At 46.4% G+C, this 144,179-nt stretch overlaps 4 protein-coding genes, 2 long non-coding RNA genes, 2 other non-coding genes and 3 pseudogenes across 9 annotated transcripts; 6 read left to right on the plus strand and 5 right to left on the minus strand.

The window, feature by feature from the left end:
• The first annotated feature begins 11,340 nt into the window (after positions 1–11,340).
• On the plus strand, positions 11,341–11,449 carry LOC120693728. Its single transcript, XR_005683182.1, has one exon. It is a non-coding gene; the product is annotated as a small nucleolar RNA R71 (small nucleolar RNA).
• Positions 11,450–15,397: 3,948 nt separating this feature from the next.
• Positions 15,398–16,745, plus strand: LOC120688920 (annotated as a pseudogene).
• A 5,046-nt stretch (positions 16,746–21,791) lies between these two features.
• Positions 21,792–24,179, minus strand: LOC120688921 (annotated as a pseudogene).
• A 35,695-nt stretch (positions 24,180–59,874) lies between these two features.
• On the minus strand, positions 59,875–61,710 carry LOC120688922. The gene is made up of 2 exons (XM_039971269.1): positions 61,051–61,710; positions 59,875–59,979 (listed from the first exon to the last, which is right to left on the minus strand). The coding sequence occupies exons 1-2, from the start codon at positions 61,708–61,710 to the stop codon at positions 59,875–59,877; spliced, it is 765 nt and encodes a 254-aa protein (XP_039827203.1).
• Positions 61,711–74,793: 13,083 nt separating this feature from the next.
• Positions 74,794–75,791, plus strand: LOC120692904 (annotated as a pseudogene).
• A 3,956-nt stretch (positions 75,792–79,747) lies between these two features.
• Positions 79,748–80,983, minus strand: LOC120688923 (classical arabinogalactan protein 9-like). The gene is made up of 3 exons (XM_039971270.1): positions 80,963–80,983; positions 80,558–80,846; positions 79,748–80,407 (listed from the first exon to the last, which is right to left on the minus strand). Exons 1-3 carry the CDS (start codon positions 80,981–80,983, stop codon positions 80,226–80,228), a joined length of 492 nt encoding a protein of 163 aa, XP_039827204.1. The 3' UTR covers positions 79,748–80,225.
• A 139-nt stretch (positions 80,984–81,122) lies between these two features.
• On the plus strand, positions 81,123–82,580 carry LOC120692780. Its single transcript, XR_005682740.1, has 2 exons — positions 81,123–81,686; positions 81,926–82,580. It is a non-coding gene; the product is annotated as an uncharacterized LOC120692780 (long non-coding RNA).
• A 1,963-nt stretch (positions 82,581–84,543) lies between these two features.
• Positions 84,544–87,487, minus strand: LOC120693256 (short-chain dehydrogenase TIC 32 B, chloroplastic-like). Of its 2 annotated transcripts, none has more exons than XM_039976664.1 (7): positions 87,174–87,487; positions 86,926–87,005; positions 86,688–86,841; positions 86,536–86,608; positions 85,169–85,253; positions 85,017–85,063; positions 84,544–84,873 (listed from the first exon to the last, which is right to left on the minus strand). In XM_039976664.1, exons 1-7 carry the CDS (start codon positions 87,464–87,466, stop codon positions 84,706–84,708), a joined length of 900 nt encoding a protein of 299 aa, XP_039832598.1. In that variant the 5' UTR covers positions 87,467–87,487; the 3' UTR covers positions 84,544–84,705. The 2 variants fall into 2 exon arrangements, with proteins under 2 accessions (XP_039832598.1, XP_039832597.1); XM_039976663.1 differs by having other exon boundaries at positions 86,536–86,614; positions 87,174–87,483.
• A 13,752-nt stretch (positions 87,488–101,239) lies between these two features.
• Positions 101,240–101,311, plus strand: TRNAN-AUU. Its single transcript has one exon. It is a non-coding gene; the product is annotated as a tRNA-Asn (tRNA).
• A 1,488-nt stretch (positions 101,312–102,799) lies between these two features.
• Positions 102,800–104,891, plus strand: LOC120687628. Its single transcript, XR_005680791.1, has 4 exons — positions 102,800–103,605; positions 103,685–104,073; positions 104,155–104,318; positions 104,394–104,891. It is a non-coding gene; the product is annotated as an uncharacterized LOC120687628 (long non-coding RNA).
• Positions 104,892–111,832: 6,941 nt separating this feature from the next.
• LOC120688924 lies at positions 111,833–112,369 on the minus strand. Its single transcript, XM_039971271.1, has one exon. The coding sequence runs from the start codon at positions 112,367–112,369 to the stop codon at positions 111,833–111,835; it is 537 nt and encodes a 178-aa protein (XP_039827205.1).
• Positions 112,370–144,179: the final 31,810 nt, after the last annotated feature.

Raw genomic sequence — 144,179 nt, forward strand, 5'->3', positions numbered from 1 at the left:
AACGGGGATCTTTTCATTTGTCAAATTTATGTTGACGATATTATCTTTGGCTCAACTAATGATTTACTAAGCCATGAGTTTGCTACCATGATGTCTAGGGAATTCGAGATGTCCATGATTGGCGAATTGACCTTCTTCCTTGGTTTTCAAGTCAAACAAATGAAGGAAGGGACATTCATCCATCAAGAAAAGTATACTAAAGATATCTTGAAGAAGTTCAAGATGGATGAGTGCAAGCCAATCAAGACACCCATGGCAACTAATGGGCATCTCGACTTGGATGTGGACGGTAAACCGATTGATCAATCCCTCTATCGTTCTATGATAGGGTCTTTGCTTTACCTTACCGCATCTAGGCCCGATATAATGTTTAGTGTGTGCTTGTGTGCCCGCTTTCAAGCTAACCCAAAGGAATCACACCTTTCGGCTGTGAATAGGATCCTTCGGTATCTCAAACACACTCCTAGCATAGGCTTGTGGTACCCCAAAGGCGCTAGCTTAGATCTCTTGGGATACTCGGATTCGGATTTTGCCGGAAGCCGTGTGGATCGCAAGAGTACCTCCGGGGGTTGCCACTTGCTTGGGCGTTCTCTAGTTTCTTGGTCGAGTAAGAAGCAAAATTCCGTGGCTTTGTCCACCGCGGAAGCGGAATATATAGCGGCCGGTGCATGTTGTGCCCAAATTCTATATATGAAGCAAACCCTTTTGGACTTTGGTGTGAAACTAGATAGGATACCACTCCTTTGTGACAATGAAAGTGCCGTAAAAATTGCCAAGAATCCGGTTCAACACTCTCGCACAAAGCACATTGATATTCGCCATCACTTCTTGCGTGATCACGAAGCCAAAGGAGACATATCTCTTCAAGGTGTGAGATCCGAGGAGAAATTGGCGGATATTTTCACAAAACCTTTAGACGAGAGTACCTTTGTTAGGCTAAGGAATGAGATTAATGTGTTAGATGCGGCAAACGTCATGTAAGTTGCCATGACATATAGAAAAATGCATACATATAGGACACTTGTTTAACCATGGTAAGATAGTGATGAGCAAGGGTTTAGCTAGAGGTGGTGGTCCACTTGTTTTCCTCTAGGCTTGTAGAAAGGCTCATCATGAAGAAGCTTCCCGTGGGTTCAAACTTGACAAGTAGAATTTAAATTCTTGCTATGCATTACTTGTCATATAGATGTGCACTTCATGTTTACTTTACTTTCGCATGTGGTTGTAGTTTGCATTATCATTGCATGCGTAAGCGTCACAAAGGAGATCACTTGATGAAAATGAGACTTGTTTCATATACAAGATCTTAATTCATGAAAAGTGAAAAGAGCAAAGTGTTGGGTGCGTTATTGCCTAGTGAGCAATGTCATGATGAGTTTGAAGCTTTCTATCTTCAATATTCCTATGACATGGCTCATACATTTTATTTGGCGCTTTGTCTCTCTTGCGGCTTTTCCTTGTTTGAAAAGAAAATTATTTAAGCTAGTGTGCTACCCTATTTATTTTGAGGGGTAAAGTCGCCTATGCAAGTCCATTAACTTGAGTTTATTTGAATCTTATAAGTTTATTGGACTAAGCATAGAAGAGTGAGCTGAGTGAGGGGTTTTTTCGGCTGCACCGGTTAAATCGATGCTCAATGGATTTATAACCATCGGTTTAACCGGCGTTACTAAAGTTTGGTCTCAGCTCAGGCAGTTTCAGGCGTTTAACCGACGTATACAAAAGTCAGAGCATCGGATCAACCGGTGATCACAAACACATAGCAGACCTATCAATCAACCGGTGTTAGCTGCAATCAACCGACGAGTACAAATTGCATATCATCGGTTCAACCGGCGTTCAGTTTCAGATCTGCAGGAGTCTCGGGTGAACTGCACCGACGCAATCAACCGGCGCTCAAACCCTAGGTGTCGGATCGACCGGTGTTAAAGAAAATCGCGGGTCCCACCTGTCATATATGTGTCTTGCCCGCGGACGCTTGCCTCTCTCCTCTTGTTTTCCCCGACTCCGCATCACCGCCGCCGCCTTCCCTTCGCGCCGCCGCCGCCGTTCCACCTCGCCGCCGCCTGCGCACCGCCTCAGCCGCCGCTTCACACCGCGCCGCCGCCGTTCCACACCGCTGCTGCCTCGCGCCGCCGTTCCAAGCCGCCGACCGCGCGCCCTCGCGCTCGCCCAGCGCCGCCCGTGCGCACCTGCGCCGCTCTCGCGCGCCTCTGTGCTCCAGCGCCGCCCGCACGTGCCTCCATCGCCAAGTGCCGCCGTGCTCCACGCCTCCACGCCATTCACGCCGCAGCCGCAGCAAGTGCTCGCCAAGTGCTCGATAGATTGTCTGAACAAGATGGGTCGCGAGAAGAGGAAGGGAAAGGAAGTTGTGGTCGAGAAGCCCGCTCGCAAGCGGACTCGTGCAGAGAAGGAGGCCGAGAGGGCCGAGATGGTGGCCAAGGCCGCCGAGGAGCAGGCGTCAGGCCGTGCTCGCCCGTTCGCGATCAGGGATCCGCCCGCCAGGGGCAGGGCCAGAGGCAGGGGTATGGGCAGAGTCAGAGGTGCCAGGGCCACCAGAGCCGCGACAGCAGCAGCAGCAGCGACAGATTCAGATGGTTCTGACTTAGAGGCAGCACAGTCAGAGGGGCAGAGTTCTCCACAGCAGTCGTCTGAGGGAGGTTCCCCGCCAGCGACAGAGCGTCGCACTGGACCGAGGACTCGGGGAGGACACCAGCCACAGGAGCCCCGCAGGTCAGCAGCAGCAGCAGCAGCAGCTCGCAGAGCCGAGGCCCTAGAGGCCGAGCGCGCAGTGTTCCATATGGACACTGTTGTGCGTCTGGAGATAGGTGTGATGCTCCAGAACTTGACCCGAGCCAATGCGGCCAAGGTCAAGAGGCTCAGGTGGAGTGTTGAGGAGGAGGTCTGGTTCCCAGTGACCCAAGACAGCAGAGTCGACAGGAGGTTCTGGACTCTGCTACAGGCCAGCTTCTACGAGACTTACCAGCGGAGGGGCCACCGGATCTTCCCGCACAGGGTACTTGACTGGGTCTCACTGAGGACAGCCGCAGGGGGAGCAGACGTGAGAGCACACTTCGCTCACTTCAGAGGACTGCCCAGGCTGCTAGAGATGGAGCAGAACCGTTATATCGAGGACTGGGTCAAAGTGTTCTACACCACAGCTTGGATAGCACCTGAGCGCAGAGCCATGCACTTCATGTTTGGAGGGCAGGACTTTGGATTGTCAAGGGCGACCATTGCTGGTATACTTGGAGTTGACCTGGTCGACGTCTCGTTGCACGAGAGGGTTTACCGAGACTCAGATCCACCCCGCAGGGCGATGGTTGGTGGGATTGCTCCTTCTCACGAGGCGATCTCTCAGTGCTTCCGCCAGCCGTTCCCAGCCTCTTACGCCAGAGTGCCGAGCTTGCTGACTCCAGAGGCATATGCTATTCACATGGCACTCCGGAGGACTCTGTTACCGAGGACTGGCTACCCAGAGGGGTTCACAGGTTTGCAGCAGCTCTTGCTCCTACACATCCTCACTCACGAGCCATTTGATTTAGTTGACTTTATTCTGGCTGAGATCGAGAATGTGATCGCTGATGGGATGGGTGTGGTGCGACAGTTTCCTTATGGGCACTGGATCAGTTACATATGCTCTACGATAGTGCCAGCAGAGTCACCCATCAGCGCCCCTTACCGTCACGACGAGGCTCCCAGGTTCCCTGTCTACCGACCCACAGCTCCACAGGACAGGAGGAGGGGCAGACACACAGACAGAGCTGCGATGGCACGACTGTCACCAGAGGTACAGGCACGAGTGGCAGAGGAGGATGAGGCACTCCTGGCAGCCGAGCCACAGCTTCCCGGGGGAGATGATGAGATTCACTGGTCTGAGCTTGAGTCAGACTCCTCCGAGGACGTAGAGTACTTTCCTCCAGCTGCCCCAGCCAGTCACGACCACGAGGCAGGAGGGTCCGGAGAGCCAGCTCCTCCGACTTCAGCAGCTGCTACAGTCTCTGAGTCCCAGGTGACTCAGCCGTCCGAGCTCACTGCTCTCAAGGTATGTTTCGGTGATTAATGACAACCATTATTGTGACTAATGAGTTTGTGCAGCTTAATAGATCATTATCGCTCATTTGGTCATATGTCAAAAGAGGCCCCTCAATTTCTTTATTCAAAAAAGGTGATCTCGGTATTCAACTCTTATATATGTCAAGACTAAGGATCTTTCTAGTCCTAAGTGTCATAAGGTTGAGAAGGACACTTAGGTTAGTATAGGTTTTATAGTTTTGTAGTGATCGCACTATTAAGAGGGGTTAAGGCTAAGTAACTTGAGCATGGACATGGTCATTTGAAAATGGATGCACACAATGGTCACTCAGGTTTCTAGAAGTTCAAATAAGTGGTTCTCAAACTATATCTCAAGAATATTTGGATTTCATTCAAAGACTCAAATCAGAAAAGACAAAATCAGAAAAAGTCTATACACCGGTTTAACCGACGACCTCAATTTTCTATACATCGGTTAAACGAAGTCAACAGAGTCTGGACAAGTCAATACACTGGTTAAACTGACGTGTTTGAATTTAACATCGGTGCATTAGTCTAGAGTTGGTTTTTCCAGGGTATTTCAAGTTCTATACACCGGTTAAACCGACGATGTTTGAAATGGGACGTCGGTGCAATTGACCAGTGAGATGGTTTTTCCAAGGACTTCAGAAGTTGTACCCACCGGTTAAACCGACGATAGGTTTGAGTTAACGTCGGTGCAGTTGTCCAGAGACTTGGTTTTTCAGTTGATCAGTGGACAACTACACTCACCGGTTAAACCGATGATACGTCGGTTAATCTGCTCAAGTCATAACGGCTAGTTTTCAGAAGGGGCAGTTTACATTCACCGGTTAAACCGACGATGACTGTTGGAGGGACGTCGGATTAACCGGCGCTACGCAGTTTTCTGGCAGCTTTTGTCCAACGGCTCTATTCGTGTGGGCTGCCTATATATACCCCTCCAATGGGTCATTTTGCTACTCTTGACACCAGGCAACATCCATACACTCATACTATAGTCAAGAGCCACCTTGAGCTTCATCATTCACATACTTGTTCATTCAATCAATCAAGAAGCAAGATTAAGGACTTGAGTAGAGAGAAGCTTGTGTGCATCCGCTCTTGGTGATCGGTTCTTGCTCAAGTGAAGGCCTTAGCTTGTTACTCTTGGTGATTGGCATCACCTAGGCGATCTTGGTGATCGAGGTGTTTCTCGCGGAGCTTGCCAAGGATTGTGGGAGCCCGGAGAAGAAGATTGTACGTGGCTTGAGCTCCACCACGCCGGGATGGTGAACGGAGACTCTTAGTGAGCGCCCAAGTCTCGGTGACATGGGAGGTGATAAGACTCTTAGTGAGTGTCACAACGTGGATTAGGGGTGTGTGCCAACACATCGACACCACGGAAAAAAATCCGGTTGTCTCTTGCACTCTCTTTCATTTCAAGCACTTACTTTCATGCATTCTTTCATGTGCTTGACCTTAGAGATCATAGCTTAGCTCTACCTTGCTTAGTTTCATATCTTTGGTAGCTTGTGTAGTTTGCTTTGTTTAGCCGGTTGGTGAATTGAGCCTTACTAGCATTGCATAGGTTAAGGTTGTTTTATCTATCTTAGAAATTTGAAAAAGGCCCAATTCACCCCCCCCCCCCTCTTGGTCCATCGATCCTAACACACACATCTTCTTATCTCTATCTTCTTTCTCCTACTTCCTCTCATCCTCTCTCTCCCTTCCTCCCTCTCCTCAGGCAGTCTGCAGGGCGCGGGGGGCCAGGCCCGCCTCCCGGCGACGCACGGTGGCCAGGCTGGCCTCCGGTGGTGGCCACGTGGGGCCACGGCAGCCCTCCGGCGGCGTGCGGGGGCAGGCTGCCCTACCGGTGGCGCGCAGGGGCAGGCCGGCCTCCAAAGGCACGCGGGGGCAGGCTGCCCTCCCGGCGGCGCGCAGGGGCCAGGCCGGCCTCCGGTGGCGCGCGGGGGCAGGCCGCCCTCCCGGCGGCGTGTGGGGGCCAGGCCGGCCCTCCGGCGGCACACGGGGGCAGGCCGCCCTCCGGCAGGGCGCGGGGGTGTTGGCGTTTCTTACGCTCAATAGAATATGGATTCCGCAAGCGCACAGAATCACCGCTGTAGCACTTCATCTTGGAGTATTTCAGGGTATCGTATATTTCCTCAGGGAAGCACTATGGATAAAGAGTATCAAAGAATCAAATGACAAACTTTACTAGGGATATCAACCGACTAACTTAGTGGGGGTAAGCCTGATATGATAGGATAAGATAATGGCCAACGATGACCGTCTGGCACAGGAGACTCTAATCCTTAGAGAGGTAAGCAGCTGGGAGGACAACGAGCGAGAAAGACTCCTAAAACACTTCTAAACTATCGAGCTAGCCTATCTAAACTAAACCTTGTTTCTAACTAGTTATCGAGAACCTAGAGCTTACTTCGGCGGCTAGAAGAGGAATGACTTCAGAAAGGGATGAGAGGGGAGTCCAACAGCAACCTGCAACTACTACTATGAAAACACCAGAATGTTGTGGACTACAAAGGACGGATAGGGCTGTCACCACCTACCGACTAGCACAACGGTTCTGTGGGGTGGAACACACTTTTTAGCTAACACTAAGCCCAGACACCACGTCCGTACTCGGTGTTAGGATTTCTCTTGTCGCGAACAGGAGAGATCCCCCTCAACCTAGAGCACTAACTTGAGATACTCTAGTCCGGGCGAGAAAACCTGTAAGGTAAGATCCTGATAAACAAGATAGGTACAACACCGAAGCTAGGGAAATTACTTCTGCACACAAGCAAGATAACTTAGAGATATAAATAAATGCATGTTGCGAGACAAGCTCGACTCGACTCTAACTCCCAGACTACCTAACCTACTCTAGAAACTAAAAATGAGAGAAGAGAGCTCCTTTGGTGTGTTGAGAGTGAGGGTGTTTCTCTCTATTTATAGTGCTCCAAGGTCGGTATGAGGTGAGCGCGTGTGTTGTAAGCAACTAGGACAGTTGATGTAACTTCCACGCGAAGTTGAGCACGAGCCGCTGCAAGGTGTGGCCGGCCAGCCTCCCCTACGCCGGCCGGCCTAGGGATCCCACCATCTAGCCACCGACTTTTTGTGGACGGCTTGGATTGTCTCCTGGAAGTTGGTGGAAGAGGATTGGGTCCAAAGCACGTGATTGTTAGGCCGCCCGGCCTGGGTTTGGCTCCTCTCGGCCCTTCGTTCCACCGACGCATCAATCAACGGTTGCACATTCTTGCTCAAGGCGGTTTAGGTCTTGAAACTGTGTTTGGACACTGAAAGTGGACCCAACCTTCCATTGCTCAAGCCTTTCGGTCTTTGTTTGTGAATTCTGGATGGAACCAAATTGGATTTGCTTGGATTTGTGCTCATGATCACTCTGGCAAAGTTTCGTGGCATGGTATATTGAGGTGCCTGGCCGGCCGGCCTAGGGTAGGCCGGTCGGCCTGGTATTTTGTCCATTTTTCCTGATTTTTGGTACACTTGTTCCTGCGACCACAACTCATCCAAAACTTGTTGCACTTGTTAGAAATAGGCAAAATATGTATGGAACATGGTGTAAAGCTCATGTTATTCCTGAGAAGTTGACGGTCAAAATAGGAAATAATGGCCGTCAACACCCCCCCCCCAAGCTTAAAATTTTTGCTCGTCCTCGAGCAAAGTCGAAGCTGAGGCTCGGTGGATCAAGAGTTGCATCAATGCTCATACCTTGTAGAAATCTTATGCACAACATATTACTCTAACCCATTTGTACTTTGAATAAGTTGGCTCATACCTTGGTTTCTGGAGATGGGGCTTACTCGCATTTCATCCCTTGTCTTGGGCGGTTGAGAGATTGAACAACCTTCACCGGAATCTTTGCTGCCTCCTGTTCAGGTTCCTATCTCAGAGTTTTGCAAGTTTTTCAAAAGTGGTTTAAGATTCCCCGATGGTACTTTCAAGTCGCTCAAGGTGTATGATCCTCACCATGGTCGAAGAATTTGACCATCTTTTTCCTACTCTAAGGCTGATATGTGGAGTTTTAGGTAGGGAGCATGTAGCATACCTTGGTTATCAGTGTTGCTGACTCGAAGAGTGGTTCGCAGATGGTTGGTACTCGATCAAATCCCGATCTTATGGAAGGTAAAATATTCAGGGGAGAGGGAGGAAATGGACTCACAATTAGAGAATTTTGGTCTTTTTATTTGAGCCCCTTATTTCAACTCTTTTGAGTGGAGGTATGGGTCTTGTCTCCTTTTTTCATCACTTCAGCTCCAATTTTTTTTTAAGAAGATGACCCATACTCCATGAGAATAGAGTTATTGGAAGGGAGCATTGCATGGATAGACCATTCGAGATGGATAGGTTCACTGTGGAGATTTTGGATTTTGTTGTGAGTGGAATTGTCTGGCGAAGGTGGATATCAATACCCGGAGTAGGTAATTGATATGCCAGACATTTTGAGGCTAGCAAAACAATGGCTATGCAAAGGAGAAAAATCGGTAGATAACAAGCACCTTCCTTGAACGGACTCACCATTTGGCAAAGCTCAAAATAACTCAAGATAGCTTTTATAGATTAATATGATAAAACGTTATGGCTTTGGGTAGGACATGTAAACCAAAGGGGAAGTCTTTACCATGTTTCATTTTAAAGAAATTCCGAGAGGTACACTACTAGAGCATGCAGTTTTATTCCGATTCGAGCCATCTCAAATCTCACAACAACTTAGACTAGAAAATCAAGCTCATGCTCCCACACAACCAGATTTTAGTGGGACTACTTATGTGCCATCTAGTTCAAGTACTAGGAGAGTAAACAGTTGTATACGAGGCACTTACAAAGCATGGATAGAGCAACTATTCATCATCTCCATAATAAGAGCTTACACATATTTCCATACATATGAGTTGGGAGTTTTATTCAAAGCATGAAACATATTTTTTTGTATTTTAATTTATTTATTTTGTTTTTACTTTATTTTATACTTTTACTTTTATTTTTTGAGTTTTTGAATGATTTAAACTAACTTTTTTTAGGACACAAGATGAAAGGATAGGTCGGATGACTTACCTGAATACATGGGCACCCCCCCCCCCCAAGCTTGAATGAAGCTCAGTAGGTCTGCCATCTTGGTCGTTTTTTTTTCATATGCAGTGTAAAATCGAAAGAATGCATTTGCGAGAAGTTAAACATGCCATGATGTGAAAGGAAAAACTATGCAAGAATATAAACTATCCCATATGCAAATGCAAGAATGGATTAACTACCACGTACCTCATGGCAAGGGCTCGAGTTTCTCGTCCTGAGCAAGACTATCCATACTTTGGGTTTGGTCGTCGTCACCTGATGGAGACATTGGTGGCGACGCTTTCTTCTGCTACACCTTTCGTGTAGGCAGAGTTACTTCGATCTCTTTCTTCCCAAATTCTAGAAAATTCTTACGTTGGATATTCCGCTTCGCGTTCCGTTGGTTATACACCTTGATCTCCTCTCGAGTTCGAAGATTCTCCACGAATTCGATGAGGGAATACGGCTTCTCCAGCTCTTTCACGAATTCCTTCCGGTTGAAACTTTTGATCTGTGATCATTGTTCATTCTTCAGTCTAAAACCGAATCTCTCCTTCTGCCCATTGATGTTGAGTTGGATTACTCCAACTCCCGCATCAATGTATGCAGTTGTCATGCTCAAGAATGGCCTCCCCAATATGAGAGGGATCTCAGTGTCGACTCCCATGTTGAGAATGACAAAATCAACAGGGACAAAGAAATTCCGTATTTTCACCGGAATATCCTTGGTGATCCCCGCGAGATGACGAACTGATTGGTCTGCTAGCTACAAACACATGGCAGTAGGAGCAAGCGCATGATGGTTAAGTTTATCATAAATTACCTTTGACATGATGCTGATGCTTGCTCGCAGATCGCAAAGAGCGTGCTTAAAGTGTTGAGCTCCGATGGAACATGTGATGGTGGGGCATCCTGGTTTCTTCTTCTCCATGAGAGGATTGAGTATAGCTGTGCTACACTCATCTGTAAGCTGGACGACCTCGGTGGTCGGCAGGACCCTCTTATTGCCAAGGATATCCTTGAGATACTTGGCATACGTGGGAACCTGCATAGTATCAAGAAGTGGTATGTTTCCATAAAAATTCTTAGTTACCACGACGAACTTGCCGAATTGCTCGTCGGCCACCGGCCTCCTTCTCCGCTCTAGAAACGGTAAGGCGGTTGTATCGTGATAGTCACGTGAAGTTCTAGGGGGTTCCATGGGGTCTTCCTGGGTAGCAATGGTGTTGGATTCTTCGGCCTCCTCCGGCACTCCGTCTTCAACATCGGTATTCCTAGCGGTTACGGTCTTCCTAGCGGTTACGGTCTTCCACCGTGTACTTGCATCCTACGGAAGAGGTGGTTTCTGTGCGGATTGTCTTGCCCACACAGCTACCGCACTCACACTTTCTTTTGGGGTCACATCCGGTTGCCCGGATAGTTCCCCCGTGTCATGGTTAAGGCAGGATGGTATACCTGCATCCTGCGGAAGATGTGGTTTCTGTGCGGATTGTCTTGCCCGCACAGCTACCACATTCACACTTTCTTTCGGGGTCACTTCCGATTGCCCGGATAGCTTCCCCGTGCCGTGGTTAAGAGGCCAGTTGAGTTACTTTAGTTTCTATCAATTTGTTGAAACTCAACTGATGTTTAATAACAGAGTTAAACCCATCTATTTGCATAGCCAAAGACTCAAGAATTTTACCATTAGCAAGAAATTTCTCACTAATGTTGTCACTCATTTGTTTTTGGCCATTCATGAAGTCTTTAAGCGAGGGCTGAAAACTATTATTAAAATTGATACCTTGCTGTTGGCCGAAGGGGAGGTGGGGCTTAGTATTCCAACCTTGCTAAGGACGACAGTCTGAGTCATTAGGAGTGTTGTTCCCAATGGAGTTCTCGTCCTCTTGAGCGAATGGGCAAGATTTGCCCGAGTGTCTAGTATTGCCACATTTCTCACATGTCATCTGAGGCTCCATAATCTGGTTAACCTCCTGGTGTGGAGATTCCAGCTTTTTTATGAGAAGATCCATCTTGGCCGCCAGCATATCGATACTGTCGATTTCATGTATTCCTTTTGCATGAGCCGGCTGCCTATCTCTCTTCCAACTCTGGTTGGAAGCAACCTTGTCGATGAGCATTCTAGCTCTTGTAACATTGAGGGAGAGGAATGCTCCTCCCGCTGCTGTGTCCATGTGATCTTGCGATCGCTGGTTCAGGCCATGGAAGAAGTTCTGAATGATAAGACATTCTTCCATGCCGTGGTGTGGGCATGCTGTAATGTATTCCTGAAGACGTTCCCAGGCTTCCGGGACTGTCTCGTCCTGGAGTTGTTCAAAACTAGAAATCCTATTCCGAACGGCATTGGTTTTGCCCACCGGAAAGTACTTGACCAGAAAAGCATTGGAGCATGCATTCCAAGTGTCGGACACGTCCTTGTAGGTGTAGAACCACGTCTTTGCTTTCCCAAGCAAAGAGAATGGGAATAGTCGAAGACGAACATTATCTATCGTAGTGCTTCTTGGGTTGATTATGCTGCTCACTTCCAAAAAATTCTGTAGATGAGCGTGGGTATCCTCTGATGCCTTTCCGCAGAAGGGACTTGCTTGAACCATGTTGACAAGCCTAGTCTTTATCTCAAAGCCATCAGTGCCTTGGTAATTGTTCAGTCCAATAGGGATATGGCTATTGGACGGGGCTAGGAATTGACGGAGTGTCTTCTGAGCCATGGGTATTGAAGCTGGTGTTGTCAAACCTTGATCCTAAGAAAATTTCTTCTGATAGGATGACTATGCGTCAAGCAATTCACCCAATTCTTTCTGGATCTGAGTTGAAGTGATATGGTAGATCGAACTTGGTCCTGCACTGCTCCGCAGAAATCACAAAGACACCGAGAGCAATGGTAATCCCGCTAAAATTAGCGGTGACAAACTAGTAAATTTTATCAAACTATTCAACAGAATCTTTAGCTAATTGCTTCCCCGACAATGGTGCCAGAAATGCTTGTTGGCATTTCTTACGCTCAATAGAATATGGATTCCGCAAGCACAAAGAATCACCGCTGTAGCACTTCACCTTGGAGTATTCCAGGGTATCGTATATTTCCTCAGGGAAGCACTATGGATAAAGAGTATCGAAGAATCAAATGACAAACTTTACTAGGGATATCAACTGACTAACTTAGTGGGGTAAGCCTGATATGATATGATAAGATAATGGCCAACGATGACCGTCTGACACAGAAGACTCTAATCCTTAGATAGGTAAGCAGCTGGGAGGACAACGAGCGAGAAAGACTCCTAAAACACTTCTAAACTATCGAGCTAGCCTCTCTAGACTAAACCTTGTTTCTAACTAGTTATCGGGAACCTAGAGCTTACTTCGTCGGCTGGAAGAGGAAGGACTCCAGAAAGGGATGAGAGGGGAGTCCAATGGCAACCTGCAACTACTGCTTTGAAAACACCCGAACGTGGTGGACTACAAAGGACGGATAGGGCTGTCACCACCTACCGACTACCACAACGGTTCCGTGGGGTGGAACACACTTTCTAGCTAACACTAAGCCCGGACACCACGTCCGTACTCGGTGTTAGGATTTCTCTTATCGCGAACAAAAGAGATCCCCCTCAACCTAGAGCACTAACTTGAGATACTCTAGTCCGGGCGAGAAAACCCGTAAGGTAAGATCCCGATAAACAAGATAGGTACAACGCCTAAGCTAAAGAAATTACTTCCGCACACAAGCAAGATAACTTGGAGAGATAAATAAATGCGGAAAGTAAAGCTGACTCGAAAAGATAAAGAATATAACTTATATTGATAAATATCAAAGAAAAAGATACAAGAGCTTATACCGACTTTCGATGACGACTCCGGAATCCCGAGACAAGCTCGACCCGACTCTAACTCCTAGACAACCTAACCTACTCTAGGAAATAAAAATGAGAGAAGAGAGCTCCTTTGGTGTGTTGAGAGTGAGGGTCTTACTCTCTATTTATAGTGCCCCAAGGTCTGTATGAGGTGAGCGCGTGTGTTGTAAGCAACTACGACGGTTGATGTAACTTCCACGCGAAGTTGAGCATGAGCCGTTGCAAGGTGGGGCCGGCCGGCCTCCCCTAGGCCGGCCAGCCTGGGGATCCCACCATCTGGCCACCGACTTTTTGTGGACGGCTTGGATTGTCTCCTGGAAGTCGGTGGAAGAGGATTGGGTCCAAAGCACGTGATTGTTAGGCCGGATGGCCTCCCTTAGGCTGGCCGGCCTGGGTTTGGCTCCTCTCGGCCCTCCGTTCCACCGACGCATCAATCAACGGTTGCACATTCTTGCTCAAGGCGGTTTATGTCTTGAAACTGCGTTTGGACACTGAAAGTGGACCCAACCTTCCATTGCTCAAGCCTTTCGGTCTTTGTTTGTGAATTTTGGACGGAACCAAATTGGATTGGCTTGGATTTGTGCTCATGATGACTCTGGCAAAGTTTCGTGGCATGGTATGTTGAGGTGCCAGGTGGGCATGGTATTTTGTCTATTTTTCCTGATTTTTGGTACACTAGTTCCTACGACCACAACTCATCCAAAACTTGTTGCGCTTGTTAGAAATAGACAAAATATGTATGGAACATAGTGTAAAGCTCATGTTATTTCCGAGAAGTTGACGGTCAAAATAGGAAATAATGGCCGTCAATAGGGGGCAGGCCGCCCTCCCGGCTCCGCGCGGGGGCTCGGCCGGCCCTCCCGGCGGCGCGCGGCTGAGAGCTGCTCCGTGATTTTTTAAAATTTTTTTGTGATTGTGAGATATTATTCTGAAATTTGTGATTGTAATATTTGTGATTGTGATGTGATTTTTTGATTGTGATGACCGGTGTTGTTGGAAAGGAAAAAGCAAGAAAATAAGAAAAGAATGATTGTAATATTTGTGATTGTGATGTGATTTCTTGAATGTGACGACAGGTGGTACGGTGTGGGAAAGAGAAAAGAATGAAAATAAAACTGAAAAAAGAGGCGGGAATAAAAAAGCTATGTTTGGGCACAAAGGATTTTAGTACCAGTCGGTAACACCGACCGGTACTAAAGGAACCCTTTAGTACCGGGCAGCTTGATCAGTACTAAATGACGTGCCATTTAGTACCAGCCAAGTGGTATCGGTCAACTACCCGGTACTAATAGGGGGTTGGGGACTGGTACTAAAGGCTGTTTTTCTAGCAGTGTCTGTTGTTAAATAAATGTATATGAATTTTGGAAAGGATTGCATTCTCTATGTATTTTGTGGAGTGAAATGCATTGCACTTAAATTTGGCTACGGTGTCGTCTAGATTCTTAAATTTTTAAAATACACATTCAAATCCTTTTATTAATCATATCACATGAGCTTCAAATCACAGATGTTTAACCTAATTCGAAAGTTATATAAATTATTCAAATATAAAATTATTTATAAAGTATATACACGCAGAAAATCAAATTTACTTGTACAAATATGTTCAAATAAAAAGGATTTGTGTATACAACTGGTATGTAAATTAGACTCATATGATAAAATTTGTAAAAAACAAAAATAGAAAGAAATAAATTTTGGAGGAAATATTAGAAAAAATTCAATCATAAAATTTTGAAAATATGAGTTATAAGCGCAAAGATTTTAAAAAATTTTGGACCATATGTAAGCTGTACATCGGCAAAAATACATCTGCATTATAACTTTAAAATGGTGATTTGAACTTCAAGTGAACGAGAATTTTGAAAATTCAAGGACTTAGCAAGTTTGGGGATCTGAACGTGTATTTTGAAAATTTAAGGACTTAGATGATACTACGTGTCAAGTTTAAGGATTGACAGTGCATTTTACCTTATTTTGTGTTACTGTTCACTTGCGTGCTCAAAACAGAAATCGCAGATAGTGATGCCGAGGATTTCAGAAGTTGTATTGCTACTTTTGACGTCCAGAAACTAAGCCAACTTGTTGGCACTCCAAAAGTTCTCTTTGTACGTACTCGACCAATATGTATGATATTGCAGTATGAATGATGATCTGATATATTAGATTGTGCTATAGGGTGTTTTACTACTATCTGATGGGCCTTAACGTACAATTGACTTGGGCTAAGCTCTCATCATCAAGGAGGTGTTTGCCATAGGGCATATGCCCAAAAAAAGAGAGGGAAGAGATGCTCAAAAGTCTTTCCTTCCCGATGTCTTCTCCATCTTTCGCCGCGTTCCGCCGCTGTGTCCTTGCAAAACCTACACGACGACACGTAATCAAGTTGTGCCGGAGAGGGCGGGTAATCCACGAAATTTCCCGATTTCACCAGGCTTGCCACAATGTCGTCCTCCAAAGCCGGCGGCAGCGGCAAGCCATCGCGGTCCGGCTCCGCCGCCGTTCCGCACACCGCGCGGGCCCGTGGGGATACCACATCTTCAGGATCGACGGCCACTCCCTCACCAAGAATTTCCCTACCGGTGAGCGCATCAATTCGAGCACTTTTGTCGTGGGTGGCCACCGCTGGCTCCTCAGATACGAGCCCAACTCGAAGGTTGCAGATTACATTGGTATTGATCTTTATCTCGACGAGACTGTCGCCAAGGCAGTGAAGGCGCAGTACCAAACTACCAATTCGATTTTGCCGACGAGGTGGTGGAGGATCCCGTGGAACTGGACGAAACGGACAGCTTCAACAGCCGCAGTGGTTACTCGAAGTTAGTCAAGAGGGAAGAGTTGGAGGCGTCAGAGCACCTCAAGAATGATTCTTTTGCTGTCCGGTGCGACATACTCGTCATCAACGAGTTCCGCACCGAGGACACCCCTCTGGCCTTCATCGAGGTTCCCCCGTCTGACATGCACCGGCACCTTGCTGGCCTCCTCCAGACCGGTAGGGGCGCGGATGTGGTGTTCGATGTGGGCGGTGCGACGTTCACAGCGCACCGGTGGATGCTTGCTGCCCGATCGCCGGTCTTCAATGCGGAGCTCTTTGGCATGATGAAAGAAAGTGACTCCGGAGGTCTAGTTCACATACAGGACATGGAGCCTCGGGTGTTCAAGGCCTTGCTGTTTTTCGTATACACCGACATGTTTCCAGATATGACTGGAGAGGAAGATGATGATGCTGCCATGGCTCAGCATCTGCTTGTTGCAGCTGATAGGTACGGCATGGACAGGCTGAAGTTGATATGTGAAGAGAAGTTGTGCAAGTACATTGATGTGCGCTCAGTGGCAACCATACTGACACTAGCCGAGCAGCACCATTGCCACGGGCTCAAGAAAGCATGCTTTGATTTTCTCAGCTCACCGGAAAATCTAAGGGCACTTGTTGCCAGTGACAGCTTCCAGCATCTCAGTACAAGCTGCCCCTCTGTTATCAAGGAGTTGCTTCTCCGGTGATATACTGGTAAGTGTATTAGACTTTTAGTAGTAGTTCTTGATACTTGTGAACTTATGTCATTAGGTAGTTTCAGCAATGGTGGTCGTGTGTTTTTACACTGCATCTATCAGGGGTAAACTACATCAATCCTGGTTCACAAGAAGATGCTGATTAAAGGAGTCTAATTAGTCAGTGTGATTTATTAGCTGATTTTATCTCTACAACTGTAACATCAATAGTCGCAAAAAAAAAAACTGTAACATCAATCGAGACTGGTGGCTCTGTTATCACTTATCAGCAAGAACGGTTAATGGACTGCAAATTTGCTAGTTGGCACCTTTTCCTGGCAAAAGGTTGACCTCTCATCTTTCATCTTTTCTTGGCAAAAAGGTGAATACTGACCTTGTGCTTTACCTCTTTGCTTGTGAAAATGTCAGTTTTTTCTTGAGATGTTACCTACCTAGATCTCTGCTTCATACTTGTTAATCCAGATGCAGAGCATACGCTTTTTTCACATATTTTGATCTAAGTTCTTTACTTCTCCACCTGTTAATCAAGGTCATATCTTGTTATTAGATAGGTTGATACCAGTTCACTGTTTCTTTTGGCTGATGTCTATGACACATGGTTTGTGCAAGTTGGAATCAAAGAAAACTCAAACAGATATCTTACAGGTTGATGTGTCAGAGTAGTTATTTTGTGCATGTTAGGACCTAAGCAGCACGGATACGGATACGTGTATCGGTATCGGAAGGATACGGATACGCGGATACGGCAATTTCCCAAACAACCCGATACGCAGATATGTTTTAACTATTTTTTAATAAATAATACTAGTGCATAATAAATTACAAAATAGATATTCTAGTTCAACATAGAGACATTAAAGGTCTATTACACTCAAAATAACATGATAGCAACAGGTTCTAAATTTGGAGATACCATACTGGACGATGAACATTGGACAAAATCAATAAGGCAGGGCGCACTAGCTCAGATCTAAATTGGATTGGGGAGGGAGAGGAACTCACATAAGCAGGGGGCACGAGCAGAGCAAGGTTGCAGTCAACGATTCGCCGTCGCAGGGGGTCGTGGGCGTGGCGTAGCAGCCGCGGCTCGGCGCAGCTCTTCGTCGCTGTCGCGGGACTTGTTGCTGGAGGCCGGATGCGGAGTTCCTCGTCGCTGGCGAGGGCGGAGGCTGGTCGCCAGAGAGGGACGCGGGGGCTCGGGGCCGTCGCAGGACTTGTTGCTGGAGCCTGGAGGCCGGATGCGGGGCTTCTCGTCGCCGTCGCGGGGGCTCCTCGTCGCCGGCGAGGTCGGAGGATGGTCGCCGGCGAGGGTGGAGGCCGGTCGCCGGCGGGCGGCGAGTCTGGACGCCGCGTGCGGGTGGTGGCTGCGTGAGGGAGGCGACTGGGAACTGGGAGGGGTCGGCACTCGGCAGTAGGTCAAGAGGAATGGGATGGTGGTTAGTTGGGCTGGGCCGTATCCAATAATGGGCTGAGACGTTTCCAATCGTGAGTTTCAGGCCCAATTAAACTGGGATACGCGGACACGGCGTGGATACATATCCTGGCCGTATCCCGCGCGTATCCATATCGGATACGTATCCGATACGGGATACGCATGCCCCCTGACGTATCCGTGTTTTAGAGGTTAGGACTATCATTTACGATAGATTAGTGTTTGGGTTGGTCCCTGTTACAACTAGTCCAACTCTTTTGCATCAGTTACATTGCAGCTTATTCACTATCTGTATTTTGTATGAACATATAACATTCCATCCTGTGTGAGCGATTTTTGAATGTCGGCTAGGTGGTAAGCAATGATCCCACTGAAGATCGAGATTTTTTTTTTTTGCCTCTATGTATGTAGAATACTTATTGAAGATAAAACAACATGGAGAAGAATGGTACAAACTTTCTGCAACCACTGAAACTGCTGATCATGCCATGTTTATTTTTCCTACAATTAGATTTCTGTAATATTCGCTTAGAGATCTTTATTTATCATATGCTGGATCAAGTCACTTCGGGCTCAAAGCAGTTTATTGAACATACATTACTTAGTTCAGCAGGCTAGAAGCTAATGAATGACCTATTTTTGGTTCTGCTATGTGCAACTTGCTGGACTGGTTCAGTAGGAATGATCTTGTCTTAAAAATATGATGATTGCTTCGAAGCTGTAAATTACTGAATGGCGTCGGTCATGTAGCGCTGCTGGAAGTTTAAGGTAGGAAGATGCTTGTCAGTTGTCCTTTGGTGGAGAAGATGGCAAGAAGAATTAGAAAATAGAAATCATCTTATGCTTTTACCGCTTTACGTCAGCCTATGTCTGTTCACCAATAAGTGTCATAACCGAAGCACGTTTTTTATAAATCAGTTAGCCGATTAGTAGAGTTTTCGTGACTACTAGATTTACGGGTTGTTTGGTTCAGGGACTAAACTTTAGTCCCTATCACATCAAAGAGAATCTTGTTATTTAAAAGTTTTAAATAAAGTTTTATTATAAAACTAATTGCAGAACCCTGGGCTAAACTGCAAGACGAATCTAACGAGGTATATTAATCCATAATTAGCGGATGGTAACTGTAACATTACTGTTGCAAATCATGGATTAATTAGGCTCATTAGATTCGTCTCGTGAATTAGCACTTATCTGTTAAAAAGATTTTATAAATAGATTTTATTAATACTCTTAAATAGTAAGATTCTCTTTGATGTGATAGGGACTAAGCTTAAGTCCCTGTAAACAAACAGCCCCTTAGCTTGTGGTTTCCATCACTCTGATGTCAACAGAACTGCGTGATCTCTCTTCCTGGACAATATAACTGCTGTTAACCCGAGCAGTATGTTTGTAATCGCAATAAAGTAGAGTGAAGTTTGGAGTTCCCCGTATTGACGCCCCAATCCAACCGGGTGATTCTTTTTCCTACCTATAGTCTTCCAGGACTGTAGTCTTGTATTTTTTTCTGCTATATCAATAGAAACTCGCACTATCTTGTGCAGTTCGTTCAAAAAAAATGTCCAACAAGAAACAGTTTTACCTGGAAGCAAGTACTATTGAGTAGCCCGAGATGTGTGCATTTTTAATCATGGCTAACTGCAAAAGGAAAGTATATAATAGGTTGCTGGACCATCACAGGAGATTCTATACAGCAGGACTAACATTTACATATTGTCCTCAAGCTTGGGTCAGTAGATTTTCTTTCCAGCAAATAGAAACAAGGAAACAGCTTGGGTGCAAAGGGTGAATAAGAGGAAGAACATGCACAATCAAGCAAGAAAATGGCAAAAAAAAAAATCAAACAGAATCCATCATAACCTGTTAATACCGTGAACCTATGCAACATTTTATTTTTAAGGAAAACCTATGCAACATCCAGTACAGGCTTTCAGAAAATAATGGCACTAGCATACACATATTTGCCCACTTTATGACTATCATCAAGGAAAGAACTGAACTATTGTTATATACTCATCCATATGGTCTATAGCACTAACAAAACGGTTAGCAAGAAAATGTTTTACCTAAGTGATTGTAGACCACCAAGAAAATGTAGAATTTAATTTAAGAATCAAACATATGCAACCTGGGGGGAAATTGGTACATGACAGGAATACAATCAAAAAAAACCTACAGGTTAGCCGGTAAATCGGAGTATGAAAAGCTTGAGGGTCAGTGGTGCAATCTGGCTAATCAGTTGAAGCAAGCGAACCAGAACCATACATCTCAGCAGTCGGAGCAATGCACAAAGTAATTGAAGGAGAAGGCAGTAGATGACCTGTAATTAGCCTCAAGAGTCAAGACCCCAGATTACAACCAAATTCGCCTAAAGGTTGTCCAATCCACAATCGATCCGTAGACCGTAGCCCGGGATGGTTTTGCGGGCAGCTTCTGCATCAATTTGAAAAGATAATATGCAAATGTGGTGAAAATGATTTTTTTTAAAAAAAAAAGCCGTCCAAGAAGGGGATCGATTGGGAGTTTGGGGCTGTGATGGGGGAAAGAGTTTTGGGTCAAACTCAAGTCTAGAGGAGGGTACAATCTGGGCCTGTGCAATCAAGTCGTTGGATGAAGCGGCCGGCCGGGCACAGCCGCCGCCGAAGCTTGAGCTGCTACCTAGGCCATGCAGCCGCTCGGTGGAGCAAGCACGCACGCCTCCAGCAGCAGACGGGGCGGCCGCCGGCGGAAGTAAGTGGCGGCGAGCATGGATTTGGGAGGTGCAGAGTAGGAAGATTTGAGCAAGATCGATGGGGAGAGCAGGCATTATAGGCAAACCTCTACGACGCCTCGATCGACCGCTCTCGGCCAGCGTCGTCGGCGCTAGCTGCTGGACTTGCTGCCTGTGTTGGAATAAACCACGCCATGGTGTGGCTGTGGCGTGTCCGTGTCGCGCGTGTGGCGTGCGTGTCGTGTCTGTGTCGAGAACGCCGCGTGTGTGTGCGTGGGGAGGCGTTCGCGTTCGAGTCTGTTTAGGTTTAGGGTTCGATCGAGTCAGTAGCTAGGGGATTCGCTGGTGCACGAGTTCGGGCTTGTGTTCGGGTCCAGCGGCAGGAAGAACGGCGCAGCAGGTTGGATGCCGGTGTGGTCGTGTCCCAGGGCGCGGCGAGCTCGTGTGCGGCGCGTGCTCGTCTGTCTGTTGCAACCAAGGAGGAGCTACATAACCAATGGACGCGTGTTCAAGAAAAAAAAAACATAACCAATGGAGGCGTTTTTATTCTAGTCATGCTATCTGGAATTTGCAGAGCATTGGTTGTATTTTGACTCATATATGTTGCTGAATTCTCTACAAAAATTTGTCATACAGACAACAGGTAAACCTCTGGATCTAATCCATTTTGACACATTTTTTAAGTTTATTGAATACTTCCATATATCTGATGTAAATAAATGCAGGGAAGAATTATAAAGCTGAAGCGTCATGTACATCTTCAGTTATTTCAGGTAAGCTAATCACCTGCAGGCATCTTGCCCATTTTCAGTCCAATGTATTCACTGTTGTGGAAAATCATTGTGGTTTCGTGCTATTACTCCATTCTCCACCAAAAAGAGATCTGGCAAACTTTAGATACGAATCTCTAATAGCATGCATCTCAATGGCTGCATCCTGTATCAGGATCCACTCTTAGAAAAAAAGAAACCCATCATTCCTTCTCATCAACACAATTCTTTAAAGGGTGCAAACAGAATTATTATCTTTAATCAAGTACTTTTCAAATAAGAATAGCTGACTATATCAAAAAAAAATGCAGACAAAGGACAGTGAACAAACAGCCAAGAGAAGTGGCAGGGAGTAGTTCAGAGGCTGAGGAAGCAAATTAGCAACAAACAATAGCTTACCTGAGAACAATTCAGGATTAGCATTGTGGAAATGGCCGAACAGAACTCTTTATGTACTAGATATGTGTTCCTGCATAGCCAGGCACTGTATGATCTATGAATTTAACAAAAGAAAACGGAGGTGCAAGTTCCTGGGCCATCCTTCATTTGGGCTTCTGAGCGGTTGAAGCTACCTGCTGTTGCATATGTTGGCAACAACTAGAAAGTAGACACAGCAACGCATAACATATGAATAAACAAACATCTGTACACATTTCACATATCCTATGTAATACGAGCACGAAATACAGTACTTGCAATTGATCCATATCAGACATAAAAAACATAACCTGGCATTGAAAGTCTGAGCAAAACTTTCTGGGATACCATAATGCCAACACACATTGCTGATGATTTATTGTAGCCCAAGATGTTGCCCTTGTGATCTGGAAACTGATTTGAAGAGATTTTTCCAACCTAAAATATGTGCCCAGCAATCCTCTATTCAGGTAATAGAAGCAAGATCTGACAGCAAACTATTTATGAACATGGAATAGTCTTGATCGTGGATCCAGTTTTAGATCCTTCCCTGTCATATTTGCAGACCGATCTTCTGTGGCAACCCCATCTTTCTTCATATATATAGCTTTCACCAGTATCTTGGTCCTTGGTTCTGGAATCATCCCTCTTGATTTCATTGTTGAGTAATATTGCAGAGCCTCATCAAGCTTTCCTTGGGAATGAAGGCTATGAACCATAATAGTAAATGATCGTTGATCTGGACCAGATCCACTCCTTTCCATCTCATCCCATACTTGCTGCACTCCATTCTCATATTTCCAATTGATATAAAGGTTCAATATTAAGTTATATGTATCAGCATCCAATTTACAACCACTTTGCTCCATCCCCTACATCAAAGCTATGACATCTTTGGGTTTTTCAGTTGTCTTCAGAATGTAAGAATAGGTCGTAGTATTTGGAGGGCAGCCCTTTGCTTCCATTTCATCCAAAAGCTCATAAACTTTCTCCATCCGGTTTATCTTACACAAGTATTTTATTAAAGTATTGTATGTAGCCACATCTGCCAGACAACGTCGGTCATTCATCTCTCCAAAAATCTCAAGTGCTTCTGGAATCCTTTTCTTGAAGCACAACTGGTCAATGATACAATTGCAGATCGCCACATCAGGATTAATGCCTTTCTCCCACATTTTATTGAACAGCTTCACTGCGGCACCAATTCTGCCACCTTTGGTCAGTGCTTTTATGAATGTACCATAGGTGAACAGGTCCCTTTCAACCTTGGAGCGTTCCAAATCCTGATATCGTTCCAAATCCTTTTAGCGTCTCTAAAGCTTCCCTTCACACACCAACCGTTCAGTATGATATTCCAGCTCTTTATAACATGCGGGAACTCACCTTTCTTCTCGCGGAACAGCGCCTCCGCCTCCTCAACATGCTTGTACCGACACAGCGACATCAAAAGGATCTGGAAGCCAACCAAGTCGAGCTCAAACTCGTAGTCCTTCCTCAAGTAGAACACCTCTATCGCCTCCTGCACCTTGTGTGCACCCGCATACCGGTTCAACAGCACGGCAAACATCCTGTTGGTTACCACCACCACCCGCCGCACCTCCGGGATCTCATCGAACAGCTGCCTCATGAGCCTGACCTTCTTCATCCGCCCGAGAATGTCCAGCATCTCAGTATAGGCCGTCGACCCATGGGCGTAGCCAGGTACAGGTAGCCCTGCCGCCCAGTTGAAGAACGCCAGCGTGACCTGCCAGTTGGACCGCTGCTTCTGGAGGACCTTGAGGACAACTTCCTCGTCCATCTTTTCTGCAAACTGACGGAGAGCATCGCTGAGATCAGTGTTGTCGCTGCCACCAATGGACTTGAGAGTTCTAAGGATTTCACTGGCGTGGACCTCACTGGAACGTTCCGAAGCACTGGCATGGCAAAATCTCAGCAATCCAAACATGTGCCCACGTGGAATGACACCTTGGTGGAAGCACGGGGGCAAGCCCACGGGTGGTGGCCCCTCTGAGGCATTGTGTCGAACATCTGGTGGGCACGACCCAAGCACGCCAAGGCTCCTAAGAACTGCACATGGTTCATGAGTACCTGCGGCCAAGTTAGTCCCTTCAAATAGAAATTTAACAAAAATGGGGGAACATCGTTTGCTGTTGGATGGAGGATTGCATCGTGTAGTGGAATCGCAGGAGAGGAGAGTTTTTTTTGACGGGCCTTATTCAAATACAAGTTGTAGCATCTGAACTTACACATACACCCACACACACCACACTCACACACTCCACACACTATCTATGCGCAATGAGAGGAGGACGTGATATATGAGTGATGGACTTGCTGAACCTGCAGGCGGTGGTGAGGACGGAGGACTCCAGCCGCGGCGGCGGCATCGTGAGGGGATCCCTATATATCTTCTGGAAGATGAATAATCAATGTATCTATAAAGCCCATTAGATCCAAATTAGATTCAACATTTTCTGAAGAATACTTAAACATTTTGAAGTACTAGATTCAACATCTTTTACAAACTATTTCAACATTTAAATATAGTAGATTCAACATTTATCAATTTGCATCAACATTTTTTGAGAAAAAATCGCCGGTCGCCCCCTTCCTCTCCGGCGCCAGCGGTGGCGCTCCCGCGCAGGCGGCCAGGCGCGGCGGAGCAGCAGCCGCACACCAAGTCGAGGCGTGCCGCAGCATGCGCGCAGCAGCAGGCACAACATGCGCGCAGCGGCAGCAGGCGCAGCAGGCGCGCCTCGGCAACATGCGGCACGCGGACCGGGCTCAGCAGCCATGCGCGCAGCAGCAGATGCATCAGGCAGCCACACGCGGCAGGCGGGGTGGCGGCAGCGCGAGACAGGCGGGGCGGCGGCGGACGGTGAGGAAGAAGGAAGGAGGAAGAAGGATAGGGTTGAGAAGATCTAACGGGTGTGATAGTTTGCACGAATCTCAAACACTGTAAGGTGAAGAAGAAAAAATCTTGTGGAAGATCTACAGGATTTCGGGCATCGTGATACCCTCGGCAGATGGGCCCAGGCCCGGATAAAAGAGGAACGGGAGGATGGGCTGTGCCGGGAACGGGCTGGGCTGTTGCGTTGGCAATGGGCTGGGCCACAGAATGCCCGCTCTCCGACCAACCAGCCAACTCGAACGCACTGCGCAAGTGCCACCGGTCACCTGCTCTCCCGCCAAATCCTCTTCACCCAAAGCACAGCATCATCCACCAGCTCCCGCTATAAACCTCCAGCGAAGCCTCGCCGCAGCCTGCAGCCGGCGACCAAGCCGGCACACCGCCATGGCGTTCCCGTTCCCGTCCCTCGCCGGCCTCCTCGCTCGCGCGCCGCGCGCTGCTCGCGTACGCGGCCACGTGGACGGCGGTCGCGGTCACGGCCGTGGGACGTCATCTGCGTGCCCGCCGGCATGTTCGGCCGGGCCAGGCCTGATGTCGTCGTCCCGCTCGTCTTCGCCGTCGTTGTGGTCACCGGCGCCGTCTGGTTCACCACGGCCGTCGGGGTGTGTGGGAGGATGATCACGACGAGGAGCCGGCGTCTTTGGAACATGTGTAGGCCGTGTGATTCTGGATTTTTTTAAAGGAGATTCTCGATTCGTTTGCATATACGAATCTTGGATCTTCCCTCCTAGTTTCCAATGTTTTCATTATAGACTAGCAAAATATCCGTGCGTTGCAACAGAAAAAAAAAATCTCCTTCAACATCTTATCTATTTAAAATGGCTAAAAACTTGATCTTCTTCAAGAAATAAAATTAATGATTGTTCAATGTTATAAGTAATAAAATGGTATATTAAATTAACATCAACATTATCCAGATAATCCATCTAACCAAGTAGAAAACCATAAGCCCCACTAATCTTCTCAGCCTTATATTTTTCGTTTTGAAATGCGAAACGGTCCAAAACGAAAGGATATTTTCTTTTGTATTTTAAAAGCAAAGCACCCTTAGTTAGAAAAAACAATTTAATGTGATTTGTACTCTCTGATTTATCTGATGCTGATAAGTTAAAAGAAAGAAGATTTTTACAATGCTTGGAGAGGAGTTTGGAGGTATTTCATGTGTCTATGATTTATGGGTCCAATTTATGGTAGGCGTTGGGAGGTGTCAATGAGCAGGTGTTGGCAGGCGTTAGTTGTGTCTATGATTTATGGGTCCAATTTAGGGTAGGCGTTGTACTCTATGACGTACCTTCATCATCTGCTTGGCGTCTCCACCATCAACGTGCTCGTACAGCACTCCGGCGACGTGGATGGATGACGACCCGGCGAAATACCCATGGATGTACGTGCATGCAATCGGCGTGGACGAGGAAGGTGAAGATGATGGCGGGGCTGTCGCCGGCATGGTGTAGACGACGAGGAAGACGAAGTCAATGGCGTGGTCGTCGCGGGCGTGGTGCAGACTCGCGAGCTCGACGAAGAAGATGAAGGCGCAGTCAAGGTCGTCGTCGCCGGCTCTCCTGGTGTCCCTTTGGTTTGCCTCTCGGCTGCTCCTCTATGCCTCTACTCTTCTTGCGTCCTCTTGTAGATGGATTCTTGATCCATGAAGTAGATAGATTTGGGTCTTGTTTGGATCATGCTAGGGACTAGAATGCACGTTTTTCAAAAAAGAATCTCGCATGCATGGAGAACTAAATGAAGTCTATTTGCAAAACCTTTTCACGAATGGGTGTAACTTTTCGCGACGAATCTAATGACGATAATTAATCGATGATTGGCTACAGTGATGCTGCAGTAACCATCCTCTATTGATGACCAATGGTGGTCACTCTTTGATGATGAGTGATTGACAACATCATGTGAATTTGATGTATCTCTTGGCTCGTGATGTGCAGATGTAGGATGCGGCATGGCAGTCGACGGCGTGAGGTGAAGGTCAGGTGAAAGATTCATGCCGAAGGACCGTGGTGAAGGATGGACGTGAGTAGGCTCGGAGAAGCGAAAGGTTCATGCCGAGAGACCAAAACGGTGAAGAGTGAATGCGAGTAGGCCTGGACCAAGGGACCCGAGGAGGCCTGGACCAAGGGACCCGAGGAGGCCGGACGGAGTTATGGGTGGTCCACACGGTGCATGGAAGAGCAAGAGTACGTGGTGATGAAGACAGCGTCGGCCAAGTCGGCGAGGACGATGGCGAGTCAAGTAGGCGGCCCGTGCGGCTGGCGCGCGCGAACGACTCAAAGGCGTCAAGACTTGGCGGGAGACCGGACACGCGTCGACATCGACGGTTTGACCGTTTGGCCTCAAAACCAGGAAGTCAGTCACGTCGTGCGGCAGCGTGCGAGAGGGTTTAACCGGTTTGGCCTCAAAACTGGGAAAGACATGTTTGACAGGTTTGGGCCTCAAAACCGGAGGCGGACTTGGCACGGTCAACGTCCGGGCGGAGGGAACGTGGTGCCATCACGAATCTTGCGTCGAGGCGAAGCGAAGTCGTGAAGGTGTCGTGTCCGTCCGAGGCTTCTATAAAAATCTAGATCGTTTTGCCTCTGCGTGGGTGTGCATCGTAATTAAAAGTGTAGGGGCATTTTAGTCATTCGTCAGAGACTATATATAGATAGATATGACTAGAGGAAGAGTCACTCTTAATCTTAATTCATTTGCTCCTCTAATTTTTGTAATTTTCGAATTAAAGTTTGTTCTAAGATTTTATTGAGAAAGGAGGCCCAAACCTCCTTGTGTCCTCCGGGATTGAAAAATTGAGTGCTTGATTTGTTCCTTCCCGTTTTGAATCTGCGTTTTTCTTTTTCTTGATTTTCGGGGGATTTTTGGAGGGATTTTCACTCGTCATGATTTCGGCTCGGATTTGTGAAATTGTTTGAGGGGTTTTGTTGCTAGGATTCTTGTGAACAATCTTGATGTGGTCTCCCTTCAAAACTCTCACGGATTAGGCCGAATTCGTGTTTCTTCCTCAAGTTGTTCTTCATGCTTGGGTTTCGGGCTCCTTCAAAATTCGCAAGATTTTCTTGAGCTTTTTCAGATCTACTTCCTGGATCTATTAGCCCTTGAGGAGGCTCGTCTATGGCTCAGTTCTTGCTGCGAATCGTTGTGTGTTGAACGAGTAATTTGGCTTCAAAGGTCGGGAGGTTTTCTTGTATTTTCGTTCTCGGTTCTTGTCTTGCTCGGTCTCTGTTTTTCTCTCCCCGTGCAGATCGATTCGTCGCGAGGGTGCTGGACGCAGCGGCCCGCACGGCAGTGAGCGGCGGCGGCGGCGGCGCGTGGCACGCGAACGCTTTCGTCGCCAGGCAGAGCAGCGGCCGGAGGGGCGAGCCGCGCAGCACCGGTGAGCGGCGGCGCCCAGGCTCTCGCTCGCTGTCCACGCGAGGGGCGGCTCGTGTCCAGGCCGGCCAGCAGCCGCGGCAGGCCCAGCTCGGCCCAGCGCGCAGGCTTGGCCCAGGCGGCAGGGCAGCACAAGCGGGGTGGCAAGGCAGGCGGTTTTTTTTATTTTTTTTGTTTTTTACAAAAATATATTTTCGTGTTCGAAGTTGACATGAATATATTCCAGCCGCCCCGCTGCCGGGCGGCCGGGACCTGGCCGCCCGACAGTCGGGCGGCAGGAGCTTATCTGTAAAAAAAATCGACAAAAAATTATGTCGAGATCCTTGGAGGACCGGCCGCCCCGCTGGGCGGCCAGCCCTCCAAGCCGCCCAACAAAGGGCGGCGGGCCCTGGCCGTCCGCCTGCGGGGCGACCGGCCCCACCAATCCTATATAAGGTGTTGGCTGCCCCTCACCCCCTCATTTGCCTCACTAAAAATCCAGAAAAAAAAGAGAGGGAGGGAGGGAAAGGAGGGGGTGAGGGAGAGGCAAAGCGGCGAAGCCCTGCCGGATTTTCAAGCCGGCGACTGTAGGTAACTAAAATTTTCTACATTTTATAAATAGATTATGTTGTAATTTTTTTTTGAAATAGTAGATTAGCAATCAGTTCAATTATTATTAGGAGTGATTAAGCCCTCCAGGCCGCCCAGCAGAGGGCGGCAGGCCCTAACCGCCCGCCTGCGGGGCTACCGGCCCCACCAATCCTATATAAGGTGTTGGCTGCCCCTCACCCCCTCATTTGCCTCACTAAAAATCCAGAAAAAAAAAGAAAAGAGAGGGAGGGAGGGAAAGGAGGGGGTGAGGGAGAGGCAAAGCGGCGAAACCCTGCTGGATATTCAAGCCGGCGACTGTAGGTAAATAAAATTTTCTACATTTTATAAATAGATTATGTTGTAATTATTTTTTTTGAAATAGTAGATTAGCAATCAGTTCAATTATTGTTAGGAGTGATTAGTGGTACATTTAGGTGCAGTTACTTATAGTGATTAGCGTTGATATAGTACATTTAGTGTTAAATTTAGTATTAGAAAATACTAGAAAATTGTTAGAGAAGTATTAGAAAATCAAAAAAAATTGCAAGATAATATTAGAAAATTGTAGAAAATTATAGAAAATGTTAGAAAATTGTAGAGAATGTTAGAAAATTGTAGAAAATGTTAGAAAATTGTAGAAACTATTTTGTTGAAACAGTAGATTAGCAATCAGTTTAATTATTATTAGAACTGATTAGTGGTATATTTAGGTGTAGTTACTTGTAGTGATTAGCGTTGATATAGTACATTAGCAGTCTAATTAATTAATCTTAAAAATTGCAAGATAATATTAGAAATTTTATAAAATGTTAGAAATTATTAGAAATTATTATAAATTGTTAGAAAATCTTAGAAATTATTTAGGAAATATAAAGAACTATTAGAAATATTTAGATGTGTGTGATTGTATTGTATTGTTTTGATCTTACGTGGTAGGTATGGCCGGGGTTACTCCTGCGTTGCTGGACCCAACAATAGACTCGGGGTCACCGGTCCTTCCTTGCGAAGGTTCAGCACCAAGAACTAAACGTGCTGCGTCCACGTCCACCTGCAGAGTTGGTTGTTGTAGACCCACGGTGGGTGCCCAGGTGATATGTCATCTATTTTCTGTTTTATCCGTTATATATTTCGTTATATAATGTATTAACATTTGTGCACTGTATGATGCAGGCTGAGCGAGGAAGGTCTTCTCACTATGGCTCGTCTTGCTGAGAGTGCTTTGGTGAAGCTAGACAGGTCTCTACTTTCAGCTCTCGTTGACAGATGGAGACCTGAGACACACACGTTCCACCTCCCTTGTGGGGAGATGGCACCGATCCTGCAGGACGTTGCGATGCCGCTTGGTCTTTCTATCACCGGACACGCTGTCGGGCCCCGTGTGGTACCTTCTACGTGGCTGGAGGATCTTGAGGAACGTTTTGCAGGTGTTGCCACCACGATTGATCCTGAAGATTTCAATGAGCACCCACAGTCGAAAGGCCCTTCCAAGTCATGGCTCCTACAGTTTCAGGTACAATTTCGTACAAAACGATGTGTTGATGTATTTTATGGCTTTGAAATAACTCATGTGTTTCTTATTCTCAATGTTTGTACTTCATTGCCGCCGGATCTGTTGGCAGCCGATGCTGATGAGTACAGCGTGACTAGATCACTCGAGGCATACCTGCTGTGATTGTTTGGGTACATCATGTTCAACAACACACACGACCACTGTGTGGATAGGGTGCTTCTGCCCTACGCACAGGAGATCGCCGATGCAGATGAGGATGCCATACCCTTATATAGTTGGGGTTCAGCGGTTCTTGCATGCACATATCGTGGACTCTGCAAGGCATCACAGCAGAATGATAGGAATGCTGTCCTAACGGGGTGCCCAATTCTGCTACAGCTTTGGTCTTACGAGAGGATTGCTATCGGTCGTCCCATGATTGACCAGTCACCGTACACACCGGATATGTACGGTGACACGGAGGACGACAGACCCACCATGGGGACTCTCTGGTACTCTCGATAGGTATGGACCCAATAAAAATTTATATTCTATGCATACTATGGTCATACATTCTTCCCTCAATACCTTTCTTATGGACACATAATTTTTATTTTTGCAGAAAACATGGGCACATGTACAGACCCGGCGGCCTTATCCTGAGTTTGTTGCCGAATTTGATCGATTGACCCCAGAAGACATTGTGTGGGAGCCATACAGTCCTTCGGCTATAGCCACATGTGCACCACTTGAGATATCTTTGGTGTGCACACAGGACCAGGGCCTATGGATGACTACTGCAGCTTTGGTGTACGACGTTGCAGTTGAGGCTCACTGCCCGGATAGAGTCATGAGGCAGTTCGGTCGACGCCAGTCTTTTCCTGTGTCTTCAGCGTTGGATCGTGTTCAGCGCCACGATCATAGGTAACAAAAATGTATGAGCACCCATGTACTAATAACATGAAACTAATTTCTATTTAACATGCAGTTTATCAAGGGCTGGACATCCTTTCTCGACAATGTGGGTCACTAGATTACAACCATGGGTGGCTGCGTGGGATGATGCAGGCGAGTAGTTGGCTGAGGATACAGGTCCACACACCGAGCCTTCGTTTCGGGCATACCTGACCTGGTACGAACTGAAGACTCGTTGCCGTTTGACGTATGTTGACATGCATCCACAGACGCATGTTGCGACTTCGCAGGATCGCTATGCAAGACACAGGGATGAGGCATTAGCTGGGGCGGTGAGTAAATGTTGACGGCAATTTTGATCTTTTAAGATTTGTATACTAAGTTTTTTTGGTTGCAGTTCGAGGCCTATAGATTGTTTGAATTAGATTGCTCACTGAATGTAATGAGGATTCATGGCGGGTCTACGATGAGCGTGCCGACACAACTCGAGGCCTGGACCACTCAACGTGATAGAGCCCGAGGCATCCTTCAGGCCTTTGGTACGCGGACGGAGTACGAGGATTCCTACGGATCGTCACAAGCGTCGACGTCGGTTCCTTGTGGTCCCGCATGACAGCAGCCTCCCTTATACCACCGACAGTACGAAGGTATGGTGTGATATTTACCGATCCGTATATTTATATGTAGTATTTAAATACAACTCCACACAGGGTACGGGTGCCTCGCAAGGGGCTCCATTTCAAGGAACCCAGTTTACCTCTATGCCACATGCTAGAGGGATTTTAGGTAAATATGTGGTGCATAATTTTATTTTGCTTATGTTTTATGGTCAAAGGCTCATACGTTATTATTTATACTTAGGATCAAAACAGTTCACCGGAGCGGGGCCGTCTTCGTATCACCCTATGCCGCCACTAGGAAGATATGAAGGTGCTTCTTCCTATCCACCACCACCACCACCTCCAACACAGGGTACGTACAATAATTTGTACGGAATTGCATTCACCTATTGAATGTTGCTTAATTTTTTTTTGTGATCTGTAGGGTGGTCTGAAGACAACGACGCGGCCTCCTTGGACGACTTTTCACAGTTGTTTGCTACGCCTGCCCAGGACGATGATCCCAGCTTGCATACACCTGTGGCTCTGTTACGCCGTCCTGCCAGAGATGTGAGGCCACCGGAACATCATAGCTATCATACAGATCACGTATACGCACAACGTAAGAGAGGTCGGAATGGTAGGGGTGGTTAGTTGTTGGCACTTGTTTCTCTATTGTTATTATAAACTGTTTCGACTGTTCGGATTATGGTTGTTTATGATTGTGGTAGTTTACTTGTCATTTGTTTCTATAGATATTATTGATGTGAACTTGTTATGTTTGTGGGTTCCATAATGCTCGTGAAATAAGGGAAGTTCTTGCGAATTTTTTCCGTGATTTAATGAAGGACAAGTTAGGTGCGGGAGGAGTTAGCGGCCGAGATCCTACCGACGATGATGACGACTACCGCATACAGAGTAAACTTCGTGATACGCTCGTATACCTCAAAATAGGGACCATAGTGTATCTAACTGCGAGTACGAGATCATAGGTTGCCACTGCTCAGCACGGCGATCACGGGTTTCCCATATGTCGCATTGTTTGCCCAGACAAACGTGACAAAAGACGACAGCCCAATAGCAGTGCCCTTTCACCATTTCAAAAAGATGTGACAACACGGCAACCACACCAGCTCACCTTCAAAGCAGTCTCTCGGGCGAGGACGACGGAACTGTCATTCTACAGCGAAGGTCTGTGGCGTGTAGTGGGGAAGGCGGCATCTAGGCACGATCGACCGAGCGGCAGCGATGCAATGCTGTGAGTCTGCATGCACTTAGATGCTCTGCATGCACAGAGATGCATCGAGTAGTCAGTTCGAGAATTGAATCTAACATTTTCAGTGTTCGGTCAGCTAGCCTCTTCACTGTGTTGTCATATAGGCTTTTCAGGTGCATTTACCCTCCACACTCCGGGTATCAGACCTTTGTGCGCCTATAAATACTCCATAGTTTATGAACTCCCAGCAGCACTCAAACACCAAAGCTCATTGTATACCCAATGTCTGGAGGTGGGTCTAGCGGGAAGAATTACTACGGTTTTGGGAAAGAAAAATGGGGAAGAAAGGGAGACCCCATAATATGGGAGGGGCCTCTTGGACCTGATTCCTTTCCGGAACTAGTGTTTGAGTTTCCGCCACAGCACAAGAGTGAATTTACCAATGAAACTCCTCTTCGACAATACGATAACCGTAGAGAACCGTGGCCAAAATGCAGACATGGTGAGGGCTGCTTAGTGCAGATGTGCACCGACGGGATGGATGGCGGTCGGTGTTTCTTCAAATGCCCACACGCATGGGTAATACTCGGTTGTTTTATTTCTTTATCTTCATTGAGACACCTTACATGAAATTTATTTTACAGTATTCAGATGCTCCAGAAAACTGTGGTTTTACCAGGTGGGTCGATTCTGCACCAATTGATTCAGTTCAGGAGTTCATCGAGTACCTCCAGATAAAGATCTTTGATCTGGAATGCAAGGTGAACCATTACGAGGAAGTGAGCGAGGGTAACAAAGACGACGAAGATGATGATACAAGCAATGCTGCCGCTTCACAGGATGAACCATGCACTATTCCTTACTGCAACTGCCCTTGTCACAAGAAGAAGGGCCCTGCCCCTCCGGCACCACCGCCTGCACTACCTGCAATGGGTGGATACTGCGGAGAAGGCTCAACGCAGTTTGCTACGTGGGGGCACGGCTACTAGGACTACCTAGTGCTAGTGACATGCTGCATCGTTGTGTTTGTTGTGTTTTTTAAATTACCTAAGGCATGTTAGCTTAGTTCAGAATCAGTTTACCGTAGTTGCAACGGGTTCTGTCATGCCACTGCATGTCTGATGTGTGTTTCATTAACGTTCTATTATGATGTAATTCCTATGGTCTACATTGTGTAATGCAGTTTTTAGTTCTAATTCTTACCGTTATATTTGATGTGTGGTTCACAGTATTCTAGTCTCCTGAAAAGGTCCGAAATTATTAAAGGAAAGTTCGAAGATTCACTAGATTGCTTGTGCGTGCGTGGCACCTCGGCGCCGTGATCTGTGGCGCCAAGACGTGTTATCTCGGTGCCACATATTACGGCGCCGACCCCAAGGGTCTTTTTCTGCAAAAAGTTACAAAAAGGGCACATATGTGAAATTCTTTCACAAAAAAGACTAAATTGCAAAAATTACGTCCGGCCGCCGGGGGGGCCGGCCGCCCGGCCCCCAGGGACCTGGGCGCAATTTGCTCTGCGAAATTTTTTTCAGAAATGCCCCTGCCGCTCCGCTACCGGGCGGCCAGGTCCCGGCCGCCCAGCAGCGGGGCGGCCGGGGTATATTTCTGTAAATTTCCAAATCGAAAATATATTTTTATAAAAAATAAAAATAAAAATAAAAATAAAAAAATAAAAAAATAAAAAAACCGCGGCAAGGCAGTCAGGCCAGCAGGCCGGTTCCACGCCCCAGGGAGCGCACGTCAGGTCCAGGCCACGTCGGGCGCCAAAGGGGCTCACAAAGCAGACCAAGCATGAAGACCGAGCTTAGCTCGGGTGGCTGCTGGCGAGGGTGTTCGCCTAGCCCACCTGCGTTCGATTCCTGGGATCAGACCAGATGTTTCACCAGAGATTTTTCCCAGTGTTCAGTCTCCACTTGGATGCTTCCAAGTATTACCTCTCACGCGTAAAACTACAATGGGATCGTGACGTCTCCGTCACCTACGAAGGATTCCGGTGATCTCGCTCTCACGCGTAAAACTACAATGGGATCGTGACGTATCCGTCACCTACGAAGGATTCCGGTGATCTCGAGAAGGACGCTGTCCAAAGATCTGAGTGTAGTTTATTTGTACATGTGTGGTGTGAGTGAGGTGTGCGTGTGTAGAGTGGGTGTAAATGCATGTATAAACAGATACTACCAGCTTTCAAAAAGCAGACCAAGCAGCACTGTGCATGCTCGGCATCTCAACGACAGCAACCAAGGTGAATTAATTTTGATGTCCCCTTCATGCTACATGTTCAATGATTATGCAATCATTGCTAGCTTGCATTGGCCTGTAAATTGAACCGTGGTTTAGCTTGTTCTCTAATTAATTTTGAGCTGTTGTATGTGATCTATCGAATGTTGAACTTAACTTGAGCCTAGTCTTGTTCTTGCTACTTCTTGCTAATCTTCGTATGCTAAATTTAGAGAACTCGTTTATAGTGCTTCTTTCTAATCTTTTTGGTGAGACTCTTAATTGGCTTTTTAGCTAAGTTTGGCTTCCGTTAGTATCAGGTTTTTGGCATTTCGGCTAATCTTTGATGTCCGTTTTGCGTTGAGCTTTACCTAACTGTTCGTAGGGTGAGCTCGTCACGACTTGGCTTGTATACCTAACCGTTCGTAGGGTGAGCTCGTCACGAGTTGGCTTGTATCACCTTTAGCGGTTAGATGAGAAATGTGACAGATTGAAATTGGGACATAGGCCTTGTTCGATGAGAATTTTTTAAGGGCTCCCATTCACTCCCCCTCTCTCTAGTCGTCGCGGTCAAAGGCCTCAAAAGCCTCATTAGATTTTTTAGGGTTCCTAGCAGGAGTTCTGGAGTTGGTTTTGTAAACTGACTTTGTTTGACACTTTAATGGGTGGTCAAACTGTATTCTAGGATCCTAGAATACCAAACCAAACAAGGTCTTGATCCACAGCAATCTCATCTCGTGTTCAACGAGCCGAGGTAGACGTGGATGACAAGAGGCAAGGCGGCGCTACTCCGCCCAGCTGCCTAGCCGTCGATGACGAGCAGATCGATGGGGTCCTAATGTTCGGACTCCCGCTCCTCCATGAGAACTTCGTTTTGGGCGCTGGTGGCGGCTTGGACGACGATGGATACGGAGAGGATGAGCACGTCTCTCCTGGTGAAAAGGGAGATCACCTAAACGACAATAAGAATCTCATGAAGTCGCCGGCGGTCCGAGACGGCGAGCTTGATGGCGGCTGGCGATCTGATGACGGACGGCAAGCTCGACGACGGCCGCCGACACTGTTGGAGTATGGTACATTGGTACCAGCACGTTAGTGCCGGTCAAATTGGAGCCGGTACTAACGTGCATGAACCGTAGAAAGCGGGTACGTTAGTGCCGGCTAGAAACTCCAGCCGGCACTAACGTGCCATCCCCCAACGGTCAGCCCGTCTGCCACAATGGTCAAAAGACACGTTAGTGCCGGCTGGGGATTCTAGCCGGCACTAACTTGGTCAATTGCATGTTAGTGCCGGCTGGTAGATCTAGCCGGCACTAAACGTCCACACTTAGTGCCGGCTAAATCCACTAGCCGGCACTAACTTGCCCCGTATAAGCCAGGCACTCCTTCTTCCCCAGCCCGACCATTTCATTTGGCCGAGCTCCTCCTCTCTCTCATGGCGTGTTAGAGGGGAGGTGCTGCCCATTTTCCCCCAAATTTGTGAGGATTTCACCCATCCAAGTGCACCAAAGGTTAGTAGCTTCTTCCACTCTTCTTTGACGGTGTTTATTTTTTGTTTCATGCTTTCTAGATAAAGAAAATAGTGATTTTAAGGTTGAGGAAAAATGAGCATAATTTTCCAATTTATTCATTAATTTGAGTAAAATAGAATCGATTTGTTACTTTTTAGAGAAGGTTTTCTAGATAGTTTGACTATGACACATTTAGAGTAATTTTTTTGAATTATTTCACGGGGACATGTGTATATGTTATTATGCAAAATTTTAAGGATTTTAAGGATGAGGAAAAATGAGCATGATTTATTAATTTGTTCATTAATTTGAGCAAGGTAGAATTGATTTGTTGCTTTTTAGAGAATGATTACTATATAGTTTGACTATCACACATTTAGAATGAGTTTTTTTGAATTATTTTATGGTGACATGTGTATATGTTATTGTGCCAATTTATTTTGCTATTTAGTTTAAATTTACTAGATAGGTGGTCTATGACACATTTACATTTTTTTTGAATTACTTCATAGCAACCTGTTTTTAGGGATAATGAGCATGATTTTTTTTTAATTTGTACAGATGGACCGACAATGGATGCACGGAAGTCGGAGCACCTCGGCGTGGATTCAGGGTTTAGATTCTTTTCTCAAAGCGGCAATGGCAAATAGGTTGCCAAAGAGTTTAATGTGTTGTCCATGCAGTGTTTGCGAAAATAAAAAGGAATTCCGAAAAAGAGATACTCTATGGAATCACCTGGCCTTAAATGGTTTCATGAGTAACTATAGCCTTTGGACTAAGCACGGCGAAGTTAGAGTTATGATGGAAGATAATGAAGAAGATGACGATGGTGATAACAATCTTCCAGATTGGGCATGGGTTCATGAAGCAGGTGGCTTTCAAGATGAACCAATGGACGAGGGTGAAGCAAATGTTGCACAAGAGGATCCACCTGACGAGCTAGGTCAGGCGTTGCTTGATGCACAGAAAGACAGTGAGACTGTGAAGGAGGCATTAAAGTTCGAGAAGATGTTGGAGGATCACAAAAGGCCGTTGTTCCCTAATTGCAAACCGGAGCAAAAGAAGTTCGGTACCACGCTGGAGATGCTGAAATGGAAGGCAACTAATGGTGTAACCGATAAGAGATTTGGTGAGCTATTAAAGATTGTAAAGAACATACTTCCTGAGGGTAATGAACTGCCGTCAACAACATACGAAGCTAAAAAGATGGTTTGCCCTCTTGGATTGGACGTGCAGAAGATTCACGCATGTCCTAACGACTGCATCCTGTATCGCGGCGAATACGAGAACTTGGAAGCTTGTCCTGTTTGCAGCGCATTGCGGTATAAGATCAGGTGAGATGATCCAGGTGATGTTGATGGGCAGCCGGTAAAAAAGAGAGTTCCCACAAAATTGGTGTGGTACTTCCCTATAATACCACGTCTGAAGCGTTTTTTCAAAAACAAGGATAACGCCAAGTTGATGCGGTGGCACAAAGAAGACCGTAAGGAGGATCACATGATCAGACACCCAGCAGATGGGTCCCAGTGGAAAAACCTTAACCGAGAGTATCCTCAATTTGACAATGACCCAAGGAATATAAGATTTGCTCTAAGTGCGGATGGAATGAATCCATATGGTGAGTTTGGCAGCGCTCATAGTACATGGCCCATGACGCTATGTATGTTCAACCTTCCTCCTTGGTTGTGCCTGAAGCGTAAGTTCATCATGATGCCGGTGCTTATAGAAGGGCCAAAAGAACCTGGCAACGACATTGATGTGTTCCTGCAACCCTTGATGGATGATCTCTTACTACTCTGGAAAGAAGAAGGTGTACGTGTGTGGGATGAGTATAAACAGGAGTCCTTCAACCTCCGAGCTTTGCTTTTTGTATGCATCAATGATTGGCCTGCACTTGCAAAACTTTCAGGACAGTCGAACATGGGATACATGGCCTGCAACCACTGTTATGATGAGACCGATAGCATTTATTTGAAACACTGTAAGAAGTGCGTATACATGGGCCATCGTCGATTTCTTCCTACCGATCACCCCCTAAGAACCGAAGGGAAGCATTTCAAAGGAGAGCCTGAAACTCGTCCTAAGCCTCTATTCCGTAATGGAAAGCGTGTGTTCTCGATGATCAAGGATGTGAAGGTAGTATTTGGAAAGGGTCCCGGTAGCCAACCTGTTCCCAAGGATGACCAGGGTCACGGAGATCAACGAAGCAACCGGCGAGCCACTAGCCCCTGGTCAAATTAAGACGACATTTGTAAATCAATTGGGATATCTTGTTAGGGAATCCGTCCCCATAAAATACAAGCTTTGGAAGAGAAATAAAGTCTCTGATCGACCTGAAGATATCGTGCCAGATTCAGAGAAAGAATTGTTATGGAAAGAGGTGTCGTTGCACTTCAAATTTCCCCCAGGCAAAGCTGACAAAGTAAAGGGATGGGCATTTAAGAAGATGGCAACTCAGTTCGGCTCGTTCAAGAAAAAATTGGTGGCAAACTTTTTCAACAAGGGCCTCACACTAGATTTTGATAAAGTCTGGAAGAAGCAACGAGAGTGGTGGAATGAATTCGTGAATTACAAACATAGTGCTGACAGCATGGCAGCCTCGATTCAAGGCAAAATGAATGCTAGTAAAAAGAAAAACTTCCATAGACTTGGGCTTGGAGGTTATAAGGTTGCTATTCCGAAATGGGAAAAGATGGAAAATAATTTAATTGTAAAAGGAATCGTACCGCAGACCTTGAGTTGGCCCAAACGAGCAAGGTATTATTTCTATGCTCATGGAGGCACACTAGACCCCGACACTGGAATGTTTGTGACTAGCGACGTACTAAGAGAGGCTGCCCAAAGACTCGAGGACGCAATGAGGCGTACCGAAGAAGGAACCTTCCAGCCCAACAGAGAGAATGACGAGCTGACTTACGCTCTTAGGAATGCGGAACACACTGGACGGACCCGAGGCGTGGGCGTAGTTCCATGGAAATATGGCTTTTCCGGAGATCTCGAAACCTACCGAAGCCGATGCAGAAGCAAGGCAGTAGTGGCAGAGAAGATCTGTAACCTAGAAAACCGGATAATGTCACTTGAGGCAGCAGTTGGACAATGCTCGGACCAACCAACTGCCAATGTGGAGATCAGCCCCCCTTCTCAGCGTCGTAGCAGTGTTGCTTCCACGGAGCACCCTAATTTGGGTGCCGATAGGCCGAGGGATCCCATTGACGAAATCACCGTTAGGACCCAATGTGAGCTTCTGGTTCTTTATGGGAAAAAGCTCAAAGTTTGTGCTGAGGGTTATGCGGAAGTCCAAGAAGAGGGCGGGACAATACATTGCCAGCCGATTCCTGAAGGATTCGCCAGAGTCTTTGTTGACCGAATTACTGAAGAACGCTGGGAAGACATGGACCTCCCGATCCCTATAAGTCATGAAGAAACAAAACTACAACATGCCGTACACACATGGATCGCGTGGCCAAAGCGCGACATAAGATTGGTGCAAGCAGACACAGATTCCGCTCGGTGCTCAAGGCAAAGATCACCAACGCTAGCTGACAGGAATTCTAGTGTTGGCCCACCTTCTCCACCGCCTGCACGGGACCCCAGCATGGATCCGCCATCACCAGCCGCACAAAGTGAGCCAATTCCGGCATCATCACCAGCCGCACAACAGAATCAGAGTCAGCGACAGAAGGCATACACGGTACCTTCAGTCCAGCCATCTCAAAAGCAGCAAAGAAAGAAGAAAAAGAAGGCTCCAGAAGAGGAAGAGGCAGAAGAATCGTTTCAAACCTTCTTGCTGAAGCGCAAGCTACTGAGGGAGGCTGCGAACAAGAAGCTAGAAATAGATCCAGTTGCAAAGGCACACTTTGTTAAACACTTCATTAAAGATCCCACCAAGGAGAAAGAAAGAGAGTCTGATTATGATCGGCAGATCAGAAAGTGCTACAGCAACCCCAAGAATCGCCTGATTAATGCAAAGACCGTTCCCCAGCTCGGAGAGCAGTCCAAACAATCGATCCCTCCATTGATAGTGCCGCATGAAGACTGTCCCGATGAATCAAGAGATCTGTTGACCATGGCTGGGATGATATTGCAAACTGATCTAACAAGGGCTCAATTGCTTGGGGAGGCCCTACAAAATGCCCGCGGCAGGAAAAAGTTTGTACTTGGTGAACCTTTGATATGGCCAGAGTTGCTACCATTCCTACCAACGAGAATGGCCGAGTTACACAAATGGTATGCCGTGCAATCTAAAGCTAGTAAATTAGAGATGTTCCCAGCTCCAGCTCGGATTAAAGATGAGCATTTCTGGCGGGGGGCAGATGATGTATATATCGAGTTTGCATCACTCTACGATTTATACCATCAAGATGCCCTTCACAAGTCTCTCGTCAGTGTATGGTGCATGTAAGTATTGTCTCTCGTTTCATTATTTTAGCCTTGTGTGTTGACTGATCCCCATTTTTCTTGTGTTCCGTAGGTCAAAAATTCAAATTTGCCGAAAGAAGAACTTCCATAACGTCGGGTTCTTCGACCCCGATATTATACACGAGAAATCGGTAGCGCTAAATCCTGGAGAAATAGTCAATGTTATATACAGGGGGTTGCGTAAGAATAGCATGTGTCCCTTCATTCTCTTGCCATACAACCATCAGTGAGTCGTTCTTTGTTAGCCTTTTTTTCAATCCCTTCGTATTAATAATACTATTTAATAACTATTATAATCAACATTAATTGGTTATGCGTATGTATATGCACAGCTTTCATTGGATATTGCTTTGTATTCGGATTGAGGAGCACAAGGTCTTGGTGTACGACTCGTTAAGGCAAGATAAATCAAAGTACCAAGATATCATCGAGGTGGTAAATACTGCATGGAGTCGCTACCTCCACAAACACATAGGCTTGCCCATAGGTGAAATCGAGCCTCTTCATTGGGTGACTGATTTTTCGGTATGAATATACTCTCGCTACTCGCTACTAATGTCATTCGCAATAAACATCAGAAAAATTCTATATCGTAACCCACATTTGTTCATAGTGTTGGAGACAGGGACAAGGAAACAACTTGTGTGGATACTACATATGCGAGTGGATCAACTCTTTTGCAAGTGAAAAAGGGCAAATGACAGTGGAGGCATTCAATGTACGTGAGCACAATCACATCTGCTCATTATTTTAATTCATTATTTTTTATTCTCATGTTTTTATCGAAAAATGTGACAGCATTGACGGATGAAAGAAGAACTCATTGAAATCGCTCGGATCGGGGCAATTCAAGAAGCTATATGCGGATTTCTACTTGATGAAGTCATAAATCCTAAGGGCGAATTTCATGGCGATATCCGTATAAGCGTCGCCCAAGAAGATCCGATGACGAGGAAGCTGATACGTTACTATAGTTGATGTGCTTAATAATTTGTAATATCTTATGTACTTTTGAACTCCTAAGTGTTCCATACATGATATATATATATATATATATATATATATATATATATATATATATATATATATATATAAATATATATATATATATATATATATATATATATATATATATAAATAATATTAGTGTAATATGCTGTTCTAATAATATTGTGCAATGCAAATAGTACGACTATGTAGTCACATACGGTAGAAATACGCATAGCCATATGTATAAAAACAAAAAGAAAAGAAACATAAAGAAGAAAAAACATTTAGTGCCGGCTAGTTATACCAGCCGGCACTAACCTTGCTGTTAGGACTCGGGCGGGGTCGGGCACGTTAGTGCCGGCTGGTATTACAGACCGGCACAAACATATGCACATTAGTGCCGGTCAGAGTAGCCGGCACTAACGTCTGTCATGTTAGTGCCGGCCATTTAGTGCCGGCCATAGGGACCGGCACTAAGCCGTCCTGTGACCGGCACTAATGTGCCTTTCTCCAACAGTGCGACCTCTTGACTCTGGTGCGGCCGCCGCGTGTGACTTCGGCGGCGATGGACGAGCACGCCCGCCTTCCTGGCTTCTCCGCTCGTCAAGGCGAGCAGGATGTGCACGGCGTCGGCGTCTCCAGCTGAGATGGGCTGGGGGCGCGCCTCGCCCCTGGCTCCTTCAGCCGTCCGCTGCTCCCGTGGAGGAAAGGCCCCAACCCCGCTCTGGTGGCGTACGTGCCTTTATATAGGCAGGGCTCAGGTGACGCGTTCCCCTAGGTTTTCCATCCGGCGCCGCCTTCCGTTTGTTGAGAAGGATCTGCAGGCTCGTTATCTGTTCCGCGTGCAAAGCGGAGCGGCACATTGCGATAAGCACCACGGGCCATCCGGGCTCGCTGCATCGTCACTACCAGAAAACCGAAGTTCGCTGAGTGTAAAGGAGTTTGCCGAGTACAATATTTCGGGCACTCGGCAAACAACCTATTTGTCAAGTGCCAATAAAAAAACACTCGGCTAAAAAAGACACTTTGTTTGCCGAGTGTCTAGGGTTGGCACTCGGCAAAGAGGTGTTTGCTGAGTACCAAGGGGTGGGAACTCGGCAAACAACCCTTTTATGAATTTTCTAAAAATTTCAAAAATAGCAAACAAAGTCTGAAAATTATGAGATTTGGCAAGATGTTATAATATCATATGTGTAGGTTGTGGGAAAAAGTTGAGGAGATTTCGCACACTTTTGTCATGTACGTGCTTACAAATCGATACATCTCTTAAGAAAAATCATAGAGTTGAGAAGGATATGATAAGATTTGGAGTCAAATTGATGGTCGAATTGTTAGTTGAGTTCAAAACTTTTTGTATAGGCAATAGATAACATAGATTGCTTAACGTGAAATTTTGGAAAATTTTCAAGTCCATTTGGTATTTTTAATTTTTTTTTGCATAAATTTTTTGCTGAGTGTATTTATTTGGCACTTGGTAAAGAGAGGCTTTGCTGAGTGCCATAAAAATACACTCGGCAAAGCGTCTCGGATGAATTTTGAATTAGAATTTTTGGAGTGATTCAAATGACATCAGATGAAGAAACTCACAACATCAAAGTTGTAGATCTCGACTTTTTTATTTGAATTCATTTAGGATTTCAAATATGTGTTTGAATTTCTCAAATTTGAAATTCAAATTTTGCAAACGACCTCGGATCAAAAAACTTACAACATCAAAGTTGTAGATCGCGAAAAGTTATGAAACTTTGTAGTTCAAATTTTTTTATTTGAATTCGTTTAGGACCTCAAACAAGCAATTTAATCTCGGATTAGTATAATATGTGGAGAATCTAAACGGAATCTAAACGCATGTGATGCAGGGGTGGAGTGGTAGAGGAGGCTACGCGCGAAGCAAGAGGTCACAGGTTCGAATCACGATAACCGCGTAGTGCGCGATTTAATGCGAAATAATAGCGAGACTTGCGACTTGATGACCTTGGATGAATGGTGTGGTTATCGTGTAAAAAAATATTTTGCTATTTTTAAATGCTCTTTTTCTGATCCGATCTCGAAAAGTTTGCCGAGTGTTTTTTGACACTCGGCAAAGACTTTGCCGAGTGCCCAAAAAAAAAACTCGGCAAAGATGCCTTTGCCGTCACTTTTTTTACCGAGTTCGGTTTGCCGAGTGCCGCACTCGGCAAACCCTTTGCCGAGTGCAAAAGGCTCTTTGCCGAGTGTAATCGGCACTCGGCAAACCCGGGCAGTCCGGTAGTGTGGGCCTGATGATCAAGGAAGCTTCCAGCACATGTGAGAAATAAGAAGCTAAGATTGATGCGTGCATGTGTATTTCCATCCCGGCCGCACATACAAGTCGAGAAGCCTAACTAAATTCTAAAACGATAATAAACTTGAAAATGAGGAAGAACAGCAACTCTTATTCTATATATTATTCATTCCTCTTGTTTTCTTTTCATAAAAATGCCTCTGGCTACTACTACTCTAGGAAACCAAACAGAACAAGTTATCCAAGTTGGATCAGCCGCAACGATCAAGCCAAACTAATTAAAATACCAGCCTTCACAATCTCGTCTCTAGTTTTCGAATAGGAGTAGACAGCTGTGTATTTCTCTAGTCCCTATCAGGTACTTCTTCTCACTAGTGCACAATAATACATCTACAAGTATTCATGTATCATCAGAAAAAAAAAATTAACTACATGTCTAAATTGCTGCTAAGTTTTTCACAAATCTATAAGTAATCACAAATTGCAATGACATAGTTTCATGGAATATGAATAAATTTTTTAATCTCCTGCTCACCTTGGTTCACTGGCAGGCTGGATGGCTGCTTCTTGGCTCTTGCTCGTTGCTTGTTGGGCGTGCGCCCCTGCCCCCTGGGCGGCCTGCGCAGCGCGGGGGCGCCCCTGCGGCCTGCGCACTGTGCGGCAGGTGGGCCGACCTGCCCGGAGAGGCGGGTGACGAGCCCTGGGGCGACGAGCACAGGCGGCCGGCGGCGGGCAGATGGGCGGGGTAACCGGCACGGAGGAGGGCAAGGGCTCGGCGAGCGAGGGCAAGGGCGCCGACGCGAGCGAGGGCACAGCATGGCGGAGGCGGCGCCGGGTGAGAGGGCGAGCGCGTCAGGTTCAAATTTCGGCGAAATTTCGCGAATTTCGGTAATTTCGGTGGTGGCCGAAAGAAAAATCCGAAATTTTGTAATACACTAATACATGTGCTATATAACTTTAGACTCATGTTTTCTATTGTTCATATTGCATATTTTTCTATTCCATAATGTGTATTCCTAAATCACACTAATAGTTATTTAGATCTAAATTTTTTTAGAAAAAACATACTTTATGTGCTAGTCTCAAAAATAATTTCGGCGAAATTTCATGAATTTCGGTAATTTTGGTGATGGACGAAATTTTTGCAAAAACGAAATTGAAAACCCTACGTGATGTGGAGGAGGCCGTCGGGAGCGCGGAGGGAGGCGGCCGGCAGGAGCCAGGCGAGGACGAGGGCACGACAGCGGCGGCGTGCGAAGAAGAGGGCCACGGTGCTCTGCTCGCGACAGATGGTAGGGCAATGACTATAATACCCTTGGAACAATAAAATCAATAAAAAAATTATTTTGTGTAGGCGTTGAGAGGTATTAGAAAGTATTAACAAGTATTTTCAAGCATTGTCCGAAAGAAACATGGGAAAGGTAAACATTAAAATTTAGTGACCTTTTACAATGCTTGAAAATACTTTGCAACGCCTCCCAACGCCTTCCAATGCCTATCCAAAATAACTATTTTGGTTGATTTAATTCGTCAAAGGGCAGTATGGTCATTGCGCATTAAAAAAAACCACCCGCCCGCGCCCTTGTCCTGCGCATCGCACGCCGCTGCCGTCCGCCCGTGCCCTCGCCCTCTCGCACACCGTCATCCCCTCGCTCTACCCTCACCGTCGCCTGCCACGGCGGCCTCCCCTGCCCTCACCGTCGCCTGCCACGGCGGCCTCCCCTGCCCTCGCCGTCGCCTGCCGCGGCGGAGCGCGCATCCGCCTTCTCCTCTGCTCTCACCGCCCTCCGTCGACTCCGGCACTCCCAGCTCCGCCGTTGTCCCCACCCCTACCCACGCCGCCGCGGCTCCCCTCCCCCAACCCGCGCCGAGCAGCCGACAGCAGATTCAGGTAGGAGCAGCGGCAACGCAGGTGAGCAATTCTTGATTCACTTGTTCAAATTGATTGGTTGTTAGATTGCATAGTAGATTGAGCTTGAGATTGCTTTAGCCATTTTAATTGCAAGGGAAAATACTGGATCAAGTCATGTTCTGTACAATCTTTTTTACAACACAAGTGACAAGCTATCTGAGCAGCTGGTGCACATGACCTGGATAGAAATAAATTGTGTTGGCAATCTTAAGCACATGCTCTCATGCTCCTCTACAAAGATAGTAGTATAGTTAAATATTATAATTTTGTCTTGGATGCTAATGGGTTGCGTCGGATCATTTGATCAATATACAGACAGTTGCTAGCTTCTCAATATGTCTTTATATCCGCATGGTTGATGGATTGTCACCTGAGATCTTTACCTCTATCTGAAAATTAGCCATGTAATTTTTTTCTGAGGTAGACAACATAGACCCTTGTACGTCAGATGAAATTGATCTATCCTTTTCATGTGATCATATTTTTTATTTTATTTTTCAGTTGGCTTTAGTTATCCAACTTTAATTATTTCTAATATCATGCCTGTCTTGGCTGTACTTCTTGGCCAGGTACTTCTAAGAAGGGTGTTCCCAGGAGTCAAAAGTGGGCTTTCCCTTGCTGTTTGTGGTGTACGTGTTACCTGATGCGATTATGAGTTCCGTGTTCAGCAACTGGAGAGTTGAAGGGCAGTCGCACTCCAAAATCTTGGAGAGGATCACTTGTTAGCATTATTAGTGCAGATGGTTTTGGATATAACAGCGGTGGCAAACTAAACTAACAGTTTGCCTGTATGTATGGAACATTTCTTTTTTGCGTTGTATAGAACAATCTCTTGTGTTATTTACCATTTGGTTCGTGACACGGTGGATCGGGTTATATTTGACCGGATATGCATTGGAGTCGCAAGATGATGTCCCCAAAATTCACGAGTTTTCATCAGTGTTTATTGATCAATAATTGCATAGAGAGGACACCAATAGCGAACTGGAAACAGATATCTATGATTCAGATAGGTTACGCACCACGGAGGACGAGCAGGGTATTTCACATCAATCACGAAAGATTGCTGGGTACTCCCTCCGTTCCAAAATTTAAGTCGTTTTGATTCTCCAAGATTCATAGTATTTTGTTATGCATCTAGATATAACATATGACTAGGTACATAGCAAAATATATGAATATAGAAAAGTCAAAACGACCGACATTTTGGAACGGAGGGAGTACACAACTCCATAATTAAAAGAACTAATACGAGACAGGTAGAAGGCTTACAAGTGGCGTATATTCTGTGTTTGAAATTATGAAAAATACCACATATAATATTTGTTCATAAATAACAGTGCATGTCAAGTGGAATGTACAATACTGGAGTCTGTATCTTTTCTTTTCTTGTCAATTACAAATCTAAATTCAATTCAAATAATGTTGAATTCAAACAAAATCGAGTAAGGTTCAAATACAATTAAATAAATGCAGGCATATAATGAATGCAATTAACATGTTCTTACGTGAGCTCATATCACCGATGCTACTTTGTTAAGGTCTTACATATGGGAAAGTGTTCATCGGATTAGATTGATAGAAAATATGTGATCGTAGTTCGACACATGGTTTGCAAAGCACTTAATAAAGATTGGAAACGGTACTTAGGAAGCTTTTAAATCAGTTGTGTTAAAATTATTCTCTGACATTCATATCCTAAATAGAATTCTCTCTTTTTATGCAATTATGATTGTTCAACTAATAAAAATAACACCTCTATATCATGACTTAATGCATTGCCCATTTTTTCAAGTTTAAAATATCCCTACCCTCATGTTACGCTAACGGTCTATACGTGCACTGATCGACAAGACGCGAGAGTGTAGGTTGAGTAGCTGTTGTGCTACGAGTACTACTCTAGCTACTCATACGAGACATGAGAGTGATCAGTTGACTTTGTTATCGAGTTAATAGCCTGTTAGTCCATTCGGAGTCTTCATTGAGTTATCATCACATCGAAGTGAAACAAGTGCTTGAGGAAGTTCTTATGGCAAAATAATATTGGTGAGGTAGAATTAGAAAAAAAAATAACATGACAAAGGGAAAAGGTTGCCTTTTGCAAGGGGGTGAAGCCCAACTGGCCGGAACCCAAGATGGGCTCAACCAGCCAAGCCAGCGAGCCTGAAGGGCCCATAACCCACACCCAACTCACCAAGGCATGGAACCAGCAAGCAAATTTCGGATTTCCGAAGAGGAGAGAGAGCTCAGTATATTAAGCTGGTGACGGCAATAATGGTATGGCAAGGTGGGACAAATCTCACCACTCCTGTGCGTGAGAAGTTTGAATGAGCCGGATTGAAGTCCGGCAGCCCCAAGGGTGCACGATCTCCTTCCGCAAACAGTTGTTCGGCTGATTACTCCGTGTGTTTCCATCTAGTATTACGTGCTTTAGTAGATTGAGGACCGGTAAAATAGAGGATCCTTCCGCAGATTGCGCGCGCCGGCGATGAGGAAGGCCGAGGACGATCCGCGACAATGGCGGACCCAGGAATTGAAACTAGGGTAGTCCTAGCGAAAAAATTTCAAAATACAATCCGGTATGATAGCATAGCAGTTTGACAACAATAAGATATATAACGATCAAACTTACAATAACATAAGTAAAAATGTCTCTTAATACATTCAATTCAACAAATCAGTGGGGAAGGAGAAGCAATCTTCTTTGCTTTCGCTTCATGTTTCTGAAAAAGAAGAGCAATGCTTCCATTCTTCATGGCTCAAGTGCAATGTTTATGAAAAAAAGAAAGCAATGTTTCCATTAAGTGAGATTGAAATGAAATGATGAATTGATGAAATCAAATCGCTTCATGTTTCTAAAAAAATAAACTTACCAGTGAGTGAGGTTAGGGGAGGACCGGAGGAAGCCGCGCGGGACAGGCCGCCGGACCCGGACAGCGGGAGGCGACGGTGCGCCGGCCATGCCTTGCGCGGTTGCGCCCTTGCTGCGGCACGAGACGCACGGCCGTGTGCCCAGGCACGGTGCCGGCGGGGATGCGGGATGAGAGAGGTGTTGGGCGCGTGCTCGCCAGGTGCAGTGCCAGGCGGCCGGTGGCGGGAGGTCTAGTGCCGCCGCGCCGGGTGGCGTACGTCGCCGGGATGCGGGACCGGGTGGACGGCAGGCGGCGGCGGGAGGCGTCAGGCGCGGGTGGCGGCGGTGCTCTGCTTGGGGGTCGCGGGGAGGGGAACGAGAGTGTGGGAGCCAAGGATTTGGGCTGAGGCAGATGGACTGATGGAGAGGTGATGAGTTAATGGGCTGAGTGAGCTGTTGGGCCCAATTGGGCCAAATTTGGACTCTGTTTTGAAGATCTAAAAAGTTTTTGGGCCAAAATTTTGGGTAGTCCTGGGCCTACCCGGACTACCCATTGGGTCCGCCACTGATCCGCGACATGGTGTCATCGGCGCTGATGTGGTTTTTCTGGCTCATGACGCGCAACCGCGACGTCGAGGACGAGTTGCCCGGGGAAATCGAGTCGGCGTCGATGTCAGCGTGCGGCGGCGACGGTGGCGACCTCGACGGTTCCCAGATTATGCGCGTGCTCCATGCCGCGCTTTGCGAGACCATACAGCAGGCGATCAGGAAACCCTAACAAGAATTATGGTCGTTGATTAAAACTATCGGCGGCAAGCCATATCCTTTTCTTTTTCTTTAAACAAAAATTCATCTCATTATATTAAAATTATGAATTTACCTTTTTACCCTTGATTAAAAAATAACTACAAAAAAGGAATTGCCATGGAATTTCTAATTATCTAAACTTTGGAGGTATTGAAGACATTGGGAGGCCTTACGGCATCTATGGGCCCACCAACCATAGACACAACCAATGTCTCCCAATGCCTCCTCATTGACGCCTTCCAATGCCTACCCTCAATTGGGCCCACAAATCATAGACACATGAAATACTTCCCAACGCCTCTCTAAGCATTGTAAAATCCCTCTAAAATTTAAACGTTTGTTCGGTTTTTTATGTTTGCTCCTCTTTGAGCATCTCTAGCAGAGTTGTCAGTTCATACTATCTATATTTTTGCTTTTAAAATATCCATGTTTTTAATTAATTTCAAAAAAGATATAGAAAAAAATATCCTAGTTTTTTTGAAATGCAAAACAGTCCAAAGCGAAAGGATATTTTCTTTTGTATTTTATAAAATCAAAGCACCCTTAGTCAGAATAACGATTTGATATGATATGTATTCTCTTGTTTTATCTGATGCCAATAAGTTAAAAGAAAAAGTGGGAAAGGTAAACATTGAAATTGAAATGTTTGTTCGGTTTTTTATGTTTGCTCCTCTTAGATCATCTCTAGCAGAGTCGTCAGTTCATAGTATCTATATCTTTGTTTGCATATCCACTTCGTAAGACCCATTCTATATATATTTCTACACACCCAAATTAGACCAGCTAAGTTTGTATTTCCGATTCCAATGGTTATATGTCAATAGTCTATATGTCCGAATGGTTGTGGTTTTAAAGGCGTCTCCAACAATAGTCCCCCAAATCACAGCCCTCATATAGCCTTTGGGAGCTGGCCCCCATCTCTTAGCCTCCAAATAATGCATCCAAGTCCAGCAAGAGCATCCATATTTCAGCCCCCATCCATCCAGCATGAGGTTGTTGAGTGGAGCCCACGTATGGAGGACTCCCTAGAAACCTCCTAGGCCTATAGGGTGGAAGAGGAGATTTGGAGACCTGGCTAGTTTGGGGACTTAAGTAGAGGGCCTACTGGAGTTATTTTTTTTGACTTCACCCTTTAAATTTAGGGTAGAAGTTTTGATGGAGTGTTTGCTAGAGTTGCTCTTATATGGTTAGAATTCATACAACTTTTTTCAATGAAATTCGTACAACTAAAATGGTTCGTACAATAAAATAAATCACAAAACTTGTTTGTTCAAAGAATGCGGCAGCATCTAATTAAACCACCATGCAGCTGGTGTAGGGAAACGGGTAGGCTACGCTAGCATCACTACCGCATAAACCCAAGATACTTGCGAGTAGAAGATCATAGATCGTTACCACTAGACGCGCAGCGCAGCGGAAGAAGTCGCGCGTCGATGTAGAGGAAGTAGTCGATCACGTCCCACGAACCGAGCTCCTCGTACTTGATCCCAGCAGCCGATCAGCGCAGCAGTCGCAGCAGCGCCTCCACGGAGTCCACACGTACGGGGATGAAACGCCGGGCGTCGGTGTGCTAGCACCGCACGCACGGCAAGGGCGGCGGCCGAGAGAGAGGGAGGGGCGGCGGCTAGGGAGGTGGCGCGGCTCAGGTCATCGCCCCCCTAGCCCCTCCCTCATATATATAGGGCGTACTAATGGGCTTCTATCTCATAGGCCCATTAGTAACCCTAATCCCTCTTGGATCAATATCCACTTGGGCCTTTAAACCGTATTGTGATGATGGGCTCTTGGGCATATCACCAACAATCTCCCACTTGCACTAGAGACAATCATACATGCAAGCTTTCCAACATTCCAAACCCCTTAAGTGTGTGACCCGTTAGGTTCATGTGTAGGTGGTCGTGATCGGAAATCATTTCCGAATCACAAGTCAATAGCGGCACCTAGCAGGGCATAGTGACTCACAAATACACATAAAGATCATATCGGCCGAACCATAGATATACTCATACACCGATCCCTTTGCCACACGATACCAGTCAAGCTCAAAGCGAGATGCGTGCCACCTTTGTGATAGCTCGACCATTCTCTCGATCTAATAGTGGATTCTATTCATAACTAACCTTTAGTCATCATGATTAACTCTTTAATCACTTTGGCATGGCCATGCACTTTCAAATCCAACTATCTCGAGGGGCCCAGAGATATCTCTCCCGTTATCTAGGAGGGGCAAATTCCATCTTGATCCGCTCACATCCCATTCCATGTTTCATGACATACCTGTAAGCTGCTTTTGTAACTACCCAGTCACGGAGTAGCGTTTAGCAGCCCCAAGATGCACCACTACACACAGTGAGAAACAATGGCGATCTCAGGTCTAAGGATTCAGTAGGTATAACACTCAAGAACAACTGATGGCACATACAAAATAACAATCCCAACATTGTCTTGGAGTGGGTCAATCCAACACCATGTTCACCAACATGTGTCCACATCATTAATCCGATATCTCCATATCCATGATCCGTGAAACATGATCATCAATTAATGCATGTGCTAGTCTCAACGTCGTTGTTGTCCCACACAACGACATAAACTAGGGATAATTTAGAATCATATCATTTTCAACAAAGAGTTTCACGAACAAGTCACATACTTGATAATCAATGTAAAATAATCATCCATGGAACAAATAACAATTATTTATCATTACATAAACATACTCATGACACAAAATCTCCCACGCACACTAGAATCACTGATGTAAGTATCTAATACCCATAGATCTCATGTGCGCCTCATGCTTTGGTTGTGGGAGAGGCTTCGTCAACGGATCAGCAACGTTTGAATCCGTGTGCACCTTGCAAACCTTCACATCACCTCTCTCAACAAAGTTACGGATGAGGTGATACTTTCGCAGTATATGTCTGGACTTCTTAGTTGTTCTAGGCTCCTTTGCTAGTGCAACGGCACCACTATTATCACAATAGAGGTCCACTGGACTGGACGCACTAGGAACAACACCCAAGTCAGAAACAAACTTTCTGATCCAAACAGCTTCTTTTGCAGCTTCGGAAGCTGCAATATACTCGGCCTCTGTCGTCGAATCAGCCACCGTATCTTGCTTGGAACTCTTCCAGCTCACTGCCCCACCATTGAGGCAGAAAACAAAACCAGATTGCGATTTGGAGTCATCTTTGTCTGTTTGAAAACTAGCATCGGTGTAACCCTTTACAAGGAGCTCATCTTCGCCTCCAAATATTAGGAACATATCCTTAGTTCTTCTCAAGTACTTAAGGATACTCTTTACAATTGTCCAGTGAGGTTCACCGAAATCTGACTGATACCTGCTCGTAACACTTAGAGCAAAGGAAACATCTGGGCGCGTGCAAAGCATAGCATACATGATCGACCCTATGGCTGAAGCATAAGGAATCGTACTCATCCTCTTTTGCTCATCAGGTGTCGTAGCACACTGACTCTTGCTTAGAGTAATGCCATGTGACATTGGCAAGAAACCTTTCTTGGAATCTTGCATATTGAACCGATTCAATATCTTGTCAATGTACGTGTCTTGGCTCAATCCAATTAGCCTTTTTGATCTATCTCTATAGATCCTAATACCCAGAATATAAGCCGCCTCTCCTAAATCCTTCATTGAAAAATTCTTTTTCAATGAGGTTTTAACGGCTTCAAGCATTGGAATATCATTTCCGATCAGTAATATGTCATCCACATATAGGACCAGAAACACAAGTGCGCTCCCACTAGCCTTTTTGTAAACACAAGGCTCATCTTCATCTTGATGAAACCAAACCCTTTGACTACTTCATCAAAACGAATATTCCAACTCCGAGATGCTTGCTTCAATCCATAGATGGACCTCTGAAGCTTACATATTTTCCCAGCATTTTTAGGATCGACAAAACCTTCAGGCTGTGTCATATACACATCCTCACTTAGATGTCCATTAAGAAAAGCGGTTTTGACATCCATTTGCCATATCTCATAGTCATAATATGCGGCAATTGCTAGGAGAATCCGAACAGACTTTAGCATTGCGACGGGCGAAAAGGTTTCCTCATAGTCAACACCTTGAATTTGTCGGAAACCTTTCGCCACCAATCGTGCCTTATAGATGTGAACATTTCCATCCATGTCTAATTTTTTCTTAAAAATCCACTTACAGTCGACAGGTCTTACACTGTCAATCTGATCGACCAAGTTCCAAACTTGATTATCATGCATGGATTTTAACTCGGATTCCATGGCTTCAAGCCATTTGTCGGAGTCGGGTCCCAGCATTGCTTCTTTGTAGGTCAAGGGCTCATCATTTTCCATCAATAATACATGGCGCTCCTCCGTAATAAGGAGGTTGAGCTTGTCAGTAGCGCGACGTGCCCTTATAGACCTTCGTGGGGCTGGTGCCTCAACTACGGGTTGTGCAACATCTTGCACATCCCGTGGATCTTCAGTGGGTGCTGAAACAGTTTCGGGTGTTTCCTGAATTTCTTCAAGTTGCACCTTGCTCCCACTAAATCCTTTTGAGAGAAACTCCTTTTCTAAGAAAACACCATTGCGAGCGACAAACACTTTGCCTTCCGCCTTATTGTAAAAATAATATCCTTTGGTTTCCCTAGGATACCCCACAAAGAAACATTTGTCTGACTTTGGAGTGAGCTTATCTGACATCAAACGTTTGACATAAGCCTCACATCCCCAAACTTTGAGAAAAGATAATCCGGGACGCTTCCCAGTCCATATCTCATATGGTGTCTTCTCAACAGACTTACTTGGAACCCTATTCAGTGTGAACGCAGCAGTTTCAAGAGCATAACCCCAAAATGACAATGGAAGATCAGCTTGGCTCATCATGGACCTAACCATGTCCAACAAGGTTCGGTTCCTCCGTTCGGATACCCCATTCCATTGAGGCGTTCCGGGCGGAGTTAGCTGCGGAATAATTCCACATTGCTTCAAATGATCACCAAATTCAAGGCTCAAATATTCTCCTCCACGATCAGATCGCAGAAATTTAATTGTCTTGCCTAATTGATTTTGTACTTCATTCTGAAATTCTTTGAACTTTTCAAACGATTCAGACTTGTGCCTCATTAAGTAGATATAGCCATATCTACTAAAGTCATCAGTGAAAGTAATGAAGTACTGAAAACCACCTCTGGCTATTGAGCTCATTGGTCCACATACATCGGTATGTACAAGTCCCAACAAGTCACTCGCCCTCTCACTCTGACCAGTGAAAGGCGCTTTGGTCATCTTTCCAAGCAAACAAGACTCACATGTGTCAAATGATTCAAAATCAAATGAGCTTAACAATCCATCTTTATGGAGTTGTTCAATGCGCTTCTCATTTATATGACCTAAGCGACAATGCCAAATAAAAGTGGGATTCAAATCATTTGGTCTAAGCCTCTTAGTATTAATGTTACAGACAGATTTATCCTCAAGATCAAGAACATATAATCCATTCACCAATGGACAATGAGCATAAAAAATACCATTGCAAAAGATAGAACAACGTTTGTTCTCAATTACAATCTTAAAATCACCAACTTCTTCCAAACATGAAGAAGAAATAATGTTCTTGCTCAAAGCAGGAATGCAATAACAATTATTTAATTCCAAAACTAATCCGGAGGGTAGAGACAAGTGGTAGGTGCCGACCGCCAACACCGCAACCTTTGCGCCATTGCCGACCCGAACGTCCAACTCGCCTCTTGCAAATCTTCTAGTCTCACTTAGACCCTGCAACGATTTGCAAGTGTGAATCATCGATCCAGTATCAAATACCCATGATTCACTAGAAGATAATGCAATATTTATTTCTATAACATTTATACCTGAAGTGGAAGTCTCACTTCCCTTCTTCTTCTTCTTTTCTTCCAAGTACTTCTTGCAGTTCCTAGACCAATGTCCCTTTTCATGACAGTGGAAGCATTCATCTTCAGAAGTAGGGCCAGATTTGGCCTTAGGTGCTGGCTTTAGCTTAGAGCCTGAGGACTCACCACCGGAACTCTTTTCCTTGCCTTTACCTTTGGGATTAGGAGGCGTCCAACGCTTCCTCTTTTTGTTCCCCTTCTGAATCATCATCACATGATTGTGATTCTTCTTAATGCTCTCCTCTGCTGTTTTTAGCATCCCATGCAACTCACTCAATGTTTTATCCAAGCCATTCATCTGAAAGTTCATGATAAAAGGCTCATAGCTCGCCGGGAGCGACTGGAGAATAACATCAGTAGCCAAGTCTTGGTGAAGTTCAGAACCAAGTCTATCCAAAGTCTCAATGTAACCAATCATTTTGATCACATGAGGACTGACTGGGCTACCTTCTGCCAGCTTGCACGCAAATAAGGATTTTGAGATATTGAACCTCTCAGTCCTAGCTTGGTTCTGAAACATCCCACGCAGCCCCTCGATCATGGTATGAGCATCCGCATGCTCATACTGCTTCTGCAGATCAGGGGACATGGTGGCGAGCATCAAATAGCTGACATCAAGTGAGTCATTGCAGTGCTTCTCATAAGCTCTGCGATCAGCAGCAGTTGCATTGTCAGGGAGATCATCAGGATATGGCTGCTCAAGAACATACTCCTTTTTCTCTTGCCTGAGAACAATTCTCATGTTGCGGTACCAATCAATAAAGTTTGTTCCATTCAACTTTTCTTTCTCAAGAACAGAACGCAAATTGAAAGCGGAATTGTTACTGGCAGACATGATCTACAACATTAAAGTAAAGCAAGATTTCAGCACTAAGTTTATGTAAAGACTTTCATTAACTGATTTAACAAAAGACAACCTACTATATCAAAGTCATCTTCCCTCTAATGACATATAGTGGTTCAAGATCCATAATCACTAAAATTCTAGTGAGCTTTAGCATCACGGCTAGAAAAGTAGTGATACAGGTAAGTAACAAATTACTAATCACATCTCTATGCGACTCTTGTTTGTTGGGTGGCATCCAATGCCCCGGCCCCAACCCTATGCCTTAAAGCCCAAAACTGTTTTGATAGTTTTGCTGAGTAAACCAATACTATGCTTGTGAATGTCCGACATCCACCCTATACAAAAGTGATAGCTGAGGGTACTCTACTTTGGTAAACCTACCACACAACGATCAAAATTTATAGGTGCAGCTATTGGTAAAAGGCATCAAAAACTCAAACTTTTCTGAGGGAAGCTATTCTATCATGATTAAAGCATCCACCATATGTAAAAGCATGAAAGAATAGTATGACAGGAAAATAAACATCACAGGCATATAATCATATTATATTGTGAATAGTATGGCCTCTTGCATCACAATGGGCTCCATCGCCATGGCTCCAAGGTGACCTCCATTGCCATCCGTCCTGTCTTGTGGTGATCATCATCGCCATCATGATTGAAACCTCCATGAAAAGATACTAAGCTACTACATCTAATAGCTAGTGAAATAATTACATGAGGATTCAAACATCACAAGTCGACACGCAGGTCGTTATACAATAATGGTGTAACCTCAACCCGGTTGTGTTAACTTGCGACACGCAGGTCGCACAAATCATCACATACATCATCACATGACATTGAGGCCATACCATTCACATCACACCCTGCAAAAACAAGTTAGGCGTACGACGTGTTCTACCAAAGTAGCGCTTGGGAAGCCGCTACAGCGAGAAAGCAACGGCGGTCCCGCTGGCCGGTCAGCGGGCGGGGGGTCGAGGGGGGAGCCGCCCTCAAATCCGAGCCATTCATAATGCCTCAATTTTCACTAGGTCAATCCGAGCCATTCATAATGCCTCAATTTTCACTAGGTCAATCACCTTGACCGTGCAAACTTTGCACTTGAGAAGACTGCATCTACACATGACCTTGATCTGTTGGTTCAATCTACTGACTATGCACACAGTTAGTCCCGATGGTGATTCCAGCCGGTAGGGACATGTCGTATGCATAACAGAGAAAGAACACAAACTAATCTTTTGTCACATGCCGCGCAATCAACTCGCTCCAGTTTTAACCCCTTATGACCAATTGATCTAATCAAACCGTGCAAAAGTAATAGATCCAATCTACTACAACAACATATCACCTATATGCAAAAGATCCATACCAAAAACTATGCAAGATGGCTCTGGTACCACTGTAGGGAAACGGGTAGGCTACGCTAGCATCACTACCGCATAAACCCAAGATACTTGCGAGTAGAAGATCATAGATCGTTACCACTAGACGCGCAGCGCAGCGGAAGAAGTCGCGCGTCGATGTAGAGGAAGTAGTCGATCACGTCCCACGAACCGAGCTCCTCGTACTTGATCCCAGCAGCCGATCAGCGCAGCAGTCGCAGCAGCGCCTCCACGGAGTCCACACGTACGGGGATGAAACGCCGGGCGTCGGTGTGCTAGCACCGCACGCACGGCAAGGGCGGCGGCCGAGAGAGAGGGAGGGGCGGCGGCTAGGGAGGTGGCGCGGCTCAGGTCATCGCCCCCCTAGCCCCTCCCTCATATATATAGGGCGTACTAATGAGCTTCTATCTCATAGGCCCATTATTAACCCTAATCCCTCTTGGATCAATATCCACTTGGGCCTTTAAACCGTATTGTGATGATGGGCTCTTGGGCATATCACCAACAGCTGGCACGTCCCAGTCCAATTGCAAATAGCACCAGTCAGCTTCACCTGCATTTCATTGAACAATTAAAGTGCATAGAGTGTTGTTCACGAAGTATCACAGTAACACGGGCATACAACAAGCCTCCGAACTGCTGGGCAAATCACAGCCGCTTAACCAGGGAGGTCGTGCGCCACATGGCCTGCGTGCGCGTGCCCTTTCAACAAAAGGCTGGACGGTGAGGCGTGTGCCTGTGAGGTCTTCTTGCAGCTGCCGCGGCAGAGTGCGGGACGGGGTACAGTACAGGCGCTAACTCGGTCGCATAGGTGCAGTCGGACTCAGTCACTAACTCGAAGATTGGTCGGGACATCTACGGACGGACGGGTTGCACGCGGTATTGATTGAGTCCACTTGTCAATGACTAACAATGTACCAAAAGTCAATATACCGCAAAAATGATCCGTTCTTTATAAGTAGGTAAAGAGGTAAAGATTCAGAATGTAGCAACACCATATGTCATCAGAATTCAGACACCAAAGCAATAAAAAAATCAAAAACTGAAGGAAACGAAAGTTTCAGGGGAATACAGATCTGAATTTCAAACCAGAACTGAGCTGCACATATATATTGGACAGATATTAACAAGCGAACACATGTTGATCTTTGTCCTACCGGAATAATCTAGTAACGCATGCATGGAGATTTATTTCTGAACACCATGAGCTTCACAATTGCTCAGGTTCCTATAACCACCGCTACTATATTAACTAATAATCACTAGTAACCCCGTATGCCAAGCACAATCATAACACTCCTTTGATCCAGATCCTACGGCTCTCATTGCGCAGATTTGATCTGCTCCTCGCTGAAGTCCCAGAGCTGTTTCGCCAACTCATCACTTCTCGTCAGTTTGCTCGTACTCGCCACATTGCAGTCAGCAAAGTATCACTACTACAGAAACTATTTTCAGCACCGGTTCTTACTGGCCCTAAAACAGTTCGGCACAAGGCCGGTGTGGTGAAAATGATTTTCACCGCCGGCCCGTGGCTGGGGCAGCGGTGATAATGAAACCTATTATCACCGCAGGCCCCAGCCACGGCCCAGCGGTAAAAATTATTTTCATCTCCGGAGAAGAGAACGGTAACAAAGGCCGGCAGTGCAAATGATTTTCACTGCCGCACCCTAAAACGGGCCGGTGGTGACGGGCCGCATCTGAAATTGGTAAACCCTCCGGATTCAGCAATTCTTTCCCGCACGCGGCCTCTTTCCGATTTCCCCCGGTGCCGCCACCTTCGGCCTCCACCACGGCGCCGCCACATCCGACCTGCACCACGCCGCCGCTGACCTCCGCCCTCCACCACGGCGCCACCCACTCCACGCAGCCGGCAACCTCCGGCATCCACGCCTCCGCCCGCCCCCCGAGTCAGTGCCGACCGCCGTCGGCCCTCTTCTCCCACTTGGCACCGCCGCCGGCCCTCTTCTCCGACGCGATTTGGGTAGGTGGTTTTTGTTGTTTGCCCTCTGATTTCTGTGTGGATTTACAGGTGGACAATCGGGATTCGTCTGTGACGAAGGTGACTCCGGAGGAAGTGGCTGTGCGACCGGAACTTCGGCATTGGCGCCGACGGCGTCATCTTCGTCATGCCGGGGTCCAATGGCACGGACAGGATCTTCAACTCCGACGGCAGTGAGCCGGAGGTCCGTGTCCCCCAAATTTCATCACAACCCTGAATTCTGTAGTAGAAAGTGGAGCTATTCTGAACTTAGAGCATCTCCAGCAGTTTGGCAAATCGAGTTGCCATCTTTGATTTTTGGCAAAAATGTTAAAAATACCCCTTCAACAGTTTGGCAAAAGACTTGGCAATTTTTGGCAACTTGGAAAAAACTAGCCTTCAGCGTATAAATATACGCGCGCGGCGCGCGGTTGGCATCGTGGTTTCTAGTCAGGTGGGAGGGTGAAAAAAGAAATAAATAACAGAGAAGGGTTCCTGATTTAAGTTTTCAAGAGGTGGAAGGACATAAATATAATTTTGTTTCTCTCTCAGGGTTCCTGATGTAAGTTAGATCTGGATTTGGCAAGTGAATTATGCCAAACTATTGGAGATAAGTTCTTTTTTTACTAGGCATATCTTTTTAGAAATTGGCAAAACACAAGATATGCCAAGTAAAATATGACAAACTCTTGGAGATGCTCTTAGTGTTTTTTTGCCAGTCGAGGGTCACCACTTAACCAGTCTGCTGCCAAGTTGGTGGTGATATTTTCATCCCCTGAGCTTTAGATGCTAAAGGAAAATGATATGTGTAGTTATGGGATCCCAACACAGATGAACATAGGTGGCGTCAAAATTGGTATCACAAAAGCTTTCACATACATCCCTCATATACCAACTATTTATATTAGCAACTTCATCAGTAAACAAATTTCCAATCATACATACATGTGTATTTATCTTTTTATTAGAAGACCAGCACATTAACCTATACAATCTTAAAACCAACCTTAGAAAAGGGACAAATTTCCAAATTTTTGTGAAGTTAAGGGAACAACTAAACCCCCAAGGGGTGAAATGAAAAGGATAGAAGATGATAGGCATCTAACTGAAAGTGAAAGAAGATATGGCCAGGAATTGTGTATTGATTGATGATGGGCGTAAGTGTGGGAGGTGACGAGGGCAGTGGATGTGGAGGTCTGGTGCTTCAGGGTGAGTTCCTCCAGGAGCAGCGCATTCTTGGCCTCGAGGTACAAGGGGAACGGATGGCTGCGACAAAGATGCAGACCGATGTTGGCATAGCACTTGTTGAGGCCTCGGATGAGGTTGACGATGAGCGTGCGGTCGGTGACCATCTCACCGAGGTCGCCGAGATCATCTGTCATACGCTTGAGTCGCCTGTAGTAGTCGGTGATGGTGAGGTCACCCTGGTTGAAGTCGCGGAACTGGGCATCAAGGTAGAGTGCCCGGGTTTTGCGATTGCCGAGGAATTGAGATTTGACGGCGACCCAGGCAGCGCGAGCGGAGGAGCCGCACGAGGAGATGGTGTTGACGAGGTCATCAAAGATCGTGTCGAGGATGCAGGACTTGAGGACGCAATCCATGCGCGCCCAGTCTGGATAAGCGTCAACCGGCTCGTCGAGGAGGACGTGCTCCTGAAGGGAGAACTTCCCAATAGTGAGGAGGAATTGGTCGCGCCAACGGGTGTAGTTGCCGGAGGAGACGTCGAGGACGACAGAGATCAGACTCCGGATGTTTTGGACAGCCATAGCCTACGCGTGGAGGTTCACGATGGCGGTGGCCTCGTGAAACAGCAGGGCTTGGTGCAGATAAGATAGGCCGCCAGCGTCGCTGGCATCCTCCTTGGCGTCATCCTCTCCGTCAGAGGAGGGGGGGGAGGGGGGAGCGTTGGCGTGCTCACGCTTAACGCGCGCTAGGGCATCGCGCAAGTGTGTGAGAGCGGCGTCACGGTCCCGGGCAGCGGTAGCGGCATCTTCCTTTGCCTGGGCGGCGCGATCACGGGTGGCCTGGTGGGCGGCCCGGCGATCGGCCTTGGCCTTTGCAGCGGCGTTGGCGAGGGCCTTAGCGTCTGCCTGTTCCTTAGCGGCTCGTGCCTGGGCAGAGGTTGTGGGGAAGGGTGGTGGACTCCCGGCCATGGGGGAGAGGAGGGCGCAGCTAGGGGGGCGCGCTAGGGCAGCAGAAGGCGAGACGGGCGAGGAACCCGGTCTCTTGATACCATGAAACAAGATATGGCTAGAAGTTGTGTATTGATTGATGATTGGTACAAAGGAGGTACACATATATAGGCAAGAAACCCTAGGGCTTATAGGAACAGGGCCAACCAGGGAATCCTTGCCTAATCTACCAACCATACCATGCATAAACCTAAGGGCCGGCGCACCAGCCAACAAGGTGGTGCGGCCAGGCGCCCATGGCCCAGAGGGCCAGCCCAAGCACAGCCCATAACGGGCAGCTACAATCTTCTAACAGAAAGGATCCTGCATTGTTGACCTCTTACAGTTGCCATGGCTTAAGAACTACATGGAACAACATTGCTGTAATTTTTTTGGGGGGGGGGGGGGGGAGGGGTATATACCAAAAGGCTGTGGAGGGGTAATGATTTTTCTAGTAGTGATGGACTCTATGGCTTAAGAACTACATGGAACAACATTGCTTTTATCAACTGGTACCAAAAGCCTTTTTTCTAAACTAATCTAAAGAGTCCATATCAAATACGACCAACAAATATATACATTTAAAAAGTTCCCACGTTAATGTAAAAAAACTAATATATACAGTTGGATTTATGAAGATCTAACGGTCTAAATTAATCCATAGAGTCCATCACTACTAGAAAAAAGACTTTTGGTACCGGATGACAAAAGCCTTAGGCACTGGTTCTACAACCGGTACCCGGAAACCGAGACCAAAAGTCTCAGTCATGAGCACAGGGTAAAAATACCTAAGGCTGGTATTTTTGTCAAAAATGGTTGGTCGGGATTCGAACTCAGGATCCCTTGCCTCACGTGTACCTTTCTTACCATCTCACCTACACATGACTTCTGTTGGAAAGATAGATATTTTCCCTTTGAAGTAACCCATGATGAGCCAAAGGTACCGGTTGGTAACACCAACCGGTACCTAAGGCTCCTAAGGTACACCAACCGGTACCTAAGCCTCATCCAACCAGTACCTATGGATGAGCCTTAGGTACCGGTTGGTAATATACCAACCGGTACCTAAGGCTCATCCATAGGTTCCATCCACCCAAAAAGTACTAATACGAAGATGAACCGGTACCTAGCATCTTATTTATTTTTTCGTCTGTTATGTGACCAGACGTGCACCGTTAATAGAGAACATGGCCCCAATTGCAGTGGAATACTCCCTGACGTTCTCTCTTCAGATGGGTATTGCTTGCCTCATCAAAAGTTGTAAACACATAAAAATTGCTAAAAGACAAGCTATCCGCAATATTTGCGCGGGCCACGTTGATGTGAAAAATTATGTGCCAGAAAACGAGAGATGGAAATGACGACCACGTGGTTACCAGTCAATCACATGCACAAAGATACCACAGAACTCATAAAAATCCAGCTCTAAACCCACCTATCTAAATGTTCCATGACCAAAGAAAGTTCTTTTAAGAAAAAGACTACCAACACAAAAACAGCCAAAGGAAACCATGCTGTACGGATCATCGGGGTGTCCGACCCTAGAGGGGGAGGGGGTGAATAGGGTCGCTAATCGCTTTCTATCCTAGGGCTCAATCTATTTGCATTAGATAAACCTAACACGTCATACATATGCTAGTTATGACTAAGGTTTATCTATATTACTCTCTACTTACCCCTAAAAGACTTGCAACCTATAGCCAATCCTAATGAAACTAACCAGGAAAGTAAAGGCACGTAAGAGAGTAAATGCGGAAACGTAATACGGTAAGTAAAGAGGTAAGGGAGAGAATATGCAAACTCCCGTGAAGACACCAAGACACACGATTTAACGTGGTTCGGTTAGGACACCAAGTCCCTCCCTACGTCCACGACCACTTTTCCAACAAGACAAGTGTGATGCCAAGTCTCTTCGCTTGATCACCATCTTGCGTTCGCCACCAAGGCTCCCGGCAAGCAAAGGCTAAGTGACCCCAAGTCACCAAGACAAGGCCACCGCCACTGTCTCTCTCGAAGCGTCACCACGACACCGTCTTCACTATTGGAGCTTCTCACCAAGAGGGGTCTCCTTCCCCGCACAAAGTGTCGTTGCCTCTCCACACCAAGTCGGAGGGTCACACGACGAGTACACAAGATGCTTGCCGCAGCAAGACTTCTCTCAAGGGAGCTCTCGCAAGAACTAATCCCTATTACAAGCACTAAGCACTCTCATAAGTGTGCTTAAGCCTATATGATGTACAATGAAGCTCTATGGTGGTTGGAGGTGTTCTTCAAGTGTAGTATGCTTCCTTAGTCTCCAGCACTCTCAAATGAGCCGTGTGGTGGCATATATATAGCCCACACACCCCAAACTAGCCGTTGGAAAAAGGCTAACAAAAAGCGCTATCACCGGTTAAACCGATGCTCCCGTTTTTGTCATCACCGGTTTTACCAGTGAGTGCATTTTCCAACTAGCCGTTATACTTCAACGGCTACCTCAATTGACCGACGTAATCAACCGATGCAGCGTTGGTTTAACCGGTGAGTGTAGTTGCTAAAAAACTAACTCTCTGGACAACTGCACCGACATTTAACAATATCTAGCGTCGGTTCATCCGGTGTATAGATTTTGCCTCAGCTGCTGAGTTCATTGCACCGACGTATTCAACTTTCCTGGCGTCGGTTCAACCGGTGTTACCAAAACTCCCAGACGTGCTTCAAGTCAATGCACCGACGTATGTAATTTTCTTAGCGTCGGTTCAACCGGTGACACTAAAATATCTTTGTCTTGATTGTTTTGACTTGGTTTCTTCACGGTCTCTTCAATCTTCGAATCCTTTGGGGCGGCCCTTCGGGCCTAGCTACGCCTATCTTCTCTTTGTCATCACTTGAACCTAAAAGCCTGAGAATGATCATCTTAATAATCATATTAGTCCAAGTGTTGTGTTGTCTATATCAATCACCAAAACATTATATTGAAATATGGCATTAGAGGCCATTTTCGCACCACAGAGATTATTACAAACAAATATAACACATGCTTTGACCGGTCAGACCGGTCGGTTGTGCCAGACTGGCTATAGACGCCTTGACTGGTAGACCGCCTGAACACACCGGTCATACCGGTCTCTGCCAATTTTGGTCGTCAATATATGCCCCCCTATTCTTTGGCAAAGTTTGAATGTTAAAGAACACTCCTTTGAACCAAAATTGTCTAAGAACGATGGTCAATAATACATCGGCCATTTTTTGTGCTAAGGGCGATAAAAATTATCGATCATGATTTGTTTTACTTCAAGTTGATGATGAAATAACCTGCTTTGGCCTCCATATTTTCTTTGTGCTTACTTATTTTATTGGCACGACCTCCACTTACTGCTCCATTGATTCTTTCTTGCGCAAACATTGTAACCTCCTTCTTTGATTGTGAGATAAGCCTGAAGGACACCACCTCGGCTGTAAATATTTAGAATCTTGCTTCACGTTCTTCTCACCCTCCTTGCTGCAATCAAGATGCTTTTTTATCAGATTATTGCTAATCGGTCTTTGTGAGGTACAACTCGGATATATAGAAGGATATTAAATATAATATGATTGCATATGCATTCTATTATAATCCAAAGGTGTATAATAAATAGGATATGACTAAGACCATGGAGCAACCGGCCTTGAATATGACATAGCAGCACAATCATCTTGACATGATCGAGAATCCGATTGCTCACCAGATATTGATGTTAACTTTGCATCCTTAACTTTGTTTGGCCGTCCCTTCTGCTTCTCTCATTCTCATATTTGTCCAAGAGCACCTCGAAACTTAGCCTTATTTTATTTTTGTCCTTGGAACTTCCAAACCCGCTAGAGGCACCGGTCAGACCGGTTTAACCGATTGGCTTGTCGCCGGTCTTTTCTTTCTTGTCTTGCCCCCCAGCCAAACTTGATCGTTGTTCAGCTATATTGTTTGAAATATACTCATCATTAGAGATAATGTGGTCAACAGAACTAGCCGATATTTCTTCAACAGTCGGCTTTTCTTTATCTTGTGTCAAATCTGAATTTTTATTCAATCGTCCATCTTTTTTGACACGATAGACTTGCTTGATCACCTTATGTTTCTTTTTCTATATAGACCGACCTTTTTGTTCAAAACAGTCATTATTGGTAGGTGATGGCTTACTAATTGCCGGCTCCCTATAAATAATATAATCTTCATAAAAATATCTAGGAGGAGACGACATCCATGAATTATTAGAACATGGTGGACATAAATAAGACATGCTAAAATAATATCCACATGGCATATGCATAGGCGATCCATATGATGGAAACGACATTTTCATAGGAGTATTCCATTGCCGATTCTAATCATAGAATTTCTGTTTTGGAACAGATTTTGGTTGCTTGAAATTTTTAGCCCAACTAGCATGTTTGATATCCTTTTGTTTTGAGGATTTAGTCGGACGCTTCTCATTTGGTTTCGGCTTTTCTTTTTCATACTTATGACGCCTTTTGGATTCAACAGTTTTCCAAACACCAATATCGGATTTCTTGGGTTTAACCATCTTTGGCTTTGATTTAATTTGCGAAACCCTAGGAGAGGCGGTTAGACCGGTTGGAGAACCGGTCAAACCAGTTGTAGTGCAACCTGCACCATTGCCTTTGTTTTGTTGCCCCCGAGCATAGAAATACTAGATTTAGTTTCTGTGCTCTTGCTAGGGGATAATGGTTCGACAATTTCGGCTTGAGACGACCGAATTGTATTTTGACCAGCAACATCACAAGTTGACAAATCATTGCAAGGATTATCAGCCAGCTTCTCAACAGCCGACCTTTGAATAACAGGAGTTGGATCTGACCTATCTTCTTTATCAATCAAATACTTGCAAAATTAGATAGAACATCAGATAAAGTACCTATGGATTGCATCTCCATCAATACGTCGATGGTAGATGGTATTTGCAACTATTTTATATTAACGACTCCTTGTTCTGTTGTACGGTAGCAGGACAAAATTAGACCTTTGACTGCTCTGTCGTATTCTTGCGGATACTCTTCAAGTAGTTCTTCATACGATGTTGCATTGCTAGGGTCTGACAAATCGGTCATGATAACCTGATTCTCGTTCCTCACCGGAGTCGCCAAAATATGTTGGCGCGGATTCGGGGCCAACACACGAACGTGCAGCGAGTAGCGGCGCACCCTGCAGTGCCCGCAGCACCAACCAGTCAGAGCGGTATGGTGGACTGGTCAGACCAGTCTTATCGGGGCAACCCGACGAGGATCCAACGAACTCCCGCCCGCCCGGGAGGGACCCCGTCGGGGCAGGTGCACCTTGGGTTGCCCTAGGCTTGGCAGGCCAGCTAGGGTGTCCTCAAACACCATGGAGACAAAGGAAGAACATCATGTTGTTGGCGCTTCTTAAGACTTTAGAATAATTCCGCAAGCGCACAGAACGCCATTGTAGCATTTCACTCAGGAGTATTCCGGGGTATCGTATTTTCCATGGGAAGTAGTTGAGCAATGGATACTAGATTATCAATCATCTAAATGTTATCAACTATTCCAAACAAATGGTATGGAAGGTAGGAAAAGATAATGGCACGCATCCTCAGCACAAGGATAAAGATAGCCTGGAGGTAAACGAGACAAGAGCACGGTTCCTATGATGGGTCATTCTCATGCCAACGGGCAGGAAATGTTGGCTAAGGTAGCACTGCTCGAGGAGTATAGTAGCCGCAAAGGAGACATCTTACTATAGAACCCGAAGGCAGTGGGAATGTAAACTAGCTTCACCTTTCATTCACTTCGACGGCTGAAAGAGGAAGTACTTCAGAAAGGGGTGAGAGGGGAGTCCAACGGCAACCTGCACTACTGCTATGAAAGCACCCGAATGTGGTGGACTACAAAGGACGAACAAGGCTGACACCACCTGCTGCCTACCACAACGGTACCGTGGGGTGGAACACAACCCAAGGTAACTATCTAGCTTAGGCACTGCGCCTACGCTATCAAGTTACTGACTTCCGCCTCGCGCTAAGCCTAGAAGAAACCCCAAATGGGTAGAACTTGCTACCCACGCAGACAAGAGATCCCGTGAATGAAAGGGAAGCTAGAGAACAATCCAGCTACTAAGCTCTACAACTATGCCGATACTAATCTAGACATTAGAAAGTACTGTGGAATGTAAACAGGGCATGGAAGAAATGCAATCAAGACCACTATATTACAAAGGCAAAGTCTTACAAGAGAGTAAAGATACAATGGAACTCATACCAAGACTCTTGAAGACGACTCTAGAACTGAAGAGAGCTCCTGACTCTAACTCCCGAACTAATCTTTGAATTACACGGGGAAGCGCCGCCCAAAGGGGCACTTCCCCAAGTGGGAGAGAAGTGGTGAAGGAAGGTACAAATGAGGGAGAGGGAGAGGGGTCCTATTTATAGCTAGCTAGAGGTCGGTAAAAGACTGAGCGTCAGTTGTACGCAGTTGTGGATGTTGTGCTTAACTTCCATGCCAAAGCTAAGGCTGAGAGGCTGCAAAGTGGGGCCGGCCGGCCTCTCCTAGGCCGGCTGGCCTGGGATTTTTGCCGTTTGGTGCCGACCTTCTCGTGGACGCTCCTAATTGCCTCCTGAAGTCGGTTGCCGGTTGCTTCGGTAAAAACCATGGAGTTGCTAGGCCGGCCGGCCTAAATGAGACCGGCCGGCCTGGACTTTCCACTAAATCCATCCAATCAACTTCCATTGTGTAGTGAATTGTCATCACAAATCAGCCACACTTGATTTTGTTGAATTTGGTTGAGTTTGCTTTGAGTTGTGGCCGTCCGATCCATGGTGGAAGCCTTCCGGTCATATCCTTGGTATTTGCTTGTATATCTAGTGCATTCGGGTACATTAGGGGGTCCCTAATGGTATTGTGGCAAGGTAAGATGTTTTTGGCAAAGGTGTCGGGCCGGCCGGCATAGGTGAGGCCGACCGGCCTGCAGCCTTTGCACGACACGAGTCTGGAACTTGTAATTTGCATAACTTTTGCGTCCGAACTCCGAATTGGGTGAACCAAATGTCCAATTCGATCATCTCGACGAGCTATTCAACATGGCAATGTCAAATTTGGCATTTGAAAATGTTTATAATGGTGTCACCTTATATCCATATTTCACCATCCTTGCATATGCTCCATTTAGTGTTGTTTCTTGCATATTTTGAATATAATCCTGCAAAACATCTCAAACCACCAAAACTTGTGGAATTTATTAGTTCAAAGCAAATAATGCATAGAAATATATTTATACCCACTTTATTTACCGAGATGTTAGTGGTCAATGTTGTAATTAACGACCACCAACACATGTCGAGGTTGGAAAAGCTAGGGTAAAGAGAAAAGGTAAAGACGATAAAAATAGATTGATTTGATAGATTTGATTGGGTTGGATACCTCAATCAGTCGTGACTCTTTATATTTATAGGGTGGAATGGACTTGCCTCACAAGAAATTCTATCACAGATCTTAAATCTATGAAAATCACTAGTTGTGCTCGGACTCTACTTGGACCGGTCAGATCGGTCGGTCGTGCCAGACCGGCTACAGACGCCTCGACCGGTCAGAACGTCTGAACACACCGGTCAAATCGGTCTCTGCCAATTTTGGTCGTCAACAAATCCTAAAAGCCATTGTGGGATGTAGTCAAGCCAGAACTGGGACCGCTCAGAAACCGACCCCATACTACCACAACTATGAGCTACTGAGTTTGCATCTCGGGTAGCAGTTTGGTTGTGGAGTAGGAGTGCAACAACGCTGTAATAGCCCTAGGCTAATTAGAAGGTTAATTATGTCATCATATGCATTATCAAGCATTAGCCATGATTAGAATGCACTTAGGATTGGCAAAACTTTAGAACTAAACCCTTTCAGTTTTATAGAGATGGACTGTCCGCCCCTATAGGGCGGACTGTACTCAGTTCAACAACGACCGAGTTAGTTCCTCGCCACGTCAACACTCTCGGACGGTCCACACCCCACTCGCAGACGATCCGCTAGTCCCTCCCCGACGCGTGTCAAATGTGCAAAAACTTGACGCCATGTACACCCCTTCGGACCCACACGTCAGCCCGAGCCCATCTTACATCAGGGCAATCTCCTGCTCTCTCTCTCTCCCTCTCCATTCACTCAAACTCTACTCTCTCTCTACCCCAAGCCATGGAGGAGCTTTACATTCTCCCCCACCGTTGAAGCCCCTCTACCTCATTGGAGCATTGCCGAAGGACGCCAGAGATCAACACCGACAAGCTGCACCACCTCAACTTCATCTTCATCCTTGAAGAGAAGCTTCCCCAACAAGCTTTTCCCCCAACTTCATCCCCTCCCCAACATTCAAGTAAGAAGGACGAGCTCGAGCTTCACCAAATCTTCTACACCATCTTGTATCCCTCGCCGGTATTCCAGTCATCGTCAGTGAGCACATCCCCTCCCTGATCCATTTCCATTGCCCTAGGTTTGGAAGCCATAAAGCCCCCTAGAGCACATTCACCATTAATGATCTAGTGCTTTGAGACCTTAATGCATGTGAGTTTTAGCTACCAAAGTGAACTCCCCACACTTCCAGAAACCTTTAGGAACAAACTTGTTCCAATCCGTGGCCGAAATCGCGCCGGCAAACTTGCCGGTGAGCCTCGGCCGTGGTGCGGACGGTCTCCCCACATAGCCGGACTGTCTACTAGTCACCCGACCCAACCAAAAGAGCTTCTGGACATTTTTTGGCCTTTCAAAAATTTATAAGGCAGACGGTCTTCCCCTAGGGGCAGACGATCTCCCCACAGGGGCAAACGGTCCGCAGGTCATTTTTCAGCCTTACTCAGAACCACACAGAAACCATGTTTTTCGTAGAATGGTCCATGGTTGGCCGGCCGATGGTCCACCAAATGGTCCGTCGTTTGGAGCCGGACGGTCCACTTCTTCTAAACTGGACGGTCCGTGTTTACCCATTTTAATACACTTGCACTTACCTATACATAATCCACATATGCATTATATGTCTAGCCTCTTTTATCTTCATTTTGCAATGTTAAACCATGCTTCCTTATATCATTTGCATATCATTAAAATCATTTATGGCATATTTATTTATCAAGCATCATTGCACTTGTGCCTCATATCATTTGCATATCACTGAAATCATTCATGACATATTTATTTATCAAACATCATTCGTGCAGAGACCGTGACGCCAAAGCAATAGGAGGGTGAGCCGAAAATAGATGGAGACGACACTCCCATTGAGAATCAAGGCAGGCACCTATACATCTTTTATTACTTATTTTGGATCAATGAAGTATATATGTCATGTTTGTACATGAGTTACTATATATATAAATGATTGCTTAGAACCTATTTGATACATTACCAACCTTACTTAGGATGCTACTTCATAGCTAAGTATGTTAGTTAGGTGTCACGAATCATATGCTCAACCATGCTTAGCTTCGGTAGAAGACGAGAGGTGACAAGGTCACCACCACTCACGAGTTATAGGATATGCATGCTTAATTCATCATAAGTAGTCAATGTTGTATATATAAAAGTTGAGCAACTATGAATGATGATTCAGACTTAGACAAGTATGGTAGAGCCATGTTGGAAATGGAACTCAAATGATTAGACTTGCTTGGGCTGATTAAGGACCGATGCGTAATCGTTTTGATACTTGATCACTTTTCCGTACAAACCACATACTTAATAATGGGATGGTAAGCTAAGTAGCATAAGTCGCACCTTGCCTCATACCCATATCTAGCTATAGGCGAACGATCGGGAGGGACAAGTGCACTGGAAACGCCGATCACACTTCATCACAACCCGCACCGAATCAACACTTACCCTTGGCCGTGAGTATGGTCATCGGTCTTGTTCTCGTGTGAGAAAAGTTGTACACCACTTCAAGGTTTTTGATCTATTGCAATAGCCGTGCTCTCGGTCATTGAGCATGCTCTTATACTTTGACATTAACATATAGCTACTGAGAAAGTTCATAGAACATTGAGCTTATGATTATGATCATTTTACTTATGCACTTGTGTTGATGTATGTAATAGATATCATAGGTGCTATGTCTTTTGCTTATTGTAACTTGATCAAAGTTACATGCTTTTTATGTAAAAATTAAATACCACAATATTTCCTTGCTCCTATCCAAATGCATTCTCCTTGAGATCGGGCAAGTATATACCTATATTGGATAGACCTACGAATACCTTTTGTACTCATGGTGCTATCATTAAGTTGATGCATGTGATCCGCAGCTGAAGGTTGTGTTTGGTTACTTCTACCCCGCGGACGGAGGTGTGGGTGAGGAGTAGATGGCCGGTTGCTATGAGAAGGGCACTATTGGTATATAGTGTTAACCTTCTTATTTTGTATTATGTATGGAATGAGCCCGATGTAGAACTTTCCGCTTCAAAAACTCTAAGATTTGTTTTATGTGTCTTGAACCTTTTTATAGAATATGGGCCACGTTTGGTTTCCTTAGCACACCTAGCGCTACAAGAGAATCTTACATGCATGGAGTATTAAATGAAGTTTATTTGCTAAACTTTTTCACATATGGGTGCAACTTTGCGCGACGAATCTAATGAGTCTAATTAATTCATAATTGGCTATAGTAATGCAACAGTAATCATCATCTAATCATGCGGCCAAAGGCCTTATTAGATTCGTCTCGCGAAATAGTGTAGGGATTGTAGAGTTAGTTTTTATAAACTGTCTTTATTTAATATCCTAATTAATGATCAAAATTGACTACAATACCCTGTGCTACAAAACCATATGAATGTGCTATGTCATGATGTTTAACTTGTGCTTGTGAAGTGTGTTTAAATTCTAAGCGTGGCTCATGATATATTTTTTTTTCGAAAGAGACTCATGATATATTTTAAGCACTATCGAGATTAGTTCTTTTTGATTGAGTTGATTAATAGATGATGACTTGATTAAATAGAGTTGGGCTGGTTGCTCGCAAACGCCAACGCGGGGCGGGGCGGAGCGGGCTGGGAAGAAGACGGAGAGGATGACGCGCGGAGGAGGGAGGCCGGAACGGAAAGCGATTGGAGCCGGATCGTGCTGGCGCGGGCTGCGATCTGAAGCTACGTCGCACGCCCGCCTTGCATGCCTGTGCCTGGGAATTCTTGGACACCAAGAGGCAGAGACTTCTAGAAATAGAGAAGAGGATAGAGTTCTCTTTTTTTTCCTCTGCCAGGCGTTCTCCAGCTTTCCTTGTCGGATTACAATGTAGCTAGTGTGTAAATCCATGTTGTTGTTTCAGGGACTACTACGTGAAAAGCTATAAAATTTGTAGAAAATCATGGTGTGGTAGCGTGTTTTTTTGTCTACTGGGAGTCGATTTTGAGTTTTTACAGTGAATTTTGACAGAGTTGCAGCATGGTGGAGATAAAATTCGGAAATTTCCTCCACAAGGTAAGAAAAACAGACCTAATCTCCTTCCAGGATAATGGGGACATCTCAGACAAAATTTATGCTAATCTAAACGGATTAGGTAATCAAACCATGAGAGCATCTCCAAGAGACTCTTTATATCTTTTCTAGTTTACAGAAATAGAGATTTTGATGAAAAAATACCCTCCAACAGGCTTTTCAGTTGGATATTTAAATATAGTCATCATCTATTCCGGTCGCTAGCCAAAGATGAAAAGCAAGAATGACTCTCCAGACTATGCACAAGATATAGAAAAACTGTTGAAAATACGATTCTTACTCAAATGACTCTCTAAACGATGATTTAAAGAGTATATTTTAGAAATGCTCTTGGAGGTGCTCTGAGTGTCCTCATACCTGCATTATTACGCTCTGTTGTCAACGATTTTGAATTTTGATATAGTTGCATCATGGTGGAGATAAACTTACAAATGTTCATCCACATGGCAAGAAAACAAAGAAGTCTTTCTCACATGGCAAGAAAAATAATCTAGTCTTCCTCACGTGGCAACAAAAATAATATATTTGTCTTCCTCGCATGGCAAAAAAAATAATAGATTAGTCTTCCTCGCCTGGCAACAAAAATTAATAGGTCTAGTCTTCCTCACATGGTAAGAAAATAGACCTAGTTTCTTCCCATGTTTACGGGAACATCAGAGTAAATTCAAATTTAAAAGGATTGGGTGGAGACGTGGAGTCAAACCATGTGTCCTCGTTCCCGCATTATTTCACTCTGTTAGTGTTGTCGTCAGTCCCTCCGTTTTCTTCTCAGTTTACCGTTCTTTTGGTTGCTAGTACTACAGTTGACTATGGTACAAAAAGTGTCATCATCTTCTCTAACAAACAGTCAAGTACAACATAGCTAATGAAAGGAGAAGTTTAAACGGATTTATATTCATAATAAATCACATTTAATTCCTTTCTGAATAAATAGTTTCAATTTGCAACAAGCTGCAGCTGCCCCTGCACCACTACCTGTCTACCTGACGTCACATCATCATCAATACTATAAGGATTCAAAAATTTTAAATTCACCACCTACCAGAAAAATTCCCACATACTCCTCACGGTGTCCAAACCTGGCGGAAAAGTAGACATCGAAATTTTGGTGATCAGAAAAAAACCGCTCTTTCTAAAATATTTCCCATAATTTGTTTTTTTTCCACCGTGGGGGCATCTACCGCCCATGCGTACCCATCCAATCCCGCCCGTCAATCACGATGCTTGACCCCTCTCCTTTCTGTGTCTCCCACCTGTAGCCCGTAGCGCCACCCTCTCGGCGTCGGCGCCCCTACACGGCTAGAGGCATGTGGTGTCCAGGGCCTCTCGCTACCTGGCCTGGCGCGAGCGACGGCCGGGATCCCTCTCCTCCCCTTCAACCCGCACCCGCCGCGAGCCTCCCCTATTCGCCTCAATTTCGCTGGCGATGTACGGCAACGACAACTGGATCAATAGCTACCTCGACACCATCTTCGATGCCTGCAAGGGTGCCGAGGGCGCGGGCGGGGGCGCCAGCGCCGCCAAGGGCCGGGGCGGCGGGTTCGGGGACTGGCCCTCGCTGCTCCTCCGCGAGTGTGGCCACTTCTCCCCACCCACTACTTCGTCAAGGAGGTCATCACCAGGTACGAAAAGACGAACCTCTACAAGACCTGGCTTCGGGTACGTGCTCGCGACGCGGCTCCGCTCCTTGCCCCCCTCCTCCTCGGTGTGCGCTGCAGGCGGAGGGCGGGCACGTGCTCCGGAAACCTGGCTCCCCTGCTCGTCGCCATCCCCGCCCGTGGGGGAGGGGGAGGGGGAGGGGGAGGACTACTGGAGCTTCGTCGACAGCGACCTCTACGACCTCCACGCCGCACGTCTCCCCAACCTTCCTGCCTCCTCTCCCCCGGTGCCTTCTTCCCCATACCCCTCCACGCGGCCCGGGCCGGAGTGGATCCGACGGGCTTGCTCGCGGTGCGGCCGGCAGCGGCTCCGCACGGGAGACAGAGGCGCGGTTGGCAGCGTTTGCGCCGCACACGCGAGGAGGAGCAGCGCGGCGCGGGTCTAGTGCAGACTCAACCCCATGGGCGACAGGAAAGCAGTGATGCGGCGTAGACCAGGTGGCAGGCGCAGCGTGGATGTGCAGGAGGACCAGTGGCGTAGCCGGCGAGGCGCGTGCCTTGGCAGCACCATCAACTCAGGTTCCTTCTGTAACAGCCCATGGGCAGATGGGCCGGACCAAATTCGCTAGTTACTGTATAACTCCGGTTGCAACCTTTTGCGCGAAGCGAGGACGAAAACACAAGAGAGTTATTTAACAGGTGTGGTTTACTCAACGTGCGGACATGACATATGGGATCGTTGGTACTAGACGTATGGGACGTGGCCAACAGAGGAGATCCTGGTATTTAGGTTGGTCTGTTACTCGACGAGGACGTCGAGTCCTAAGGGGGATGATTTTAACAGCCCATGGGCAGATGGGCCGGGCCAAATTTGTGAGTTATTATAGCACCTGTTCGGGTTACTGTAGCATCGCGATTTAGTCTCGTACTGTAAGTTGAATTGAATCCAGACCAGCTTAAATACCAGACCCAGGGAAGATTTTAACCATTATCCCGGGCCGGGTCGTTACACCTTCCGCCTCGAATTGATGAGAAATTTCGATATTTGACATCGAATACGCATGCCTCACCTGTTTTGACATTAAATTGGTATGTCTTTCAAAATATAACACTGAGCGTCCGAATTGTTTCAAAACGGAGGATTTCTCCTCCTTTTCTCAATTTAGAGAATTTCTTTTTTATTTTCATTTTTACAGAGCACATGAACTGACTATTTTGCCCATGACCCAATCAAACCGATTGGATCCATCCGTGCCCTCTCTGCCGTGTTCTTCTCTTTCTCTCTCGATCTCTCCTCTCTCCGGCTTGGCGCACGAACAGCACCGACCGGAGCGCCGCTGCAGGAGCACCGCCGGCCGTGTTCCTCGTCAAGCCTGCACCACAAAGCTTGGCGACGGCGGACCCGACGCTGCGGTGCGCCGCGCGATGCGCCTCCTCCCTGCTGGTGCCGCCGCCGCCGGCGACAACGGCATCGGGCGCAGCGGCCAGGCGGCCTCCGCCGTCGCCATGCCGCTCGCAGCGCTCCTTCCCATGCCGTTCAAGCTGGAGAAATTATCAGATACAGCAATTGACTAGTACACAATGCAAACTATAAAACTGCAACGAGATCTCAACTGCAACTATCTAATCTTCCATTTCGTGAGAAAGATCGATCACGTACGACGCTCAACTAATCAAATCAAAGCACGATTGATGAAGACGCTTCGATACCTATACGACACTTATTGGTTTCTATGCAACCCAAGCCATATCAACGCCAAATCAGACGCAAATCTCTCGTTTCCGTTTCAATTGGCCATCTTCTCCGGCGTCCATGCCGAGCAGGCCGGCGGCGAGCAGCCTGAACGGCGTGGAGAGGAGCGCCGCGAGCGGCGTGGCGACGGCGGAGGTCGCCTGGCCCGCTGCGCCCGATGCCCGATAGCGGCGGGAAGGAGGAGCATCGCGCGGCGCACCGCGGCATCGGGCCCGCCATCGCCAAGCTCCGTGGTGCAAGTCCTGCCTTGGAGATTGCAAGGAACACGGCACTCCGGCCGGCGGTGCTCTGTTTCGCCGGCAGGGGGGCGACGTTGCTGTTCGTGCGAGAGACCGAGAGAGGAGAGACCAAGAGAAAAGAGAAGAACACGGACGAATTTCGATCCAATCGACAGGGACACGGGCAAAATGGGTAGTTCATGTGCTCTGTAAAATATAAAAAAAAAATCGCGAAATCAAGAAAAAGAGAAGAAATTTCTTGTTTCGAAACAATTCACACGCTCGTGTCATATTTTGAATGGTTTATGAATTGACCTTGCTGGGCCCTAAATCGAGCTCTCCTTCCGCAAATCGAACTCCTTCAAATCGACCTCACCAAGCAGAGAATCGAGCTCATACTCCCTTGAATCCACCTCAACGAACCGCGAATATTTAAGCTCCTCTTTCTTGGAATCGACCTCACTGAGTCACGAATCGAGCTCTCCCTGCGTTGAGCTAGCCTCTCCTCCCTTGAATCGAGCTCCTCTAGCCGGAGCCGGAAGGCGAGCGCGAGCGGGTTAGGTGTTTATTTTGTGCTTGCAGTTTTTCTTCTGTTGATGCACCAATTGAAAGAAAAGCTTATCCAACATCGGTTGAGATGGTTTAGACATGTCCAACGAAGACCGCCAGAGGCACCAGTGCATAGTGGTATCCTAAAGCACGATAATAATATGAGGAGAGGTAGGGGCCGGCCGAAGTTGACATGGGAAGAAACAATTAGAAGAGACTTCAAAGACTGGAGTATACTTAGAGATTTGTCTTTAGATAGGAGTGCTTGTAAAGCCGCGATTCACGTGCCAGAACCGTGAATAATGGTCTTTGTTGGGTTTCAACTCTAGCCTACCCCAACTTGCTTGGGATTAAAAGGCTTTGTTGTTGTTGTTGATGATGATGATGATGCACAGGTATAGCAAGGCATTGCACCATCTGTGAGATAATTTTTCAAAAAAAAAATCATCTAAGAAAAGAATTACAACCCGAAATATCAATTCACTTAGCCATTCTTTGATCTGATAACACTTCTCTTCAAATTTGTATGCGGGTGAATCAGGCACATATGTGAGAGCCAGTACCACGTCGTCCGCGTCGTCTCTCGGGGCAGCACGGGCAAAACCCCAGCACCCCGCGCCGCCGCCCCTTCCAGCGCCGCCCCCGCTCCTCGCCCAGCGGCGGCGGGGCTCCTCCATCCTCCTTCCATTCGTTCCTCCTCTCGCGCTCTTCTTGGTGGCCGGCCTCATCCATGGCGCGCGGCGGTCGACTCGGGCCGTCCGTGGGCAGATCCGCCCATGAGGTGGCCGGATCTGCTCCCTCAGCCACCTGATCTGATACCCGGGGCCTCAACATGTTGGAGCGCGGCGGCATCAGCGAAGCTCGGAATGGCGGCGCATGCGCGGCTTGGCCCAGCGGTGGCCGGCACGCGACGCTGCCCAGCTAGGGCGGCAATCGCGCCTGGCCGTCTGCGGCCGGTGTGGCATCTGCTCTTCCGACGGCGGTGGCGGTCCCCGGCTCCGGCGGCGCGTGCGGCCGGTGTCCGTTGACCGGCTGCGACAATGCTTGGTGTGGTCCGCGCGAGCGGCGGCTCCTGCAGTTGCAGCAGCCTGGCACTCCAGTGACGTCACGGCCTACCCCGGCAGTGGAAGGGCTCTTGGTGCCGGCGCCTCGTCGATCTGTGCTGCGGTGTGTCGGTGGCGTTGTGGTGGCGTATACCAACAACGGTTTGCTCGGCTGTGTGTCACCGTCGCCGTGGCGGCATCGTTGGCTGCGGCCATGCGGAGGCTCCCAGCCCCACCATGGTGGTGGGGCTAGTGGCGTCGGCTGTCTCTTCACACCGCAGTGACGATGTGGGTGAAAACCCATCCCTCCAAGGGATGGCGTCCATGGCGCCATTGGCGTCATGCCCTTCCTGGAAGCAACGTCAGGCATCTTTGGCGTAGATTTTGGCTCCTGTTTAGGGTCATCGACAAGGGCGCTGGTCAGGCTTGTACTTCGGCATTCCAAAAGGGTGCGTATCTTTCTTCTCCTTTCTTTCTCTTTTCCTTTCTTCCAAAAAAACAAAAAAGGTTCCAGTCCGTGGTGTTGGGTGTGTGGTGGCTCGTGTCGACGTCCCAATCCGACCAGGCATAGTTCGTAGCGGCTCGGGTCGATGTCCCAATCCGACCGGCTAGAGTTTGAGAGAGACCCGGCAATGTTTTACAGTCGTCCAGTCGAAACTAGTCGCCATGGCACCGATAAGGTGATTAGTCGAGATTAGTCGTCGATCAGGTCGATTAGTCGAGCCTAGTCGTCTGTATAGTCGTCCTATCATACTAGGACCGATATGATATGTATACTATACATTACATAATACATATCAAGTATTAACACCGCAATGATGGTCAGTTGTTCACTTACTTGTGAGATTTGATGAGTGAGCTTTTCAAAACTCCATGTTCCTGTCCCATTCCCATACTCCACAACCTTGCTGTTTTGCTGTTGAAATAGAATTAACAAAGTAGATGTAAAACAAGGGTGTAATAGCAGTGCATCACACACAGGAGCAAGTACATAATTAAAAAACATATAACTAAACCAGCAAGCAATCCATAGCAGCAAGCATGCATAGACATAGCTAAACAGGTTCAGTAATCAGTACATAAATAGGTTCCAATGATAAAAAGCTGAAGGGCTCAGCTCAGCTAAACAACACGTCAACACTTAACAGTTCAACAAGCAATGAAACAACAAAATAAGCAGCCAATCAGCCAAGCATCTAAATGAGCAAATCATCATTCAATTGAAAGCCTGCATTTGCATCTGGTGCAGGTCCTCTAGAATCTTCATCCTCCTCCATTATTTCTTCTGAATCAGATCCACCATGCTGGTCATGTGCTACATCTATCATCTCATGATCACTATCGTCATCTTCAGCAATATCAACAATTTCCTTTCTTGGACGCTTCTTCTTCCTAGCATAAGCTTGGCTAACAGCAGCAGCAGCACGAGTAGCAGCCGCCCTAGGCAAGGCACGACCCTAGAGAGCTTCAGTTGCACCACTAGCTTCTGCTATAGATCACGAGCCAGCTCTGCAAGATCTGGTGGCAGTTGAGCAATGGCCCTTTCTGCTATAGATTGACCATCTGGAGCAGCTGAGGAAGCAGTCTTAGCAGCTGATGAACCTGCGGCACCTGCTTCATTTTCGGGCATGATCACTTCAACATTTCTCTGCCGCTGTTCAACATCCAAATATGCAGAGCAAGCACTGGTGCAGATAAGAGAGCAGTGCATGCAAGAGCAGAGCAGAGCAAGCAAGAGCAGCCAGCAGAACAGAGCAAGCAAGAGCAGAGCAAGCAAGAGAGAGATCTAGAAGGGGAAGGTAACAGCAGCAAAATACTTACCATCAGAGGAGGAGCTCATGGGTGGCGGCGACCTCCTGGGCGGCGGCGAGGAGGAGGAGCTCCTGGGTGGCGGCGACGTCCTGGGCGGTGGGGGCGAGCTCCCGGGCGGCGGGAATCCCTTGGGGAACCGCCAAAACGGAGATGCTGGGTCGCTGAGAGCTCCTGAGCAGCTTCCACGGCAGCTGCACGCTCCTCCTTCCTTGATGCGCCGGTGGAGAAGTTTTGGCGGGCGGCGGCGCAACTTTTGGCAGGCGAGAGCACGTTTTTGGGTCACGATTTGGGGTGACGGCTGCTGGGAGGAAAGTGTGGCTATATATATATATATATATATATATATATATATATATATATATATATATATATACCTAAAACCTAATGGGCCTAATACCAGTCCAATAGTCCAACTGCACAGTAAATGTGGCCCATTATAGCAAGCAAAACTGATCGTTTTTCAGCCTAGCCGGCCGACTAATCGCTACTAATTGACGACTAATCGGACGACTAGAATTCTAGTCGCCCAAGTCGTTACTCCTTATCGGTGTTAAAGGAGCGATAAGCCCGACTAATCGCGATTAGTCGGACGACTGACCCGGTTGATATCCCAATCCAACCGGTGGGTGTTGTGAGATTGAGTTTGAGTATTGCGTTGGCATGGTGAGGCGCAGGTTGATGTCCCAATCCAACTGGCCGGTGTTGTTTTATTTGTTGTTTGCTCAGTCTGAGTTTATTCTCCTTTTTAATATAATCGGTAGCTCTCCTGCCTGGTTTGTTAAAAAAAAAGAATCAGACACATATGTTGACTAGCTGCAGAAAGTTCATGATGTAATTTAGTGTAGCAAGATGCAAAAATCCTCTTCGAATAAAACTGATTCATTTTGTTAATTAGTTAGTAATTTGTGCTACTGATTTCAGAAAGAAAATCTTCATTTGGCTCGATTTAGCTATACTCAATTAAATTGACTGTTTATAAGGAGTTCCATGTTTGTCATGTACACTCAGGATTTAGTTTCCAAATTATGCTCATTTCGTATCTATGTTTTTGTTTCAGAATTTTGGTTCTGTTGATTGTTTTGTATTGGTTGATATCTTCAATAAAAATAGAAGGGGAGATGGTGAAAAAACTGAAAAGGTATACATGATGATCTGAAACTGTTAGTCGAGTAGTTCCATCACAATCGTCTCTTCAGCATTCAGTTATGCCGCCCACAGAACATTGGGTACTTTTTAATTCATAGAAGCTTGGATGTTATGGCTTTATATATCTTGGCATTTTGTCTTATGGATATTGGATCATGTTCTTAACATGTTTTAGTTGTCCAGTTAAGTTACTCTACTAAACGTATAACATAAGTCAATTGGTTCTGTCAGATAATAGCATGGAGAACGGGTCAGTGCTTCACGCAACTCAAAGGGCTCCAAGAGATGCAGTCATAAACATCGGTGGGATGAATTTGGTCCATGTGGTTTCGAGTGTTTAAGACAGAACCAAGCAGTATCTGGAGACTTTTAGAAGTGGATCATGGGTAAACTTTCAGACATTTCTCGGACTAATCAAATGTGGAAGAAACTTCAAAGACTTATAGCTGGAACTGCTTTTACTTTAGGTTTGGGGCTTTGGGCAACTTGAAAAGCGTTGATATGTTTGTCAGTTGGAATAGGTGGTACCTTTCTTGGGTCTCTATTTGTGCATAGTGCACTCTAGGCTGATTAACTATAGAGTTCTTCAGTATGCATTCTGAACTGACATGCCTAGAAAATATTGCCAATTTTCAGATCCAAGCGTGAGGACAAGCTAACAAACATCTATAAATATTATGACGTCAGATGATAAGATGTCTGATAGGGCACGTTAAGTGTGCTAGACTGATGTATGAATGAAACATTCGCTTGGCAAGATTGAATTACCTGTTGTATGATGAATTTAAGATCAATTGGTGGATGTAACTAGCAGAAGGCCAGATCATCATTTTCTGTCCTTTATATGGACAAATATATGAACATGTTTTCATTTATTACATGTTAATGTTATGAATGTCAAAGTGTGCTCATACCTGTTTTTTTTAGATAAAGGATGTCCCGGCCTTGAACACTCTCAAGAGAGTGTCTACAGCCAAAAAAAGGATTGGACTCTCGAGTTACGAGAGTTCTTAGACTCTAAAACCTCAAATAAGGAATTTCACAAAAATAAGAGAAACTAAAAAACAAATGAAGAAAGCTAAAAGGCTAAGCTCTATTTTTTTTCCTGCTTCAACCTTGCAACGTCTTCACATAACACTAATCCATCACATCTTTGTTTGCTTAGAAATTTGACGTTCGGATTATCTGTGCTTGTCATGTCTCTTCACGTAAATCTCTACCTTTGGGAACGCTGAAGGCGCCGTCCTTGCTCGTTCAGAAAAACTGAGCATTGTTTTCACCAGGAGTTCCGATTGGCGAGGTGGATGGTTAAAGGTGGTGAGGGAGTCGCAACGACAACGCCTCCATGGAGGAAATCAGCCCGCAGGCGTCGTCGCTGGTTGGGAACCAAGATTGGCTTTCGCCAGCGAGTCGCACCACCCCGTTGAAGCAGGTCTTCTGGACAGCGCCTTCATGGAGAACGCGACATTAGTGCTGCCGCCGCTGCCCGCCCAGCATCCGGGCAGAGTTTCCTCCGAAGAACCCCGCATGGTCCGCCACCTCGCCTCGCGCGCAACAGCCGCCGCGCGCCTACGGCGTGCCTCCCTAAGCAGATCCACTCCTCCATAACCACAACCATTCCCAACCGGATCCGCCTGCTATGACCAGCAGGCCACCAAGGCACGGATCCGCCTGCCGCCGACGAGCAGCAGCAGCACGGTGTGAAATCCGCCGCCATCGGTGAGGGCAGCCCGCCGCGGCGTGCAGGCCGCCCGTGGATTCGGTCGCCATCGGTGAGGGCAGCCCGCCGCGGCGAGCAGGCCACCCGTGTATCCGGTCGCCACAGGCGAGCAGTAGGCCACCGTGTTGCGGATCAGGGCGCCGCCATCGGCGCACCTCCCCATCTCCATTGCGACGGCGCCGCTGGGTCGGGGCTGCGCACCGCCAAGCGCAGCCCAAACTCCTATGCGCGCAGCCCCTCGCGACGCCCCCTGGCCGCATCGAGCTGCAACGCCGCCCGGTGGCCGAGCGTCGTCCCCGCGCAGATCCGGGCGCTCGCGACCTTTCCAGGCCAAGGCGGAAGGAACGGGGGACGAAGAGGTGGTCACGGTGGCTAGGTTTGGAGCCGCCCGAGTCGCCCACGCGGGGGAGCGGCGGCGGACGAGTACCTTGGCACGGTCGGCTAGAGTAGTTACCGACTATTTCCCTCCACTCAGTCCATTGTTTCTTCAAAAAAAAAATCATACCTGTGAGCCGTCGACTATACGATGCATCTTGACGATTATGACAGGGATGCAAGTTAATTGCCTCATCGAAATAAGAAGCAGAAATCACACAGTTTCAGTTGCGACGACGTGGACGGCCCGTGGCCGCCACCGCGTTCCATGCTGTCCAGGGGGCGCCGGCGCCGGGTTCAGCGTCGGCCTGCCACTCGACGGGCCACCGCGGGCCGTTGTCTGCGTGCCCGCCGGCATGTCCAGCCGGGCCAAGCCCGACGTCGTCGTCCCGCTCGTGTTTGCCGTCATCGTGGTCACCGTCTGTTCACCATGGCCGTCGGGACGTGGGAGGGACGATCACGACGAGGAGCCGTCGCAGCCGGCGTCAACGGAACAAGTGCAGGCTGTGTGATTCTCCATGAGTTTACATAAGACAGAAATGTTTGTGGTGTACATACATGGCCTTCTAGTTTCCGATGTTCCAGTTGCAAGATACAGACAAAGTTCAGAATGTAGCGATGCATATATGACATCAGAATTCAGGGACCAAAGCAATAATGAGAATCAGACACCGAACGAATGTTCCAGGCAAACACAATCTGAACTTCAAACCAAAACTCAGCTGCATACATATTGGACAGGTATTAACAAGAGTAGAAAAGCATGCATGGTCGCATGGAGATTTATTTCTGAACACCACGAGCTCCACCATTGCTCAGGTTCCCTATAACCACTGCTACTATATTAACTAGTAATCACTAGTAACACCATATGCCAAGCACAATCAGAACACTCCTCTGATCCGTCCTATGGCTCTCATTGCGCAGACGTGATCAGCTCCTCGCTAAAGTCCCAGAGTTGCTTTGCCAACTCGTCGCTCTTTGCTAGTTTGCTTGTTTTCTCCTCGTTGCAGTCAGCAAAGTATTTTCCTGTCTCTCCCCTCAGCTGTGGGTTCAGTGCTATGTAACAAGTAGTTGCTGCTCCCTGAAAAACGAAAGTTTAAAAGTATCAGTATTTTGCAAAATAATATCATATATACTACTTTTCCCAGTGACAATGCTCTGTACGGTTATTGCCATGAAGAAGAGTTGGTTAGAAACATGAATTGGGAAGATTTGGTTCCAAACCTGGTGTACATTCTTCCACAGTATGAAAGTTGCAACTTGAAAGACCTCTGCAAGAGAAAACAAGTTGTTTTAGAACACTGTCGGAAGATAAGTGTTCCTAGCTAAGACCAGAACGTAGATTCTCTCTGAGAAAAAGGAGCAAGAGAGCATACTCAAGAGAACGTAGGAGTGCCTCATCAAATTGGTCATGATCATTCCAGGATGAACACTATTAACTGTGATGTTTGCTCCTTCTTCCTGTGAGTAATATAGAATTAATGATGCATGATACAGATCGAGATCAAAGGGAGGTAGTCTAAATAATCTTTGTAATGGACAAATGCTATCTAACACTGTTCCAAAAGATTTAAAGTTATTTAGCTCCCAAAATTTGCACAGGCTATTGCTTACCAGTGGCCCCTAGTTCATAATAATGTACAGGCAATAGCATCAGGATCATGATTCAAGCTGCTAATGGTTTGGGTGGGAACCGGTTGGAGTGGTTTGGATTTTGCATTGGTCCTACTTCAATTTGGTGGAAACTAATTGCTTTAGCGATCAGTCCAGTTTGGTTTGGTTTCACAAGAGAAACGAATTGATTTGGTTTGGGATACTAGTAGCGCCAAGTGGCTAGACCTATTTGTAGACCCCACATCAAGAGTCGGACCTTGAAAACAAAATCTTGTGTTCACACCATAAAATTTTATCAAAGTTGACTGAAATTTGTTGAAGATGACTCAGTATGACTAGCAGCTACTCTATGCAAAACAGTGTGGCTACACCCACAAATGGACCTCACATCAACAGCCGGACCTTGAAAATAAAACCTCGCGTTCATCCCATAAAATTTTATTAAAATTAACTGAAATTTATTGGAGCTGACTCAGTATGGCCGGCAGCTACTCTGTGCAAAGCAGTGTGACTAGACCTATATGTTGGCCCCACATCAAGAGTCAGACACCGAAAATAAAACCTCGCATTTACACTATAAAATTTTATTAAATTGATTGAAATTTGCTGGAGATTGACGGGCACTGTGTAAAGCAATGTGGCTAGAACTGCACGTGCGCCCACGTCAATAGCCGGATCTTAAAAATAAAATCTCACGTTCACACTATAAAATTTTATCGAAATTGACTGAAATTTGTTGGAGGTGACTCAGTATGACAAGTAGCTACTCTGTGCAAAGCAGTGTGGCTAGACCTACATATGGACCCCACATCAAGAGCAGAGCAACTAAGTTTGTATAGTCTCCTGCGCTAGGAATTAGAAGTATCAACGGCAGTAGACTCCTGCACTAGTTGCAGGTCTCCATCTTCCACTCTACCTTGATGGAGTGGTGTGGTTTGGTTTCATGTGCTATGGAGTGGTCTGAATTGGTTTATGTCTGCATTTTTAATTAAAATAGTTTGATGTGAATTTAGTCTAGATTTCATACCTCTAGCAGATTGAGCCATGATGGACAGCTTGTTTTCACTTCAGGTTTCTATCATTCGTTACAGATTAAAATAAAGCAGAATACTAGGAGGACAAATAATACCTTGAGCCGTCTAGAAAGCTCCTTTGCATGCAGTATGTTTGCTAGCTTAGATTGTCCATAAGCCCTTGCATCACTGTATCTGCCAATAAAAGATCCTTGCAGTTCAATCGACAGTCAATCCCCACAAAGAACCATAACTTAAAGGCACATACTTTTTCTCATCGTTGATTTTGTCAAACTCAATTCCCTTTGGGTATGTCACGTGGTGGGCATATGATGACAAGTTCACAATGCGGCCCTCAATACCAGTAGATTGGGCAGTGGCTTTCATATTATCAAGGAGGAGATTGGTCAGCAGAAAATGCCCTGGTAAAACAAATGTCAATGCCAGACAATGAGACAAGCATTTTAGCTGTTTTTAAGTAACACATGTTGGCAGTAAGAGAATACCGAGATGATTGGTGGCGAATTGCATCTCGACTCCATCTTTAGACAGCTGAAAAGGGCATAACATCACACCTGCGTTATTTCTGCAGAACAGACAAGGAAACTGTAAGTCTTAATTCAGTGTAATATAGACAAGAAGAAAAGCTAAAATAGGAGCAAGTGATATACATTGCTGAAAATAAATTTAACTGAAGCACAGGAAGTTTTCATGTCAAAGAAAGGCAAGCATAACAAGAGGTGAAGAGGGTTACATCAGGATGTTAAGAGGAAGTTTCATCGAGTTGAACTGGTCTGCAAAAGCCCTGACAGATTTGAGGGAGCTGAGGTCAAGCTTCAGGACATCAATTCGTGCTGCTGGATTATTTTCCACGATGATCCTCCTTGCTTCTGATGCGGCCTCAGTGTTTCTTGCGGCAATGATGACATGGGCTCCTCTAAGGGCGAAGACTCTTGATGTCTCCAGACCAATGCCACTAGCTCCTCCTGAGAAACACCAAACATTACATATTTCAATAAAATTGCGACAGCAATAGATCTTAGACATCTTGAAAACGTGTGCTGGTTGTGGTTAACTTCAATTTACGAACAAATTGATGGTGGTAAAATGTGACAGAACCGTCAAGTTAAACGGCTTAATTAAGCGTAATGGCCATCATTTGAACGCATCAGGCGCATTAGCTTAATTAAGTGTAACCTGACAGCCTGTTTCCAAGATGCACTCTACTCCTAGACTCCTAGAGGAATGGTTGCAGTTACAGATATATACCTTGAATAAATTTCATGAATAAGAAATATTAAATATCCCAATTACAGATTTTCGGACTCCTAATCCAATAGGACCACACTTTGAAAGATATTTAACAATATGAAGCGAAATGAAGGCGTTAATGAGCTGAAGTCTAGCACCAACAGACAACTGTAGCCAAAATCATAAAACAAAACTACCAACAAGCAAAGAATATCTGAAGCCTTTAAAATAAGACTATCAAACAGAAACTGAAAAAGAGAATGCTGCAAGGATAATAATATGTCAATTCAGCTTCCCCCTTGATCCAGCCTTAGACCTACTGACCACCCCGACGCCCTAGACCTATTCAGAATTATTGTCCTTCCATACATCCCAACGCAGATGAACATTGGTGGCGTCAAAATTGGTATCACAAAAGCTTTCACATACATCCCTCATATACCAACTATTTATATTAGCAACTTCATCAGTAAACAAATTTCCAATCATACATACATGTGTATTTATCTTTTTATTAGAAGACCAGCACATTAACCTATACAATCTTAAAACCAACCTTAGAAAAGGGACAAATTTCCAAATTTTTGTGAAGTTAAGGGAACAACTAAACCCCCCAAGGGGTGAAATGAAAAGGGTAGAAGATGATAGGCATCTAACTGAAAGTGAAAGAAGATATGGCCAGGAATTGTGTATTGATTGATGATGGGCGTAAGTGTGGGAGGCGACGAGCGCGGTGGGTGTGGAGATCGGGTGCTTTATGGCGAGTTCCTCCAGGAGCAGCGCATCCTTGGCCTCGAGGTACGAGTGGAACGGATGGCTGCGACGAAGATGCAGACCGATGTTGGCGTAGCGCTCGTTGAGGCCTCGGATGAGGTTGAGGATGAGCGTGCGGTCGGTGACCGTCTCACCGAGGTCATCCACCATACGCTTGAGTCGCCTGCAGTAGTCGGTGATGGAGAGGTCACCCTGTTGAAGCCGCGGAACTGGGCATCGAGGTAGAGTGCTCGGGTCTCGCGATTGCCGAGGAACTGAGATTCGACGGCGAGCCAGGCAGCGTAAGCAGAGGAGCCGCATGAGGAGATGGTGTCAGCGAGGTCGTTGGAGATTGTGCCGAGGATTCAGGACTAGACGATGCAATCCATGAGCGCCCAGTCTGGATAAGCGGCGACTGGCTTGTTGAGGAGGAACTGGTCATTCCAGCGGGTATAGTTGCCGGAGGAGACATCGAGAACGATAGAGATCAGATCCGAATGTTCTGGACAGCCACAGCCTGCGCGTGGAGGTTCACGATGGCGGCGGCCTCGTGAAGCAGCAGGTCCCGGTGCAGATCAGATGGGCCACTGGCATCGCTGGCATCCTCCTTGGCGTCGTCCTCGTCGTCGGAGGGGGGGGGAGCGTTGGCGCGCTCACGCTCAGCGCGTGCTAGGGCATTGCGCAAGGGTGTGAGAGCGGCGTCACGGTCCCGGGCAGCGGCGGCATTTTCCTCTGCTTAGGCGGCGTGATCACGGGCGGCCCAGCGATCGGCCTTGGCGGGCGGCCCAGCGATCGGCCTTGGCCTTCGTAGCGGCATCGGCGAGGGCCTTGGCATCCGCCTCTTCCTTGGCGGCTCGTGCCTTGGCAGAGGCGGTGGGGGAGGGTGGTGGACTCCCGGCCATGGGGAGAGGAGGGGCAGCCAGGGGCGCGCTAGGGCAGCGGAAGGCTAGGCGGGCGAGGAACCCAGTCTCTTGATACCATGAAAGAAGATATGGCCAGGAATTATGTATTGATTGATGATGAGTACAAAGGAGGTACACATATGTAGGCAAGGAACCCTAGGGCTTATAGAAACAGGGACAATTAGGGGACCTTGCCTAATCTACCAATCATACCATAAACCTAAGGGTCGGCGCACCAGCCAACAAGGCTGGTGCGGCCAGGCGCCCATGGCCGAGAGGGCCAGCCCAAGCACAGCCCATAACGGGCAGGGCAGCTACAATCTTCTAACAAAGGATCCTGCATTGTTGACCTCTTACACTTGCCATGGCTTAAGAGCTACATGGAACAACATTGCTGTGATTTTTTTTGGGGGCAGGGGCGCGGGGGGTAGGGGCATCTATCTATTATTATATATTTAAGTATTAGAAGAAGCCACCATATTTGCCGAGATGATCAAAAAATTCTCACGTTAATCTAAAAAAGATAAGAATTTAAACGTTGGATTTTATAAAGACCAAACAATCTAAATTAATCTAAAGAGTCCATATCAAATACGACCAGCAAATATATACATTTAAAAAGTTCCCACGTTAATGTAAAAAAACTAATATACACAGTTAGATTTATAAAAGAGTCCATGTCAAATACGACTAACAAATATACACATTAAAAAAAAAGATGCACATCATGTATGGTTGTAGAACCATGTTACTATAACTGTAGATCAATTTGATATTTTAGAATTAGAATATGATTTCAAATAGAGAACAACACATGCCTTATATCTAAAGCATTATTCTACGTGGATGCACATATATATGGAAAGTAACTGCTACTTTAGTTGTAAAAATATGAAAGCCACAATTACTCCATCGAGGCATAAGATGTGAACCTAAAAAAAAACCTTGACCGGGGGTTGAAACGGATCCCACTATTTTTTCATTAAGAGGAAGCCAACCAGCTATCCCGGTCAACCCCCCCCCCCGAACCCTGGCCATGCCAGCGAGGGGGATTTTTTAATCCACAGACGGAAATTCGTCCCAACCGGGATTCGAACCCTGGACCTGTGGGGTGCCGCTGGAGAGCCTTGACCACTCGGTCTAGGAACCGTTGGCATAAGATGTGAACCAAGCATTCTATATTTCTATATATCTGCACATACATGCCATCCATATATGTGTGTCCTGGTGGATGAAGTCTTCCGTTCCGTGCTATGCTGACGAGGTAGCCATCCATTTCAGGGGTCGCATGCAGATTGCACTGCCCTTGATTTTCAAACGATGGTGGCGTTTGCGACGACATAAATACGATGTGTCAAACAAACATATATAGCCTAAGATGCGAGGAGTGACGACGGCACCATATCGCTGCTCGAGAAGTTGAGGTGTTTCGGACCCACGCTTCCGCGCAAGTGCATAATGTGTTTGAGAAAGTCAGCTACATGTATGTTCTTGCGCGTCTAGCAGGCAGATGCTAGAAGCAATGAGCGTAACAAATAGCTTATTACGGAATAAAAAATAAAAAAAATATGATATGATTAACAAAATTAGAATATGACCAATGAGTCCTGGCCGAATATAATTGGTAACAGCTAAATTCAAAATTTAAAAATAATAAAATTAGAACTTGATCAAAGAGTCCATAATGAATAATTTTGGTAAATAGCTAAATTTAAAATTGAAAAAAATAAGAAAAAATAGCACTAAAAAAAGAGTACATGTTGAATACTTATTAGTAAGGGATTCAAAGTTAAAAACATAAAAATATTAGTAGTTGAACTAGGAGTCATATCGAATGAGACTAATGAATAGATATAAATTCCGAATTTAAAAATAGAAAAATAGTCGTTGACCAGTACTGTGATTAAGAAGCATATTAAGAATGAAAATAGTTTATTTAATTAGAAAAATGCTGCGCCGTTGGCGCCCCCGAGAGGCCCGTCATGAACATAGGGCTTGTTTGCTTGGAACCCTGAAAAAGTTGCATGGCTTAGGCAGCAATCCCAGGCGTTGGATTTCGTGAGCCTGGGGTGGGATGGTGCTGCCTGGCCGGCGAGCTGCCTGGCAGGCAGCAACCAAACAGCCCCATATAGATCCGTATTTATAAAGTTTTGTTGCAGACTCGGTCAAATTTGATCTGGGTTCTTAAATATATGTGTGTGAGGTGTGAACCATTGAAATATGTCTGTGGATCGACCATGCTTCCGTAGTGAGAAAGCTTGTATGAGGCAGTCATCATAGATGTCAATACTGTGGTATATACAGTGTGTAAATGTGCGAGGCGATTCAACCCATCACCAATACACATTAAGGAGTTGGTTTCGCTAAAGTCTGGGGGGTTTTCTGTGAATTTGATGTTCATGGAGTGCAAGATTGGTTTCGCCAAAGTTCAGGGGTTTTTCATAAAATTGCCGTCAATACAGTGCGCGTTGTTTTTGTTAAAGTTCAGTTGGTCTTTTTTGTTTCACCAAAGTTTGGGGGTTTTTTGTAAAATTGCCATCAGTAGAGTGCGTGTCAATCTCGTTAAAGTTTAGGGGAATTTTGTAAAACTGACATTCACGAAGTTTGGGTGCTCTTTTGCAAAATTGCCATCTATGGACTATGAGTTGATTTCACCAAAGTTTGAGGGATTTTTTTTTTGCAAAATTTACATTCCCAACTGTTGCTGGCCGTCGGATCAGCTGATCCGGCAGTCGAAGAATTCTAGCCTACGTGGCCACCTTCGGATGCAAAGAAATGCACCAGGTTTACCCCCAACTCACTGTGTGCCGAAAAACTTTATTGCTTTCTGGAAAAGCTGGTAATCTGTTCCAAAAAAATGCACCAGGTTCAGTTATAAGAGATAGTACATGTCAAATACAACCAATAAATAGCCATATTCAATGTTAAAAGATAAATTACAAGTTCATTAATTTTTTTATGTCAAAATTTATTAATAAATAGCTAAATCTAGAATTAAATAGAAAATGAACAGTTAAACTGTGTTTGATTTTAAAAGAAAAAAATAGCAAATAAAAGTAGACCATCCCACGATGGGATCCCTCCAGTGGGGATCTTTCTTTTGTACCACCGGTGCAATTTAGGGAAACATGTCAACAACCATGAGAACAATATTGGAGTGGTTATGGAGAAGAATGATTTAATAATAGTAGCTTACATAGAACAACTATGATCAAAAAAAAGAAGAGAAAAAGTTAGCACGTGTTAGATTTTGAGATGGTGATGACAACTATAGAGGGTGGTGAGCATAAAGTAGAAGACTGTACCTTATCAGCTGCAATAGTAAATTTATAGACTCCGTGCACAACATGGGGAAAAGATACGGCATGCGTAAAACACTACGTGTGCATGTATGCACGGAGAATTTAAGAATGGAGAATAAAAAAAAGATGATTATTTACTTTTGTTGGTATATATATTGAACACTTATATAGATCTTCTTCTCAAAATTTAAGGATATCATTTCATTCACAGTGATTGAAACTAACAAGTAAAAAAGCGCATGACAGTCAAAATTTTTTAAATTATTTGTAAAAAGTATTTCAATGTAATATAAGCATGATTGCATGAGGCGTTAAAAAAATCTGAAACTATATGTATATATATAAGATATTCCATTTTTCTAAATTCATATTTCAAAAAATATTTCATAAAATATGATTGATGTAAAATATTGGATTTATCGAAGGGTATGTTGTATGCTCTGTGCCCTACCGAAAGCCCGAAAGGAGTGCGGATATTTCCAACGAGTCCATTTATAGGAGTGTACTTCAGTGAAGAGTTAAAGTTCTGAAAGAAATCCCCAAACATACGAACTATTTTAACACAACTTAATTTCAACTATAAAGAGCGGCATCCCCGTCTCTCTGTCTTTCATCTCTTGCCGAATATCTTATATATTTTTTCGTCTGTTATGTGACCAGACGTGCACCGTTAATAGAAAACATGGCCCCAATTGCAGTGGAATACTCCCTGGTGTTCTCTCTTCAGATGGGTATATATTGCTTGCCGCATCAAAAGTTGTAAACACATAAAAATTGCTAAAAGACAAGCTACCCGCGCTATTTGCGCAAACCACCTTGCTAGTTGATGTGAAAAATTATGTGCCAGAAAATGAGAGATGGAAATGACGACCACGTGGTTACCAGTCAATCACATGCACAAAGATACCACAGAACTCATAAAAATCCAGCTCTATACCCACCTATCTAAATGTTCGATGACCAAATAAAGTTCTTTTAAGAAAAAGACTACTAACACAAAAACAACAAAAGGAAACCATGCAAAGATTCCACAGAGATTATTACAAACAAATATAAACAATGATGTGAATTATTGTCCTTCCAAAAAAATGACGTGAATTATGGATCAATGTATGTGCAAAGGAAAGTATGTGTATGCTAAAGGAAAGTAATATGTGGGTACAAGAAGTGGGTATAGGAAATTGCTGGCATAAAAAGTAATAGGATTTTGGTGAAAAACATTGATGAAACCAATCTCCCCCTCTCTTTCATCAAGCCTTTTGGCTTGACAAGTGGGGCCTCTAAGAGGGGTACGGTGGGCCTAATCTTGGTGAGAAATATTTTCAATTGTTTCAACTTTTATAGTATAGATCACAAAATTTTCATTAATTCAAAACAGGGTTACAATCAGCGGCTGCTAATCCCAAAAGCCACTCTGGGATGTAGTCAAGCCAGAACTAGGACCGCTCAAAAACCGACCCCATACTAGCACAACTATGAGCTACTGAGTTTGCATCTCGGGTAGCAGTTTGGTTGTGGAGGAGCGCAACAACTTAGCCCTAGGCTAATTAGATGGTTAATTATGTCATCATATGCATTATCAAGCGTTAGCCATGGTTAGAATGCACTTAGAATTGGCAAAACTATAGGACTAAACCTTTTCAGTTTTATAGAGGCGGACTGTCCACCCCTATAGGGCGGACTGTACTCAGTTCAACCACGACCGAGTTAGTTCCTTGCCATGTCAACACTCCCGGATGGTCCACGCCCCACTCGCAGACAGACCGCTAGTGCCTCCCCAGTGCATATCAAACGCACAGAAACTTGACGCCATGTACACCCCTTCGGACCCACACATCAGCCCGAGTCCATCTTCCACCAGGGCACTCTCCTTCTCTCTCTCTCTCTCTCCATTCACTCAAAACTACTCTCTCTCTACCCCAAGCCATGGAGGAGCTTTACCTTTTCCCCCACCATTGAAGCCCCTCCACCTCACCGGAGCATCGCCGAAGGACGCCAGAGATCGACGCCTACAAGCTACACCACCTCAACTTCATCTTCATCCTTGAAGAGGAGCTTCCCCAACAAGTTTTTTCCCCAACTTCATCTCCTCCCCAACGTTCAAGTAAGAAGGACGAGCTGGAGCTTTACCAAGTCTTCTACGCCATCTTGTATCCCTCGCCAGTGTTCCACTCATCGTCGGTGAGCTCATCCCCTTCCCGATCCATTTCCATTGCCCTAGATTTGGAAGGCATAAATCCCCCTAGAGCACATTCACCATTAGTGACCTGGAGCTTTGAAACCTTAATGCATGTGAGTTTTAGCTACCAAAGTGAACTCCCCACACTCCTAGAAACCTTTAGGAACAAACCTCATTCCAATCCGTGGCCGAAATCACCATCGGTGAACTTGTCGGTGAGCCTTGGCCGTGGTGCGGACGGTCTCCCCACATAGTTGGACTATCTACTAGTCACTCAACCCAACCAAAAGAGCTTCTGGACATCTTCGGCCTTCCAAAAATTTATGAGGTGGACAGTCTTCCCCTAAGGGCAGGCGGTCTCCCCCCAGGGGTGGACAGTCCGCAGGTCATTTTTTCAGCCTTTCTCAGAACCACAAAAACCATGTTTGTCCGCGGTTGGCCAGCGGACGGTCTGCCAAATGGTCTATCATTTAGAGCCGGACGGTCCACTTCTTCTAAGTTGGACAGTCCACGATTACCCGTTTTAATACCCTTGCACTTACCTATATATAATCCACATATGTATTATATGTCTAGCCTCTTTTATCTTTGTTTTGGAATGTTAAAGCATGCTTCCTTATATCATTTGCATATCATTGAAACCATTCATGGTATATTTATTTATCAAGCATCATTGCACTCATGTCTCATATCATTTGCATATCACTGAAATCATTCATGGCATATTTATTTATCAAGCATCATTCATGTAGAGACCGTGACGCCAAAGCAAGAGGAGGGTGACTCGGAGATAGTTGGAGACGACACTCCCGTTGAGAATTAAGGCAGACACCTATACATCTTTTATCCCTTATTTTGGATCAACGAAGTATATATGTCTTGTTTGTGCATGAGTTATTATATATATCAATAATTGCTTAGAACCTATTTGATACATTACCAACCTTGCTTAGGATACTACTTCATAGCTAAGTATGTTTGTTAGGTGTCACGAATCATATGCTTAGCCATGCTTAGCTTTGGTAGAAGACGAGAGGTGGCAAGGTCACCTCCACTCACGAGCTATAGGATGCATGCTTAATTCCTCATAAGTAGTAAATATTATATAAAAGTTGAGCAACTATGAATGATGATTCAGACTTGGAAAGTATGGTAGAGCCATGTTGGGAATGGAACTCAAACATTTAGACTTACTTAGGTTGATTAAGGACCGATGCGTAATCTCTTTGATACTTGAGCATTTTTCCGTACAAACCACATACTGTAAGCTAAGTAGCATAAGTCGCACCTTACCTTGAGCGGATTCGGTGCGGGTTGTGATGAATTGTGATCGGCATTTTCGGTGCACTTGTCCCTCCAGACCGTTCGCTCATAGCTATGTATGAGTATGTGAATGGTTGAGGTATGAATCAACAATTATTCTTGGCCGTGAGTATGGTCGTTGGTCTTGTTCTCGTATGGAAAAAGTTGTACATCCCTATAGGGTTTTTATCTATTGCAATAGCCGCGCTCTCGGTCATTGATGAGCATAGACTTATACTTTGACGTTAACATAGAGTTACCGAGGAAGTTCATAGAACATTGAGCTTATGATTATGATCATTTTACTTATGCACTTGTGTTGATGTATGTAATAGATATCATAGGTGCTATGTCTTTTGTTTATTATAACTTGATCAAAGTTAGATGCTTTTTATGCAAAAATTAAATACCATGACCTTTTTTTGCTACTAACCAAATGTATTTTTCTTGAGGTCGGGCAAGTATATGCCTATATAGGATAGACCTACGAGTACCTTTTGTACTTATGTTGCTATTGTTAACTTGATGCAGGTGATCCGCAGCCGAAGGCCGTCTTTGGGTACTTCTACCCCGCGGACGGAGGTGTGGGTGAGGAGTAGATGGCCGGTTGCTATGAGAAGAGCACTATTGACATATAATATTAACCTTCTTATTTTGTATTATGTATGAAATGAACACGACGTAGAACTTTTCGTTGTAAAACTCTAAGACTTGTTTTATGTACCTTGAACCTTTTTATGGAATGAACTCTATATATGAATGTGCTATGTCAAGATGTTTAACTTGTGCTTGTGAAGTGTACTTAAATTCTGAGTGTGGCTCATGACACATTTCAAGGATTACTGGGATTAGTTCTTTTTAATTGAGTTGATTAATGGATGATGACTTGATTAATGATTTGTTTGTTTTCTAGGGATTAAACTTTAGTCCCTGTCACATCAAAGAGAATCTTACTCTTTAGGGTAATTAAATAAAATTTAGTTATAAATTTTTTTTCACAGATGGGTGCTAATTCGCGAGATGAATCTAATGAGCCTAATTAATTCATGATTTGCAACAGTGATGTTGCAGTAACCATCCGCTGATTATAGATTAATGTACCTCATTAGATTCATCTCGCAGTTTAGCCCTGAGATTCTGTGTAATGTAATAAGACTTTATTTAATATTTTTAAATAGTAAAATTCTCTTTGATGTGATAGAGACTAAAGTTTAGTCTCTTGATCCAAACACCACCTAAACAGAGTTGGGCTGGTTCCTCGCAAACGCCAACGCGGGGCGGAGCGGGGCGGGGAAGAAGACGGAGAGGATGACGCGCGGAGGAGGGAGGCCGGAACGGAAAGGGATTGTAGCCGGATCGTGCTGACTCGGGCTGCGATCTGAAGCTACGTCGCACGCACGCCTTGCCTGCCTGTGCCTGGGAATTCTTGGACACCAAGAGGCAGAGACTTCTAGAAACAGAGAAGAGGATAGAGTTCTCTTTTTTTCCTCTGCCAGGCGTTCTCCAGCTTTCCTTGTCGGATAACAATGTAGCTAGTGTGTAAATCCATGTTGTTGTTTCAGGGACTACTACGTGAAAAGCTATAAAATTTGTAGAAAATCATGGTGTGGTAGCTTGTTTTTTTGTCTACTGGGAGTCGATTTTGAGTTTTTACAGTGAATTTTGACAGAGTTGCAGCATGGTGGAGATAAAATTCGGAAATTTCCTCCACAAGGTAAGAAAAACAGACCTAATCTCTTTCCAGGATAATGGGGACATCTACTAAATTTATGCTAATCTAAACGGATTAGGTGAAATTAAACCATGAGAGCATCTCCAAGAGACTCTTTATATCTTTCTTAATTTACAGGAATAGAGATTTTGATGAAAAATACCCTCCAACAGGCTTTTCAATTAGATATTTAAATATAGACATCCTCTATTTTGGAATTCTCGCTAGAAAAAGATGAAGAGCGAGAATGACTCTCTAGACTATGCACAAGATATAGAAAAACTGTTGGAAACACGATTTTCACTAAAATGACTATATAAACGATGATTTAAAGAGTAGATTTTAGAAATGCTCTTGGAGATGCTTTGAGTGTCCTCATACCTGCATTATTACGCTCTATTGTCAACGATTTTGAATTTTGATATAGTTGCATCATGGTGGAGATAAACTTACAAATTTTCATCCACATGGCAAGAAAACTAAAGAAGTCTTCCTCACATGGCAAGAAAAATAGATCTAGTCTTCCTCACGTGGCAAGAAAAATAATAGATTAGTCTTCCTCGCCTGGCAAGAAAAATTAATAGGTCTAGTCTTCCTCACATGGCAAGAAAATAGACCTAGTTTCTTTCCATGTTTACGGGAACATCAGAGTAAATTCAAATTTAAAAGGATTGGGTGGAGACGTGGAGTCAAACCATGTGTCCTCATTCCCGCATTATTTCGCTCTGTTAGTGTTGTCATCGGCCCCTCCGTTTTCTTCTCAGTTTACCGTTCTTTTACAACAGCTGACTATGATACAAAAGTGTCATCATCTTCTCTAACAAACAGTCAAGTACAACATAGCTAATGAAAGGAGAAGTTTCAACGGATTTGTATTCATAATAAATCACATTTAATTCCTTTCTGAATAAATAGTTTCAAGTTGCAACAAGCTGCTGCTGCCCCTGCACCACTACTTGACATCACATCATCATCATCAATACTATAAGGATCCAAAACTTTTAAATTCACTACCCATCTGAAAAATTCTCCCTACCCCTCATGGTGTCCCCACCTGGCAGAAGGGTAGACATCGAAATTTTGGTGATCAGGAAAAAACCACTCTTTATAAAATATTTTCCATGATTTGGCATTTTTTTCCACCGTGGGGGCATCTGCCGCCCACGCATACCCACCCAATCCTGCCCGTTAATCACGATGCTTACCCCCTCGCCTTTCCGTGTCTCCCACCTGTAGCCCGCAGCGCCACCCTCAAGGTGTCGGCACCCCCTCGCGGCCAGGGGCATGCGGTGCCCGGGGCCCCTCGCAACCTGGCCTGGCGCGAGCGGCGGCCGGGATCCCTCTCCTTCCCTTCAACCCGCACCCGCCGCGCACCTCCCCTATTCGCCTCGATTTCACCGGTGATGTACGGCAATGACAACTGGATCAATAGCTACCTCGACGCCACCCTCGATGCCGGCAAGGGCGCCGAGGGCGCGGGCGGGGGCGCCGACGCCGCCAAGGGCTGGGGCGGTGGGTTCAGGGACCGGCCCTCACTGCTCCTCTGCGAGCGTGGCCACTTCTCCCCCACCAGCTACTTTCGCCCTGTTCGGCTGAGCTGAATACCAGCCGTGGCTGGTTGGCTGGCTGGAGCCTGTGAGGGCGCGGCACTGTAGCATACGAGATGAATTACTGTAGCCCAGCCACTGCAGTGAATCAGCCCTGGCTGATTAGTGCAGCCGAACAGGCTGTTTGTCAAGGAGGTCACCTCTACAAGACCTGGCTCCGGGTACGTGCTCGCAGCGCGGCTCTGCTCCTTGCCCCCCTCCCCCGGCGTGCTGTTGGCACCTACCAACGTCACCGCCAGGACTGGGTAATCCCGAACGATGACGCCCGCAGACGCCAAAGGGGTAGCAGATATTTCATGAACCACGAATAATTTCGCAAGCGCACGGAATACCGCTGTAACATTTTATCCGGGAGTATACCAGAGTGTCATTTATATTTCCGCAGGGAAGGCGGCGAATGGAAGTACATAGGCTAGTTAATGAACTTATCTAGATTGGATATTCAAATGCATAAACAGGGGTAACATAACTAATTGCATAGGAGGTAGTGTGACACACACAAATTACACTCAACTCTAAATATATTCTATAGGCAGGGAGAAAGAAAGAAGTTAGTAGCTCGAGTTAAAAATACTAGGCTAGCTATATCTATGCTATCTTATGGTTAGATCAATAGAAGATTAAACTGGTATAACAGGGAGACCGCTCCTATAGCTTGACGAGAGGAGCCCGACCAAACTATGCGGCTTTATGCACCTCCTACCCCCCCAATCCGAACGTGGAGGATTACTAGACATGGGCAGGGCTGTCACCACCTGCCGGCTGCCTCAACAAACCGTGGGAAAGAGCGACATCCAGCAACACTTAACTAGTCTAAACATCACGTCTACATTAGCAAGCGATACTCTAGCATCCTGCGCGGAGCCCCCACCCTCCGGATGGACAGACATCACACTAGAGCAAACATACAAATACTAGGGCAGTTGCCAGAGTTCTAAAGCTAATATGTTAACCATCACAAGCATAGGGCGATATCACATTGCAAGCATTGAGTGATAATGCAACCATATCACGAAATATATGTCTAATGACTCAGAATATAAATCAAGCAGATATCGGTAATCATAGTTTAAATCTATTACAAACAACCGAGAATTACACGAGAGAACTAGAGAAGAACCCATACCAGAACTCCTGAGCAACCCCGGGGACTCGATGACTACTAGACTTCACCTAAACTCCACTAACCAATAGAGCTAATGTAAGAGTGAGTTCAAACTTGAGAGGTGTGTGTCTTCTAATCTCACCCCTCCCCTCATATTTATAGGAGGGAGCAAAGGCCAAGCAGCAACTAATCCTAGCAGAACCGCTTTTGGGAGCCAGTGAGGAGACGACACGTGGCAAGGTTGAGGTGGTGGGGCCTATGGGCCAGGTTGACCGACCAGGGTGGTCGGCTGGCTTGCCCGGGGCGCCAACCGCCCTCAACTGCTTTTTGTGGGCTGTCCTGGTCTGCCTTGTCTTAACCCTGCGTGTCTTGGCCTGTCTTGAACAGTTTTTCTTCTCCTTTTTTTCTTTAGAGTTTTCTATATGCACAATTTCTCATTGTTTCGATGAGAATTTTTTGACTTTTCATATATAGAAAGAGATAGACTATAAATGACGTCTCTTATGTCAATAAGACCAAAGGGATAGATATTAAATGATAGGAAGTGAACTAGAATGAAATAGAGCCACTTTGGGCTTCCCTATGAAATGAGGCATGGAACGGAGACACTACAAAGAAATTTCGGGAGTTACGAAAGAAGCTTCGAACTCATATTGTTCACGCATTGAGAGCGGGAGTTGAACTCCAGGAGGTCGAATCTCCCCTTGTTCCTCAGTAGCTCAGTGGTAGAGCGGTCGGCTATTAACTGACTAGTCGTAACTTCGAATCTTACTTGGGGAGATTTGTGTGTTGGTGTTTAACCGCCAAGCTCTCCGAGGTATACCCCGAGGAGATTCATTGCAGGCAGGGACTCGCCAAGATTAGAATGTGATAGTGCAAGGAACACAAAGATTTAGACAGGTTCAGGCCGTTGGAGCGTAATACCCTACGTCCTGTGTGGTCGTTTGTATTGCCTTAGGTGTTGAGATGTTTTGGAGGGGTCCCTGCCCGCCCTTATATAGTCTGGGGGGACAGGGTTACATGGAAAGTCTTAGCTGAGTACTACTAGAGTCCTACTCCAACGAGGTCGAGTAGTTTTCTTGTACATCAACTAGTCCTACAGTCGTACGAGTAGTTACAGTAGAGGTAAGGTACATCCATGCGCTATCCCTTACTCTAAAATATTCCACGCTTGTGAGCAGTCCCGCTGCCTCGGGTCTGACAAGCCCCTGAGCTCTTCATGGTCGAGTCCTGCAGGCGTCGAGTACTTCTGAAGGCGTCTTCGGGTGCTTCGACTGCATCTGGAGTTCATCATCCAGTCCTGAAATCCATCGAGTGCTTCGAGTATTCTACTGAATACCTTCTTGGCTGTTTTGAGGCTATGATGTGCTCAAGCCCGAATCTTCTTCTATACATGGTGCGTGATGTACTCGCGCTCCATATGGAGTAGCCCCCGAGTCTTAGGTTGAATCACAGAATCAGGCTGATGGTCAAATCAATCTTCAAAAAATCTTTCCAAATTTTCATTTGAAATTCAAATATTCCTTGAAAAATATGCCATTTACGACACATATCTAGTAGCCCCCGAGTCTTGAATCTAAATCCCATGATTTGGGGTTAAGGATCAAAGTCGTGGCATACTATTTATTGCTAAGAATGCTCCGTAACTGGTGCGTGTCCTTTTAACTTCCCAATATTTATGAAATTGCCACTGACCAAGTTATTTAAGCTCTGCAAACCAATCTAGGGTTCCACCCTTACTTCTGCTCTCTGTTGCCACAAATTTCTCCCAAAATACTCCGTCTGCTTACAATTCCTTGATTCCCAAATCAATCCATCAGCCCGCGAGCTTATGCGAGAGAAAAGACTCGTGACATTCCAGATGGCGCCCAAGAAATCGAGCAGCCAAGGAACAGGAAAGGAAGCGACCATGGCTGATGTCTGGAAGAAAAGTAAGTTGTCAAAATCTGAAATCTCGTCCCTTATTGCTCGTCATATGCTGTAACCGAGAGCAATCATCCAATGGCAATCGGCGGAGGGTCATAGTTCGCCGTTTGAGAAAGTTGCGAAGACGGTCTTGTTTAAATCTTATGTCGAGCATGGTCTTGCAATTCCCATTTGTGATTTTCTGCGAGGTTTGTTGTTTCATTGGGGAATCCAGCTTCATCACTTGACCCCAAACTCTATTCTTCATATTTCAATTTTTGTGCATTTGTGCGAAGCTTTTTTTGAAATCCATCCCCCATTTTGATCTTTTCAAAAGTCTCTTTTCCTTGAACCCATCCAAATGTTAGGAACATTGCCAGAATAGGGGGTGCCGACATGCAGCTGCACGCAGAAATGTCGGAAAGGTATATTCAGTATACTCCCCGTCGCCAAATTGGAGATTGGAGAGCCGAGTGGTTCTACATAGATAATCACTCTCCTGCTCTCCTCGAGAGAGCCAAAACAAGGAGGAAGAGGATGAATTGATGAGATAAATTGCTGGTTTGAGAGAAAACAACGTGACTAGAGCGACAGTGATGTTAGCTTGGCTCAGGAGATAGATTCAGCCATTGCAGAGTCGCTGTAATCTTGGTTTTGAGTATACTGACCTGACAGATCCATCCCGGTTTTCTCACGAAAGGATTTATGAAGACGAAGCAATGGAACATATTCATAATGTTCTTGAAGGAGTGAAATCTGTTCCAAAGATCCCTCAGTTATATCATGTCAAGAATCCTCCAAATCTGGTGATAATCTGTTCCATTGAGTAGTTATATCCTCTGACGTAAGCTGATGACTGTTATCTGTTTTGCAGGCTGATTTGTTGGTGTTTCAAAGAGATCCTCCTTTGCCTGAGATTTTCCGACCAGTCGATCTGAGACCCAGCTCTCACAACCATTTACTCGTCGTAATTTGGATCCCAATGTGACGGAAGCGCTATCTGACTCTGACTCCGATGATCATGTTACCCTTGCAGAAGTTTTGAAGGGTAAAACGGGAGGTGTCAAATCTGATAAACGTAGCAAGTTGCCTGAAGGGGAAGCTACGAGTAGTTGTCCCAAGAAGCCGAGGACAACTGTACACAAGAGAAATGCCAGTGCCGTCGCCAGGTATGTAGTCGATCTGTATATATGTTGTCCATTGATATGATAATCCTCTTGTTGATATCAACCTTTGCTTTCTTGTTAGTCCTAATGAGTCGCAAAACCAAAAGCGACGGACTGAAGAAAAAATCACTGCGGCCACTGCCACACAAGGTGCCGAGAAGGTCTCTGATGTGCAGGAGACATCCAGGAGAGGGGCCGGCGCAAGAAGGTCATCGTCGCAGGAAATTCCCTCTGGCAAGCCCATTGTGCCGTCATATAATGGTTCTGTTAGACTGCCTGTTGCTCGACTACTTTATATAGATGAACCAATATGTGCTTCTGGAGAAGTCACAAAGGAGGGGGAGTCAGATGATGACTTGATAAAGTCCCTGCAAGCATCGCCTCCTCCTTGCGAATTTAATCATGGCGATGATCTCGAAGATGATCCATAGCTGATGTTTGATAATTTGAAGAAATTCCAGGCGAATATCCGTGAGTTCTCCAAATTTTCTGTGGTGAAATTCCGTCTTCTTTTGTATATGGACTGAAAGCTGATCTATATTCTTTATGCAGCAAATGACCAATCGGTCATCTCTGAAGTCAGAAGCTGAAGGAGACTGCTGCAGATCGCCAGAGGATCAAGTTGCTCAAAAAAGAGAATGGCATCCTGAGAAAGGACAAAACATCTCTCGAGCGGAAAGTAGAATTATTAAAGGAAGTAATCCAAAAGAATCGAGGTAACTTCCTGTAAGAGTTATGAATCTGGTTGTCGAGTTGCTCCAATTGCTGATGTTCATATATGTTACCAACAGATGGGACTGAGAACCATAAGAAATCCTTAGAGGAGATCCAGAAAGACCTGTGCAAGAGTGTGGAACAATACAAAGCTGTTACTGCAGAGAAGGATCTCCTGAAGGAAGAGCTATTAGAGCACCGGACCGCTGCACATGCTATAGTCAACTTGGTCGATCCAGTCGAAGAGGGTGTGCCATTAAGACTTTGGTGGAGCGTCTACATGAGGCTCCTCAATAAATTGCAGGCTACCTGACCGAGACCTCCAAGCAGTGTGTAGTGCATGTCCTGGGACTTGTTAAGTCCTATTGGCCAGAGGCGAAAGTAGCCCTTCTTGGTGACGGTATGTCTGTCGAGTGTGATGACGATAAGTTCATCAAGTATGTAAAAGAGGCTGAGCTTGTGGCCAAACAAATTGTAAAGATGTTAGAGCAGTAACTAGAATAGTATGCTCGTGATCTGTGTAATTTTAACATGTATGCCTTTTGTGATGTGACGTTGTTACTTTGAGAAAGTGTCATGTATTTTATCACAGGCTTTGTGTAAGGAGTATCTTCCTTTTTGTTTATGTTGATAAAAAACATATTGACTCGAAGATCGAGTACTATCTTTAGCGCTTTGTCCTTTTGACCCTGTGACGCAAGGAAAAGTTTGGCAGATAGTTGATAGAGAACTCGTCTCTTAGGCGTCGGAGAGTATAGGTCCTAGCCTAACTACTCGATAAACCCGTGCCTTTGACTCTGCGTAGCAAAGAAAGGTTGGTACTCGAAGTAGTTCTTGGAGTAAAGACTCTGAAGTAGTTAGTAGAGAACTCATCTCTTAGGCATCGGAGAGCATAGCTCCTAGCCTAACTACTCGATAAACCCGTGTCTTTGACTCTGCGTAGCAAAGAAAGGTTGGTACTCGAAGTAGTTCTTGGAGTAATGACTCCGAAGTAAAAGTACCCCTGAATAACTCGTGGAGTAAATTAGGGAGAATAATTTTAATGGGTGTGATGACCTGGGATATTCGTGCCTTTGACTCTGTGGGACAAAGAAAGGTTGAGTTGCAGTCTTTCCTGATTGCTGAAAGGACCAGATGACTTGATGCTGCTTGAACTGCTGACCATTGGTTGGAATTGTAGTTGATGATTCGGAAAACATATCTCTTTATTAATGGTATGCAAAACAGAGGACATCCAATCATAAAATCAAGGGTAGAACTTTCATAAGTGCTCGATATTCCATGAGTTGGGTACTTCTTAACCATCCGAATAAATTAGTCGATAAGAACCTGGTCTTGTAACTTTGGAGATGATGAAGGGGCCTTCCCATTGTGAGTTGAGTTTGTGTAGCCCTGTTTCATCTTGAATTCGGCGAAGAACAATATCTCCAATGTTGAAAGATCTTTCTTGGATGTTGCGATCATGATAGCGTCGCATACTCTGGAGATATCGAGTAGAATGCAGTAAAGCATTGCACCTTATTTCGTCAAGTGAATCAAGCTCCAATTGTCGAGTTTCATCTGCTGCAACTTGATCATACATCTCTAGTCGTGGTGACTTCCACATGATATCTACAGGAAGGATTGCTTCGGAGCCGTAGACTAAAAAGAAAATTGTTTGCCCTGTAGCCTTGCTTGGTTGAGTGCGTAGCCCCCAAACTATGATTGGAAGTTCTGTAAACCACTTTCCTCCTTTCTTGCTTGTTTCATCAAAGATCCACTTCTTGAGTCCATCAATAATCAGTTCGTTGATGTGTTCCATTTGACCATTAGCCCTTGGGTGTGCAACTGATACATATTTGACGTCAATGCAGGAATTCTCGCAGTAATCCCAAAATGATTGTGAGGTAAAATTTGAACCCAAATATGTGATAATGGTATTGGAAAATCCAAATCGATGGAGAATTTCACTAATGAAATCTACTGCATGATCCGAAGATATCTTTGTAATTGGCTTGACTTCAATCTATTTAGTAAACTTGTCAACTGCCACTAAGATATGTGTGAAACCTCCTGGCGCTATTGGAAGTGGCCCGATCATGTCCAAACTCCAGCATGCAAACGTCCAAGATTGAGGTATGGTAATAAGGTTGTGAGCAGGTAAGTAATTCTGCTTGGTGAAATATTGACATTATGGACATCGTCGTTGTTGACGGTCACTAACGACCCATTTTGACCGTCAACTATCGTGCAAAAGTCGAGCATCCGAAGGAATAAATGTTAGCATAGGATTATTATTTGACGAATTCCACAGATGCTAGTCTGAGAACGTGTGCAGGTGAATTTGGGCAAAAACTGCAGGTAACGAGCATATTATCCAAGACATAAATTCCTGGGCCAAGCACAAGCAAGCCCAAAGGCCAAAAGGGCCCACTTGGCAGCTGCACTTGAGAAGGAAACTCAGCCCACACGCGTGAAACGTCATCGATCCAAAGCAATTCCACCTCGACCAATCAGACGTGAGCAAGAAGATCCATGGACCCACCAGGGCATGCAACCGACATAGCTTCACGCCAAGTCACCAAGAACCGACCTAAGGGCCCACTCATCAGTCACGTGTCCAAAATTGGGGCGAAAGGCGGTGGCCAGATTTCGGCCGACCAAGAGGTCGACCGACCTGGCACTAGGCCCTCTCGCCTCCAGCTTCCACGTGTCACTTCCCTATTGTCTCTAGAAGACGGTTTGAGGAGGATTGGCTCTAGAAGGCGGTTTGAGGAGGATTGGCTACATTCCCGGGGTGGCTCCCTCCTATAAATACAAGGGGAGGGGGTGAGAACAACACACACCACACCATCTCTTCTCACTTGAGTGAGAATAGTCTTAGGGAGTTTAGGAGTAGAGGTACTCAGGTGGGGCGCCGCCAACAGCGCTCTTCTCCAAATTGTACCTCTACGAGAGTGAGGGAGATAGTCGGAGGATGTGCCGGGCATGTCGGCGCTCTTCTCCGCTTGTACCTCGACGGATGCTTATTCGGTTGTAAGTGTTCAAGACTTTCTTTGCTTATTTAGAATTAGAGTTAGATCGCAAGTTATCATCTCTGCCTTATATTAGTTGATGTGTATGCTAGCGAGTAGTATTTGACTCTAGAGTTGGGCTCCGGATAGAAAAGGATAACCCTGTACGCCTCTAGAGTTAGTAGGGAAAGGCGTAGACGTGGTGTCTAGGCTGGACTATACCACTCAGTTGTCTGATAGTCCCACAGTTTGTAGAGGTAGCCGGCAGGTGGTGACAGCCCTGTTCGAGCCTTTTAGTAATCCTCCACGTTCGGATATCGGATAGAGCATTATATTGGAGCTATCGGCTTGTATAAGCCGGTCGATGCCTTTAGCTCGTAGTATAACGGCAACGTGATTTCTTCTTCTAAACATAGATTCTAGATCTTAGAAAGCCCTCTCTTTCCTATCCTCCTACACCAGTGTGTGTGTCCTTGGACAGCCTGAGCCCGTAGGTAGTGTACTCACGTTCCCTAGTGGATATGATACCCTGAAATACTCTTGGGTGAAAGCTACAGCGGTATCCGTGCGCTTGCGGATTTTATTCGTGACGTTACAAAATACCAACAGTCGTACGAGTGCTTCTGCATCTGATAGAGCCGTAGGCTAGTAAAATCCTGACCTAAAGGCCTTTCCAACCAAATTGCGTGATGCTGCATGATTGCCGCAAGTTCCTTCATGAGCTTCTTGTAGGATATCTCTTCCTTCTTCAGTTGTGACACATTTCATGAGTACTCCTGACCCTGCTCCTCGCTTGTTGTTGACGCTCACTAACGATCATTTCTAGGCGTCAACTTGATCAGAAAATCATGAGAGTTTGCATTTCTTCCACGTACTTATATTCAATAAAGTCCCTAAACAACACTTTAACTTCTAGAATATGCAAGTTGTGTTTTTTGAGCTAATATGCAGGTTGGAAGCACACTTTGGCCTAGCAGAAAATCACAAAAAATATCAGAGTACTGATTTAGGCTCAAATGGACAAAGTGTAGCCCAAGAACCGAAGCAAAACAAGTCAAGACAGGCCAACCCCAGCGTGGATCGGACAAGGAGGCCCGGACAAGCCCAACCCCCAGCAGTTGGGGGCGGTTGGCGGCGAGGGCAGGCCAGCCGACCTATAAGTCGGCCGACTAGGCCCATGGGCCCCACCGCTTCAACTTTGCCATGTGGCGCCTCTCTGTTGCTCCTTTAGGTCGGTTTGGGGTGCTGTGGCTGGTGGCTCCCTCCTATAAATACAAGGGAGGGGGTAGAGAATGAGAACACACACACCTCACTTCACTCACCTCTCAAGTTCCTTCTTGCATAGTCTTTTGGCTTAGTGGAGTTTGGGAGAAGTCTAGGAGTCATCGAGTCGTCGGAGTTGCTCGAGAGTCTGGTATGGGTTTATTTCTAGCTCTCTCTTGTAATATTCGGTCGTTTGTAGTAGAATTAGACTATGGTTACCGATATCTACTTGAAGTATATTCTGAGTTATCGAGTATATGCTTCTTGTCAGGGTTGCATTATTATTCAATGATCTCATTGCATAATTGCCCTGTGCTGGAGATAGTTAGTCTTTTGTTCCTAGAACTCTATCAACTGTTCCAGTATTCGTATGATTGCTCTAGTGTGATGTCTGTCCATCCGGAGGGTGGAGGCTTCGCGCGGGACACTAGAGTATCCCTTACTAGTGTAGACATGGTGTCTAGATTAGCTAAGTGTTGCTGGATGTCAACTATACCCACGGTTTGTAGAGGTAGCCAGCAGGTGGTGACAGCCCTGTCCGAGCCTTTTAGTAATCCTCCACATTTGGTATGGGGGGTAGGAGGTACATAAAGTAGCTGGATGTCAACTATACCCACGGTTTGTAGAGGTAGCCAGCAGGTGGTGACAGCCCTGTCCGAGCCTTTTAGTAATCCTCCACGTTCGGTATGGGGGGTAGGAGGTACATAAAGTCGCCGGGGTGTACGGGCTCCTCCCGTCGCTTCGATAGTGATCTCCCTGTTGTGTAGTTTAATCTCTGATGAGCTAACCAATAAGAAAGTGTAGATATAGCTAGCCTAGTACAGCTGACTCGAGCTCTGACTTTTACCTTGCTCTCGGCCTAAAGCATCTTTTATCTTTCTTTTATTTATTTATCCGAGAGGGTAGTTTGTGTGTGTGTGTCACACTACCTCCTACCATGTTATTATCTTACCCCTGTTTATGCATGAGAATATCCAATCTAGATAGAGTTCACCCACTAATCTATATATTCTCTCACTCACCGCCTTCCCTGCGGAAATATAAATGACACCCCGGTATACTCCCGGGTAAAATGCTACAGCGGTATTCCGTGCGCTTGCGGATTTATTCGTGGTTCATGAAATACTGCCACCCCAAATTGGCGTCTGCGGGCGTCATCGCTGGTGATGTTGGTAGGCGCAAACACTTGTATAGTTTGTCATCAATGAGAATGTAATTCTTGTTGCGTCGCATGAGACGTGTTGCTTCAACGTCTTCTTTCTTAACACCAGGAGGAAGTACCTGTTCCCTAATGTAGTCGATGAAAGGTACTCGCCAGTCGACCTCCACCATCATGACCTCTCGACTGGTTTTGGAAGGAACAGAGTCGATGTTCATTTGTGTGGAGGTGACGATGGAGGGATGATGTAGTTCATGATCAAAGATTTTTGGGGGGACTTCTGCTCGATCAGAGCCTAGCTTTGACAAGACGTCGGCTGCTACGTTGTTGTCGCGGATGACATGATGGATCTCCAGTCCTAAGAACTTGTTCTCCAGCTTTCTAATTTCAGCAACATAAGCATCTATAGTTTCTTTGTTGATGTCCCACTCCTTATTAACCTGTTGAACAACGAGGAGGGAATCACCATAGACGAGTAGTCGCTTGATGCCGAGTGAGATGGCCAGTCGAAGACAATGCAGGAGTGCTTCATATTCTGCTTCATTGTTGGAGACTTCAAAGAGGATTTGGAAAACATATTTGAGTTGTTCGCCTTTGGGAGAGATAAAGAGCACACTGGCTCCACCTCCGTCCAGTTTAAGGGAACCATCAAAGTACATGATCCAGTGATCTAGAATATTGGCTAGCATCGGAATTTAGTTTTCTCTCCATTCTGCCAGGAAGTCTACTAGAGCTTGCGACTTGATAGCTGTTCTTGGCTTGAAGCACAGCTCGAGTACTCCTAACTCGACTGCCCATTTGGAGATGCGACCAGTTGCATCCCGATTGTGTAATATGTTCGCCAGTGGAAAATTAGTGACGACAGAGATCTTGTATTCATCGAAGTAGTGGCGCAACTTCCTTGATGTTATGAGGATTGCACATAATAACTTCTGAATCGATGGATATCGTACCTTTAATTCAGAAAGGACTTCGCTGATGAAGTAAACAGGGCATTGGACACCAAAGGCGTGCCCTTTTTCAGGACGCTCCACCACGATTGTCGTGCTGACAATGTGAGTGGTAGCTGCAATGTAAAGGAGTAGTTCTTCTCCCGGCAATGGAGCCGTGAGATGGGTGGCGACTGGAGGTGTTGCTTGAGCTCCTCGAGTGCTTCGGCTGCCTCTTGGGACCATTGGAACTTGTCTTGTTTCTTAAATAGTTTGAAGAAGGGAAGACCTCGTTCTCCAAGCCTTGAGAGGAATCTATTCAGAGCTGCCATGCATCCTGTAAGCTTCTGGACATCTTTGACAGTTGTTGGTGCTTCCATGTCCACGATAGCATTTATCTTTTTTGGATTTGCCTCGATCCCTCTGTGTCTGACGATGAAGCCGAGTAGTTTTCCAGATGGTACACCAAAGACGCATTTGGTGAGGTTCAGCTTCCACCTGAAGCTGCGTAAACTGTTGATGGTTTCTTCAAGATCAAAGATGAACGAATCGTACTCCCTCATCTTTATGACGACATCATCAATGTAAGATTCGACGTTGTGATGTAGCTGATTAGCAAAGCAGAGCTGTATAGCTCACTGATATGTCGCCCCTGCGTTCTTCAATTCAAAGGACATGGTCTTGTATGCATATGCTTCGAACGGGGTGATGAATGCTGTCTTGATACGATCTTCTTCCTTGAGGGCTATTTGATGATAGCCTGAGTATCAATCAAGGAAGGAAAGCAGTACGCAGTCGGCCGTTGAGTCGATGACTTGGTTGATGCATGGGAGCCCGAAAGGATCCTTTGGGCAATGCTTGTTAAAATATGTATAGTCAACACACATCCTCCACTCGTTATTGTTCTTCTTGAGGACATGAACGGGGTTAGCCAACCACTCGGGGTGGTAGACTTCTTTGATGAACCCAGCCGCGAGTAGTTTGGCGAGTTCTTTCTTGATGGCTTCCCTTTTTTCAGCTGAGAGTCTCCGCAGGTGCTGTTTCTTGGGGATGGCTATTGCCTTGACATTTAAGGAGTGCTCGATCAACTCCTTGGGCACACCTGGTATGTCTGCTGGTTTCCACGCAAACACGTCTCGGTTAGCCCTAAGGAAGTTGACGAGCGCGCTTTCCTATTTGTTGGTAAGCCCCGTGCCGATCAGGGCAGTCTTGGAGGAGTCACCTTCTTGGAGCTGGATTGCTTTTATGCCCACATTGTTGGGTGGTTTTGGAGCAGAGTTGTTTGCCTTCTTTGTGGGGATTTCCATCCCCGACGCAGAGAGTTGCTTTGCTACCACGAGTACTTCTCCCAAGGTGTTCGGCAGGCGATTGGTGGAGGCGTAGGTGATGGTCTCCTTCTCCAATTCAAATGACTTCTTGAGGTCGCCACGGAATGTAAGAACTCCAGTTCTTCCCGGCATCTTGAGTAGTAAGTAGACAAAGTGTGGGACAACCATGAATTTGGCCAAAGCTGGACGTTCCAATATTGCATGATATGAGGACTCGAAGCTAGCCACTTCAAATTTGATAACCTCTGTTCGGTAGTTGTCCGGAGTGCCAAAGGTGACCGGAAGTGTGACGATACCAATCGGAGTAGATGCGTTTCCCGGAATGATGCCGTAGAATGGAGCTTTGCTTGGGGTCAGTTTGTCGGCGATGTCCAATCCCATCTTTGCTAGAGTACTTGCGAACAAGAGGTTTAATCCGCTGCCACCGTCGATAAGTACTCGAGTGAGTCTGGACCCTGCCACCACTTGGTCTAGGACGAGCGGAAATTTTCCCGGGTCGGAGATGCTGGTCCATTGATCCTCTCGCGACAAAGTGATCGGGACCTCACTATGCCTCAGTGGTTCAGAGATGGCGGGTTCCAGATTCAAGATTTCACGCCAGGTCAGTTTCTATGCGCGTTTGTTGAAGGTAGAATCTCCTATGTATATGACATTTACCGTATTGGAGGGTTGCTGAAAACCCGGAGGTCCATCCTTATCGTTATCTTCCTTGTCCTGCTTGCTCTTCTTCTTCTTGTCTTCCTCGAGTAGGTGCTCTTGGAGAGACTTCTGTAAATTGATGCACTCGAGGATCGAGTGCTTTGCCTTCGGATGTAAAGGGCAAGGCTTGCCGAGGAGCTTCTAGAAGTCATCTTGTTGACTTCCTTTTTTGCCGCGCAGGCTTTAATCCACCGTTGCGATAGTGTCGTCTGGCTTGCGCTTCTTGTCAAAGTTGCGCTGGTGCTTGTCGGAGCGCGAGTCACCATTGCACTTTGGGTTGTTGTCATCATGGCAAGGAAAGCGGTCACGCTCCTGCTCTTCTTGGTCGGCCCATTCCATCATCATATTGCGGAGGGCCATGACCGATCGGGGTCGGTTTCTTCCGAAGTCACGATAGAGCTGCTGAGTGGCGAGGCCATTGTGGAAGCAGTCGATGACGTTGCCGTCGGCGATGGTGGAGCGCGCGTTGAAGAACTTCTTGAGGTACGACCTCAAGGCCTCGTCACGCACCTGTTTGCATAAGCGTAGGTCATGGCGAGTAGCTGGTCGGTGAGATGGAGCCCTGGAAGTTGTCAGCGAAGACCTTCTTCAAGTCCTCCCATGAGTGGATCGAGTCGCGTTTTAAGCTTTCTAGCCACATGAGGGGTGCTAATTCCAGTGCCATCAGGAAGTAGATCACTTTTATAGAATTCGTTCCTCCTGCAACTTCAATAGCAATTGAGTAAATATGATGCCACTGATGAGGGTCTTGCTTATCGTCATATTTCTTCAGATTCTGCATACTGGCAGGGTTGAAGCCGATCGGGTACTTGGCGTAGTAGATGTTTTGGCTGAAGATGGGGAAACGATTTGTTTCGTCCGTCGGGCGGCCTTGACGTCGAGCGTTGATAATTTTGCGTGCATCGCAGAAGTTACCACGACCATGATCCTGGCTCCTTGAAGGACTTGCATGATAGCTCTTGTCTTGGTGTCTTGGATGTCGGTGGTAGGGTGGACGCGGTGGCTAGATGTCTTGATCTCCTCGTTGCCTTGCTGGGGTGCGGCTGTTGCAGGAACCAGAAGGGATCGGGTTCTGCCTGTCGATCTGGTGCAAGGCTTCCTTGGTGAGGCGCTGCATTTAACGGACCTCCGGTGTATCTGGTAGATCTTGCATCAATAGAGCAGCTTCAACCAGGTTAAATCGAAACGTACACCTGGCGGTCAGGTAACAAATCATGGGTGGTACTGTAGTCAACCAGAGCATTGTCGCCTAGTCTTTCTTCCTCGATCAGGGGAAGCGATCTGCCCGGAGGCAGGCGACAAGACGAGCGTTGTCGAGTAGTTTGGCGGGCTCAGAGCCCTGCCAGTACACGAAACGGCCTTGGGCTGTAGCGATGATAGTCAAGCTCGGATGGTCGGTGAGTTCTAGGTCGAATTCGTCGTCCGAGTCAGGGTAAGAATCGAAGACAGGTGCCTCCCGACAATCGGTGGCTTTCTGATCGACGAGGTTGATTTTGCGGCGCATGATCATTACATATGATGAGGCCGTGTTCTGGAGTCCCAACGGTAGCTGGGGACGGGAGAATTCGGAGTAGATTGAATCTACTCTGAGTGGCGCTAAACGAGTCGAAGATGTGTCCGAGAGGGACAACTTTTCGATTTCGTCGGCGAGTTCAGGCAGTAGGAACTCGGCGGAAACAGTTCCGTCGAGTTGCTCCTGCTGAGGCGCCTCCAGGCTCATGGTGTTGGCCAGATGGCTATCAAAGCCACCTGACCCGTTGGCGATGCAGACCCATGAACCGAAGACTAAGGTGGTGCCTGCTGTGATCGCAGGGAGGTCGAAGTTGAAGGATGCCATCGGGTTCTTCCGGTGACTGGGTTCTTTGGGCTACACTTGGTAAAATTAAGCTTGAATCTGTGCTCTGATTTAATCAGTGATTTTATCTCGGACCAAAATATGCTTGCAACCTGCAAATTAGCTTGAAATCACAACTTGCAATTCTCTAGGGTAAAGTGTGTTTTGGGATTTATTTGATAAATAATATGTGTAAAAAATATAAACTATCATAATTTTTTGATCAAGTTGACGCTTAAAGTTGGTCATTACTGAGCGTCGCTGCGGGCGGAGGGCGGGCATGCGCTCCAGATACTTGGCTCCCCTGCTCGACGGCGTCCCCGCCCGCGGGGGAGGAGGACTACTGGCGCTTGGTCGACAGCGACCTCTACGACCTCCACGCCACACCTCTTCCCAACCCTCCCGCCTCCTCTCTTCCGGTTTCTTTCCATATTTACGGGAACATCAGACTAAACTCAGCTTTAAAAGGATTGGGCGTCCTCATTCCCGCATTATTTCGCTCTGTTAGTGTTGTGAGTTGTCGCCATCAGTCGCTCCGTTTTCTTCTTCTTTTCGTCGCTAGTACAGTGGCTGACTGCAATACAACTATGTCATCATCTTCTCTTCCAAACAATCAAGTACAACATACTCCGTCCGATCCCCTTTATAAAGCGTGGACACATATTAAAATTCGAACTCTACAATCTTTGACTAATAATTTGACTAAATTTTTAATTATTGTACAACAAACCTAATGGGAATAAATTTGTAATCACGACTGAGCACAGCCGGTAAGATTTCTTGTGGTACAACCTGTCCACCAATATTCAAGTCCTCAACTCGGCACGTCAATTTCGAGAATTCGTCGACTCAGTCTAGGTTTTCATAGGGGTAGGGTTGGGTGCGTGTATTCATAGGGGTGTGTATGTGTGCGTTTGTAAGTGTTTGTCTGTAATGTGTTTCGAAAAAATAGATTTGTAATCAAATGTACTATTCAATAATCTTAAGTTATAATCATAGTAATTAATAGTATAAAATAAATAAATAATTAAACTGTAATTTGGGAGATCGTGCCTTATCAAACTACGTCTTATAAACGGGACCGGAGGGAGTAGTATTTTTTTTTCTCTCCAACCGTTTCCTTTAGGTTAAAAAGATCTAGCTAATGAAAGGAGAAGTTTCAACGGACACATTCAATTCCTTTCTGAATAATAGTTTCAATTTGCAACAACCTGCTGCTGCCCACTACTACCTGACGTCACATATCAGTTATGATCCACGTAGCTCAATCAGCAGGTGCTCATCTCTTTCCATTTTTGTTTAAACTCAAACCTCAAATGATTTTTTTTTGCAAAACAGTTAGTGACGGATGAAAACAGACGGAACAGATTTGAAAACCTCTCAACCATTTTTATTTCCATATTTATTATGAGAAACGGGAGCAGTATCAGAATAGCCGGGAACGGGAGCGAAAACGAGATATACGGATTACGGAAACAGATGAAAATCGGAAAGTTTACAAGAATGTGTTGGAGTAATGGGCTTGGCCCATTTATTCTAAAGCATTAAAAGAATTTAAAGCCCACTATTAATGCTAGGGAATCAATGTTTAATTCCGTACCGGGAATTGAGGAGGATCTCAACCGACTTAAAAGGTGGACTTCTTGTACACCACTTGTGAAGCCGGTAAGAGGAGGACGGTGAACCACACGCGCGCGCGCGCTCGCTCGCCTCGCCGAGCCGTGGCCGTGGCCGTGGCGCGGACGGACGGACGGGCGGCGCGGCGCGGCGCGGCGCGGCGCGATGTGATGGCTATTTTGCCGTTGACAGCAATAATCGTGCGATTAAACGTGCAATTAAATCTGTAATTAATGGCCATAACCGCATCACCTAAATGACTCTGATGGTGTGGTGTCCAGGTTCAACGATCCTGAGCACCTGAGTCACTATATAAGGAGTGCCATTCCCCTCATCCATCCTGCACCAGAGCACTGAGGCAACTCGGCTCCTCTGTTCTCCCTCTCCAGTTGCAACAACTGAGTTCCCCAACGCTAATTTCTGCGCGCACAGAATTAGCGTGAGCAGGCCTCCGAAACCTTGCTCGCCTTGAGATCCTGCACGGGATAGGCGGGCAATCAGGTTTTTGGGTAACGCTTTAGCGTGACTGCTCAAAAATACTAAGGCTTTGCCCGATTGTACGACTACTTCCTGGTGGACGAGCCGAACGACTACGTCGACTACATTCTGGTGGCCGAACGACTATGTCGACTACATCTTGGTGACCGTTCGTGGGACTGCACTGCGAACTTCTTCCTGCACCGATTTAGTTCGACTACTTCGACTGAGGCCAACCGAGTAGATGTCTACTCCAGTTGGTAACAGCGCAGCCAATGCCTCCGGCAACGGCCCCGCTTTAGGGTACTCCCTGAAACTTTGGTTATTTATATTGTTTATGCTTATATGTGTGATAAGTATAAACATGTTCACATGTTTTATTTTACTCCTTAAAGTCATAGAAATATTGCTAGTTTATACATTTAATTTTGGAATTAAAATATACCGAAAATTGCCTAGATTTCTAACAATCCAAAAACCTGATTGTGTTAATAGGCTTTCGGTATCTAGCTTTGCTGCATCAATCAAACCATCACCTTTTGATGGTTCAAATTACAAACGTTGGCAAGAGCGGCTTATACTGTGGTTAACACTATCGAGAGTGATCCATGTGAAAGAGGGTAAGCCTGAACAATTCTCTCCAGAGGAAGGGAGTGCGTTCGATGAGGCTGATATCCTCTTTCGAGGCTTGATCATTAGTGTTCTCGGTGATAACCTGGTGGATTCTTATATCCGGCTGCCAACTGGCAAAGCTTTGTGGGATGCTCTTGAGGCTCAATATGGAGTATCTGACGCCGGGAGTGAGTTGTATATCATGGAGCAGTTCCTTGAGTACAGGATGGTCGAAGACCGTTCTGTAGTGGAACAGGCTCATGAAATACATACTCTGGCAAAAGATCTCAAAAATTGCAGCAAAGAGTCCCCATGTGTGTTACCCAATAAGTTTGTGGCTGGAGGTATAATCTCTAAGCTGCCACCTTCTTGGAGGGACTTTGCTACTTCTCTAAAACATAAGAGACAGGAGTTCACAATAGATGGACTCATAGGGACTCTTGATGTTGAGGAGAAGGCGAGAGCAAAGGACATACGTGGGAAAGGAGTTGTTGGTGCTTCAAGTGCCAATCTTGTTCAGAAGAACAACTCCCATAAGAACAAGAAAAAGCCACCGCAGAACCAACCAAAGACTAAGAAGACAACCACTTTTAAGAAGAAGAAGAAGAAGACGGGTGCTTGCTATGTGTGTGCTAGTACGGATCACTTTGCTGCAAAGTGTCCGAACCGCAAAGGCAACGACTCCGCCAACATGGTTATTAGCGAGCCTGGAGGAACTTCGGGGTACGGTAATTTATTACCTACTGTTCTTTCAGTCTTTGGTTCACCCGAGTGGTGGGTTGACACTGGTGCTAATATTCATGTTTGTGCTGATGCTTCTTTGTTCTCTTCTTACCAGACCGGCGGGACTTCCTCCTTGCTGATGGGGAACGGATCACATGCGCGTGTTCTTGGTGTTGGTACGGTAAATCTGAAGTTTACTTTGGGGAAGACCGTGCAGCTGAAGAACGTGCAGCATGTCCCCACCATCAAGAAGAATTTAGTCAGCGGCTCTCTACTGTGTAGAGATGGTTTCAAATTAGTCTTTGAGTCCAATAAATGTATCTTGTCTAAGTTTGGTACTTTTGTTGGAAAAGGTTATGAAAGCGGAGGTTTGTTCCGTCTTTCTTTGTCAGATGTTTGTAATAAAATTGCATACAATGTTATTAACGTTGATGAAACAAATGTTTGGCATTCGAGGCTTTGTCACGTTAATTTTGGTTGTATGATGCGCTTAGCTAATTTGAGCTTAATTCCAAAGTTCACTTTTGTCAAAAATTCTAAGTGTCATGTATGTGTTGAATCAAAACAAACTCGTAAGCCTCATAAGACCGCGGAGGCAAGGAGCTTGGCACCCTTAGAATTAATTCATTCCGATTTGTGCGAAATGAATGGAGTGTTGACAAAAGGTGGTAAAAAATATTTCATGACTTTGATTGATGATAGTACTAGATTTTGTTACATCTATTTGTTGAAGTCAAAAGATGAAGCTTTACACTACTTTAAAATCTATAAAGCTGAAGTAGAAAACCAACTTGAGAGAAAGATCAAAAGAGTTAGGTCAGATCGTGGTGGCGAGTATTTCTCAAATTTATTTACTTTATTCTGCGAGGAACATGGTATTATTCATGAGAGGACGCCTCCCTATTCACCTCAGTCAAATGGGGTTGCCGAAAGAAAGAACCGCACTCTAACGGATTTGGTTAACGCCATGTTAGATACAGCGGGACTTTCCAAGGAATGGTGGGGTGAGGCTATATTGACTGCATGTCATGTCCTAAACCGTGTTCCTACAAAGAATAAAGAGATAACTCCTTTCGAGGAATGGGAGAAGAAAAGGCCAACACTGTCATACTTACGTACATGGGGTTGTTTGGCAAAAGTGAGTGTGCCAATAACCAAGAAACGTAAGCTTGGACCTAAAACTGTGGATTGTATCTTTCTAGGTTATGCTATTCACAGCGTTGGATATAGATTTTTAATAGTGAAATCTGGAGTACCTGACATGCATGTTGGTACTATAATGGAGTCCAGAGATGCTACATTTTTTGAAAACATTTTTCCCATGAGAGATGAAACAAGTTCATCTAGGCAAGAGTTCATCAAGGATGATGGCTCTGCTGAGCCGATAGAACACAATGAACATACACTTGTAGAAAATCCTGAGGAGGATAACAATGATGCTCCGAGAAAGAGCAAGAGACAAAGGACTGTAAAGTCTTTTGGTGATGATTTCATTGTATACCTCATAGATGATACACCCAGAACCATTGAAGAGGCATATTCATCTCCTGATGCTGACTATTGGAAGGAAGCAGTAAGGAGTGAGATGGATTCTATTATGTCTAATGGAACCTGGGAGGTCGTTGAACGTCCTTATGGATGTAAACCGGTTGGATGCAAGTGGGTGTTCAAGAAAAAGCTTAGGCCAGATGGTACTATTGAAAAGTACAAGGCTAGGCTTGTGGCCAAGGGTTATACACAAAAAGAAGGAGAAGATTTCTTTGACACTTATTCACCAGTTGCCCGATTGACCACAATTCGAGTGTTACTTTCCTTGGCAGCCTCTTATGGTCTTCTCGTTCATTAGATGGACGTTAAGACGACTTTCCTCAATGGAGAGTTAGAAGAGGAGATCTATATGGATCAGCCGGATGGGTTTGTATCAAAGGGTCAAGAAGGAATGGTTTGTAAGTTGTTAAAATCTTTATATGGTCTCAAGCAAGCGCCTAAGCAGTGGCATGAAAAGTTTGATAGAACTTTGACCTCTGCCGGCTTTGTTGTGAACGAAGCTGACAGATGTGTGTACTATCGCTATGGTGGGGCTGAAGGAGTGATTTTGTGCTTGTATGTGGATGACATACTGATCTTTGGCACTAGCCTTAATGTGATTAAGGAAGTCAAAGAGTTTTTATCTCAAAATTTTGAGATGAAGGATCTGGGAGAAGCTGATGTTATCCTTAATATAAAGCTGGTAAAAGAGATCAATGGTGGGGTGATTCTTACACAGTCTCACTATGTGGAGAAGGTGTTAAGTCGCTTTGGTTATAGTGACTATAAACCTGTCTCAACACCATATGATGCCAGTTTAATTCTTAGAAAGAACAAAAGTATAATGCGAGATCAGCTGAGATATTCTCAGATCATTGGTTCATTAATGTATTTAGCGAGCGCTACAAGACCTGACATCTCGTTTGCTGTAAGCAAACTGAGCCGGTTTGTTTCAAACCCGGGAGATGATCATTGGAAGGGTCTTGAAAGAGTAATGCGCTATCTGAAGGGGACAATGAACTATGGAATTCACTACACCGGGTACCCAAGGGTACTAGAAGGGTATAGTGATTCAAATTGGATTTCTGATGCTGATGAGATAAAGGCCACAAGTGGATATGTGTTTACACTTGGTGGTGGAGCTGTTTCCTGGAAGTCTTGCAAGCAGACCATCTTAACGAGGTCAACTATGGAAGCAGAACTCACAGCATTAGATACCGCCACTGTTGAGGCTGAGTGGCTTCGTGAGCTCCTTATGGACTTGCCGATAGTTGAAAAACCGTTACCGGCAATCCTAATGAACTGTGACAATCAAACGGTAATTGTCAAGGTGAATAGTTCAAAGGATAACATGAAGTTATCTAGACATGTGAAAAGGCGGTTGAAATCTGTCAGAAAATTGAGAAACTCCGGAGTTATAGCCCTGGACTATGTTCAGACGGCTAAAAATCTGGCAGATCAGTTTACAAAGGGTCTTTCACGAAATGTGATAGACAATGCATCTATGGGATTGGGCTTGAGACCCACGTGAGTCATTCTATAGTGGAAACCTGTCCTATGTGATCGGAGATCCCGTGAATTAGGATGGTGAAACAAACTAAAGTCTGACTGTGAGAAGAGAACCTTTGTGAAAAGGGCTCATTCCGTGTATAAGGTGCATTTCTCTTCTAATCTGTATGGCAGGTTGGTCTATACCTTAATGTGTGCCAGGTGGTTTCTTTTAAACAAATGAGTTGTTTTCTTGAAACAAAGATGTTGTCCTACAGAACATCTGAAAGGAACACACCTATATGAGTTTGACCACTGGTCATGGTCTATGAGAATTGGGTATTCTCTAGAAACTCATGAAGGGCCTAGAGTATGACTTATAAGCTCCAAACCGCGGGGATGCTTTTGCAGCCTAGTACCAGTGTAGGGCTCTGGTCAAACTTGTTTGCACAAAACTGGCAATTCAAGGCATAGTCCATTGCACAGTTGTGAATAAGTGTAGCCTTTGTCCTAGATGGAAGTTCAACTTAACAGTCTCTGTCGAATACTGGTATATCAATGAGAGAATGAGGGTATTTCTAGTGTGGCTTGAATTTCTTGGTGGGGATTGTTGGAGTAATGGGCTTGGCCCATTTATTCTAAAGCATTAAAAGAATTTAAAGCCCACTATTAATGCTAGGGAATCAATGTTTAATTCCGTACCGGGAATTGAGGAGGATCTCAACCGACTTAAAAGGTGGACTTCTTGTACACCACTTGTGAAGCCGGTAAGAGGAGGACGGTGAACCACACGCGCGCGCGCGCTCGCTCGCCTCGCCGAGCCGGGCCGGGCCGGGCCATGGCCGTGGCCGTGGCCGTGGCCGAGGCCGAGGCCGAGGCGAGGCGCGGCGCGGCGCGGCGCGGCCGGCCGGACGGGCGGTGCGGTGCGGCCAACCGAGTAGATGTCTACTCCAGTTGGTAACAGCGCAGCCAATGCCTCCGGCAACGGCCCCGCTTTAGGGTACTCTCTGAAACTTTGGTTATTTATATTGTTTATGCTTATATGTGTGATAAGTATAAACATGTTCACATGTTTTATTTTACTCCTTAAAGTCATAGAAATATTGCTAGTTTATACATTTAATTTTGGAATTAAAATATACCGAAAATTGCCTAGATTTCTAACAGAATGCATTATTATTTAATCATCATTCACCTTGCATGAATATAACACTATACACTTTTTTACGTAAGCTATTTTTTAAAAAAATACACTTTTTTACGTAAGCTATTTTTTAAAAATACGATCAATGTTTCATGTTTCCTATGATTAAACCGTGAAGTACAACGATTGATGTCAAAGAACAGGAGAGGATATATGGTGTGCATATTATTTTTTTTTGAATTTTATAAATACGGGGCTATTACGGGATCATTTTGGCTAAAAATAGGATTCCGCAAATATGGGCAGGATACACCTATTTCCGCTTCCCATCCAATTTCCGCATTTTTTCATAAATACAAAATCGGGCGGAATAAATATAGAAATACGAGCCGGACGGGATGATACTTTTTGGGTCCATTTTTATCCTCACTGATTGACTACAATACAGGTGCTATGCATCTTCTTCTCTGACCAACAATTTGTTCAGTGCAACAACCTATGTTGTCAGCGTTAGGTTGAGTCTCTGCTGTCTACACCAGAAAATGAGGAAATTTAAGGGGTTCCGGGGACGAGCTACGTCGGCTCCATTGGGAAATGCAGCAATAAAACAAAAAAAATGGCCACGGGTTTCAAGTTTTGTCTGGCACCATAATATGGGGCACCTGACATAGGGATCAAAACGCCTTCAAAAACGCAAACACAATTAGGCAACCAGGCCAAAGGCCCAAATACGCGCTTGGCCCACGGCCCAATACCAAAGCGTGGCTCGTCCGAGGCCTCGCAAGCGGCAGTGCAATCTCCGCCTCGCCCGAGGCCTCCCCGCCGAGGCCCCTGGCAGCGCGTCGCATCTTCGCCTCGCCCGAGGGTAAGAGGCTTACCCTCGGAGAGCATGAGAACTCTCCGCCTGGCCCGAGGCCTCCACGCCGAGGCCCCTAGCAGCGCGTCGCATCTCTGCCTCGCCCCGAGGGTAAGAGGCTTACCCTCGGAGAGCATGAGAACTCTCCTCCTTGGCTGAGCCCTCCCGCAAGGCCTCGGCACGAGGGGAAAATCCGTCCCGTTCGAGGCCCCCCCTCGGCAGACTGGGACTGTAACCTTCTCACTCGACGAGACCAACACATTTATTGCGAACCACTCCGCGGCATGGTGCGGGTGTCAAGTGGCGTCAGCAGCCACGCTGCACAGTGGACGTGACCGGAGTCCCATCCACCAACTCTGGTCACTGTGCCACCATCCCCGGCGCTGTGTGGACTCGCCATGCGCTGCGCGGTCGTGACCGGCACTGCGCCCGCCACTGTGCTACCAAATCTTTGTACTCCCCCTCTGGAGGACCCTCGGCAGGCATGAGCAACGACCCTCGAGCACGGTACGGCTATCGACTCAGGACAAGACCGCCGTCAGAAACACCCCCGGTGCTCCGCTCGGTCAAACGTAGAGGACGGCGCGCCCTACAGCTGCCGCCACGCCGTCCACAGTCGCCACAGGACGAGGACGCATTCCAAGCATGGCCAAAAGCTCCCAAGGACGATGGCCATGCCCGCGGCCATACCTCACAGTGCTCGGCGACAGGAGCTGCCAACTGCTCCCCCCGATTCGAGGAGAGGATGATGAAACCAGAGACATTTTGTGCATATAATCCGCCCCTCCTTGAGCCTATAAAAGGAGGAGGCAGACCTCTTCCCGGGGGGGTTGAACTCTCTGAAGAAATGCACACACACTCAAGTACGTTCTTCCCCACATATTGGCACTTGCCTCAATCACCTTTCGCGTACTCTGAGACTTGGGAGTTTCTCTCCCTCTCTCGCCCAAGCTTGTACCCCCTACTACAAGCCCCTCGGTGCAAGATAATACAGTGCTTACTCCTTTTGCTGGACGTACGGCCCCATCGGCTAGAACCAGGATAAACCCCGTGTCATTGTGTTTCTGTTGTCAGTCAAAACCCACCGCCGAGTAGCGACAGGCAACACGAAGAGCCGGGAGGCTGCCGGGGCGCTGGCTGGCACCGGTCCCTCGGTCAACGGCCCAGATCCTGGCACACGCCGATGCTTCCGGAGATGCAGGGCGTGCCACCTGACCTATACCTGATCAGGATGGTCCAAACGTGCTTTCGACGATTTGCCTACATGCACAAACACATGTAACCATTAGTCCGAGCCGTAGTCGGCTCCCCGGGACGACTCTTGCATCAGTTTTAAAGAGCCGATCGAGTCCAGTGTCAGATCATATCTGTATATCTAGATATTAATAGATAAAGCAAATAACTGCAAAAACTACTTCAATTAGGTCTAGTTAATCTAGTCCACGACGGTAAAAGCTTCACTGCTATATCGGAACATACTACACGTAGTTAGGCCTAACGAGCGTAATAGATAACCAAACTTTAACCAGAATAGAGGCCTAAGAATAAGCAAAAGCCGATTCCCGGATCAATCTGTAACACCCGGTTTATAAAAGAACATAAACCGAGCAATCATATACGTGCCAGGATCAAGTCACACGTATATACAACAGAATGAATAGTATATCATAGCACATATCACGAATAAGACATAATAAGGCGAATACGAATGTTATTTATTACATGAATGACAAAGTGTCTGATACAGCGGAAGCGAAGTACAAATACGGTAAAAGAACTCTCCGAAGCTGAGCAGGGCGCCACAGGGACGTCGACTGGGAGACGAACACCTAGAAGTCCTCGTAGTCCTGGTAGCGCTGGATGAACTCCCTCGTGTCGGCAGGAACTGAGTAGCAGTAGCGTATCCAAGAGGAAAAAGTAGAGAAGAGGCAAGAGTGAGTACACAACTTGTACTCAACAAGTATAACACAAACTATGAGGCTCTAAGGTTGGCTGACTCAACTGCATTAGCTTTTAAGTGTTGGCAAAATTTTATTAAAGTTATTTACTACGAGTTGATGAATTACCATTAACCCAGTTACATAGTAATTAATCAAGTTTAATCATATCACTAATGAGAAACCAAACCAAAACCAAGCCACCAAGGTAAACCCCGAGAAGCACCTCCCTCGTCGGAAGGAGATAACTTCACTAATCAAAAGGAGGATCTGGGCCGCTCATAACCGTGAGCACGGCTAGTATACCAGTTTTACACTCTGCAGAGGTTGCACATCTTTACCCACAAGTCGTGAGCTACGCCAGTTGTTCATCACACTTCCTTAGGTGAGATGACCAGCGACTCACTACGAGGCCTTTACAAAGAAACTCGTTGGTAGGGAGTAACCGCGAGGGTGGATCAGCGACTATGGAGCAGGTCTAGTGGGCGTCAAGACACGTAGCACAGACGAGGCCACTCAGCACGAGGGCCATAGAAGCTTACCGCCCCTGCCCCGCAGGTAAGTTACTCCAAACCAAAAAGATCTAATTATTACGCCAAGTCTATCCCATTCTAGCCTTGTGGTAGCGCTGTTGTCCCAGGTTGTCGCTCTATGAACCGGTCCTTATGGAGAGTGGCCAACCAAGCACTAAGCACCGTGCTGGCCCCCTAAACCATGTTTCTACAAAAACCATATTTTAACGAGACGTGAGTCACTCAAGCACGAAGCACAGAGGACCACTCTCAGAATTAAGTTCAAGTAAACCATTAATCGAATTAATTAAAAAGGACCAAAGTGTGTTATAGCGCAGCAACCTAGCACAACTAACCAAAATGCAACCCAAAGGCATATATAAAGGATATAAAGTGGCTAGGAAGTCCTTATAGGCATACAATATTAAAATGCAGTATGAAATGATATTTAAAGTGATAGGTTGTTCATGTTATACTTGCCTTCCTCGTACTGCTCTGGCTGCTGCTCAAACTGATTCGAAGACGGCTGCTCCGGGTACTGGTACTGGGGCTCCTCAGATGGATCAACGTCTACTCACGAACACATGGCCAAAACAATGCACAATAATAAGCATACGAGCAAACTCTAACAAAAACTAAAGAACAGTACATCAATACATGAAAACAGCACACTAAACTAGTTTAAAACTATTCTACGCGTCACAACGATCGCGTGGACATAAAGAACGCTAAAAACGGAGCTAAAACGCGTATTCTAGGCCAAAAACAAGGTTCAGGGGCTTATTTGCAATAAAAACAGGGTTCCAGGGACTTTTCTGCTAAAACCGAGGGCTAAAATGTAAATAAACGTTAACTCTAGGTTCTAACTCATAAAAGAACCAGGGCTGGATGGCGGGTTTAAATCTGGTAAAACTCAGGGGGCTACGCGTTAAAATCAGGACCTCTGCGTAAATATTTTTGAACAAGTTCGGACTGCGGGTTGATTTCAACAGAACCGGGGGTCTCTTTAACAAAAGTACCGGCCGAACCGGTATGCGCGGTTTCTGGCCGCTGGATCTAGATCTGAGGGTCTAGATCTAATGGATCCCAGACCTAATCTGGTGCGTTGATCCAAGATCCGGCGGTCCGGGGCAAAGGGGCGCGGGGTGGCGGCGGAACGTCGCCGGAGAAACCTTCCCCGCGGCGGCGCCTCGCCGGAGAGGCCCGAAATCGGCCATCCTGGGGTCGAATCGACGGTTTATTGGGTCGGGAGGACTCCACGCAACATGCGTGATCCACTGGGAGGTTTTCCGGGGCTCAGGGAGGCTCGGCTGGGGCTCGCCATGGCGCGGGGCGGAGCTGAGTGGTGGTGCTCGCCGGCGCAGGGCGATTCGGGGTCTCTCGGGGCTACAACTACCAAATTCTAGCGCCAAAAGGAGCGGGAGGAGTTGCGGGTGCTCACCAGGCTCGGAAACGAAGGAAAGGGCCGGGCGAAGTCGATGGCGAGGCTGACCGGCGGCGGAGCGGGGACGGTGATCGCGGGCGGGGTTCGGCGGCCGTCCTCCGGGCGCCTGGACTCCGCGGGTCGGCTCGTGGGGCACCTGCGGTGGTGTCACGAGGTCAGGATGGGCTGAAAGCCACCGGCGGCGATGGAAATGCCTCGGCGGAGCTGCTTACCGGCGGTGGGCGCTCTGCTCTGGCAAGGCGGCGGCGCTAGGGTTTGCGGCGCTGCGGATTGGGGGTGGATGGGTGCAGGGGAAGGCTCGGGCCCCTATTTGTAAGGCGGCGGCCAACCTGGGCGTGCGTGCCCGGGATGGAACCTCGCCGAGATTTGCGGGCGGGGATCTCGGCCGGGCGTTGCCGGAGGAGGAGGACAGACCTGGCGAGCGGGCCCGGGCTGGCAGCGAGTGGGTGGAGCTGGCATGTGGGGCCGGGCTGCAGCGGGAAGACGCGGGCGCTGGCGGAGCGGGCGAGTAACGCCGACAGGTGGGCCAGGGGCGTCGGCGGGAGCGGCCACGAGCGCGTGGGAGAAGCTGGGCGCTGGGCTGCTGCGAGCGGGGCCCGGTGGCAGGGGCGGGGCGCGTGCTCCGCGGGTTGCTGCGCGAGCGGGAGCGCGGGGCGGGCCGGGCCGCGTGACGCGGGGCAGGCCGAGAAGCGGGCTGGCCGGGGGATTGGGCCGCGCATGGGGTTTGCTGGGCCGAGCGGGGAAGAGAGAGCTGGGCCGCGCTGGTTGGGCTGCGGCGGTTGAGGTTTGGGCCGGGTTTCAAGCTGGGTTGGGTTTTTCTAGTTTTGGGTTTTCTCTTCCTTTCTATTTCTAAACTTTTCTTCTCCAAATTCAAACAAGGTTTGAATTCAAATACAAATTTGAATTCAACCACACTCAAATAAAAGCATGCACCAGCATGAATGCAACAACAAAGTTTTAACCTTAGACAAAATTTTAATAACTTAATGGAACAAAATTAGATTAAAAATGCCAACTAAACACAATAAACCTTAGAAATTTAAATAAAGCCAATTAAATTTATTAATAAATGCTGAAATTTAAATTAGGGTGTTACATACCCTACCCCCTTAAAGAAATCTCGTCCTCGAGATTTAGCTGGGCTGGCTAGCAAAGAGATCTGGATATGTCTTTCTCAACTCATCTTCTCGCTCCCAAGTTGCCTCAGCTTCACTGTGATGGCTCCACTAAACTCTGCACATCTTGATGCGCTTGTTCCGAGTAACCCTCTCTGATGTCTCCAGAATCTTCATCGGATGCTCAGTATATGTCAGATCTTCCTGGACATCTACTCCATCCAGGGGTGCCTGCTCCTCGGGTACTCGCAGACACCTCTTCAGCTGAGATATATGGAAGACATCATGAACTCCCGAGAGGCTGAGAGGTAACTCCAGGCGATAAGCAACTTCGCCTTTCCGCTCTAGCACCTTGAATGGCCCCACATAACGAGGTGCTAACTTCCCCTTGACATTGAATCTGCGGATCCCTCTCATCGGAGACACCTTCAGATACACATAATCACCGACACTGAAGGTCAGATCTCTCCGTTTGCCATCAGCATAGCTCTTCTGTCTGCTCTGTGCAATCCTCAGATTTTCTCGCACAGCCTGAACCATCTGCTCTGCATCATCTATGATCTCAGGGCCAAAGAGCTGCTTTTCACCAATCTGATCCCAATAGAGAGGAGTCCTGCATTTTCTGCCATACAATGCCTCAAAGGGGGACTTCTTCAGACTAGCCTGGTAACTGTTGTTGTATGAAAACTCAGCATACGACAGGCACTTATCCCAGCTGGTACCGTACTGAATAGCACAAGCTCTCAGCATATCCTCCAACACTTGGTTGGTTCTCTCTGTCTGCCCATCTGTCTGAGGGTGATAAGCCGTACTGAATCGCAGCTTCGTATCCAACGAATCATGGAGCTGCTCCCAGAACCGAGAAGTGAACTGAGACCCTCTGTCAGATATAATCTTCTTGGGCACACCATGCAACCAGACAATCCGAGAGATGTACAACTCTGCAAGTCTAGCACCGGAGTAAGTAGTGTTCACTGGAATGAAGTGAGCAACCTTCGTCAATCGATCCACTACTACCCAAATGGAGTTGTACCCTTTCTGAGTACGAGGCAATCCAACAATGAAGTCCATAGTGATTTCCTCCCATTTCCACTCTGGAATCTTCAAAGGCTGCAATAGACCTGCTGGCCTCTGATGCTCAGCCTTGACACGCTGACAAGTGTCACAAATAGCCACGTACTCTGCCACTGAACGCTTCATCCCATACCACCAGAAACGTTCCTTCAGATCATAATACATCTTCGTGCTGCCCGGGTGAATAGAGTAAGCTGTATCATGGGCCTCACTCAGAATCAACTTCCGAAGATCCTTCACATCAGGCACACAGATCCGGTTCTTGTACCACAAAGTACCCTGATCATCCTCTCTGAAATGTGGGGCCTTGCCCTTCTTGAGCAACTCACGAATCTCCTGCAGCTTCTCATCATCCTTCTGATGCTGCCTAATCTCTGACTCTAGAGTCGGTACTGCCTCAAATGCTGCACTCGAAGTATGATGCAAGAAGCCCAGACTCAACTGCTCGAACTCCTTGCATAACTCTGGAGGCATCTGGAAAGCCACGGCCATGTTGACATAACTTCTTCTGCTCAGAGCATCTGCTACAACATTGGCCTTTCCCGGATGATAGTGAATCTCCAGATCATAATCCTTGACCAACTCTAGCCATCTTCTCTGCCGCATGTTCAGCTCATTCTGCGTGAAAATGTACTTGAGGCTCTTGTGATCAGTGTAGATATCACACCGCTGCCCATACAAGTAATGCCTCCAAATCTTCAGAGCATGCACAACTGTGGCTAACTCAAGATCATGAGTAGGATAATTCAGCTCATGCCGACGTAACTGCCGTGAAGCATAAGCAATCACTCTGCCCTCCTGCATCAGAACACACCCAAGACCATCCTTCGAAGCATCACAATATACCGTGAACCTCTTCGTCTGGTCTGGCAGAGTCAGGACTGGCGCCGTAGTCAACCTTTTCTTCAGCTCATCAAAGGCTCTCTGACGCTCATCAGTCCACACGAAAGCCACATTTTTCTCCAGCAAAGAAGTCAAAGGCTTCGCGATCTTGGAGAAATTCTCAATGAACCTCCGATAATATCCAGCTAAGCCCAAGAATGATCTGACTTCCTTTACTGTCTGCGGTGTCTCCCACTCTAGCACATCCTTCACCTTACTCGGATCAACAGCAATGCCTCCCTGCGAGATAACATGACCGAGGAATGGAACCTCGTCAATCCAGAACTCGCACTTGCTGAACTTGGCATACAACTGATGCTCTCTCAATCTCTGCAACACAAGCCTCAGATGCTCTTCATGTTCTTCTTCTGTCTTGGAGAAGATCAGAATATCATCAATGAAGATCACCACGAAGACATCCAGATAGTCCATGAAAACCATGTTCATCAGTTGCATGAAGAAAGCCGGGGCATTAGTCAAGCCGAAGGACATGACTGTATACTCATATAGCCCGTACTTGCAGGTGAATGCCGTCTTCGGAATATCCCCAGGACGGATCCTCAGCTGAAAATAACCCGAACGAAGATCAATCTTCGAGAATATACGAGCACCTCGAAGCAGATCGAAGAGATCCTCAATACGGGGCAGTGGATGCTTGTTCTTGATAGTGACTGCATTCAGCTCCCGATAATCGACACACATCCTCTTCGAGCCATCCTTCTTATCTACCAGCAACAATGGAAAAGCCCAAGGAGAGAAGCTGCGACGGATATAGCCCTTGGCTAGCAACTCATCAATAGTCTTTTTGACTTCCTCATGCTCTATAGGTGCCATACGGTAGGGCCGCTTTGCAATAGGAGCTGTGCCAGGCAAGAGATCAATACAAAACTCAATGGCGCGTTCAGGCGGCATACCTGGCAGATCATCCGGAAAGACATCCGGGAATTCAGACACCACGCGAATACCGTCCGTGGGTCTAGCCTCCATCTGATGAAGAAATCCAGAAGGCTCTGAAGCACTGACTGTCACCTCTTGGCCATCAGATGCCGATAAGTGAACTGTCCGCTGAGCACAATCAATACGGACTCCCCATCTGGTAAGTGTCTCCATGCCCAAGATCACATCTATCCCCGAGGAGTCAATAACTATCAAGCCAGTGCGGAATTCTACCCCCTTTATGACAATACTAACTCTGGAGCATATAGAGCATGTACGAATCTGACCCCCAGGTGAGGTAACTACCATAGTTGTCCTCATACAAGAAACCGGTATACCATGCTGCTCGGCAAATGACTTGGAAATGAAAGAATGGGTAGCACCGGTATCGAAAAGCACTGTAGCGGGGTGAGAGTTGACCATGAACGTACCAATAACCACGTTAGGAGCCTCGGCCGCTGACTCGGCCGTCACGTGGTTCACCCGACCCTGTGCTGGAGCCCTGGGCTGAGCTGGGCGCCCCTGCTGTCCCGCCTGCGCCTTCCGGGGGCAAGTGTTGGCGTAGTGCCCCGGCTGGCCGCAGTGATAGCAGACGCGTGCAAGTGTCGATGCCTGCTGTCCGGTAGGAGCTGCCGGACGTGGAGCCTGCGGTGCTGGTGGAGTTGGTGGAGCACGAGCCGGAGGTGCCGGTAATCTCGGGCATGGTATACTGCCTACTGCTGTCGAGGCGAGTACTGCTGCGGCCTCTGCTGGTACTGCTGGGGAGGCCGGTACTGCTGCTGGTAATGCTGGGGCGGCTGGAGTCGAGGGCGAGTATTGCTGCCGGAAGCAACGGGGACAATCTTCCTCTTCTTGTCCTCCATCTCCAGGTGCTTGCGCTCAGTGTTGAGCGCGCTGTCAACCAGATGGTTGAAGTCGTCGAAGCGGAGGTTGAGCAGCGCGTACTGGAGGTAGTCCTCAAGACCCTCCATGAAGTGCTCCTGCTTCTTGCGGTCATCCGCAACATCGGCAGGGGCGTAGCGAGCCAGCTGAAGAAAGCGATCACGATACTCCGTGACCGACATAGTCCCCTGAAGTGACAAAGACAGATAGATATCGAAAGATTAACTCAAGATTCATAAGGATAGAACAAGGGGCATTAGCTCAAAAGAAACCGCGGAATGATTATATTTAAGATTACCTGCTTCAGTGCAAGGAACTCCTTCTGCTTCATCTTCATAACGCCCGCGGGGACGTTGTGGCTGCGGAAATGCTCCCTGAACTGGAGCCAAGTGAGAGCCTCGCGGTCCTGAACTGGGTGGGACTCCCACCAGTCCAAAGCTGCCCCTCGCAGCTGTCCTGCTGCGTACAAGACGTGCTCACGATCATCGCACTGGGCGATGTCCAACTGGCGCTCCACTGCACGGAGCCAGTCGTCAGCCTGAAGAGGGTCGGACGTGTGAGAGAACGTCGGTGGGTGACCCCTCAGGAACTCAGCACGCCTGTCGCGAGGCTGCGGTGGTGGAGGAGGCGGAGGCTGAGTGTGAGCCTGCTGAAAAGCCTGAACAGTGTTGTTTAGGGTGGCCATCATCTGCATCTGGAGCTGGAAGTACTGCTCCGGAGTCAAAGGTGGTGGCATCGGGATCCCAGTCCCCTGGGTGTTCTGACCCTGGTTGTTCTGCCCCTGCTGGTCAGAGCCACGCCTGGTGTTCACCATCTGATTTTGGACAAAAGATTTCACGAGTAAGGATATCGCAGGAATAAATTCAGATGGATATGATAACTCTTTGCGGATAAAGACTCAGCCATGATAAAGTAGACAGGATAGAGTGGACTGTTTTACCCCCAACGATCTAACTCATTTTATTAATTAATTAACTTTAGCATGAGAGTGATTTTCTTTAAACAAATTTAAACTACTAAGCTATACAATCATTCAAAAATCCAAATCAAACATGTAGCATAATAACAAGCAAACAATTTTCACGACTTAGCCGAGTTTAACATCCGACTCGACTAACCACAACGCGTCGCAAAACGTGCTATCGTATTATTATAAAAGGGTCACCTAGCTGATACTCATGGTGGTCAGATGACTGATTCAGGCCAAAATCTACGGAAACTATTCTTTAGAGAGAAAAATTCAAGGCAAGAAGGGTAAAAGTCATAGAATCCAAGGGGTATAATAGTAAAATAATTTCAGCAGGCAAGGATTGGTGAGAAGAAGTCCTAAAACTCGACCAGTTCTATCTAGGCTTCGTCCTACAGTCGATACGGCTCTGATACCACTCTGTAACACCCGGTTTATAAAAGAACATAAACCGAGCAATCATATACGTGCCAGGATCAAGTCACACGTATATACAACAGAATGAACAGTATATCACAGCACATATCACGAATAAGACATAATAAGGTGAATACGAATGTTATTTATTACATGAATGACAAAGTGTCTGATACAGCGGAAGCGAAGTACAAATACGGTAAAAGAACTCTCCGAAGCTGAGCAGGGCGCCACAGGGACGTCGACTGGGAGACGAACACCTAGAAGTCCTCGTAGTCCTGGTAGCGCTGGATGAACTCCCTCGTGTCGGCAGGAACTAAGCAGCAGTAGCGTATCCAAGAGGAAAAAGTAGAGAAGAGGCAAGAGTGTGTACACAACTTGTACTCAACAAGTATAACACAAACTATGAGGCTCTAAGGTTGGCTGACTCAACTGCATTAGCTTTTAAGTGTTGGCAAAATTTTATTAAAGCTATTTACTACAAGTTGATGAATTACCATTAATCTAGTTACATAGTAATTAATCAGAATTAATTATGATACTACTGAGATCCAAACCGAAACCAAGCCACCAAGGTAACCCCGAGAGGCACCTCCCTCGTCGGAAGGAGATAACCCCACTAATCAAAAGGAGGATCTGGGACGCTCATGACCGTGAGCACGGCTAGTATACCAGTTTTACACTCTGCAGAGGTTGCACATCTTTACCCACAAGTCGTGAGCTATGCCAGTTGTTCATCACACTTCCTTAGGTGAGATGACTAGCGACTCACTACGAGGCCTTTACAAAGAATCTCGTTGGTAGGGAGTAACCGCAAGGGTGGATCGGCGACTATAGAGCAGGTCTAGTGGGCATCAAGACACGAAGCACAGACGAGGCCACTTAGCACGAGGGCCATAGAAGCTTACCGCCCCTGCCCCGCAGGTAAGTTACTCCAAACCAAAAAGATCTAATTATTACGCCAAGTCTATCCCATTCTAGCCTTGTGGTAACGCTGTTGTCCCAGGTTGTCGCTCTATGAACCGGTCCTTATGGAGAGTGGCCAACCAAGCACTAAGCACCGCGCTGGCCCCCTAAACCATGTTTCTACAAAAACCATATTTTAACGAGACGTGAGCCACCCAAGCACGAAGCACAGAGGGCCACTCTCAGAATTAAATTCAAGTAAACCATTAATCAATTTAATTAAAAAGGACCAGAATGTGTTATAGCATAGCAACCTAGCACAACTAACCAAAATGCAACCCAAAGGATATATATAAAGGATATAAAGTGGCTAGGAAATCCTTATAGGCATACAGTATTAAATGCAGTATGAAAAATGTATTTAAAAGTGATAGGTTGTTCATGTTACACTTGCCTTCCTCGTACTGCTCCTGCTGCTACTCAAAGTGCTCGGAAGACGGCTGCTCCTGGTACTGGTACTGGGGCTCCTCAGATGGATCAGCGTCTACTCACGAACACATGGCCAAAACAAAGCACAATAATAAGCATACAAGCAAACACTAACAAAAACTAAGAAACAGTAGATCACTACATAAAAACATCAAGAAAAAACTAAGCCTAAACTGTTCTACGCGTTACAACGGTCGCGTGGACATAAAGAACGCTTAAAACGGAGCTAAAACACGTAATCTAGGCTAAAAACAAGGTTCAGGGGCTTATTTGTAATAAAAATAGGGTTCCAGGGACTTTTCTGCTAAAACCGAGGGCCTAAACATAAATAAAGGTTAGTTCTGGGGTCTAACGCATGAAAAAGCCCTGGAAGGACGGCGGGTTCTATTTCTAAAGAACTCAGGGGGCTAAGTGATAAAAACAGGGCCTCTACGTAATTATTTTCGAATAGGATCGGACTGCGGGTTGATATTAACAAAAGGAAGGGGCTCTTTAGCAAAACGTGCAAGGCGAACCGGTATGTTTGATTCAGGACGCTTGGATCTGGATCTAACGGTGCTAGGTGGCTTGATCCTAGATCTAATCTAGGTCGTTGCATACGGATCTGGCGGTCCAGGGCAAAGGGGCGCGGGGGCGGCGGCGGGACGCGCCGGCGACGTGCTCCCGCGGTGGCGGGTGGCCGGAGGTGGCCAACCTCGGCCTTCCCGGGGTGGATTCGAGCGGGGCTGGGGTCTAGAAGCCTTTAGGCGACACGCGCGAGCCTCCCGAGGGGTTAACGGGGTTCGGGGGGGGGGGGGGTCCGGAGCGACGGGCGCTAAGGCGGTGGCGGGCCTGCTCGGCGGAGCTCACCGGCGAGGTGAGTTCCGGGCGGTTCTGGTGCGGAAACCCGGGCACAAAAGACTCCGGGAGCGCCTGCGAAGCGAAGGCAAGCCAGTGCGGGCCTTGCGCGGGGCTGCGGAGCGCTGCAGCGAGTTCGCCACGGCGAACTGCGGCGCCAGCGGCGGCGGACCGGCGACGCTCGCCGTTCCGGCCTCCGCGGCGGTCTACTAGCCCTAGGACCTAGCGCAACAGGGAGAGGAAACTGGGCTAGTGCTCACCGTGCAAGGTTCAGGCGGAGATGCGGCGTAGAGGGGGTCAGCGACGAGGCCCGAGCGGCGGCGCTCGGACGGAGTCGGTGACGAGGTCGGCGCAGGGGCTCTCCCGGCTCCTGGATGGCACGGCTCGACCCAAGGCGGTCCTGCGGGAAGCACACGGGGGACAGGAGTCACCGGCGTCGAGGAATTGCGGTGGCGGAGGTGCTTACCGGCGGCGTGGGGCTCTGCTCCGTGCGGAGCTATGGTGAGGCGGTGGCTAGGGTTGCGGCTGCGGGATGGGAGGAGGAAGAGAGGCTCGGGTCCCTTTTGTAGGGCGGCTGCCTTGGCGTGCGGGTCTGGCGTGGGGGGCTCGCCGTGGATCTCGGCCGGAGATTGCGGCGTAGCGTTACGCGCGCGCGGAAGGTGCGGGAGGAGGGAGACGGGGCCGACAGGCGGGCCCGGGGACTCAGCGAGAGCGACGCGCGCGGGGAGCGCCGACTGACGCGTGGGGCCCAGTTGGCAGACGGTGCGGGACGGAGGCGGGGAACGCGTGCGGGCGACGCGGGCTGCGGGCGCTAGCGCGTGCTGGGCCGCGCGCTGCTGGAGCGGAAGGCGGGGGCGCGGGGGTGGGCCGAGTGCGGGACTGGTGCGGCCTGGGCCCACGGAGGAGAGGGTGAAGCGGGCCTGCGCGGGGGGAAGAAAGGAACTGGGCCAGGAGGGAAAGATGTGGGCCGCAGGGGAGAGAGGGGGAGACCTGGGCCGCGCTGGGCTGGCTTGGGTTCTTGGGCTGGGTTAATTTTCTATTTATCTAGGTTTTTCTCTTTTCTATTTCTAAACTTTTCTATTCCTAATTCAAACAAGGTTTGAATTCAAATACAAATTTGAAATCAACCACACTCAAATCATTGAAAGTATGCACCAGCATGAATGCAACATCAAAATTTAAACCTATGATAAAATTTTAATTACTTATAGAACAAAAATTTAGATTAAATGCAAGTCTAACACAATAAACCTTAGAAAATTAAATAAAGCCATTTAAATTTATTGATAAATGCTGAAATTTAAATTAGGGTGTTACACAATCCCTGTTAAGATCAAGGCAAAACATCTAATACGTCGCCGGATCGTCCAACCCGTTTGCAAGGCCTAAACTAGCAGATATTAAGCCGATTCTTATGTATAAGAACAAACCATAACAGATTAGATCTACTAGATAGAAAAGAAGCAGGGTGCTATCTCTACGCGACTAACTCTATGCAACGAGAATTAGTATAAGATTAATACGTAATCACGCAGAGATAACATGATATTCATAGATGATAAACAACAAGAGCATGATAGATCTACTAAAGGTCATGCTACGAATACCAGGATAACTAGCACTGCTCGCCATCAAAAATGCTTCAGTACGAGTAATACCAAGGTAAAAGTAAGAACAATGCTGCCCTGATCACAAGAAGTGATCAGGGAAGCATGGCGCTTACTTGGATGAAACCCTAGGATTAGGGGTGGCGGTGCGCCGAGAATTGTTGTTGCGAGACGTGATGACGTTCTCTCTCCTTTACGAATATCATGGGGTACATATTTATAGTCTTGTAGACTTGACGACCAAGTTAAACAAAGCCTAGTCCAATATGAAAACTAATCTATCTCTAATGATTATAGATAAAGAGAGCCCATCGGCTCCCGACGCACACAGATAAGAAGAGCCCATCGGCTCTTGGCATGGACCACAATCGCCTCTTCCCTGGACAATCTGTATAGGCCCATCGGCAGCTTCGGCCCATATCCTTCTCGACTAAATTTTGGTGGTAACTCAGCCGATTCACAAGCCTTCTTTAATTTCCGCACTAAGCCCAACTTGCTCTCGGCCCATTAATTAACCCTGTTAATTTATGGCGATAACACATGCCCCCCAAGTTTCAAAGTATGAATGCTTTGAAATTTTGTATAGTCGACGCCTCAATATGCATGATGGACTCAGCGCCTCGGCTCTTCTGATGCTGCTCTTCTGATAGTTGATGCTTTACTAATAGCCGACGCAAAGAGACGAATTGACTTTACTCCTCCTGCTAAATAACTTAGATCTTTTGAACAGAAAATAACTTCACTCCTCAAATGATTCTCTCAAATCGCTCAATGTGTATGATTCCTCACCAAAGCATTATATTGCCTCCTTTCTCCCTATCTCTAGTATGGCTTTTTGTGGAGTTCAGGGTAGGGAATGAAGAGGTAGCATACTCGGGCCGCACATGTTGCAAAGTCAAAGACTGGATCTAATAGCGAAAGCAAGTCATACAATCAGATCAAGATGTGCATGTGTGTGGAATTTTTGTGGCTGGAACTCACATCCCCCTTTTGCAGAACTCTCCCTTTTATCTTTTGCTGAGATATGAGCTGTCTTTCATTTTTCTTTCTTCTTTTCTTTCTTCTCATGCTTTTTGGGGCACCGACATTTATATTTTTTTTTCTTTTTTTACATAGCCCAAATCTTTCTACATGATGAATATAAAGAGTTCTATCAAAAAAGGAATGGAGCATTTTTATGGATGGAAGGCATATACTTGCGTAACTTCCAGTGTAGAAGTCAGCATATGAGTGGTTGAGTACATGGAGTGTACGTGATCTTGATCTTAAAAATATGAAGCGAATCTCACAAGGATCACAAAGAATTTGACAATGCTCAATGCAAACACAAGCAGCATATGTATAAAGGTTTTAAATGTGTATATATGGCTCTGGTAGGAATTTAGCATATCACTGAGGAGCTAAGCTATTTAAATTCAAAATTCCCAAGTATTTTGCAGTAAGAAATAAAGTTTGCTCATCATACCGGTATCAGCAGTGTTGGCGGCATCGGCAATTTGTTGGTGATCTCCTGTAGCTTCCCGATGCTCTCAACAATTGGTCGATAGAATAGATCCTGCTCTTTTTTTTATATGCTGGAGGTGATGGCAACGCATCGGCTTTCCTTAATGTTACTGTTCCTGGAGGTGATGGAAACACATCGGCTTTCCTCACTGTCCCTTGAGGCAATGGCAACATATCAGCTCCCCACACTGTTCTTGGAGGTGATGGATTTCAACTCAATGTGTTGGCCTTTTATAATACAGCCAGATGGATTTCATCGGCTCTTGTTATTCGCCTTCCCACATGCTCGGGAAATATTTCAAGAGGTGTTGGCCATGACGGCTACAGGAAACTTGACACCGTCTAATTCTTCAAGCATGTACGCATTTTTAGGCAGGACCTGATCAACCTTGTACGGCCCATGCCAAGTTGGAGACCATTTACCATACTTCCTATCTTTAGTTCCCAATGGAAGCACTGCCTCCCAAACCAAGTCTCCAACCTGGAAATCTTTTGGCTTGACCTTTTTGTTGTATGCACGAGCGACTTTGGCCTTGTTTTCTTTGATCTTCTCAAGTGACCAAAGTCTTAGCTCTGTGAGATCCTCCACATTGTCTTTCATCAAGGTTGCATACTCCTCAGCCGATAGATTATTCTGGAACCCAACACGCCTCGATCCGGTCGTGATTTCCCATGGCAACACAGCGTCTTGACCGTAGACCAAATGGTATGGTGACGTCTTGATGGATCCGTGACACGAAATATGATATGCCCACAAAGCCTCTGACAACACCTCATGCCAGCGCCTAGGATATTCATCGATCATCCTTCTGATCAGCTTGATAAGGCTCTGGTTGGATGCTTCAGCCTGTCCATTAGCCTGGGCATAATATGGGGATGATCTGATCAGCTTGAACCCCATGTCATCGGCGAACTTCCTAAATTCCTCCGATATAAAGATGGATCCTCCATCGGTCATAATGGTCTGGGGAATCCCGAACCTATGAATGATGTGCTTTTTAAGAAAACTGATCACATCTTTTGATGCCATCGACCTCATAGGTACCGCCTCCACCCATTTCGTGAAATAATCTGTGACAGCCAACACCCATTGGTGACTCTTGCTGGATGGCAGGTTGATCTGGCCAATCATATCCATGGCCCAACCCCTGAACAGCCATGGCTTAAATGATAGGATTCATTACTGATGCTCGCACCATCTGAATCTTCCCGAATCTCTGACATGCCTGACATCCCTTGTAATATTTAAAGAAGTCCTCAAGCATGGTAGGCCAGTAATATCCCGATCGACTAATCAGCCACTTCATCTTATGGGCCGATTGATGAGTACCGCAGGCTCTCTCATGAACCTCATGCAAAAGCCGATTCAACTCCGAAGGCCCCAGACATTTAAGCAGCAGTCCTTCCAACGTCCTGTAGAACATATCGTCCCCTCTCATAACATACTTCATAGCTTTGAGTCTTATCCCTCTGGGTGTCCCCCGAGCCGAATCCTTCAAATAATTGAAGATATCGGCTCTCCAATCTCCAGGTTCTAGAAACTGAACCTCTACATCGACCCCATCGGCTGTTTCCTTTTATCCGAAAGCCATTTGTGTCAAGTCATTGGCTTCATTGTTCAAATTCCTGCGTATCCAGTGGAAATTAATATACCTGAATTGTGACATCAACTCACGGCACTGCATCCATATCGGAAAAAGAGCCTCGCTCTCACATCTATATTCTTTCGTGAACTGAGAAATCACCAGTTTCGAATCCCCAAATATTTCCACCGCTTCTGCGCCAGCTTCCAGGAGTAATTCCATCCCCTTGTGAATGGCCTCGTACTCTACTAAATTATTGGTGCATGGAGTAGTCACCCTGATGGAAAAGGAATGAGTCGCCCCTCGAGGCGATACCAAAAGAATTCCCACGCCGCACCCATCATCACACGCCGATCTGTCGAAAAACATGGCCCATGGACATATGAAAAGTGCAGCCACATCAGTGCTGATCCTGTCTGCAATGAGATCTGCCAGTGCCTGTCCCTTGACTGCCTTTGCCGGTTGATATCAGATATCGAACTCTGATAGCGCGAACATCCACTTTCCGAGTCGGCCTTTCAGAACAAGAGCCGACAGCACATGCTTTATGACATCCGATTTGCAAATAACAATTGTTTCCGTCGAGAGCAAAATATGACGAAGCTTTGTACATGTAAAGAATAAACAGAGACAAATCTTTTCAATCTCAGGGTACCTTTCCTGGCCTCGGCGTCCAACATGCGCCTGCTAAGGTAGAATACAACCCTTTCCTATCCGTCATGCTTCTGAACCAGCACCGAGGCGATGGAGGTGTCACCTACGGGTAAGTATACGTAGAAGGGCCTGTCTTGCTGTGGAGGAACCAAAACTGGAGGCTTCGACAAGTATTCCTTGATTTTGTCGAAAGCTTGCTGCTGCTCTGCCCCCAGTGAAATTCATCATCGGACTTGATTTTCACGAGACCCATGAATGGCTCGATGCATCCAGACAGATTGGAGATGAATCGTCTGACAAAGTTGATTTTGCCGATGAGCTTCTGCAACTCCTTCTTCGTAGTAGGCGGCCTCATCGTCCTTACAGCTTCTTGACTTTTTAGGCCGATCTCGATCCCTCGCTCATGTACCAGGAATCCTATGAACTGACCGGCCGATACACCAAAGGCGCATTTCTTCGGGTTCATTCTGAGCCCAAACCTCCGAGTCCACTCCAAGACCTGACGCAAATCTTCCAGATGTCCCCCAGCCAATGTGGACTTGACCACAACATCATCAATGTAGATTTCTACCAGTTTGCCGATGAGATCATGAAAAATGTAATTCATGTCGCGTTGATATGTTGCACCGGCATTTTTCAATCCAAAGGTCATAACCAAGTACTCGAACAAGCCGACCGCGCCTGGTACTCTGAACGCGGTCTTACTTATATCCTCGGGGCCATGAAGATCTGGTTGTAGCCAGCATTACCATCCATATAGCTCAGCATTTCGTGACCGGCAGCTGTGTTGATCAATGTTTCCACGACGGGCATCGTGTACTCGTCCTTTGGCGTTGCTCTGTTGAGGTCTCTAAAATCCACGCAGACTCACCATCGGCCATCCTTCTTTTGTACAGGGACCACTCTGGAGATCCATTCTGCATACCGACATGGCCTGATGAACCTTGCATCCAACATCTTTTGCACCTCTTTCTTAACCTCCTCTAGGATTTCGGCCTTTATCTGTCGTGCTCGTTGTTGAAACGGCCAAAATCCTTTCTTAAGCGGGAGCCAATGTTCGACGATGCTTCTATCCAGACCGGGCATTTCAGTATAATCCCAAGCGAAACAGTCCCGGTATTCTTTCAATAGTGCTATCATCGGCTCACGCAGGCTCGGGTCTAACCTTTTGCTGATAAATGTTGGTCGCGGCTTATCCCTGGGACCTATATCGACTTCCTCCAAATCATCAGCTGATGTAAACCCATACCCCAACTTGCCGTCGCCTGTAAAATCAACTGTGGATGCAGGCAACTCGTCGTCATATGCCACGTCGACAGCAAATACGGAGAGATAACAAAAGAAAATTTTCGGCCGACCGCATGGGCTGGCCGTTTCAGTATTACCATTCGAAACTGAATGCTCATTAACTAACCAACAACCAGAGCAGGCTATTTTTTGTTCATAATGTAATAGTTTCAACTCCAAATAAGAATTATCTACCTTTTGGGGCCGGTCGCTGGGACCGGCCTCTCTAGACCTGCTGAATTCCGTAGCGTGCCAGTATGTGTTTATTCTGTGAGGCCAGTGGATAAGACCAGCCTCAATCCTTTTTTTGTCGCTTCGATCCGATCACAGTCTTCTAGCACAATCCCTGAGATCGGCTCTTGTCCTTCCGTGTCCCAGGCGTTCATGTCTGCGAGCGAAACCTCGCTGGAGTCATCTGCACGGACCACCTCCACTTCGTCGCCATCCCATTGAACCAAACACTGGTGCATTGTGGAAGGAACACAACAATTGGCGTGAATCCAATCCCTCCCAAGCAGCACTGTGTACGTACTCTTACTGTTGATGATGAAGAACGAAGTTGGGACAGTCTTGCGGCCAACTGTCAACTCCACATTGAGGACGCCCTTTGCCTCCGATGGCTGCCCGTTGAAATCATTGAGCATTACATTGGTCTTGATAAGGTCAGCAGCAGAACGACCCAATCGGCGCAGCACTGAATACGACATCAAATTAACTGCGGCGCCAGTGTCGACCAACATCCTATTCACAGGCTTGCCGTTGATGAGGCTCTTGAGATATAACCCCTTCAGGTGTTTGTAGCTTTTTTCCTTCGGCTTCTCGAAGATGATCGGCTAGGGGCCAGATCAAGCTGTGCGACGGCCAACTCCTCCGGTTGGGGCGCCCGAAACTCTGATGGGAGCACGAACACCATATTCACATCAGCCGATGGCTTCTCATCTGTAACACCCGGTTTATAAAAGAACATAAACCGAGCAATCATATACGTGCCAGGATCAAGTCACACGTATATACAACAGAATGAACAGTATATCATAGCACATATCACGTAAAAAGACATAATAAAGCGAATACGAATGTTATTTATTACAATAATGACAAAAATGTCTGATACAGCGGAAGCGAAGTACAAAATACGATAAAGCTCTCTGAAGCTGAAGCAGGGCGCCACAGGGACGTCGACTGGGAGACGAAGCACCTAGAAGTCCTCGTAGTCCTGGTAGCGCTGGACGAACTCCCTCGTGTCGGCAGGAACTGAGCAGCAGTAGCGTAACCAAGAGGAAAAAGTAGAGAAGAGGCAAGAGTGAGTACACAACTTGTACTCAACAAGTATAACACAAACTATGAGGCTCTAGGCTGGCTGACTCAACTGCATTAGCTTTTAAGTGTTGGCAAAGTTTTATTAAAGCTTTTTACTACGAGTTGATGAATTACCATTAACCCAGTTGCATAGTAATTAATCAGAATTAATTAAGAAACTACTGAGAACCAAACTGAAACCAAGCCACCAAGGTAAACCCCGAGAAGCACCTCCCTCGTCGGAAGGAGATAACTTCACTAATCAAAAGGAGGATCTGGGCCGCTCATAACCGTGAGCACGGCTAGTATACCAGTTTTACACTCTGCAGAGGTTGCACATCTTTACCCACAAGTCGTGAGCTATGCTAGAGGTTCATCACACTTCCTTAGGTGAGATGGCCAGCGACTCACTACGAGGCCTTTAAAAAGAATCTCGTTGGTAAGGCGTAACCGCGAGAGTTAGGTCGGCGACGATGGGGCCCACCTCCAGGGGTACAAGCACGTAGCACAGACCAAGCCGGAGGAGCAGGGACCATTGAAGCTTACTACTCTTGCCCCGCAGGTAAGTTACTCCAAACCAAAAAGATCTAATTATTACGCCAAGTCTATCCCATTCTAGCCTTGTGGTAGCGCTGTTGTCCCAGGTTGTCGCTCTATGAACCGGTCCTTATGGAGAGTGGCCAACCAAGCACTAAGCACCGTGCTGGCCCCCTAAACCATGTTTCTAAAAAAAACATCTTTTAACGAGACGTGAGCCACTCATCCACACAGAGGGCCACTCTCAGGATTAAATTCAAGTAAACCATTAATCAATTTAATTAAAAAGGACCGAGTGTGTTATAGCGCGGCAACCTAGCACAACTAACCAAAATGCAACCCAAAG

This window comes from Panicum virgatum, chromosome 9N (assembly GCF_016808335.1).
Source record: "Panicum virgatum strain AP13 chromosome 9N, P.virgatum_v5, whole genome shotgun sequence".
Lineage (NCBI taxonomy): Eukaryota > Viridiplantae > Streptophyta > Magnoliopsida > Poales > Poaceae > Panicum > Panicum virgatum.

Coding starts and splice junctions, on each gene's coding strand:
- LOC120688923 (XM_039971270.1), bottom strand. CDS start 80,983: ATGGGCCACATTTACTGTGCA. Junction 80,847..80,962: donor TGGGCCACATTTACTGTGCA/GTTGGACTATTG, acceptor TCCTCCCAGCAG/CCGTCACCCCAAATCGTGAC. Junction 80,408..80,557: donor CATGAGCTCCTCCTCTGATG/GTAAGTATTTTG, acceptor CTTGCTCTGCAT/ATTTGGATGTTGAACAGCGG.
- LOC120688924 (XM_039971271.1), bottom strand. CDS start 112,369: ATGGGATTGGACATCGCCGACAAACTGACCCCAAGCAAAGCTCCATTC.
- LOC120693256 (XM_039976663.1), bottom strand. CDS start 87,466: ATGTCTAAGATCTATTGCTGTCGCAATTTTATTGAAATATGTAATGTT. Junction 86,615..86,687: donor AAAATCAACGATGAGAAAAA/GTATGTGCCTTT, acceptor TTTTATTGGCAG/ATACAGTGATGCAAGGGCTT. Junction 84,874..85,016: donor TGTGGAAGAATGTACACCAG/GTTTGGAACCAA, acceptor TTCGTTTTTCAG/GGAGCAGCAACTACTTGTTA.
- LOC120688922 (XM_039971269.1), bottom strand. CDS start 61,710: ATGGCTGTCCAAAACATCCGGAGTCTGATCTCTGTCGTCCTCGACGTC. Junction 59,980..61,050: donor CATATCTTCTTTCACTTTCA/GTTAGATGCCTA, acceptor AAATCCACACAG/AAATCAGAGGGCAAACAACA.